Source organism: Podarcis muralis, chromosome 9, assembly GCF_964188315.1.
Source record: "Podarcis muralis chromosome 9, rPodMur119.hap1.1, whole genome shotgun sequence".
NCBI lineage: Eukaryota > Metazoa > Chordata > Lepidosauria > Squamata > Lacertidae > Podarcis > Podarcis muralis.
In genome coordinates, this window is record NC_135663.1 from 78,451,042 (window position 1) to 78,594,365 (window position 143,324).

The following is a 143,324-nucleotide window of genomic DNA, read 5'->3' on the forward strand; positions in this document are numbered from 1 at the left end:
AAGAATAATGAATGAATAAGTCGGCAGTACCCCAGCCCACATCTTCACTTTAATTGCAGCTTGCCCTGGTTCATTAACATGGAACTACCGTTTTCTTGATGTAACAGACCTTGCAGAGCTACTCAACAAATGAGCAAGGAAAGGATAGCTGTATAGATTGTTCTTAGGGCTATATTATGCATAGAGAGAGAGAGATGCATATGCACACACTGTGGTCTATATAAAAATCAAAGTAATGAGTAATGAGTTAAGTGTTGGGTACTTTCAGCTTTCATATAATTACAAGAGCCATTGAGTCCATAATGTATCTAAGAAAAATGTCCAAACTGAAGTTCATAATGATCTCAGTAATCAATATGGATGAATCTGTGTGCACAATGCAAGCTAGACAGGTTAATCTTCATACAGGCCCTAGAACAGCCATTATGAACAATATAAACAACTGAAGCAACACAGATCTTGACAGTGGATTACATAACATTATATTTTCTAATTCAACTATAGAGCACAATGGTGAAAACTGTATTAAAAATACCCTCAGTTCAATGGCAATGGGTCAAGATGGGGAGTATTCTAATTTTGAGAGCCAGTGTGGTGTAGTGGTTAAGAGCGGTAGACTCCTAATCTGGGGAACCGGGTTCGCGTCTCCGTTCCTCCACATGCAGCTGCTGGGTGACCTTGGGCTAGTCACACTTCTCTGAAGTCTCTCAGCCCCACTCACCTCACAGAGTGTTTGTTGTGGGGGAGGAAGGGAAAGGAGAATGTTAGCCGCTTTGAGACTCCTTAAAGGGAGTGAAAGGCGGGATATCAAATCCAAACTCTTCTTCTTCTTCTTCTTTTCTTTAAAACTGAGCTATAAAAGATATGAAGATATTCCAATTCTTATTTCAGTTCTGGTCTATGAAGGTCATGATGTTCTTTCCAAACACAACCCCTTCCAGCTCTCCTTCCACAAAAGTATTAGATGCTCTCTTCTTTTCTAAAGAAACAATCACAAAAAAATCCACAAAGCAAGCTACTATTTTACCAGATTAATCTTGAATAATTCATTTGAATTATAAATCTGCCTCCCCCTAATTCAATTGGCATTGCCACCCCAGCAACCCAAGTGGTGATCACCCTCCCTTAAGAAAGGAGCATGGCCATCTTCTTAAAGGGGCGTTTCCTGAAACAATGGTGATTATTCAGGCTCTTGGGCATGGTTCATTTTGCTTGCTCCTTCTCCTGTTCTCTGCCTGAGGTTTCTTCCAATACAGTTTAGAAGTTTGGCTGGCCAGTTCTCTATCCAACTATCACTTGACTCTCAATATCCTTGAGAGCCAGTGTGGTGTAGTGGTTAAGAGCGGTGGACTTGTAATCTGGTGAACCGGGTTCGCATCTCCGCTCCTCCACATACAGCTGCTGGGTGACCTTGGGCCAGTCACACTTCTCTGAAGTCTCTCAGCCCCACTCACCTCACAGAGTGTTTGTTGTGGGGAGGAAGGGAAAGGAGAATGTTAGCCACTTTGAGACTCCTTCGCGTAGTGATAAAGCGGGATATCAAATCCAAACTCTTCTTCTTCTTCTTTTGGATTTCAGAGTTGTATGACTGTGGTGAAGGGAGAACCTACCTTTGGCAGAATCCTCGCTTCATAGTCTACAGTGGGCAACCTTGGGCTTGTCTGATAAACTGAGGGAAATCAGACACCAAATCACTCCACTCAGAATTGCAGACTATTTGTCTCAGTGTTTTGGGGAGCAAGGATGGGTGGGAGTGGCAGTAGGTCAGTCATTACTGTCTGCTACTCCATTTACCATGTTCATTTCTTCCTCAATGTTTTCTTTTCATTTCTGGCTGTACTTATAACTCTTTCCTCTTTTTAAAAATAATTTTTTATTAGTTTTTTTAACATATCATTTTCAACAGTAATTAAACATACTTTTACATCTTATACAATTTTTTGACTTCCATCAATCATATCTGAAAATCTTCCAATCTAATCACCAATATGCTGATGACACTCAGCTCTATCTGCTGATGGATGGCCACACCGACTTGGCCCCGAACACACTGACCAGATGCTTGGAATCTGTGGCTGGATGGTTTCGTGGGAGCCAATTGAAACTACCGTATTTTTCCCTCTATAACACGCAGATTTTTTCTCCTAAAAAGGAAGGGGAAATGTCTGTGCGTGTTATTGAGCGAATGTGTGGTCCCTGGAGCCGACTGGGGCGAGTGGAGGCAAATCGCGCCTCTCGGAGAAGGGAAACCTGAAAAGAGGAAGCGGCTGCTTTCCTGCATTCTGCCTCAGGGTCTTACTGCCCACCCTTCTCTGTTTCCTTGCTGTGCTTGCTCAAACGTAACAAAGAGCAGGGAAAGCCCCTCCCCTCCAGGCAAGCAGAGGGGAACAGAGCGTCCTCCATTCTAATTCCTCTCCGTGAAAACATGCAGGAGGGGGGGAGAGAGAGAGAGAGAGAGCGCACGAGCTGGCTGGCTTGGGTGGGTAGGTGAGGGAAAACTTTTGCCTTCCTTTCCTCCCTCCCGTTATACCCCTCTCCTGCATTCTTAGCCAGCTGCTTCTCTGCACACCCCTCTCGTGCTCCTTGTTCATTCTGTGTTTTTCCTTCCCTCCCCACTTAAAATGTGGTTAAAAAGCATGGATCCACATGGATCCTCAGGATCTTTGCATTGGGTCACCCCAAATTCACCATCAGATCACATAGCATGTCCATGGCTACAGCCTGCCCCCCCAAAATCACGCACCCACTGTTGCCTGGGGCTGCAATGGTGCAAAAATGTGGTTAAAAAGCATGGATCCACATGGATCCTCAGGATCTTTGCATTGGGTCACCCCAAATTCACCATCAGATCACATAGCATGTCCATGGCTACAGCCTGCCCCCCCAAAATCACACACCCACTGTTGCCTGGGGCTGCAATGGTGCAAAAACGTGGTTAAAAAGCATGGATCTACATGGATCCTCAGGATCTTTGCATTGGGTCAGCCCAAATTCACCATCAGAGCACATAGCATGTCCATGGCTACAGCCTGCCCCCCAAAAATCACACACCCATTGTTGCCTGGGGCTGCAATGGTGCAAAAACGTGGTTACAAAGCATGGATCCACAGGGATTCTCAGGATTTTTGCATTGGGTCACCCCAAATTCACCATCAGATCACATGTCTGTGGCCACAGCATGAAGCACAAAAATGATACATCCACTGTTTCATTCAGAATGTTTTTTCCCTTGTTTTCCTCCTCTAAAAACGATGTGCGTGTTATGGTCAGGTGCGTGTTATAGAGCGAAAAATACGGTAAATCCTTCGAAGACAGAGGTCCTATGGCTGGGTCGGGATGGCATGGGGATGAGGGACCAACTCCCTTCTCTTGCGGGGGCCCAATTAGTGCCATTGCCTTCCGTTAAGAGTTTGGGTGTAATCCTTGATGCCTCCCTTTCCATGGAGGCGCAAGTTACAGCAACAGCCAAGGCGACATTTTTCCACCTTCGCCTCATCAAGCAGTTGGTCCCTTACCTTTCCCGCCCCGACCTGGCCACAGTGATCCATGCGACAGTCATCTCCAGGCTTGACTACTGTAATTCGCTCTATGCGGGGCTGCCCTTGAAGCTGTCCCAGAAACTCCAGCGGGTGCAGAATGCGGCAGCGAGTCTCCTCACGGGGTCTCTGCCATGGGAGCATATTCACCCAGTGCTTTTCAAGCTGCACCGGCTCCCGGTGGAGTACAGGGCCAGATTTAAGGTGCTGGTTTTGACCTTTAAAGCCCTTCACGGCCTAGGACCCTCGTACCTACGGAACCGCCTCTCCCGGTATGCCCCACGGAGGACCTAAGGTCCATAAATAGCAATACCCTAGTGGTCCCGGGCCCTAAGGAAGTTAGATTGGCTTCAACCAGAGCCAGGGCCTTTTCAACACTGGCCCCAGCCTGGTGGAACGCTCTGCCTCATGAGACCAGGGCCCTGCAGGATCTGATTTCTTTTTGCAAGGCCTGTAAGACAGAGTTGTTCCGCCTGGCCTTTGGCTTGGAGCCAATTTGATTCCCTCCCTCCCTCTCTTTCTTTTTTCTTTTCCTTCTCCTCCTGCAATGAGGCTACATTTTAATATTTTAATGTTCCATTATTTTAATGTTGTATTTTATTTTTGTTTTTAAGTTGTAATCATTCTTCTTGTTTTTATTATTGCTTGTAAGCCGCTCTGAACCCGGCCTTGGCTGGGGAGGGCGGGGTATAAATAAATTATTATTATTATTATTATTATTATTATTATACATTTCTTACTTTCACTATTACATTTAAGTCTCATAACTAATATCTCTATTCTTTTTCTACTTTGCAATGTTTCATATAATTCTCCTTACAAAACTTCTTGTAGTCCTACTAATGTAATTTGTTGATTACAGTTGCTCTTCAAATAGTTTGTGTATTTCTTCCAATCTTCTGTGAATCTCTGGTCCCGCAGATTTCAAATCCTTCCTGTCATTTTATCTAATTCTGCGTGGTCCATTAATTTTGTCTGCCATTCTTCTTTCCTCAGAATTTCTTCTTGCTTCCATTTCTGGGCTAACAATACTCTTGCCACTGTTGTTGCATATAGAAACAATTTAACATCTTGTCTATTAATGTTCTCACCTATAATACCAAGTAGAAATGCTTCTGGGTTTTTTTAAAAAAATGTATATTTCAACATCTTTTTCATCTCATTATATATCATTTCCCAGAAGTTTTTTACTTTCTTACATTCCCACCAGTACATATAACTCTTCCCAGCACACTCCTGAACCGAGGAGTGTAGACACACACACACACACACACACGCACGCACACGCACACGCACACACGCACACGCACGCACACGCACACACACGCACGCGCACGCACACGCACACACACACGCACGCACACGCACACGCACACACACACACACACGCACACGCACACACACACACACACACACGCACACACACGCACACACACACACACGCACACGCACGCACACGCACACACACACACACACACACACACACATTCTTAATGTTTGCACAAAACCAGAAAGCTGCACAAGCAAATCACATTAAAAGTTTCTACACCTTATATAATGGGCAGTAATCTGAAAAGTGTGTGCTGAGATTTTAAAATTGCTTGCATTTCTTTTCCAGCATCCTAGTAAGGGTACATCAAGAGCTCAGCATTTTTTATAAGCAAATTTTCTTTTGATTCCTCATATTTGCACAAAACCAGAAAACTGCAAACACTAATAGGACTAATAATACTGGGCTAATAAAGATTTTACAGACAGGTGAAATCTGCTTTCATTGCTTTCTCCTGTGTTACTACAAGAAATATTTTGGCTCATAAATCTATACAGAACCAACAAGGCCAAGGTTAAGGAAAGTGATGTGAGTAACTTCACTTTTACATCCTATACAATTTTTTGACTTCCATCAATCATATCCTGGAAAACAGGAATATGCTGTTTTCCATATTTGGTAACTTGATTAGGTAACCTAAAACCTTTAAAGAAAGAGAAAATTAGATTAAAGAATCTCTTTCCTTTTGACAAAGCAGCCCATTTTTACCATCAGACAGGTACAATAAAGAACTCTGTAATTGTTCCCTCTGATATTCCCTGTTATACAGTGGCGTAGCGTGGGTTGTCAGCACCCGGGGCAAGGCAAGCAATTTGCGCCCCCTAACCCGTGGATTTGCGCCCCCTAACCTAACCCCAGATGTTGCGCCCGGTGCGGCTGGCCCCCCCTGCACCCCCCACGCTACGCCACTGCTGTTATATACTCAGTGGTCTGTGTTTGCCTAAGTTTGAGTCTGGACTAAGGAATCTGAGTGCCTGTGTTCTGATTCGATACATGATATCCAATCACATAGCATTATCAGGATTTGGGCTACTGGAATAGGCTCTCAAGATCTGAGTTATGATTTGTAGCTTGGTGGTTTAGACAGCCAATCATTCTGAGAGTGGGAGTGGCCCAGGCCGTCAGAAATGTATATAAGCAGTTGCTTTGCCCTTGTTCTGTTCTGTTAGCTCAATAAAGTCTCTTGCTGTTGCCACTGTGCCTCGCCTTGTAGAGACCCATATATACTTCATTCTCCATGACCAGAAGGCCCCAGGCTTTGTTCTACATGCTCAGTTAAACAGTTTCTTAATCTTACATAAAATCCTGGGAAGCTACTCAGACCACCTCAGTGGCGATATAAGTGGGTTTTCTGCTGCTCCCACTCTAACTGCTTCTTGTTAAATAGTTTGACATTTATGCGTCTAGACTTGGATTGTTCTGATATTGATTTTGTACATAATGATAATGGAGCACAAGGGCTACATCACTTTGGCCATATATACTAACAATATATCCTCTTGAGATTCTTTGCTTAATGATGAGAACAAAACCTTGACATTTAGCAAAGGTTCATGGTGCTTGGGATTGGATCGCTCTGCTTTTACCACAATTTTAAAAAAATTCCTCTATCAGTCCTTGCAAAACATGAAGACTTCTTCTTTAAGGTTCTCTCTCTTGGTGCTTCCTTGCAGATGGCAATTATAAAGTCTGGCTCAAAGAAACTTAATCTGCATCTTGACCTATCTGGTGGAGTGCAGAGCCGAGAGATTTGGTGGTGTGAAGCTTAGTTCCACTGCTCTCTCCTGGCTGCCCTTCGCAGTGCAATTAGGACGGGGTCTAGCAGAAGTTAAGTGCGTATCTGCATGCAGGTTCAGCCCCCAATTAAAGGATTGTCAGTAAAAGGCTGGGAAGAGACCTGTGTCTGAGAGATGTTGGTGAGCTGCTGTCAGTCAGAGTACAAAATAACATAAAATAAAAATGGGAAGGTTCTAGATACAGGAAATATTCCTGATTCGGAATTCTTTTTTTCCTGGATGCTCCTGAAACATGAGAAATGTGTACAAGTTTTTTTAAAAAAAGGAAGATTCAAATGTGATATACCTAAATATAAACTAGCAAAATGGGAAGAAAAATGCTATTTCAAACTTAGAGATTTCTATTAAAGTGGCAATCCAATTACCACGGAGCGAATATGAACAGATATTGGAGAACTTGAAGTAGACTGGGTACAAATACATCAGTTACAATATATTCTTAAAGAGGATGGGATTCAAATGCATGCAAACTACCTGCTTTTAAAAAATGTGTTAGAAGCTACTAATTATCTGAGCAGGGTCTAGTATCAAAACTATATGCGGAACTAATTAAAACCAAAACTGTTACCATGACTGGTTTAAAGATAACTTAGGAAAGTGCTACGGAACTGTCTATAGATGATTGTGACTGTAAATCTATTGGGCTATTTAAATCCATGTAAACTGGTATAGAATAAATGATATACGACAAAAGTACAATTTGCACATTTTGTAAATGGTGTTTCCATAACCTGCTAGCATAATTGTGGGAACTGAGGCTCCTATTATCACCTCTACTGGACTTGTCTGATGGCTGTAACTTTCTGGGAGAAAGTGCAACAGATAATCTCTTTGTTTTTGAAAGAGCCCATACTTTTTTCTATTTGTTTGAGGGTATCTTAATCTTGATATTAAGTCCCCCAGAGTTGCTTATATTACTCATAATGGCAGCTAGATTATCTATATTGAGAGACATAGGTAAACCAAGGGATTTTTGTCTAGCATGGCAAGCTTTTATTTCACATACACATTAGAAGGGTGTGCATTATCCTCCATTTTCAGCAACCCTGCAAATATGGAAACCATTTATAAAAAAAGAATAACAATAACAACAAAAATATGTGGTTGTACTTATATTGTATTCAGCATAGGCTATTCTGTATTTAAGCTTATATTTCTCTTATCCAAAATGCAACTGTAACTGAATCTTGGACCCTTTTCCTGCGTGGGTCTATTCTTATTTCCACCCTTACTTACTGCCATCACTACAAAGCCTGTAGCAGGATCTCCAAATGGCTCTCAACCTTGCATGATATGACTCTTTAGCACCATATGACTCACCCCTAAAGCACTGTCCTGTTTTATTGTAGAGTTTCTATCAGATAAAGTCATAATAGGAGAAATGTATGCTGTCTGTTTTTCACTTATAAGAAGCTAATTGAATTGAGAACCATTGGGAGGCTTCCACAAGTCAGACTTTGATTGGGCTTAAACAACATGAACTGTGAGGTCATCCATCCATCGATCTGGTTGTCTTGATGTCTCTTAGCTTTCTTTGGGAAAAAGACAAGGTTTCCCCTTGTTTTTCTTCAGGTTCCTGTGTTATTTGTACATTTTGTACATGTCGTGTTCTCTCTGACTGGTCTGGGCATTTGCTAGCTCTTGCTCAATTAGCCTAATGTTTATTTGGGATTGATTCCTGACATCTAGAAATTGCCGTACACCTAACCTTAACAGCTGTATATATATAGTTCTTCACTGATGTCTACATATTACAAAAGAGAAAGCCAATATACAATCACTACAATAAATAAACTGTAGAAAAAAACAAGATCCAGACCCTATGCTGAAATTTGAGGTGGAATATGAAATATGACAATACAATTAATATAAATCAGTAAGCTGTCAAAAGCAGTGTTTGAATATTTAGGTCCTTCCCTTCTTTCTCTTCTGTTGACTGGCTGGACTCAACACATTATATGGGGACTTCTGGCGAGGCAAAATGGCGGGCGCCACGGCAGCGAGCAGCTCCTGAAGCCAGCCAGAGCCAACTGCGCTACCAGGCTGGCTCTGGGCTGCTGAGGCTGCTGCTGCCATGTTTCCCAGGGACAGATTTGCAAATCTGGGGACGTCTGGTTAGTGTGATACGTTAGTGTGATAAAGTGAGGCCCATCTTATATTTGTTTTTTTCTGGTTCTGAGAAGCTGCGGCTATGACTCATCCACCCTTACTGGTTCTGATTATTCAAATGCACCTCTGCTTTGGATATACACTTCTTGAGAGGAAACCATCTTCCCTCTGACATTTAACACACTCCAAAAGCTCCCCTGATAATCTTCATTCAGACAAAGATGTAACTGCAAACAAGGCTTTGTTCTTTGCATGTAAATGAAATCAAGAATGTAAGACTCTATTGCCCAACTCCATTTAAGTTGTTTCTTAGTGTCTGAGAAATCAGAGCTCCTTGCCGAACCACAAGGGGCACACACTTTGCCTGGACATCCTATCCTTCTTATTACACAGATAAGAAACTGATACTAAGCTGAAACCATTGCTTAGTTTCTTCAATTTTTTACTTGGATGGACCTCAAGGGCTACAATTATCTTAAAAGGTTTACCCTCCACAAACCTGATGCTGCTGAGATAGTATGAAAAGTATAAAGGCTGAGTACATTCTGATGTTTAGGACCCTGAGAAAAACACATCTGAAATACATAAAAAAATTACCACATCACTGTGGTCAAGGATATTGCCGAGGGAGAAAAGATGACATAAATCTGGTGATTGGGAAATAGCAGATGTTGTCCCTCAAGGGTGTAAGTAGGACTATTATTACAGAGAGAAACAATATAATGTAGAGCAGAGGCGCTCTAAGTATTCAGTCTAGGTGGACTCAGATTGACAGAATGTACCTAATTTATCTTTGATGCTAAGGAGACAGAATGAGAATCATTTTTTCTTTACATCAAGTAGTGGTAAAAGAAAACTCAAAGACATGAACCGAATCATTAAGAACGTAAAAAGGAACATAAATGAGGAAATAGCATTTGGGGCACTGAGTGCCCAACAGCATAACAGTTTGCAGCTCTGGGGCTTATTAACAGTCGCCTGATCTTTGAATCAAATAATCTAGGCCAGTACAAAGAGATAGAGGTATATATAATAATTCCTGGTGTAGAGAAAGTGGATAGAGAAAGGCATTTCTCCCCCTCTCAAACACTAGAACTCATGGACATAAGTTGAATTTTGGAAGGTTCGGGGTAGACAAAAGAAAGTTCACACAGTGGAACATGGTTCAACTATGGAATTAATCCCTCACAAGAGGCAGTGATGGCTACCAACTTGAATTACTTTAAAATAAGATTAGACAAGTTCATGGAGGTTAAGGCTATCAATGGCTGCCATACATGACTGCTGTGTTTTGCCTCCACTGTTGGAAGCTGTATGCCTCTGAATGTCATCTGCTGGGGAGCAGCCATTGAATTCAGGTCCTGCTTTCAGGCTTCCCATAAGCATCTGATTGGCCACTGTGAGAACAGGTGCTTCACTAGATGGGCCCTTGACCCGGCCCATCAGGCTCTTCTGATGTCGCTGAAATATGATGACAGTCACATATACCTGAAGTTCTAGAGCAGGGAGCCAGATCTCTCTGTGGCCCCAATCCATGGGCCAGCTTTCACAGGTAGGCAGGGCAGGCAACCCACCTGTCAATCACACGACATAATTATGATGCCACATGATTGACAAATCGGTTGCTCCACTCCCTTGTCAAAATGCACTGCGTAGGGATCCCATGCTTGGGAGCCACAGTGCAAGGGGCATTGCCAGCTCTATGGTTTGAAAGCTGCTTCCTTCCACCTAGGGGCATAGGAAGGGGGTGGGGGGTGCGGTCTGCCCCGGGTGTCACCCTGAGGGGGGGGGGGTGACAAAATGGCGGGAGAACTCACCACAGGTCCTGCAGCGCACCCACGTCACGTGTCTCGGGCACCCGCAGGCTCTGCGCTGTCTGCCCCCTGCCTCCCCCCCCCAGCTGTTGGGCGGTCAAGGGTGCTCGTGTGCTGTCCATATGCGCACTACTCGCGCGCCAGCTGGCGGTTCGCCCCGCTCCTATGGATGGTTCACCCTGCCCCTTGGTGCCCCACACCAGGTGCCGAAGAGGCTTCCTCCACCACTGCTTCTTCCTCCAATGGAGGAGGAGGAAAGGAGCCATAGAGGGTGGTTTCAGAGAGCTCCACTGGGAGGGAGAAGCAGTTTCTATTGAATGGAGACTGCTTCTCCCTCCCTGAGCAAGGTGTGCCTCTCCCACCCATCAGCTGATAGGGAGCATGGCCTGCTTCAGCAAAAGAACAATGAGAAGTCCTTGTTAAACTTCTGGTAGTTCCTCTAAAGCCCCACCATTCCCCACCCTGTACCTGACACCTTGAAGGCATCGGGTGTAGGGTGGGTGTGGCTTCCCTAAAATGCTTAAATGTTTGTGTTGATTCTTCTTCTTCTTTGGCAATCACTTGTAGCTGAGTAAGATTGTCTTCCATGAATACGGTTTCAACAGTGATTCCATAAGTGACTGTGGAGGCCAATCCAGAATTGTGTTGTTTAAACTGTACTGTACATATAATACCTTAACAAAAAATAGTTAACTTTCTCTGGACTTCTAATAGGGAATAGATGCACATTCAAGTAATCAGTGCAAGGCCAGGTAACAGAGATGGATAATATCTGATTATCTGATTATGATTTGAAAAGTCCAGACTAGTCATAGTGATTACTATTTTTATGACCCTTTATCCATAAAGCAGAGATTGCAGACACAGCCTTTTGTCATTTCATGTAAGGTGGCAATCCCTCTAAAACAAAATGGACCCACACATCATTTTTAAAGGATGTTTCATATCCAGTTGTTTACAATTTCCTTCTCCTAGCCATCCATTGCATCTCCACATGGAATTGACATGTCCAAAAATGTGTGTGTTTGTGTGTGAGAGAGAAATATAGAGGAGGGGAAACCTGAAAAAAATGTTGAATTTCAAGATAGACAAATTTAATAAAAATAATAACCTGGAGGGGAATTCTTTTTACTGTCACTCTGTCAGCTGCCAGTCATTCACATTTATTATCCTTGTCTGGTTTGTGGTTTGACCTCCATGAAGTTTATTTTTGGGTCATTTCCCCCCCTGCCTTTCATTTTAAGCATAAATGTAGATTCCAATAGTAATGTAATAGTAATAGCTTGATACAGACCAAGCTAACTGAAACAAGAAAAACACTTTATTAATCAGCAATCTATGTTCAAAGCTATGGCCTCTCCTCTGCCTTTCAAACCCCGCCCCACCCCACCCCATTCCAACCATATTCCTACAGGCCTGACAGACATTTTCTTCTCGGTCTGAAGTTAGCCTTGTAATAAACTGCCAGAAATGTTTTATGGTTCTCTGCTTGATTTAATAGTCATGTCTTTCAAACTGGAGAACTGCTCAATTAACTCTGACTAAATGCTAACATTCTTTGGGGCATTTTTGGATGCAAGCCTGTGCAACACATTTTTCTCATGTTCAGTTTTCTTTTCCTTTATGCGTGGACTAGTGTGTGTTTCACACTGCAGAAGTCTTGACAACGCTAGAAAATTTCCACGTGCAACTACTGGAATCCATGGGCAGTTTCATCTTCACAACCTGTTGGGTCAATCCATAAAACACGCAAGACAGATTGAACAAGCTGGAGAACCAGGCTCTTGTTTAGCAACTCTTGGTGGAGCCACTGCAACTACAAATGCACATTGTGCACAGCCGAAAGTCAAGAACAGAATATTCTACTGTCGTAATGGTAAGTATTTGTGGTGTGGAGATGCTGGGTGCCATGTCAAAGAACAATGACAAAACACCCTGGAAAAAGTCACTCCCTTGGAATCAGGGGTGGCCTGCAATGTTTTGCCACTGTAGGCATACGGTATATGCCCCCCCACCTCCCCACTGCCACCAAAGCAAAACGCAGTATTTGTGGTGCAAGGGTACGAGCAAGGGTGCTGTGATGGCAGGGGGCAAAGCCACGGTGGGGCTGGCAGTGGAGCAATGGTGGAGGTTGGATCTGACGCCTGAGGCAAATTGCTTCACAGAGCCTCACTGATGAGCCAACCTTACTCAGGATCCTGCAGCTCGCAAGTATATAATGGCAAAGAGGTCCTCATGGCAAAAAATGCCTGGGATCAGTTGCAAGGGAGTGAGTGCCCACTCAGCACCCATCTTGAGCCCTCACTGCCAGCTTCCCCTTTCCTCCCCATGCCCTGAGATCCCAAACTTTCCTAGGGCAGAGAAGGGAGAGGTGGTTGAAATGAAGCTGGCATTGTAGGGCTCCAGAACCTTTTGTTGTTGTTTAGTCGTGTCCGACTCTTCGTGACCCCATGGACCAGAGCACGCCAGGCACCTCTGTCCTCCACTACTTCCCGCAGTTTGGTCAAACTCATGCTGGTAACCTCGAAAACACTATCCAACCATCTCGTCCTCTGTCGCCCCCTTCTCCTTGTGCCCTCCATCTTTCCCAGCATCACTGTCTTCTCCAGGGAGTCATAACTTTATATGCCTGTTGTCTTTGTCCATGGAGTTTTCTTGGCAGGGATACTGGAGTGGCTTGCCGGTTCCTCCTCCAGGTGGATCACGTTTGGTTGATACTCTCCACTATGACCTGTTCATCTTAGTAGCTTCTTAAAATAATTTCATGTTCCCAATAAGAACAGCATAGGGGCGACATGTCCCAGCATGCCTGGGAGGAACGTGTGTCTGTTAGTTAATGGGTCTGCTTCCACCGAAGCCCGTCTTTCCTTTCTACTGGGAGCACTTGGTAAGCAGGTACAAGGAGAAGACTTGGCGGCAACGAAGGCAGAAGTGGGGTCCTCAAGGAACATACCCTCCAACATTTATCCGATGAAAATAGGCCCGCCTTAAGCATATCCAGCGCTGTGGTGTAAAGCTCCCTCCGGCACTGCCCCCATTTCCCAGAGTTGTCAACCTTTTTTTAGGGAGGACAGACTGCCGGGGTGGGGGGCTGGAGGAGACAGGCAGTTGGAGGGTGGCTCCTCCCACTGGGAATAGGCGGAGGCTGGATGTGGCGCCTCCCGGGTCAGCTGGACGCTTCATGCCATGGTGGCCACGGCAGACGGAGGCTCCGGGCATGGCGCTGCTTTGGCACAGGTGGCATGGTGGAGGTGGGCGAGGGCGGCGAGCTGATGCCGGGAGGTGCCTCCACCTCTTCCCTGGCGCCCTCCAGAACTTGGCGCCCTGGCGTCCTGCGCCACTAGCCTCTATGGGAAAGACTCCCCTGATCCTAAGGAAAAGCGGGACATTCCAGATTCAAATCAGAAATGAGGCCAGCTATTGTAAATCCAGGACTGTCCCTAGAAAAGAGGAATACTTACAGGATCTGAAACAACCATGGGTGTTCTACATTCTCCATGCACTAACTTGGGAGTGCACACAAAAGGGTCAAATCCCTTTGGCCACCCCTGTGAAACTCCAGAGTGGGCAATGGAATCAGGAGGGAATTCCACAATCCACCTCAGGCTCTGAAATAACCTTCCACAGTAAATGGAAGTCCTTGTCCTTGACAACTTGGATAATGCACTGAGAGACCTAGAACAGGCAAGAGCAAATCAAGTCACCACTAAGCTATGCTGTTTGTGCCCAGGGTGACACAAACAACCCTGTGTTGCCCTGTGGTCCTCCAAACATTCATGAAGAATGAATTGGAGACATTCAGCATTGCTCAATATAATCAACAGTACATTCATTTTTTGGGATGCGGGTGGCGCTGTGGTCTAAACCATTGAGCTTCTTGGGCTTGCTGATCAGAAGGTTGGCAGTTCAAATGCCAGCTCCCTCAGCCTGTAAAGCGAGATGAGCGCTGCAACCCCAGTCATCTGCGACTGGACTTAACTGTCAGGGGTCCTTTACCTTTACCTTTTACTTCATTTTATTTCTCATCACATTTATCCTTTGTCTCATTTAGGCTGATACAAAACTAGGAAGGATGGACCGAAAAACTTCAAAGAATGGACCAAATATTCTAAATCAGCTCAGTGCCTTGGTCCCTGTGCCTTGTGTTCTTTTGGTTCTGTTTTCATGGTTTAGGTTTCTACATTAATGTTTTATTGGATTTGTATGTTTTTATACTGGGCACTGCTTAGAGATTATTCTAGTAATAAACCGTTTAGAAATGTTTTTGCATACACAAATAGGAAACGAAGGAAGCTTGTTCTTTCCTGTTAGAGGGTCAGTGGGGATAAAGAGGGCGTAGGAAGGAGGAGATGGCGGCGAGGCCCCTGACACATCACTTGCAGGGTGGAAGAGGATTTACTGGGCCATCTTCCTGAGATGGAGCCTTTACCAGGACTCTCTTGGGGTGCAGCTGCTTCACTCAGCCAAAGCTAATGAGCAAGTGGGGTGATGAGGCAAGCCTCTCCCAAGACACCTGGGGCCATGAGGAGATTGGGACAGTTATATAACTGCTGCCGGGCTCAGAGCCAAGCTGGTGCTCACCTGGATGTCAGGGGATGCAGCAAGCACTGGATGAGATCCATTGTCTCAAGCCTCAGCAGTAGAATATTCACACCGGGGGTTGGAAATAGTTGATAGTTAAATTATCCCACTGTTAGCTAGATCCTGTAAACAGTCAATAAAGTTGTGGCAATACGTTTTTATCCCACCTCCATATTTCCTGGGTGTGGGTACAATAAGAATGACATTAAAAAGGTAAAGGGACCCCTGACCATTAGGTCCAGTCGCGGATGACTCTGGGGTTGCGGCGCTCATCTCGCTTTATTGGGCGAGGGAGCTGGCGTACAGCTTCCGGGTCATTTGGCCAGCATGACTAAGCCACTTCTGGCAAACCAGAGCAGCGCACAGAAACGCCGTTTACCTTCCCGCCGGAGCGGTACCTATTTATCTACTTGCACTTTGACGTGCGTTCAAACTGCTAGTTGGGCAGGAGCTGGGACCGAACAACGGGAGCTCACTCCGTCACGGGGATTCGAACCGCCAACCTTCTGATCAGCAAGCCCTAGGCTCTGTGGTTTAACCCACAGCACCACCCGTGTCCCTTAAGAATGACATTAAGTAGAGACAAAATCTTAATGCTTTCTGCAAAGCAAAGATTACTAACAATAGGAACCTGGTCTGCAAACTGCTGAATGTGGGGGGCGGGGGTCAATTCTAATCCAAAAAGAGTTGCAGAGACCAGAAATCAACTTCTGATATGCACAGAGAGGAACTTTGGAGGGGAGAAAAAAACATATTGGTTCTGGAACTATTATTTTTCAAATGAAGGTTGTTTTTTTAAAAAACAAAACAGAATTCTAGGAGAGCAGGATTTCAGTTCAAGAACATTTGCTTTTTTAAAAACAAAGTACAAAATACCCCACCCACATAACAAGTTTGGGCTTTTGGAGTCTCCTCCAACCGTAGGATTTTACAGTTGTTAGATGAAAGTTCTGCAAAGACAGGCAACTGCAAAATGGTGAGAAAAGTTTCATGTAGATAGCCTAGCCAGGTCTAGTAAGCATCTACTTCATTATAAAAGCTTGGGCCAAAGGCTTACTATAGAAACTAGCTAGCAGAAAGGGACATGTCTCCCCCTCCTCTCCCAGCTGGAGGGGATGCCATCAAGGTCTGTGTGCACCTAGGAGCTGTGGCAGCTGGTGCCTGCTAGACTACTAGAAGTTCACAGGAACATGGCCAAGTTGTTCTGGTTTTCTCCCTTGCAAAGCTACTTTGGACACTGAAGCACTACAATTTTACAAATAGAAAGTGAAAAGTGAAAAGGGGTCTCACTTAGCATAAGTTTGCCTGGATGTGCTGTGCAGTAAACCTGTGCACTAAACCTTAAGAAAAACTGGAACGCCAAATTTCTCAAACCTAGTCTTTCCCAGTCCTCAAACATTAAGAGATGTGGGACATAATGTAATGTTTGAGGACTGGGAAAGACTGTGGAAGAAAGGGGTCAAGTCCACTGCATGTACAGTGTTAAAGGAAAATGTAATGAAAATGATGTATAGATGGTATTTGACTCCTGTAAAATTAGCAAAGATTTACCATAACAGTGATAACTTATGTTAGACATGTTGGACATAAAGAGGGTACTTTTTAACATATGTGGTGGACCTGCCCCAAGGTGAAAGACTTCTGGGAAAAGATCTATAATGAACTGGGGGGGGGGGAATGTTGAAATATACATTTATCAAGAAACCAGAGGCCTTTCTTCTTGGAATAACAGGTTTGGAATTGCCCAAGAAATATGTTAAGTTATTTTTGTATGCCACAACTGCTGCTCGAATTTTATTGGCTAAGAATTGGAAACACAAGAAGTACCAACAGTGGAAAATTGGCAGATGAAGATGATGGACTTTTTGGAGCTAGCCGACCTGACGGGAAGAGTCCGTGACCAGAAGGAGGAGGAGTACCAGGAAGAATGGAAGAAATTTAGTTAAATACGTTAAGTTAAATTAATTGGAATGTTTTCAAATAACTGTTAGGCTTAGGATTTAAATAGGTAATGTGTTGTATTAATATGTTTAATACTGAACTGAAGGGGGGGAATTAAGTGATTAAGTTAATTTTATAAGAATTTTGGTTTTGGGAAACCATTAAAACGATATACACTGAAATTCAACCAGGGGGATACGAGGAAGTCACTTAACAATGTTAATAGGTTCGGTTTGAATACGGTTGAGATTCATGTTTGTTTGTTTGTTTGTTTAAAAAACATTTTGGAAAACCAATAAAAAAATGGGGGGGGGGGAGTAAACCTGCGCACTAAACCTTAAGAAAAACTGGAACGCAAAATTTCTCTATACTGTAGATCTCAAACCTAGAGGCACACCTAGAAACCCTACTGTTCCAATAGCACTTTCAAGTGTCCTCCCCCATTCACAAAAATAAATGCAACCCTAAACAACATCCTTCTTCTGTCTAGCTACACACACACAAAATACAGTTCTGAGCATGCAAAGGTGGCCCTACTAGGCCAACACTGAGAATGCTGGATAGCCTTCACAATGGACAGGAGCCTTCAGGCAGCCCATTCAGTCACATGTTTTTCCTGCTTCGAGACTCAGGAGCCATAGCTACATTTTTGGATTAGGGTTAGCCAAGTACTGCAGAGACCCCATTGGCCAGAGAATGGGAGATAGGCAGGAATGTTTGCAGAGCTTCTGAGAGTTCAAATAAAAGTATAAAATGTGTGTAGCACAGGAAATAGCTTTGAGATTTTTTTGGGGGGGGGAAGGGGGTAAAAAAAATATGGTTTGGCATTCTCTGTGGGAGGGCTGGGCCCCAATAGCCTTATTAGGCCAGCCTCCACTATATAAGAGTGTAAAAGAAATTAGCACTCAAGGGACTGGAGCAGGAAAAGAGACAGGAACTTCGTGCAGACACACTCCCAGCAACTAGGTCTCTGGCTTCCTTGCCCTTTTATGCCTGCAGAAAAGGAGTGTTGTACTTCTTGTCCCTGTGGGAAGCTAAGGGGAAGCAGGATCTGTTGGGGAGTCAATGCTGTGAGCCTTCCATCGCACATTCAGCCTGTATATGTGTGTAAATAAGCCTTTTATCACAGAAATGCCCCCAGTCTCCAGTGACCGCCATTAGAAGGGAACCAAACAAGGCATGCACTGGGGTTCCAGAAATTCTCCTTGGCTGGAGAGTGCGGTGTGCGTAACAATACAGAAATGTGCACACTCAGGGTTGGGTAGCAGTGCTCACCTGACCTCCGGCTGGCTGCATTGCTGTTGCCTGCCCGGGATGTGGAGTGAGAGAGGTCGGCACAGTGGAAATGCCCAGGCTAGCCAATCCCCACAGGAGGTCAAGTGCCCCCCCCACTGCCCACCGCTAGAAACGTGCACATACACAAAATAATACCATAACGTTTGGAATCTGGTTTGCAATACAGTGGTACCTCAGGTTACATACGCTTCAGGTTACAGACTCCGCTAACCCAGAAATAGTACCTCGGGTTAAGAACTTTGCTTCAGGATAAGAACAGAAATCGTGCTCCGGCGGCAGTGGGAGGCCCCATTAGCTAAAGTGGTGCTTCAGGTTAAGAACAGTTTCAGGTTAAGAACGGACTTCCGGAACGAATTAAGTTCTTAACCCGAGTTACCACTGTATTAAAATTTGGAATCTGTAATATTAGTTACGTTTTTAAAAGAGTGGACTTTACTTGGTTCTTTAAAATAAAGCAAGAGCAGACCTCCTTTATACTGCAGAAATGGCAAAAGAAACACAACCCTGCAGAAGAATGTGATTCACTGAAAGAAAGAAAAATACTTTCACAGCTAAGCAGAAACCTATGACGTGGAAATAACAGAAATCATTATGGTGGGTTTCCCTAGTAAAACCCTACTGTAAATTACAGCAGCCTGGCACGATAAACTGATAGAAAAATGTCTCCTTGTTACTGTCTCTGAATCAGCAACCAATGCAGTGCAGTGAAGCATTGACCGCTATAACCTACCTACTAGTGGCCCAATACTAATTTGAAACGACAGCCGAGAGCAACTGCTTACAACTTTCTTAGCTTCTCCAACTAATTGGTAACCTTTCACCTTATCCCATATTAGTAGCTGGGGGAACCACTCCTAGCTAAGCGGGCAGGTCAAGTCAAAGTCCAATGGCTAAGGCTTCAAGCATGGGACTTTCTTCCTCCAATTTTCTTTCTCACACCTAAAGATCAGGTCACTGGGCCCCAGATCTGCACTTTGATCAGGGCTCAGAATGATTTGTTTACCTTGTAAATTAGCCCAGTCAAATGTGCTTGAACTGTGAAGTATCGTTTTCCTCCAGACTTTAAAGTTTGCAAAAAGAAATACTGTTATCATTTAACAGTGATCTTGCATTTCTGCAAAGTTGACAACATTAGTAATGCAACCCCGATGAACTTTTAAAGCGCAGATTCTGAGAATAGATGAGATTTTGCCGTTTCCAGTCTTCATGTTAACGCTGCGATTTTTAGAACCAGCCTCATGCAACACGGTTCCATGGTTTAATGCACAGAAGTTTCAATATCTCACTCTCTTGGGTGTTTCAACCTGTCTCAGCAAATTTCCACAACAAAGGAAGTTGAGAAAATAATTTACAAGCATTTACTGGTTTTTTGTTTTTTTTAAAAAAAGATTTTTGGAGCAGGTCCAATTGAAAATATTCCAAGATACCCTTGGAAACCAAATGGTGCAAGTAGATCCTAAGGAAAAAAGAAAATTGTAAGAAAATATCAATTAATTAGGTACAGTGACAAAGCCTATTTTCTGATTCAGACCACTGGTGCCCCCTTGAGCTTCTGTGATTCAACACTCTACTAGAGTTCCTTAAAAAGCAGTTATCCTGGGTGTTATTTCTAAATACACTTCCCCAAATTCCTTTGACATTTAAAGTAGTAAAAAGGCAATTCTCTTGAATTTATCATTCATGCCTTCCCCATGGTCTTGACTTGCATGGCTACTAAGCGACTCCTACGTCATCTATGGTTTGTTCAGGTTCTGCCATATTTGATGCCACCTGGGTTTGGAAAAGTGAGCCCAAAGTTCTTTAAGTTTGGCTGTCTCTTTCTGACCTTGGAGAGGGAGATCTCTCCTATTGCCTCAGAGGATATAGGATTTCAGGGCTAATGTATTAAATTGTACAATATTTGCAATTGTATTTTAATAACGGTGAATTGTATAGGATACAAATATTAGAAATAAAATAGTAAATTTCCTAGGGTCATCTTTTGAGACATATGTCTCTGGATGCTAGTTATTGGGACTCGCAAGGGGGCGGGGAGAGTGCTGACTCGCTGAGGTCCTGATTTCGGGCTTCCCAAAAGCTCCTGCAGGGCTCTCCTTTTTGGGAAGGAAAGATGTGCATTATTTAGCACAATTATTAAGGTCATGGTGGCAAGTAGGGTTAGTAATGCTTATACTGTATTTTTCCATGTATAAGATGCCCCCATGTGTAAGAAACCCCCTATTTTTTTGAAACCAAATTTAAGGAATCAATATTTTTAACATCAAACAGAACAACTTTTATATTTTATTAACTATTCAAAGCACTGGCACTGGCGTAGCAAGCCCTGCTGGTGCCTGGGGCACTGGGGGTGTGTGGGTGTGTGTGGCCAGCAGCAGAGTGTGCCCCACCAACACCCAAGATCACCCAGATTTGGGCACCTGGGAGGGACAGTATCTCCAGCACTCCAGGGTTTCCGGCAACATCTTCACAGCAGCCATGGGAAGGGAAGTAATGTGGGGATTTTTTAAACCCCTATGCATTTCCCATCCATGTATAAGATGACCCCCAAATTTTGACTCTTTTTTTTAGCAAAAAACATTGTCTTATACATGGGGAAATGCAGTAATTAACATAATATAATGTTGCATACATTGCAATCTCTTCTGTTCCAGCAGAACGGCTGCTGTGTCCAGCACTTGCTCAGTCCATGAGGAGCAGGGAAAACCACACAGCCAATAAATGCAAAAACAGGGTAGAACCCAGACAGCCCAAGGCGTCTTAGCGCAATGTGCGTAAAAGATTGTTCTGCTCTTTTCTAATATGCAAACCTCATTTTAGTTGGTATGTATTTTGAGATGCTTTTTATTCATAATATTTTATCAATTATTATCCAATGTGTTAACTTCATTTTCTTTTATCCAGCAAAAGTATTATATTACCGGTATATAAAAAAGGAAGCCCATTCAATTACTTTGCTTCCTTTAAATATTTATTGACATTATTTTCTTCTTTTAAAAAATGAACCTCTAAAAACCAATGAGGGATTAGTAATTACATTGACAATAAGTTCTAAAATTGAATCTTTAGGCTGCTTAAATGTACAAAATATACCTTATATGCAAATCTCCTAGTCCTAATACACAATGCAGTGCATTATCAAATAAGATACGTATTTTCTGAGTAAATTTGTGCTCCCAGGTATTGAAACTAGTTATGTCTTTCTTCGGTTTTGGACGACATTTGTGCTGCACTTGCCATCAATTTTATTGTTCAAATCAATTTGTCTCCACTGATGGAAGATAATTGCAAAGTAAACAAATTATCAATGCTCCATTGAAGTTCATTCAGTATGAGATGAGAAGATTTCCCTCTGCTTCTACAAAACAATGATTGATGGCAAAGAATTGCAAAGTTTTCCCCAGGTCATTAGCTTTACTCAATTTGTATTTGCTATGATAAAGGCTGCTTTGAGGATGTGAAGAAGAAGAAGAAGAATAACGAAAAGCAGAGTAACAATTTCTAAAACAAAACAAGCTTGCTTTCAATCTGAAAGGTTTATACGCTGCAATTCGGGAACCTGAACTTATTTTTATTTTAGAAATGGTTAATAGAAGAACTGAACAGAAATGCAAAGAAAATGCCTTTCTTCTTGGGAGGTGGCGGCGGGGGGGGGATGGGGGGGGAGGAAGAGAGAGGCTTTTGAGCTTCACGTTAGAGCCCAGTTACAAGCATGCAAGTCAGTCATTCCCAGAACCTTCCAGGTAAGTGCATGCAGAATCTCTGCCTTTATCCTAATTTCGTCCAACATTATATAGTAAAAAAAAAACCTCCCTTGGTAATAACATCTGCATCTGGCAACACCATTATACCGTTATTTGCACATGAAACCCTATTATGATTTTCCTGTTGCTGCTCTCCCTGTTTGCCTCCCAGAAAAATCCCAACTTAATCTATTCAAGATGGGTCGCTTGCTTTGCCTGGGAGTGTTGGAGCAGGAGGGGGCAACCCCCAGCTTCTCATGGCCTTTGGCTTTCCTGGAGTGCCTCCTTCTGGGCCCTTCAGGCCACATGTTGGGGCCACATGGACCTGCTCCCTCCCTTCTAGCTGACCTGTCTGCTTCCATGCCTGAGAAAACCCCGTCCATATGTGCTCGCATCAGCTTTGTTGCAACCTGAAGAGGCTCAAATGTTTCTCTGCATTTTCTCACTTGGCCAGAGAGAGGTGTGCGCAAGTTTGCATTGCATTTATTTATTATATGGTTTTATTTTCAGGAAGCTGGCTTGTGTGTCATCCAGATGTCCTTTCTCAAGCTTCTTTCATCAGGGGATTTGCATTTCCTGAGCATTCAAAACAGCAATGTTTGGTGAGAGGGAAATCCCCCTCCATATACACCCCCCCATATTTGCATCTTAATTGCTTCCCTCAGGACGCATGATGACAAGGTCAGGAGTGAACACAAATACACCTTGTCCTATCCAGAACACAAATAGTTAAATGATACTGAGCTGAAATCATGGTCTGGCCTGGCTCCTTCCTGTATCTATCTGGGATCCTTATTCCCAATATTTGCTTCCCTGTCCTTGTGGGATGTGCTCTGACACAAACTGTCGGGTGGCTGGTGGGTCTCAAAAACTACCAGAAGCACTTTCCTCAGTAGTTCCATCTGAATTAAATAACAAGTGGCGGAGACAATGGCATCAAAATTAAAGCTTCAGAAAACCCAGGATGGAGAAACCATTCATAAGCACTCTTTGGTCAACCAGCTACAAGCGCACCTAACAGTTGCCTCGTCCATCCCACATTTTGCCAGCTTCTTCACAAGAATATCACTGGGGACTTCTCTGAAATCAAGATACACTACATCCATCCACAGCATTCCCCTGATCCACCAAGCTTGTAACTCTATCAAAAAAAGATATGAGATTCATCTAGCATGACTTGTTTTTGAGAAACGCCTGCTGGATCTTCGTTTCAGCAAGAGCATGATGTCCTTTTCAGTCTGAAAGAATCTGGCTACCCCATTTAAGTCATTGCCGGCTTAAATGAGGATCTCTCCTTTCATACTTTTCAAAAGCCTACATGAAAACCAATGTAGACGTTAAGTGATATTTTTTAAGAAACCATTTCAGATGGGGAAATTAATGTACCAAGTTAAGTAGAAGTAATGTGTATAGAATAAAAGGCTTTTCCAATTTTTCCTAAAGGGTGTTTTCACTTGCAGTAATGAATGTGTTAAGACATGTATGAAAATGCATTAAAGGATCAGAAAGATTTCTCTTCAGGTACTTTAGGGTCCTAATAAATAATAAATCTGATGATTAACAACAATGGCACAAGGGAAGCACAGTACCAGGGAATATTAACCGCTGCATCCAGCTTTAAGAGCATACCAATTTTAATATTTTCTTTGTATTTTGAAGTAAAGAAAATGCAGGGAGGGGAAAGCAAGGCAAGGTTATATTCACAATGGAATCGGGTTCAAATACTTCTGTTATCATCAAAAGTAGAGCTGGAAATGCAATTTACTGCTAGTGTGCTCAGATGACGAGTGCGACATAGAACAGTTTAGTGATGTTTAAGCAGCCACAAAGGTTTGTGTTGATCAAGAGAGCTGAAGTAAGACCACCACCAGGGTTTTTCTCTCGGCTGGACCGACTGCCCTCCATCATCTCTTGGTTCTGGTTGGGCATGCTGAGCATGAGGGTCAAAGTGCTCCAATGGGTCATACTGCTCATATGCTGTGCCCATGGCCCCATGGCCAATTCGAGGGGGCTTACTAAGGAGGGGTCGCAAGACAAAGTCCACCCGTCCAGCCTTGGTCATCTTGGCAGGCAAAGTCACTTTCTTCAGGACTTTACTGTAGCCGCGAGCTTGAGCACTGACAACATATGTACCAGGAGGCAGCAGTCTCCAGTAGTCTCCGCCGGCAGCTAAAAGGAACAAATGTCTTGTTTTAAATTTTCAAACATTATAGAACGATACTTCCACATATGCATATTCATTGGTCTATTTCAGTAGTATAGGATTTATTGAAAGTGAGATGCTATGGAGATGGTATAATGTAGTCGTAGACTAGGACTGAGGGGACCCAGCTTTAAGCCCCCACTCTGGTTCTTCCTGCCTAAGTGCAGAATCTTATATTTGTCCCTGTTGAAATTCACATCTCAGTTCTAGTTTGAAACCATGCTCATTTAACTTTCCTGTCACTATATCCTATCACTTTCCTGTCACCACAGAGAAATTTACGGTCTGCAAATAAAAACATCCTAAAGATCCCAGGCCACAGAGAGGTTAGGCTGGCCTCAACTAGAGCCAGGGCCTTTTTGGCCGTGGCCCCGATCTGGTGGAACGCTCTGTCACAAGAGACTAGGGCCCTGCAGGACCTGACATCCTTCCGCAGGGCCTGCAAGACAGAGCTGTTCCACCAGGCCTTTGGTCAGGGCGCAGCCTGACCCCCTCCTCTGGCAATCTGCACAGAATTTTGCTTGATTGTTGCCATTAATTTGATTTTAATTTGATTTAGTTAATTTTATAATGAATGCTTTTAGAATGTTGGACTATTTTGATTGTTGTTAGCCGCCCTGAGCCCAGCTTCGGCTGGGGAGGGCGGGATATAAATAAAATTCATTATTATTATTATTATTATTATTATTATTAAACATTTATAGTAGTTTGGGACCAAGACTGGAGAACCACAGACATGGAAGCTTCTTTCCATGTTATTCTCACACAGGCCTGGGGAACATGTGGCCCCCAAAATGTTGTTGCCCTACAATCAGGGGCAGCTAATCCTACTTTGCCACCCTGAAGTTTCACCTACTGGTGTCAAGACTTCCACAAGAGTTCTGTGAATTCTGCTGTGTTGTGTCAGGGGCAGATGGACACCCCCCCCCCCGCCACGATTCCACTGCCTGAAGCGACTACAATTTCCATCGGCCCTAGTCAGCATGGCCAATGGTCAGAGCTGATGGGAACTGCAATCCAACATCTGGAGAGCATCACATTGGCTTTTCCCTTGTTTTGATCTTTCCTTTGATACAGTGGTACCTCGGTTTAAGAACTGCCCTGTTTATGAACTATTCGGTTTATGAACTCCACAAAACCAGAAGTAGTGTCCTGGTTTGCGAACTTTACCTCGGTCTAAGAATGGAAGCTGAACGGTGGAAGGGCACCGGTGGAGGGAGGCCTCATTAGGGAAAGCATGCCTCAGTTTAAGAACGGTTTCGGTTTAAGAACGGACTTCCAGAACGGATTAAGTTCATAAACAGAGGTACCACTGTCTTTTGATAGTTTAATTGATTGGTTACAATTCATGTCTGAGTTGTTTTATTGCTTTTGGATTTTGTAAATTGACTTGAAGGTAAAGAAGTTGTTGCATAAGTGAAGCAATTAATAAAATATTACTGTTTTCGAAATGAAAAAAGAATATTGTGATATTCAGATGAACCCCACCTCCCAGTTTCAGGCCTTAATTTGCTTCTCCATCCAACTCTATTACCTGCAAGCGTATCATGACGGATGCCTTTGACCGAAATTCGGGCATTCTTTATCGGGTTTCCAAATTTGTCAGATACAATCCCTTTTATTCCACGATGAGCCTACAAAGAAAGAGACAGCAATTTTAACAGGTAAAAGTTAATTGCTGATTATAGAACAAAGAAGAGATGTTGGTGAGTAAGGCTTTCCCTTGAGGGGTTGCCACAGAGCAGAGAGTGGATTTCCATCTATTGCTGCGAGATCCATCAATCTACATTTCTGTTTCAGGTGAAACTTTATGAGATGGCACAATACCGTCTACAGTACTGAAGTTGAAAAAGGTGGTTGAGCCCAGGAATGTTTAGAATTGATTATCATGTGAAGATTTATCTACCCATGCACAGAGTGGCCCTTTTTTGCGATGATTGGGATGCGGGGGTGGAATGAGGCAAAAGTTTTGACTGAGAGGACCCTCGGTTGTTCAGGAAATTTCCTTGGTTTAATGCTTCCCTGTGTGCTATATTCAGGGCTCTTTCTGCATGCTCTGCTACCGGGGGCAGAGAGCAGGTGGGGGCATGACACACATCCTGGGGGCCGTTTGCATGCCACCTGTGAGGGCTTGACGTGTATCCTGGGGGCATGGCGCCTGGCGCGCGGAGGGGCATGGTGCGTGTCCGGGGCCCCTGCTGCAACAACACCCTACCGGAATAGTGGTGCCAGGGGCGGTCCGCTCCCTCTGCACTCCCGTTCTTCCGCCAGTGCTTCCCAGACTTTATTGGGTGAGGTCAGTGTTTTGTTACAATGGCCTATGGCTAAACGCAAAGTGACTTGACTCAGTCATCTCTATTAGGGGCTCATTTATTCGCAGGCCCTTTTGTCTCGAGTGAGTCCCATTTGGATTCTCTAAAGCAGATCAGCTGTAAAATAAAAATAAATTTATGGGTCTGGACTGGACTTTGTATTGAAGGATGATACTGCAAATAAAACAGGGATGCTTAATGAGGAGTAACTTAATGCCCGTGAAGGGAAACGGGCATATTCCTAACAACTTTAAATCCCTATTATGACCAGGCTCCTCAGAACAATACACAACAGATACCTGCTAATGACCTGGTAAGGGATGTCTTGTTGCTCCTAATTTTGCAGCCACTTATTGTTCAGGTAGACTTGCCAGGCCACTGATCTAAGATAGCATTTGCTTCAAAAACAGAAGCTGCAGCCTCCCCAATAAGGGTTTCAAGAAGGTCTGTTCTGAAGTGCCCTACACAAAAATGACTGTAAAAATGATATTTGAATTCAGTGCTTTTCTTCTAGAAAAAAGGTGCCTGTACTGCCTATCCTTCAGCACACCCAGAAAAAAAACACTGGCTGCTTCTCCTCACTTCTCTGGCAGCGGAGGCAATGGGGGCTCATGGCAGTGCCCCTTGGATTCCGCTACCCGAGGCAGCTGCCTCAGTCTACTTCATGGACAGGCCGGCCCTGCCCAGAATGAACAGAATGGAAAATGAGCACACGTAACTGGCTTGACAGCAGGAATTTGGACACTGCTTGCCCTCGGTCTTCAGCTATAATCTCAAATAAGGGAGGAAGTTACATCAGAGTTATCTGTGGACTGCTACTTGCAGCCCATTTGTGGAAAAGGCAGCTGGGTCCCTTGGGTCAAATCGTGTCACAAACTTTCCCTGGTGAGCAGCTCACTAAAAGGAAGGAGAAAGAAAGAAGTCACAAGAAACTCTACCATTTCTATGAACTTCAGAAGAGCTTCTTTGTTTTGCTGCCAGAGTGAATACAGTTCTTCTTCCAGGGGAAACTTCTCGCAACCAAGCTCCACCGTAACTTCGAAGCAGTTTGTGTGAAGGTAGTTAAAATCTGCCATTCCTTGAAAAGAGGAAGATTGGAAGGTTCATCAGTAATGGCATTTGGTGGGGGCATTTTGATACGACACTAAAGCAACTTGGAGCCTCCCAGGGTTTAGTTCAACAACAACAACAACAACAACAACTATATATATATATATATATATATATATATATATATATATATATATTCATACATACACCACCCATCTGGCTGGGTTTCCCCAGCCACTCTGGGCAGCTTCCAACTGAATATTAAAAACAATACAGCATCAAACATTAAAAACTTCCCTAAACAGGGTCGCCTTCAGTTGTCTTTTAAAAGTAAAATAGTTGTTTATTGCCTTGACATCTGCTGGGAGGGCGTTCCACAGGGCAGGCACCACCACCAAGAAGGCCCTCTGCCTGGTTCCCTGTAACCTCACTTCTTGCAGCGAGGGAACGATGGTGGTGGAGACGCTCCTTCAGGTATACTGGGCCAAGGCCATTTAGGGCTTTAAAGGTCAGCACCAACACTTTGAATTGTGCTCAGAAACGTACTGGGAGCCAATGAAGATCTTTCAGGACCAGTGTTATATGGTCTTGGTGGCCACTCCCAGTCACCAGTCTAGCTGCCGCATTGTGTGAATGTGGAACAGAAAACGGGAGATTCGTTTTGGAACAGAATCACATTCTAATCAATGTAGATTTCGAGTTCCACTCTGGAAAATTTGGGAGGAATTATGGCCATCTGCCATGGACGCTTTAGTTGAGATTCCTCCATTGCAGGGGGTTGGACTAGATGATCCTTGGGGTCCCTTCCAACTCTATCATTCTATGACTCTGTGAGTTCATTCTGTTCTGCAAAAACTCTGGAATGGATTTGTATCATCTGGAATAGATCCCACAATCCACTGTGGTTATCTCTGTGCCAAGTGGGTAGCAGTCTCCCTGCTTCCTGGTACACAGGAGGTCTCACTGAGGGTGGGGGAGGGACCACTTCCAGGCTCCACTAGGACTTCTTCAGTCCATTCCAAATGCCCAGTTCCCTATTCAGATAGTCATGTCTCCACATGGGAGGTGGGTCCAGTGTAGCTTGAAATCGCCTGGTTCACTCGCACTTTTCGCTTGTCTCATTAGCCGTTCTGGAAACAGATGCCTGAAGAACAACGATTCCTCAGAAACCTTCCCATTCACCCACAGTATCAGCCAGAGAAAGAGCCTATTGTCTGGCTCCTGTCCCTGGCAAAGCGTTCTCCCCTTAGGGATGCCATGCTACGTTTTTGTTAGGGTGAATTGCTGGAGTAGATTACAGCTCTTAGGAGGTGCACGGATGCACTTTGTCTCTAGTGCGCATGCAGATAAATATCTGTGCGTGAAAAATACAGCACCGCCTGCCATTTCTGCCTGACTGTTTTTAAGGAAAGGGCTGGTGTTGTGATGTTCTTGTAGTTATTATCTGTATGTTTTACTATATCTTTTATATTTGTGTGTGTTTATATGTCTGTGTGTTTAATCAGTGCTTTTTTTTCTAGAAAAATAGGTGCCAGTACTCACCATGAAGCTGTTACAGTAAGCGTCACACTTTTTAACAACAACAGCAACAACAACGAGGTGCCAGTACTGTGTACCCTCGAGTAACCCCTGAAAAAAGCACTGTTTTAAATACTAATCAGTGTTTCATTGCTTTAAATTTTATTTTTTTCTATGCTTTCAGCTGTTTCTGTTTTATCCATAAGCCACCTTGGATCTCTTTATAGAAAAGAGGCAAGATATAAACATTGTTATTGTTGTTGTTGTTGTTTCACACTGTACAGTTGCTAAGATATTTTGAACTATCCATAACAGATTGTGGGGCAATTATGTGTCCACAGGTTACAGGGAACCAGGCAGAGGGCCTTCTCGGTAGTGGCTCCTGCCCTGTGGAACGCCCTCCCAGCAGATGTCAAAGCAATAAACAACTATTTTACTTTTAAAAGTCATCTGAAGGCAGCCCTCTTTAGGGAAGTTTTTAATGTTTGATGCTGTACTGTTTTTAATATTCAGTTGGAAGCCGCCCAGAGTGGCTGGGGAAACCCAGCCAGATGGGCGGGGTATAAATAATAAATTATTATTATTATTATTATTATTATTATTATTATTATTATTATTATTATTATTATTCCCTGCTTCCAGTGAATCACACTTTTGGCTCTAAATTCAGCAGAGGACAGATTACTGCAAAACAAGCGAATAAAGCAGGTAGTGATGTGTCTTGTCAACAGTGTGAAGTACATAATTCTTGGTAAGATAAAAACACATCACCGTTTCCATCTGTGAAATGCTGGCAGATATATCATTCTCTCCCTTTTAATACATTTGGTTTGATGGATCACAAATTAGTCAAGCCTACATTAGAGCCAGTGTGGTGTAGCAGTTGGAGAATTAGACTAGGACTTGGGAGACTAGTCCTTAGGACTAATCTATACTGGTGAGCTATAACATTATAAATGCGGTATAAAAATGCGACACCAGCAGCCAATGGGAAATTGCATTTACAGATATAACTTTTTTTCTTAGCATTTTTTTTTTATCAGTGTTGATCCAGCCTTAGATTCAAATCCCCACATGAGGCTCGCTGGGTAACCTGGGCCAGTCACTTCCTCTCAGGCTAACCTACCTGACAGGGTTCTTGTTGTGGGGATTAAATGAGGAGCAGGAGAGCTACCTTGAGTTCCTTGGATGGGAAAGTGGGATAGAAATGCAATAAAGAACAAATCAGCACACTTAGCCAAAGTTTCTCTTTCTCAACTCGCAATAGCTTCATTGACATACTACGATGACACTGACCCATGGAATTCTAAGAATTGCTATAATATGTGAAAATATTGTGTGGTTTGTCCATCTTAAGAGTCTATTTCATAGAATCTTAGAACTGGAAAGGATCCAAGGGTGATCCCTGCAATACAGGAATCTCAGCTAAAGCCATCCAACCTATAAAAACCTTCCAGGATGGAGAGTCCAGCACCTCTTGTGAGAGTCTGTTTCACTGCTGAACAGTTCTTACTGTCAGAAAGTTCTTCCTGGTGTTTAGACGGAATCTCCTTTCTTGTAACCATTGATTCAGATCCTACCCTCTGGAGCAGGAGAAAGCAAGCTTGCTCCCTTTTCCATGTGACAGCCCTTTAGATATCTGAAGATGGCTATCGTATCTCCTCTCTGTCTCCCCTTCTCCAGGCTAAACATACCCAGCTCCTTCAAGCGCTCCTTGTGTAAGGCTTAATTGCCAGAGCCTTGATCATCTTGGTTGCCCTCCTCTGTACACATTCCAGCTTGTCAACATCCTTCTTAAATTGTGGTGCCCAGAATTGGACACAGTATTCCCAGGTGTGGTCTGACCAAAGCAGAATAGAGTGGGACCATGACGCGGGTGGCGCTGTGGGTAAAACCTCAGCGCCTAGGACTTGCCGATCGTATGGTCGGCGGTTCGAATCCCCGCGGCAGGGTGAGCTCCCGTCGTTCGGTCCCAGCTCCTGCCCACCTAGCAGTTCGAAAGCACTCTTAAGTGCAAGTAGATAAATAGGTACCACCTTATAGCGGGAAGGTAAACGGTGTTTCCGTGTGCTGTGTTGGTGCTGGCTCGCCAGAGCAGCTTCGTCACGCTGGCCACGTGACCCGGAAGTGTCTGCGGACAGCGCTGGCTCCCGGCCTATAGAGTGAGATGGGCGCACAACCCTAGAGTTGGACACAACTGGCCCGTACCTTTACCTTTACTATGACTTCCCTTGATCTGAACACTATGCTTCTGTTGATGCAGCCTAGAATAGCATTAGCTTTTCTTGCTGCTGCATCACACTGCTAAGCTTGTGGTCCACTAAGACCCCCTAGGTCCTTTTCACATGTACAACTAGTAAGCCAGGTGTCCCCCATCTTAGATTTGTGCACCTGGTTCTTCCTGCCTAAGCGCAGAACCTTACACTTGTCCCTATTGAAATTCATTTTGTTAGATTGTCCCTAATTCTCCAATCCATCAAAGTCATTTTGAATTCTGATTCTGTCTTCTGTGGCATTAGCTACCCCTCCCAGTTTGGTGTCATCTACAAATTTGATTAGCATCCCCTCAATTCCTTTGTCTAAGTTATTTATAAAGACATTAAACAACAACAGGCCCAGGACAGAACCCTGTGGCACCCCACTTGTCACTTTCTTCCAGGATTACGAGGAACCATTAATGAACACTCTTTGGGTTCAGTCAGTCAACCAGCTACAAATCCACCTAACAGCTTCCTCATTCAACCCACATTTTACCAGCTTCCTCCTGAGACTATTATGGAGGACTTTGTCAAAAGCCTTACTGAAATTTCCTTTGAGAATTTAAGATTAGAAACTTCAGACTTCTTGCAGAGTTATCAAATTGCTAAAGAGATGTACCTCCTGCAAAGCTGTACCACTCAGCACCATTTATGATGCCTCCTCGCTTCACAAAATTTCCACCACAACGCATTTCTGACTTGTCCGAGATGCCAGGGTGTGCATCTGCGTAGGCTTTAGACAGCAATTTGAACATCTAAAAAAGAGAGAGAGTTGAATTATTTTTATTTACTCCAAATGCTGTTTGCCTTCCAGTTGTTGAAACACACACGTTGCAAGCACATGTCCATTAAATTCCTGATGCTACCACTTGCATTTGGACATTTCAAACAGGTTGTGACCTGCACAGCAGCCCACCAGTACTGGGATATTATGGGAAACACCCCCAGCCTATTCTAGTTAAATGGGCTGAAAATGTTTGGCATAACGTTTTGGCTGGTTTGCTGGCTTGCTTGTTTCTTTATTTAAATTTAGACAGAGTTTGATTGTTGGTGGGGGAACCCTCAAAGCCATTTACAAAAAGATAAAAAAAAGAAAAACAAGAAAATTTTACAGTTTCTGATCCTGTATAATTTCCTATCATGTTACTGTGTTGCTCACTTCATTTCTTCTTTTAATGAATGAAAAAAAGAGAGGAAGCAGTCTAGTTTTGAACCCGAAGAGATTCGTTTGTAGGTGCAACAAAGGAACCTTGATTGTCAGTCTCCCTCCTGGATCCTTGTCTGTTGTGTGTGAAGTTTTTGTTGCTATTTTAGTTTTACATCAGCAGAGTGAGGATTCTTGGTCATTATTTTTTTTTAATTACCATATTGTCATTAATAAAGATTCCACATCTGTGTCTACCCACCACTTAGAATTTGTGTGTTTTAAACTGCAGCACAATTTCTAACTGCAAATGCTTCGGGTTGTTATGCTTATTTTCATTAGTCGCCTAATAAAAATATATTCTCTAGGCAACGAGCAGTGATGGTATAAAACAAAGTTTAAAAACCTCTCTTATATGTTTCCAAAGGTGTTAAATGCTCAGCATTTCTTTGAATAGATCTGGCAAGCGAAGTCACAAATGCCCATTCCAGGGCACCTCTGTTCTCTTGGCATAAATTAAAAAGGCTTATTTCAGCCCTGGTTTGATGTCAGTTGTACTAGACTGCAGATATTCTGCTAACAGCCTTTGAAAAACCTTAAGAGAAAGGCACTCAGCTGTGCATTTGCCTAGCTAAAATATTCTGGTGGTGAAGTGTCTGGAGGAGAGAAACCAGCAAATGCTATGGAGGCACAAAGAAGCACATGTGCCGTGGAGATTAAGAGGGGGAGACAGCAAGGCCCAAGGACTTGTGACCGGGCAGCCGGCAGAGGGGCTGCAGCTGAGGAGCAGCTTCTGGATGAAGGGCAGACTGGCTGCAGCAGCAAGAAGATGCAAGCCTCCCTTGGTGAAGCACATTTCACTCCAAGTTCTAGGTTAACTAATAGCAGGAACCACAGACAAAGCAGGCTGCGGGCCGTTGACTAAAACGCATTATGCTTCTCCTTGTTTATATTTTGAGGTCCACGTCACATAGAACCCAGAAGTGGCAGCAGTAAAGATGGTGTCGGGTGCTTTGCCTGGAGCCAATCTAAAACCTTGTCAACAGTTTTTGCCTTTGCACAACAACCTGAAGCAGGTGGCTCACACTTTGTTGTTGCTTCTGGGTAGTGTGTGAAGCAGCTGTGGATAAGGAACAAGGCTAGATTTTTCTGGGCTCCAAAAGCCAAGGCTGACAATGGGCAAACAGATCCTGAGGGTTCCCATCTTACTGCTTTGTGGGTCACAAATGCCTTCAGAGCTCCAGTACGTCTCTAAGGTTCAGAGCTATCTGGTGAGACTCTCACCCTTTTTGGGTTGGGGGCTTCACTTTCTTAGTGGCTGGGGCCCCCGCCCAATGTATCTCCCACCCCACCTTTATCCCCTGTTGGGCTGAGGGACACTGTGCCCTTAGCTCTCCCCTCAATACCCCACGCTGCCTGACTAGCTCCCCTTTCAGTTGGATACCCAACACTGCAGGGTGTCAGAGAATGCCTCCCAGACTGCTCCATGCACTGAAATGAGGCTATCAGGTCTTCATCTATGCCAGGACTCGCTAGAACTGGCAAAGTTGCCTCTGAGAAAGACAGCGTGCATTTTCCTCCTGACTGAATGGCTACAGCACAATCCAACACATCTGGAATTAGGCAGCAGGACATTCAGGTTAGGTGAATCCAGTCTTGAATTGGCTCCAGCACTTGATCAAACTGTGGGAGCCCTTGACTCTCCCATCAGGTGCACCAGCAGAGCCTGGTCCAAACTGACTAAATTGCAGATCATGCTTCAGAATATTTATGGGAAATTATTTTTCCTGTATCTATTGAAATTGAAATACTTTATTGTCACTTGTACAACTTGTATACAGTGAGATTACACGAGCACCCCCCCCCCACTCAGCTCTCTTAGTCTTACTTCCCCTCATTTACTGGCGCACACCCACCAAACCCAAAAGTCAGTTGCCCTGTTGTTATCTTTTCATTCAGCAGCCTAACAGCCCATGGATAGAAGCTGTTCTTTACCCAGTTGGTGCGACTAATCATGCTTCTATATCTTCTGCCTGAGGGCAGGAGGTCAATAAAGTGCCGGCCAGGGTGTGAATCATCCCTGAGAATTTCCCTCACTCTCCTGAGGCAATGTTCTTCTGCTATTTCATCCAGCGGATTCACATGACAGCCCATAATATCTTATGCTGTATTCACCACCCTCTGTAGGCACTTCCTATCAGTTGATGTCAAACCAGCGTACCACACCTACATCTACATACCTATTGTGAGATCTGCTGGAGTCAATCAATCAGATTCTGTGTTAGGAAAGAAGAACTAACTTTCCAAACAATGAGTTGTGCACCTGGACCCTTGCCTAGGACAGGGAGAATGTGTTTCTGCAGAAAAGCTAGCATTTGTAGCTTTAGAGACAGAAAGATTTGTGCTTGTGTTCTCAAGAACTGCAAGTCCCTGGGTTCCTTGTGCACAGCAGGAGAGGGATGCAGCCGCTGGAAGGGACAAAGCACCCATAATAATCAGGGACAGTGATAGCCAGTGATGCTTTTAGGAATCACAGGCCCAAAATCTATGTGAGTAAATGTGTCGTTCACACAGCATACCACTGTTTCTGGGACTGGCTATACATATCAGTCAAGGAGTCAGAAATGCAAGGAAGTTAAATAAGGGGAGCTAAACGACACCAACAATCCTCTAGCCTTTTCCCAGAAAAACAAGCCATTTTGCAGTCTGACTCGGGTAATACACTAACTAGGGAAGTTGATGAATAAGATGATTTCAGTGTCGAGACTGTCTTTGGCAAATGATGAAGACAATGGGCCGCAAGCATCACGTGACTCCAGTCTAATGCTTTCAAAAGACAGGTAATAGCACCATTAGCATCACCACATTGAAAAGGCTCACAAGAAACAGGAGAGAATAGAGCTGTACTGTCTGATTCATGTTTGTTTGTTTGTTTGTTTGTTTGTTTGTTTGTTTGTTTGTTTGTTTTGGCAAAGATCCAGCCTTGCGAATAGTGTAAAGGGCCACTCATTAAAAACTGCACATGCTAGACAAGAACCCCAGAGTGGATAAGGCTGCAATGCCATGCTGACTTAGGGGGAAGTAAGCACCACTGAACAAAGCCAGCCTAATCTCTAATGCATAGGATTGCTCTGTGAGTCACTTAGCTATTTTGTCTATCAAGTATATATTTGCCAGAAGAAATTGACCTTTGGGAGATAATTCATGATTTTGCAATGAAAAAAGACCATAAAAACAAAACTTTGAAGGGAATGGCATGCTTTATAAAATGTTTGCAGCCTTGTGAATCCATTAAGGGGGTGGTATTCAAAACATTGGTGGTATAATTCCTTTACTGAGACCAACACAAAAGTTACAAAAATAACCCAAAAAGCAAAATAACAGTAAAGAAAAAATGTGTGTCTTTTGGGGATTAGTAGACAAACACTAGCATTGCCCATGGTGCAATTTCAGAAATGTTAGAAATGTCATTTCAGAATTTGGAGAAACACTTTTCTTCCATGACTCATGAGATTGAATGTATAGGATAGGATTATGATATATGTGTGGGAAGAGACCCATATTCCAAGTCTATACTGGCCTTCCCAAAATGATGGCTGGGCCCTGAGAATCCACACAAAATATCTTGGGCCCCATCTTATAGACATCTTACCTGCTTGGTGTGATGAATCCAGATATATAATACTACATGTATGATTGCCTTAAAAAGGGTGGGGAGCATTTTATGATATAAAAGTGAATTATTTCTCTTGTAATTCAGCGATTTAAGGCAATAAAATGCACAAGAGGGAAATGAGAAATGTGCATTTTAAAGTTCTTCAGAGCATAATAATCTTAGACAAATTTACTTGGAAGGAGATCCCATAGGTTTCTAAATAAAGATTCTTTGGCAGTTGCAACCCCAAAGAAAGTGAGTAAAAGGGCTTCTTCTGACAGACTAAATAAAAATGACATTACTGCCCCCTTCTGTTGCCTTTTAATTTTACTCAGAGCTGCTCTTTCAATGTTTCCTGCTGATCCTGGGGACTAAGACTTGGCTTTCCTGGGACAATGGATTCAGACATTTTCTTCTTAAATACAATGACTCTTGTTCTAAACTGCAATGGAGGTGCGTGGTGAGCCATTTAAATGCAAGCAATTGCTGTTTGTAGAACTATCACACTTTTCTTGTCAGGCAATTCTTAGCAAATTCTTTGGTCGGCCATTTTGCAAATTCACACAGGTTCGCATTATTCCGAATGGGTCTGTCATGCAATATTACCTTTTCATCGGGGGTGGGGGAAAACATTTTCTCTTCCAGGGGGTGTACAGAGTAATCATAAGGGTAGGAAACAACCAGGTCCCCCCCATGGAGACTGGCAGACAGGACAAACGGGATAGATTTGATCCACTTCATCACAGCTTTCGTCTCAGGGGCAACCTGAAGAACATTTTAAAGTGATCACATTAAGATGCATTTAATATGGCCTCATTGAGATCTTATGAATGGAAAACACAGCCTGAAGATTACCGCTGGAACATTTTAATGAAAGTGCTCTGTGTAAAGAAGGATATCACCGTAGCTCATAAAATTAAGAACTGAGGTCATTTTGACACGCATTACTGAAATAAGGCAGACTATGCACCAAAGGGTATTTTAGCCCCGATGATTTAAGGATATTTTAAATGTGCAATTAGATACAATGTTAGGGGACACGGGTGGCGCTGTGGTCTAAATCACTGAGCCTAGGGCTAGCCGATCAGAAGGTCGGTGGTTCGAATCTCCGCGACGGGGTGAGCTTCCATTGCTTGGTCCCTGCTCCTGCCCACCTAGCAGTTCGAAAGCACGTCAAAGTGCAAGTAGATAAATAGGTACCACTCCGGTAGGAAGGTAAACGACGTTTCCGTGCGCTGCTCTGGTTTGCCAGAAGCGGCTTAGTCATGCTAGCCACATGACCCGGAAGCTGTACGCCGGCTCCCTCAGCCAATAAAGTGAGATGAGCGCCGCAACCCCAGAGTCGTCCGCAACTGGACCTAACAGTCAGGGGTACCTTTACCTTTTTAGATACTATGTTAATGGCCTATAAAATAGAACATGTTTCATAAACTTTTGCAATCCATACCTTACCCCACCAGTAAGACTGTGGAACTGGGAGGTGGTCAGTACGAGCCCCTCGGATCCTTGATAGCCTGTAAGCTTCAGACGTCAAATCTGGGAAGTTCCTGTTAAGATCCAGATTCTGCGATGTTTGTCTTCCATTCGTCCATCCATTGTAGCCAGCCCCCTGGTCAAGCAGTGAACAAAAGGATAAGCTCCACAACTCTGGTGCTACTTTGAGATGGTGCACTGAAGCACCAGAGAAAATCCAGAAGAGCCACAACAGCAACTAACATGTAATCTAAACAAAATAGTCACAGCTAGAAGTGGGCCTGCTTGCCGTGAAAATGAAGTAGAAAACTCAAGTGGTCAGTTCAGATATTGGGGTGTCTGAGGGGGCCTCCTGCCTGCACTACTTTGCCCTGGTCACTAAGGGGAGGAATTTTACCTTAGGGGGAAGCAGAGGGGAGGAGATGGCAATTCCAAAAGTATCTCCTTTGATTCATCTTCCTGCACATGTCTTTGAAAACTGGAGAAGACACAACATATTAACGTTGCAGGATCTCCTTCTACCTGGGATTATGGGGGGGGGGGGAGAGAAGAACTGTAGCTTGGGTGCTACAGCCTTACAGAGCTGAAGGAACTGCTGACCACAAACTCCTGACCAAGAAGCAGAAATAAATTGTTCTGGATGACTCAGGTAAAAAATGCAAATCACACACTATTGCCAAAGAAAAGCAAAAGAGGTTTTTTAGTTTTTTAAATATTGTTTTGTGAATTCATTGTTAAGACACCTTGGGCACTATTTTTTTTTTAGCACTATATTTTTTCAAAACAAAACAAAAGTTCTGCCCAATCCCCTGCTAGGTATTGACCTCTTCTGCTGCGAGTTCATATCCATCTGGATTCATGGAAGGAAGGAGATGAATTCGAGTGTTGTTGATCAGCGTCTGGATCCTGGAATTCCCAGTAAGGTATTCAGAGCACAAATACTGGGCAAGGTAGATCAGTAATTCTTTGCCCACAACTTCATTTCCATGCATGTTGCCGATGTATTTAAACTCTGGCTTAACTGTGAAGAGATGGACCAGGATATGTTTTATCTGGCTTTCAAGATGACTTTCAAGAAGCAGACCGTGAGACTTGGCTCAGTGGTCACTGTGGTTTGTGCTGCCCTCATCAAGGTGTCTGCCACAAACTGCCAAAGTAAGAACCACTGGGGGACATTTGATCTCTCCCTGCCCCAGACTGGCCTTCTCATGCCTCAAGGTGAGAGGCGCAGACGTGCCACCACCAAAGAGATCTGGTATAAACATACAATAAGTCAATAGTTCATTATGGTTATTTGACACGCTCATTCTATAAATATTACAGTAATTGCACACTGCTATTACTAAACAACAAAATAAATACGTTTAATTTAGTCGTTATTCGCTGATGCGGGTCTCAATCCCTAGTGTAGTTAACAGTAAGGACAGGAGTATTCTTTCCAGTTTGCCATGGTTCAAGCAACGCCAATATTCTGAACAAATTTCATATATCTCTGGTGTCCATTACTCACGTAATTCATGGTGTCCAGGACTTGTAGAAAACTCAATCACAAAGAGGTCTTTCCCTTCAAAGCTGCGGCCGATACTGTACAGCTTAGCAATGTGGGAACATCTGGATGCTACCTTTTTCAATTCTCTCACCATTTGTGAGTATGAGTGGTGGGTGAACTGAATGAAAGTAGGAACCTCACTGGGAGCATCTTCCACAAATTCAGTTTCCCCTGCAATGCAAGACAATTGATGTAGCTGTGTTTGCTCACTAATTTTTATGCCCATGTAGAAGATTATCCCAACATCTGAGGACATAACACAATTGGGACAAATGTAATTCAAAGAAATGAAAAGATATGTGTAAATCAAACATGATAGCCAATTGTAAGTAGGTGGTTAATATTCTATTTTAGGATCACACTTACCCCATGTTAAGTCATCCTGTTCCCTGGGTTGCAGGCAGACTGGTCCCTAAGGAAAATATGTCTCTGAGAACTATGTCCAGGAGACCTTCTTCTCCATCATGCTCTGTTTGTGAACATCTCAGAGGCATTTGGAATCTCATAAAACAAGTCTTGTGGCATCTTAAAGACTAACAAGTTTGTTGTGGCATAAGATTTTTGTGGACTACAAAAAAGTAATCTGAGCCCGCAGAGTTCCACAAATTTTAACAAAACACCAAAGCAAAAAACATTTTGTCAAGCCTAATAAGCAAAATGAAAATAATCTGAGCATATACAGTTTTACATTTTAAGCTCACTTCCACTTAATTCATTATTGTTTTTGCTCACTTCCTGCCTTGGATCAATCACCAGCTCTCAGGCTAGCCTACCCCACATGGCTGTTGTGAAGTATGAAGGAAGAATAAAATGCTTGCAAAAGAGATCTTCATGCTTGAAGACATAAAATTTTGGTTCCTTTGGCTAGAGTGATACCTCTTTGTACTATAAAGAGACATGTTTTTCTGCTCCCTCCTGATCAAATGATTGCAACTCCAAGACATCAACTAATCTTAATCTGACCTTTTTGGCATTAAAATCACATTGAGATTTCACCAATCTGTGTGCAGGATATGTTAAATCATCAATTTATTGATTACTTTCTACGCAATTGCCTCAAGGTGATGTACAATAAAAACCTTTGTGCCAACTGGACACCAAATACTTTATTTCATTCAGGACTGATTTACATGGACCTAAACAGATGTCAACCCAAGGTGGTTTTGTACAGGCTATGCCAGTAATCTGGTTAGTTTATTTGTGCATAAATTATCAGCTACATACCTAATTATGTGACTGGCTTCTCCACTTTCCTTCTTAAAAGTCTGGCCGATTGGCAATCCAGATGACAAATGCATCATCTGATTCAACTCAGGTTGAAACAAGTTGATTTCAGCAACCAATATTCAATTGTAACAAAATGAGTAACTCAGTTGACCTCTAGTCCAAGTCCCTAATACATTGGAATTATATCGGTAGGAATTATTCTGTAGCCTACAGACATAAATACTTCGGATTGTGGCCAGGGCCTTTAGGTCTTTTATTTACAAGGACATGCCAAATTTCTAGGCCTGCTGACTGGATCTGATCGTCGCAGCATAATATACCACATGCAGACATGGCTTTGGTTCTTACCTCGCAGCTTTGCTAATGGGTCAAAGCATCCTTCCACTTCATCGACGAAAAAGCGATCGCAGTCTAAGAAATATGGCCATGCCATGTCAATCGCATCAAAGGCAGGAAGGCAATTTTTCCTCAGAGCTTCACAAACTTTACGACAAGGCTTAACAATTTTCCCCTCTTCACATTTTGGGGCCATAATAGAGCAGCCTAGAATCCTTAGATCAGGATTGCATTCTCCCTGCAGCAAGTTATGGAGCACACTCATCAAGATATATTCGGAGCTGTATTCAATCACTCCTCTGGACTTCTGATCCAGCAAATTAGGGAAAATTGTTTTTGAATAGGACACATCATTGCAGGATCCCAAGCTGATGTCCACGCATGTCGCTGTAAGAAATCAGGAGATAAGTAAACAAATGTTTCTTGTTAAGTATTCTACCTAAAACAGTCTAGTATTAAACATAGGACTTTCCTTGAATTTATTCATCAGTGGCTTGTCTGGAATCTCTTCACAGGACTGAGGCATCTAGGTTGTTTAGGGCTTTAAACATGTTGGCACATGGGACTGGGCCCAGAAGCAAACTGGCATCCAGGATAGCTATTTTAAAACAAGGGTTCCATGAGCACTATTATTATTATTATTATTCAGGAAGGTAAATAGTGATATGGCAAAGCACCCCTATGTTGAATATGAAGAGGTTCATAGATATGTTGGCCAAGTTCCTACATGGGTGAAGTAGTAGCATTAATTACTCTGAGTGAAATATGGGCACTTTTGTCTCTCTTTGTGTGAGAAAATCTAGGAAGATTTTTCAGTATTTGCACATTAGATTAAAATTCAAAAAAGGAACAAAAACAGATATCTTACCTTTATTTTCTGATGGGGTTTGACACTGAGCTGGAAAACAAAGGTGGAGGGTGGGGGGGACAGGTTGTCATGAAATAAATTAAAATGTGACTGCTTCAAATTGCAGCATATTAGATAGAATTTTTACACAACGAAACCATTTTTACACAACGAAACCATCTGCCTACCCGAAAATATTAAATGTATAACTTCTGCTTTGAGAGTGAGTTCAGTGATTGGATGCCAAATCTGAATGTCCATGAAAATGCAGAAACAACTTATGGTCTGTAACTAGCTCAGGCAGAACCCTCATCATCAGTTCGTGTAACTTCACATACTGTATTAAAGATTCAATATTGTAGGTTAAATCTGCACTTTAGTCACTAGGTGGCAATACAGACAGCAGCAGAGAGAGTTAAATCATTTCCAAAACTCATTCTCGGATCTCATCATTAGTACATGATGCATAGAAAGTCCAGGGAAGAGGAGGGAAAGTAGATTGATGAACCAGAAAACATATACAATGGTACCTCGGGTTAAGTACTTAATTCGTTCCGGAGGTCCGTTCTTAACCTGAAACTGTTCTTAACCTGAAGCATCACTTTAGCTAATGGGGCCTCCTGCTACTGCTGTGCTGCCGGAGCACAATTTCTGTTCTTACCCTGAAGCAAAGTTCTTAACCCGAGGTACTATTTCTGGGTTAGCGGAGTCTGTAACCTGAAGCATATGTAACCCGAGGTACCACTGTAATAGACATAGATCTTTAAAGGAGCCTTTGCAGCCTGCAATTTACAAAACTGCTAGAGGCTGTGCTCACATTGCTTACCAACACCACAAAAAAACCCCTCCCTGGCCAACCCCCTCCCTTTACACCTCCCCCAATCTATGGAGGTTGCCAGGATTTTTGTTAGGGGCAGGCAGGACTTGGGGGGGGGGGGGACTTTGGTTAGAGGCGACAGAACCAACGTGATTGGTAAGTTACTTAAGCATTTCTATTGTTTTACTTGATCTAGGGGGGCAACTGCCCCCCCTGGCTACCCATGCCCCAATTCCTTCTCCTTACAGATCACCCAAACCCTGACCCATCCTTCACAGATGCCAAAGCCATGCCCAGATAATTCAAAGCGCAATAACACCTGCACCAGCAGCTGGTCGTTCCAGTAGGGTTGCCAAGGAAAAACCAGTACACCCCGAAAGTTATTGAGGTTTTAGGAAGACCTCAACATTGTTGAGCTTCTTTTTAGGAAACCACCGAAATTGTTGTTGAGCTTTTCTTTACAAAAACGATATAAACTGGATTTTTCGATTGACTTGCCTAAGACCCAGGATAAAGCACCACCTTTTGGAAATGCTCCTCCCCCCCCCCCACTTATTTGTAAGCCAGGCTCCTTGGAGTACAGGAAGTACATTGCTAGAGAATTTATTGGCATATAACTCTTATTTGCAGGTGGCGCTGTGAGTTAAACCACAGAGCCTAGGACTTGCTGATCAGAAGGTCCCCGCGACAGGGTGAGCTCCCCTTGCTCGGTCCCAGCTCCTGCCAACCTGGCAGTTCGAAAGCACATCAGAGTGCAAGTAGATAAATAGGTACCACTCCAGCGGGAAGGTAAACGGCGGTTCCATGCGCTGCTTTGGTTCGCCAGAAGTGGCTTAGTCATGCTGGCCACATGACCCAGAAGCTGTACGCCGGCTCCCTCAACCAATAAAGTGAGATGAGCGCCGCAACCCCAGAGTCAGCCACGACTGGACCTAATGGTCAGGGGTCCCTTTAGCTTTACCTAACTCTCATTTTGCTTTGTATTTATGTACTTATGCCCAGATTGTGGCCTTATAAATGTATATTGAATTTATTCTTTTTTGGCCAACTTGTTGATAATTGTCATGACATGGTCTGTATTTTGTACATTTGTATTTCCTATGTTCTGTATTTTGATGCTTTGAATGTTAGCTGTTAAGTCGCTTTGGGCACAGTTCATTGTGGAAAATTGGCAGTAAAGTAAACTCAATCAATTAAGAGTTGGCGGCTACAGCAGTGGGGTGTTTGTGGGAGAAAAGGCGTCTTTCTCCTGTGGCCAGCAGAGGAGCCACAGGAAGGCCTGCAAAGGCCACTCTGCACTGATAGAGCCTCCCCCTTCCCACCCCACCTGCTTCTGTTTGCCCCTCACAGACCTTGGCTGCTCCTTTGCCCCCACAATCTGCCCAACCCCTCCCCTTACAGCTCTGCCCATAACAGGTGGGGCAGACCAGGGCTCAGCTGCCTTCCCTCAGCCTCAGCCTCCAGCACTGCTGTGGCCTAAATGGCTGGGTGAGTGAGAGAGTGTCAGTGGAGCAGGATGGTCCTGGCTGTTCCTCTGCAGCTCGCCTGGGCTTCTTGCTCGCCTCCCTGCCTGCTGTTCTGCAAGTCATGTTGCACATTGCATGGCCACCGGCTTCTGCCCTGCTGAGTATGTTATCTTGATATTGGGGTTTTAGTGCGAAATTGTGGTCTTACTTGTTGCAGGCCTCCGTGAGTGATGCATACTAGGGATAAGGGATGTGGGTGACACTGTGGTCTAAGCCTCTTGGGCTTGCCAATCTGAAGGTCGGCGGTTCGAATCCCTGTGACGGGGTGACCGCCTGTTGCTCTCTCCCAGCTTCTGCCAACCTAGCAGCTCGAAAGCACACCAGTGCAAGTACTTAAATAGGTACCACTGCGGTGGGAAGGTAAACAGTGTTTCCATGCGCTCTGGTTTCCATCACGGTGTTCCGTTGCACCAGAAGTGGTTTAATCATGTTAACCACATGACCAAGAAAGCTGTCTGTGGACAAACATCAGCTCCCTCAGCCTGAAAAGTGAGATGAATGCTGCACCCCATAGTTGCCTTTGACTGGACTTAACCGTCCAGGAGTCCTTTGCCTTGCCTTACCTTAGTAGAGATATGCTCTGAGTGTGCCCCAAATAACACGGCAAATTGGAGTGATTCTGGCAGGTTTTCATGTGCCCAAATGGAATTAACAAGGCTTCTCAACGCCCCTCTGTGCCCTTGTTTCCCCTCAAAGAAGTTAGATGTGCAGCCTCCCCCCTGCCCCAACTTTGCTTTTTCTTTTCTTAGAAATGAAACCAGACTGATTGGGGAAACGCCCAGAACTCTAGAGGGGGTGGAGAGGTAGAAGGGATCGACAGACGTTTAATTATTTCCCCAGTGCACTGCAATCACAGTGTTTGCGGGAAAAGATGTTGAAGTAAATAAACAGTTGTTCTTCAGCTGGGTTGTCATTTGGCTATGAAAAGCAAGCAGCTAGAGTAGACTGCTGGGATATCTTGCTTCCTTCCCAATCATTCTTCCTCCTCCCAAACAATTAAAAATCATTTCTTTCTCTTTCTCTTCTTCACAAAGGGCACTTTCAGAAAGGACTGAAAAGCATGATTTCCATAGATAGATAGATAGATAGATAGAGATAGATAGATGATAGATAGATGATAGATAGATAGATAGATAGATAGATAGATAGATAGATAGATGATAGATAGATAGATGATAGATAGATAGATAGAGATAGATGATATAGATAGATGATAGATAGATAGATAGATAGATAGATAGATAGATAGATGATAGATAGATAGATAGATAGATAGATGATAGATATAGATGATAGATGATAGATAGATAGATAGATAGATAGATAGATAGATAGATGATAGATAGATAGATGATAGATGATAGATAGATAGATAGATAGATAGATGATAGATAGATAGATAGATAGATAGATAGATAGATAGATAGATAGATGATAGATAGATGATAGATAGATATAGATAGATAGATAGATAGATAGATAGATAGATAGATGATAGATAGATAGATAGATAGATAGATGATAGATAGATAGATGATAGATAGATGATAGATAGATAGATGATAGATAGATAGGTATAGATATGAGAAAATCACCTAGCAAAAAAGTCCCTGGACCTTTTGTAGGAACTTCGTTGAGTTTCCTACCCAGGACTGCCTCCTCCATCTCCCCAGTTTTCAAACTGATTTTGCCCATAACAAACTGAGGGAGAGAACTTGATTGTCAATTTAGGGTGGGAAAACAAAAGTGTGAGCTTGTAGGAGAACTGCTGTGTCTATTTTTTCTGAAATTTGTCAGTCTTCATCCCCTCAGAAGAGGGGGCCTTGTCTTCAGTTTTAAATTGTCTTTGGTTTGCATCTACCGGTAATTCAGAAAAAAGTAGAGACTTAGTTGGGCAGTACCCAACTAAGCAGCTATGCTAGTGTAACAACATTTAGCTGCACAAGGTATTTTCCCTGTCCTCTTCTTGTGCCAAATTTTGTCCAGGGGTTCCCCCAACTTTCTGGAGCAGATTTATTTATTTGGGGGGGGGGGAGTGCAAGGAATGGGGAAGTTACATTGCACAGCTAAACGTTATTGCACAAGCATAACTGTTCACTTGGATACAGCCCTAAAGATTCCCTAAGCAAAAAAACCCTGAATGGATCTGCCTGAAATCAAGCAGGTTTAAACCACTCCTTTGATTGCAAATTTCATCCACTTATGTGAAATGGGGGGTTTAATAGCAAGTTTTATATCTCCCATTATAGTCAATGGGAATGAAACAGCTTCAAATTTAACATATCAGAGTTGGACCCAAATACTGAATCAAAATGACACAGCACAGATTCAAAATGGGTGGAGCTGTTTCAAAGGACAGCAGATACAAGGCAGATATTGTGGCCACTGCACACATTAAAAAAATGGGATGTACATTCCAATGCGGCATAGCTAAATAAATAGTTTCTCCAGCTTTGTATTTCTGGAATTTACCCTGTAAGAAATGATGGATGGATGACAAATAAACCAACAGAAATTATCTCTGCACATGGAAGGAAACTTTCTCTAAAACTTAACCCTCGGTTAAACTTAACCAATCTAACTTTCCAATATGACTTGTAGCGTAGCCCAGATTGCTAAAGAGATTGCAGGATATGTGGTACATACCTCCACCTTTGGTGGGAGTGCCCCCGGTTTAATCATTTTGGTTGGCAGTTTTCAAAGAAACTGAATTTACTGTACAGTGGTACCTCAGGTTAAGAACTTAATTTGTTCTGGAGGTCCGTTCTTAACCTGAAACTGTTCTTAAGCTAAGGTACCATTTTAGCTAATGGGGCCTCCCGCTGCCACCACGCCACCGCCACACAATTTCTGTTCTCATCCTGAAGCAAAGTTCTTAACCTGAGAAACTATTTCTGGGTTAGCGGAGTCTGTAACCTGAAGCGTCTGTAACCCGAGGTATCACTGTATTCAGTTTGCCCCACAGCTTTCCCTTTTGCCTTTGTTTGAAGGTAGTAATAATGACATGAAATCCAACAAACTTTAAATTCTGCAAGCCTTTCTATAGTCCAAAAATAGAAAACGTTATCTGGCCTCTGTATTTCCTCATGACTGAATAATGTTTGGAACTTTGCTTTGCTAGAAAAGATAACTTGGCATTTAGGGCTATTAATGGCACTGCAAAACTGGTCTCTTTTCATTCTGTATGGGAGGAATTCATCTTTTATGCAAATACCTATCAGTTGCATCAAATGTTACCTGCTGCTTCCCTGGACTTATGGAGCATGTAGTCCTTAAAAAAGCACTGACATCATCATCATCATCATCATTATTATTATTACTACTACTGCTGCTATTATTATTATTATTTGTAACTTTCATGTACCCTTTACATATGCACTATTGACCTGAATCCAATATCCTGTGTTTGTGATCCAGAGTTCTCTTTTGTTTTGTTTTTTATAAGCTTGCTTATACAAAAATCCAATAAAAATATTAAAAAATAAAATAGAAATGATGGATGGACATAATGCACAATGGTAAGTGCTACAGCTGGATAGAAAGGAAAAATAAACAAAGAAAAGGAGGCAGGTTTTCCAACTTCCTCTCCTTTTCCCCTGATGGGGCCTCACCATGCCTGGCAACATGACTGGAGCCTGTGTCTGCCACTGAGCTGACCCAGCGCTTAGAAGTAAAGATGGGGCTCTTCTAACTGCTCCTGCAAGCTACAGCTGGGGCCTTAGCTACCACAAGTTAGTTGTGGAGAGCTCTGGCCATGGCTGCCACCCTCCTCTTCTCTCTGGCAGTAGCAGCCCCAGGTAGCCAGATGACCCACATGTAATGGGGGGAAGCAGGGCTGGTCAGGGCCATCCTGCCCCTTGACATTTTGCCTCCTCTTCCTCCACTGCAAGCATGCCATAGCAGCAGCACTGTCGCCTCCACAGCTGTGCTATGCCACCACCAGCAGCAGCAGTGGCAGGTCATACCTGTGCCAGAGGAGCCAGCGGGGGCGGGGTGCCTACAGCAGTGGTGGGGTGCACTCACAGCAGAAGAGGAGGCAGCAGGAGGCAAGCACACACTCCTCAGACCCACATCTGCTGTCTGAAGAGCCCACCTCACGTTGCCTCATGGTTGGGGGGGCCAACTCTGGGTAGGTTGCTCCTGGGCCTTAAAATAGCAACTCAGTTTACAGAGATATATGGAGACAGCTACGAATAAACTGGGGGTGCTATGGATATGTGTGTAGGTCTTTTGTCTTAAGGGATGGAGGTACCACCAAAATTTAAATTCCAGTTTTTAATTTTGAAATTTGCACCCATATATACATTAGCATGTATGTTTTATGCAAATTCGTTTCCTCTCTTTGGTGATGTTTATCCTCCTTGTGGGACGCGGGTGGCACTGTGGTCTAAACCACAGAGCCTAGGGCTTGCCAATCGGAAGGTTGGTGGTTTGAATCCCTGCGACGGGGTGAGCTCCCACTGCTCAGTCCCAGCTCCTGCCAACCTAGCAGTTCAAAAGAACGTCGAAGTACAAGTAGATAAATAGGTACCGCTCCGGCGGGAAGGAAAATGGCGTTTCTGTGCGCTGCTCTGATTCGCCAGAATCTGGCCACCTGACCCAGAAAAACTGTCTGCGGACAAATGTCGGCTCCCTCGGCCAGTAAAGCGAGATGAGTGCCGCAACCCCAGAGTCGTTCGCGACTGGACTTAACTGTCAGGGTCCTTTACCTTTACCTTTATCCTCCTTGTGGTAGTGCATAAGTGGCCACTCTAGGTCATTGGCTGGATGGATGAATGAGAGAGAGAAAATCCATCTAGACAAATGCCCTTGCTTAGTAGGACCTCTAGATCTGTCAGTGCAGATGCAATTTGCTTTGGCTTGCTTCACTGCTGTGGAGTTGCACTCCTCTTGAAGAATCAGGTGTGCAGCTAGGTAGTGTTCCTGGACCCAGGTTTACTCCTGAATGCTCAGGGAGCTGCTGTGGCAAGGACTGCCTTTGCCCTGCTGAGACTGGTACACCCGCTTCAGCAATTTGTAAAGAAGGCAGATTTGACCATGGTCACACATAACTGAGTCACATCAAAGAGTACTATAATGCTCTTCATTTGGAGATACCTTTGAAGAGTGTCCAGAAACTTCAGCTGGTTGCAAAATGCTGCAGTCAGACTTTTGACTGATTCCAGATACTAGGAACATGTGACTTCTTTGCTAGATCTTCATGACCTGCTAGTCAGTTTGTAGGTCCACTTCAAAGTGCTGGTGACTTAGGACTAGGATACTGGAAGGACCATCTCCCACCTTAGGAACCTGCCCATTCCCCAGCGTCACCAGGATAGGCCCTGTTTCATGTCAGGCTGACCTTGCAGAAACAAGGCTGGCCTGAGACATTTTGGCGCCTGAGGTGAACCACAAGGGAAGAAGGGGTGAGTGAAGATCTACATCAGGAACCTGGGGGAGGAGTAAAGATCTACATCGGGAACAGGATGGGGGATCAAATCAACCTTATCCAACAGTTGTGGGAATCAAAGGCCATGGGGGGTAGGGCTGGGCAGAGAAGAGGCCTGCTCTGAATCCTGCTGGATGGACGCAGAGCCCAGGAGAACCCAGCAGGCAGCCCCCCATCATTTTCTCCCTAGGGGTAGGAGACCAGCAGTACCTCCTATTTCCCCAAGAGGCCGCTGTAGAGGCAGCATTGGGGGGGGGGCTGCCGAAGAGGGAGGTAGATCTGACCTCCAATGAATGTGCTGTAGCCATTGCTACCACTATGACGGCAGCAGTGGGCGATGCATTCCTTGGACGTCTGATCTTTTGCTCCTGTGGGTCCTGCCACCTGAGGCAGTCACCTCACCTTGCCTTATGGATGGACCAGCCCGGCCCTAGAGAGACAAGTGGCCACTGTGAGCCGGAGCACCTTTTTCCAGGTTAGACTGCCATGCCAACTGCAGCCCTACCCGGATACGGTAGGCATAGAGCTGCCTTTGAAAACAGTGAAGAAACTCCACTTAGTTTGTATGATGGCTAAAAGACTGTTAACTGAGCACATCATATTGCTTTGCCATCTTCACCAGCTCCCAGTCAATTTTTGGCTCCAAGTCAAGGTGCTGGTTTACAGAGCTTGATGCTGGATAAGATGCCCATCCTTTGAAGCCAACCTTCCCCATTGGCTCAGATTGCCCAAGGAGGCCAGTTCAGGGTTGGAGCAGGTTCCTTGGCTCTGAAAGACCCATGGGATGCCACGAAAATATGCCACGAGGGACCCTGCTGCCTGTGTCGCTGGCCCAAGCCTACCAGCATTAAATGTCAAGGCTGGGATCAGTTCCCTGGCTGCGTTCTGGGGGCAGGTTGTGGAACTGGGTACAATGAAGGGAATCAGTTCCCTCCCCCGAAACTTTTTGAGCCGCCACAAATGCTTCCGAATATTTATAATAATAAACAGAAAGAATGGAGATGAGTATCATACAGGAGGAAAAAGATGTTCTTACAGAGTTTGCCAACCTGGTTCTGAAAACCTGGTTCTTGAAGGCAGCGAGGAGAAGAAAGATGAGCAGAGCCGCCGCCCCCCACCCTTTTAGCCCCCTCTTTCTGCTTCCTCCAACCGGGAGCTGAAGTCCCCTTATGGCTTCCCAGGGCCCGATGGAGCGCGCAGCAGACGGAGGCACCGGGGAATGAAACTTACTGGTTTTAAGAAGCCCTTTCCTCCTTCTCTCTTTTGAAGGGGGCCACGCTCAAAGTTAAATGCACAGGAGACCAAAAGCGCGCACATAAAATCACAGGCGAGGGACCGTCCCCTTCGATTAGTGAGTCTGGCCAAGACTCTGTTCCTGGAAAGAGGAAATCTCACGTCTCTCCGCATCCTCCGAGGCTCCAGCCGCTGCAGGGACGGTGCAATCCTGCTGTGCTCTGCAGGAGGAAGCCCTTGAGCCGGCGCTTCAATGGCCAAAGCGCCCCCTCCCCGCCCAGCTCCCCCTCTCCCGAGGCGCCGCTTTGTGGCTGATCGCCTTACCTTGAGCCCCCTGGCCGGGCTGGCAGGCGGGGGCGGCGGCGGGGTGCAGGGCGCCCACGAGCGCGCCCACGAGCAGAGGGAGCCACATGCCGGGGCCCTTCGCGCGTGGCCGACGCCGTGATGTGGCAGCACCGGCCAGCGGCTCCTCCACGTCGATGGAGCCACACGCGCGCGCTGCTCTCTGGCCAGCCGCGAAGGGACCGAGCGCGCTGCAAGTGCGCGCCCGCGTATTATGGGATATACGGCGCGGGGATCGGGTTACAGCGGCTGGTATTCCTGGGTGGAAAAACAGATTTATAGGAGCCTCGGGCTGGGAAGGGGAATGGGGAGGAAGCGGGGGGTGGGGGGCTCCTTTCTCCGCCAGGCGCGCACATCCTGCCAGATCTGGCCTCTCCAGGGACGGCCCCCTCCTCCTTCTCCCTGAGCGAGCAAGACCCCAGCAGCACGTTTGCTGCAGCAGCTGCTAGTGCACCGATGCTTCAAAGCCAGCCCCCCACCCCCACCCCCGACCTGCACGTGGGTCAAGACCCAGGATCAAGGCATCTTTCGGCCAGCCTCCCCCAACTCTTCGCTTAGCGCTCAAGTCGTGGAAAGGTAGAAGGCAAGGCGGCAACGGCGCACCTGTTCGGGGATCCAGCCACGCCAACCTGGAACAGAAGCTCTGTTCTGGCGACCTTGTTTAAGGATACCAGCCCCAAACTAGAGGGCTTCATTGCTATTTAGCAGGGAGGGGTCCTGGAATGTAGAAGGGAACAAAGGTGGCTTTTCCCTCTCCTGGAATAGCCTCAAATGGCATGGCCTTATTGGGGAGCGGGGTACATTGGTGCACATTTCTCTCATGCCCATTCTGAGGTTCTTCTTACTAAGTTTTGACACATTCAGTTTCTGCAGCATCCAACTGTTCTGCGTGGACAGACCACTGTCCAGGTGACAGACCATTGAGCCTCAGGAGCTCTTTAGGGGAAATGGTACAGGCTTGCCCCTTTTTCCCTCTTAAAAGCTCTAGCCTCCAACCAGCCTCTTTCCTTTCTCCACACAAGAAGTCAGTCAGTCACAGAGCTGTGGGGGAGCTGCTTTTCTGGGACCAGATGATCTCCATGAGTCACAGGAAGTTAAATATTGCCCCATCTCAGCATTCCTTGCTCATGCCCCTTCCTGGGAAGTTAGAACTGCCAAAAGGGAAACTGGTCAAGTTCTGAATGTGATCTTTTCAGGAAGAGTAACGCCAAATAGAGCAGGCTAGAGCAGGCATAGGCAAACTCGGCCCTCCAGATGTTTTGGGACTACAGCTTCCATCATCCCTGACCACTGGTCCTGTTAGGTAGGGATGATGGGAGTTTTGTCCCAAAAATCTGGAGGGCCGAGTTTGCCTATGCCTGGGCTAGAGTCTACCCCCCCCCCCAAGACAAAGTAGTTACCTGAATAAAGCTTCAGTTTATCAGCATTTTTTGTTGTAGAAACACAGCCTACTTTTATGTTAGGGACTTCAAGGTTCTGTAACATGGCTCCCCACAAGCAGCGTAATACAACAGACACAAACAGTAAAAGTTTTATTTATTTGTGAAGGAAGTAGACTAAGATTCAGGTCTCCAAAGTGCTGAAACCCTATTAGTGTGAGGTTTAGAATTGTCAAAGTATAGTGCTGACCCCAAGCCCCCTTCCCCATTTTGTCAGTTTATTAAAAAGGTTCCCCACCCCCAACTACTTTAATGTGCAAACCCACAGCGGGTAGGTGTGTCATGGGTGAATGTGGTCCTCTGCCCAAAACAGGTTAGCTCACCTTGTTTAAATGGAAATCAGGGCAGGATAACAAAGCGGCGCATATGTCCAAAAGGAAATTACAGGACGTAGCTCAGGAAAGCTCAGATCTGTGCCTCCCTCGCACTGACAAGTCTTCAGAGCTTATATATCAAAACTCTTCTCCCCTTCCTCTTTCACAGAAACAAAAATGATTCATTCTGTGTTCTTTTCATTACACCAAACATGTAAAAGAATATGTGCCTGGATGTGTTTGAGACAGCAGCGCAAAGTCATACAGTGACATTTGCCCATCAGATATGTAATTTCAGAGGCAGATTTGGCTCAAGGTTGTTCTGAGATATGATTGAAACAAAATGAACACTATAAACTATAACTTCTGAGTTATTCAGAGAATTCAGAAGACTATCAAGGTTGAAATTCAACAGACCAATGGACTTTCGTATTGTGAGGAAAGCACATCGACCACCCAACCATGGATCCTGCCAAGAAGAGATTTAAAAACCTTTATTCTCTTACCACAGAGGGGATTCTCAGAGAAGAGCAGACATAAGGTGGAACAAAACATAAATGTCACCACTGTACAATCAATGTACATGAAATTCCATCAGAAATCCATCCAAGTAGCACAAGTTTAACTCCCAAATCCTTTATCGTTTGTCGCTGTTTTCAGAGATGGCTTCAACTCCTCACTCCCATGAGCATAACAACAGAGTTCAGAAGACAACGGACAGCCCTGAGGATGGTGGATGTGAAACCAACACAGGCGCGTTTTAAGTGCTTTAGAAGGAAGTCTTTGCTTAAGCTGCTTGCCAGGCTTGTTTTTCCTTGGTGGTTTCCATTCTCTCCAGTCACGAATATGAACTTTCCCATTTAGAACTGAAGGGTGGGGAGGGAAAGGAGAGAGAAACACACAGACCCGAATATTAACAAAGGGTTACAAGAATTAGTGCCAGAATAAGAACCACAAGAAATTTGGGTGAGTAAATTTAAACACGACAAATATGCATGTGAGATTTGCTAGTCTCTGAGGTGCCACAACCCTTAGCTTAGCTGGGGGAGAAGCAAAATGGGCATCATTTGGCTTGGCAATACATGTGAATGAGGCCGGCGTGTAAAATCTAAATATATATTTGGATGGAAAAAACTACATTTCATCTGCAAGCATATGAATGGTAATATAGAAGAACTCAAATGGGTTACAGGTACCAACATTCTGCTAATAAAAGATCGGGGGAAAGAAAAATCCCCAAAAAAATTAAAATCAAAGAACTTGTGCCTTCAACATGAACTCAGTTTCTGTAATGCATCTCAAGCTGAATTCAAATGCTCAGCTTTTGTTTTTGTTTTTTTAAAAAAGGAGCTGGGGAAAACTTCCCTTGTGCATGAGCATACTTAACATAAACTGCTCGGTGGTACAGAATGTTTTGCATGCCAAAAGGACACAAGTTCAATCCCTTGAGAGTCCCATGGGCTGCAAGAAGATCAAACCTATCCATTCTGAAGGAAATCAGCCCTGAGTGCTCACTGGAAGGACAGATCCTGAAGCTGAGACTCCAGTACTTTGGCCACCTCATGAGAAGAGAAGACTCCCTGGAAAAGACCCTGATGCTGGGAAAGATGGAGGGCACAAAGAGAAGGGGGCGACAGAGGATGAGATGGTTGGACAGTGTTCTCGAAGCTACCAGCATGAGTTTGACCAAACTGCGGGAGGCAGTGGAAGACAGGAGTGCCTGGCGTGCTCTGGTCCATGGGGTCACAAAGAGTCGGACACGACTAAACAACTAAACAACAACAACAAAGGGCTGGAAAATATGCCTGTTTGAAATCCTGGAGAGTCTATCCTTGTGTCCCTGTGGTGCTTGCAGTGCTCTTAATTCACCATTACCCAGTTTCAGCCCACACATAAGAAAGTATAAGCTATATAAAGCTATATATTCCACATTATGAGGAAGGAGGCAGGGGGAAATCTGGAACACTCTGCCTTTCCAATCAGAAAACCAAACTAAACTGGGAGTTGCTATCTCTCAGGATGAGTGACAGACAGGCCCATCTAATCTATCGAGGAATTATTGTAAATAGAATACTCTCCTGCATTATCAGGAAATGTTAATTACAACTAAAAATACTTTACTTTTCTAAACATTGTTTTTTTAAATAAAAAAGAGAGAAAAAGAGAATACAATGCATCCTAAAATATTTTTACTATATATTTTCTAGCTAATTTGTGAGATGCCTTGGAGGGGAAGTAAACAAATACTTAATGAAGTACAGTATTACAATTAAAAAAGGCAAATTTGATATTAGCTACATACTGATGCATCAAATTAGAAAAATATTTTCTGCTAGGCATCAGCACTGAAAAAGCATATTATCTCCACTAAGAACTCCCATCCTGTACCATAAAGACTTATCTTCTCAAGTTGTATCTTGACTAAATTACTGCAGTCTGCCTGGATCTGTTGAGCTAAGTTTCCAAGGTAGATTTACTTCATTCCTGCCATGATCCACAATCCTCACCCATGAGCTTGTGAAGGTATAATTATCAACAACAAAGTGTTGGTGCTGACCTTTAAAGCCCTAAACGGCCTCCGCCCAGTATACCTGAAGGAGCGTCTCCACCCCATCGTTCTGCCCGGACACTGAGGTCCAGCTCTGAGGGCCTTCTGGCACTACCCCCCCTGCAAGAAGTGAAGTTACAGGAACCTGGCAGAGGGCCTTCTTGGTGGTGGCGCCCGCCCTGTGGAACACCCTCACATCAGAAATAAATAAACACCTGACTTTTAGAAGACATCTGAAGGCAGCCCTGTTTAGGGACGTTTTTAATGTTTGATGTTTTATCATGTTTTTAATATTTTGTTGAGAGCCGCCCAGAGTGGCTGGGGAAACCCAGCCAGATGGGCAGGGTATAAATAATAAAATTATTATTAAGCCATGGCTGGAGAGGAGCAGATATGATGTGGAACCAAGACCAAGTTTACAGCTTCAGGACTCCTAGGAAGCCTACACTCCTGTTCAGCGGCATAGCTAGCCACTTGGGCACCTAGGGCGAGGCGCCCGCAGGGCAGGGCAGGGCAGGGCAGGGCATGCCAGAATCCCGGTGCCCGAGCCCCATTCCACTCTGGCACCCTGCAGGCCCGCATTGCTTTTTTGAGTAGCGTGGAGCCTACAGGTGCCCAAGCCACTGCATCAGTCCCAAAAGAGATGCATGGCTCAGGGACAGTAAGTGCCCCCCCATGGTATGGCACCCAGTGCCCCCCCGCCCCCCAGCTACACCTCTGCTCTTGTTTGAATCCAATACCCAACATGCTTGTGACAGAGGCGAAGCAGTCCTTAGACCAAGATCGTTCATCTTCCACATACTTAAACCAACATTTAAGAGACTACCAGTCACTGAACAAACCTGGTCCTTACCTTCAAACACTTGATGATTGTTTCTAAGTAAGGTCTGGAGGCCTCCATACTCATTCTTCAGCCTTTTTAAAGTGTCCTTGTCCAAATGCTCTGCAATTTCACTCAGGGGGAGACTCTCTGCAGAAAACAATATATTTATGTAAAGTAATTGCTAACCCTCAGCCTTATTTTCAGTTCTGAGCTTCTGAGAACAGCAGGCCACTACTCTTAAGAGTGCTATGGAAAACACCCTTGTCTATGTAGGCAAATAGAACAAATTACACCCTGTGCCTCCAGTCTGCATGCTTCATTTTGCTGTAAGAGGCACTAAAGGAAGATGCTCTCACTGGCCATGTGTGCATCAGCATATTTAGCTACTACTTTTAAGCAGTAAGTTGCTCTTTTAAGAGGTCAGTTGTTCCTCGGACACAAGGTTTGTGCACTCAGAATTGGAGGTTGTGCATCCATTAGCTAAGTTATCATCCTGTATAAGACAAGAGCTCTGACCAATACAGAGCCATGTAGCTACTACTGCCATTTGAAGGAATCTACTTTCTGTAATTTTCATACGTACTTATTATAATTTTGATGGTTGCAGAACTTCCAAATTCACGTGCCTAAGCTGCTACGATGTATATCAACATTAAACAATCCACTTCTTTCTATACAACTGTCTGTGGACCACTATGCTTATTGTGCAAGTGATGACAGGATGCTGAGCTTTGACCAAAAAAAGGGTATTCAAAACTCCCTGTGCAGTATAATAACACTGTCTGTGGCCTCATCTTGCATGCTGACTACAGAAAGTGGTATATGGAGAAAAGAGATATAACTGGTGGTGAAGCATCAAACATATCCCTGTGAATGTATCCTGTCTAAGGTTTCAATGAAAATGCTTCATTTCAAGATGGAATGTGTGTTGCATTGGTAAAGTTGATGTGCACAACGAGAATGGTTTCAACATGTTGCCCAGTTATATAATGTCAATACAGTGATGGTGGTTAAGAGGTTTTACTATTTTGTCACCTGGAAGTGTTATCCAGCACAACTTTTGAAAGTGGTAAAGGGTCTTCTGAGTACCACCTGAAGCCTTCAAAGAGTTGCTGTGACCATTTTGCTAAGCATTTCCCAGATAAATTCACTCACACCCATGATGACCTGGATAAGAGTCACAGGTGGACAGGACCAACATTCTGTCTAGCAGTGTTCTTGAAGCCCTGCCACCTGTTTGCTGGCTCCCTGCCCACCTTGTCTGGTTAAATCAGTAAAATCAAGAGTGGAAGTCTGGACTTTGGTTTTGGGGCTTTAAGATGGTAGTTGTGAAGCCACTCCTTTCAAAAGGCTAAATTCAGATCTTGTGCCATTGGTCATTCTTCAGCAAGGTATTGGTGTGGGTTTTGACTTTGTAACACCATAAACTTTTCATGCTGCTGATTATTTTGATTAGCTTGAGGCCTACGTCTGAAAGAGAAATGGCCTTGACTGCTGCGGTGGATGACTTATGTCATAGAATGGATGCAAGGAGAGGGCAAAGAGAAGAAGAGTTAGTTCTTCTAGACCCTTTGGAGACTTTCAAGACCATCAGTCATGGTATCCTTCTGGATTGCCTATCATCGTTGGGCTTAGAGGGCTTACAGTGGTTCTGGTCATTTCTGGATGTGTGCTGCCAGATGGTAATAGTGCTGAGGGAATCTTGCTCTGCCCTGTGACCTTTGGCTTACAAGGAAATGGAGGACTTCCTTGAAATTTGTTCTACAGGGTCAGAACATGTATGCAAGTATTATGAGAAACACGTCAAGAACAAAGAGGTAAAACTAACAAATTGGTTTGCTATTAATCTACCATTTAACTTACTATGTGACCATCAATTGAATGCAAGTGAGCTGGCAGAGGCATTAGCAGCCAGCAGCTATTCTGTTTAGCTTATTGCAGTCTCTGGAAGCAGAGCCTGGAGTGCTGTCTCATGGTGTATGTAGGACCAAGAGCCATGGATGGCGAAGGAGCTGCTGAAGTGATGGGCAACACCTGTGCCATGTTTGTCTCCCCGCCTAGGAATGTGCAAAGGTACACCTGCAGGAAGTGCAAGTTGGCTGCCTTGCTGGAAGAGAAGGTACAGCAACTTGAGGCCCAACTATTCACAGGAGGAATTTCTCACTAGACCAGAGTGGAACAGAGATCTAGGTGGGGTGCCCCTAGGGGAGGAAGAAGGTCACTCAATGGGGGAGTCAACCCTCTGGAGGAGCCTGACACACAGAAGCAGAACGGTCAGGAGCCATGCTGTGTCACTGGAGCTGCAAAATTGATTCCGCGCCCTTACCTCGGTCACTGATTCTGGGCCAGAGGAGCAAGAACAGCAGTTGCAAACCTCAGAAAACAGGTGGCTGTGGAAGGTACAGTGCACAGAACAATTCTTGCCACACCCCAGAGGAGGAAGAGACGTGGGGTTTTGATAAGTGACTCACTACTGAGAGGGACAGAGGCAGCAGTGTGCGGAGTTAAGAGGATGTCCTGGGAGGTGTGCTGTCTTCCAGGTGCAAAGATTCACAATGGGACAGAAAAGTTGCCAAGTTTTATAAAGCCTTCTGACTGCAACGCCTTCCTTCTGATTCACGTGGGTACAAGTGCCAGACAAGTGCCAGACAGAGCCTTTGACACATGGCAAGGGACTATGAAACTCTGGGCAGGAAGCTGAAGGGGCCTTGGGGCACAGGTGGTTTTTTCATCCTTCCTGTTGAAGATCATGGCCCAGGGGGAGAGAGGAAAATATTGGAAATAAAACCACTGGCTAACATTCTAGACTATATCAACAGAAGAATAGAGTCCTGATCAAGGGAAACAATGGTACTACTTTCTTCTGCCTTGGTCAGACCACACCTGAAGTACTGTGTCCAGTTCTGGGTGCCACAATTTAAGAAGAATACTGGCAAGCTGGAACCTGTGCATAGGAGGGGAACCAAGAGGAACAAGGGTCTGGAAACCAAGACTAATGACGAATGGTTGAGGGAGTTGGGTATGTTTAGCCTGGAAAAAAGGAGACTGAGTTATGACACCCTAATTCAAATATCTCAAGGGCTGTCATGTGGAAGATGGAACAAGCTTATTTTCTCCCGTTTTGAAGCCTAAGACCCAACCAATGGATTCAAGTTACAAGAACTTGTGGACTCTCCTTCCTTGGAGGTTTTTAAGCAGAGGTCGGATGGTCATCTGTCATGGATACTTTAGTTGAGATTCCTGCATGGCAGGGAGTGGACTAGATGACTCTCAGCGTCCCTTCCAATTCCACAGTTCTATGATTCTACAAATGTGGTAAAGCAGCAATAGTCAACATAAAAAGGCTTTTGGGTAGAACAGACAGAAACTTAATGAGAAACTCATGTCTCCTAGCTGTCATGAATGTAATAAAGGATGTCGTGGTAAATTTACAACATCTCTTAACAATTTGCACAATAAATCTGAAAAGGGAGAATCTACAAGTATTGGTGTACTTGGGAGGTTACGGTCTTCTATAGGAGACAACGGAACAAGCAAGAGGATCCTCTGGCCAAGGGGCGAAGCTGAGCAGATGGGAAACAGACATAAGGGCAAATGAGAAACACATTTCCATTTGGAACTTATGGTAACATTTGTTTTCAACTGAAATAAATGGGGCCTATTGGATTAATTTCTCTATTGATTTTAAAAAGAATGCACCCTCAACTCTGTTGTTTACTCATACTGAATTACAACCCAGTGTTCAGAATGCGAAGGGGGAGCTGCTTACTCAGGAGAAGAAGGGAGACCCAGAGGTGCCATCTTCCTCCTTTTTCGTTGATACTTGATCCGCCAGCCCTCAGGGCTGCTGTCTGGCCCTTGCTACACTTCCCCTTTTGAAGCTGAGGACTGAAGGAAGAGATGTTGCTAAAGAGAGAAACTGAGATCTACCATCCTTTCCCAAGGTACCATCACTGCAGGGAAAGTGGTGATCTAACGGCTGGTAACCATGTTGGTGTTTATAAAGCAAAGAAACACATCAAACTTTTTGGGGATATCACTTGTAACACTTCTCACTGCTTTCTTAGCATCTGTGTTCTCTAGTTGTTGAGGAGAGCAATGGTGCCTCCAAGACAAACTGATGGCCGCTTGTGTGAAGAACAGCAGGGGATCTGGCCAAGTGACAGACTGTGGTTTCTGCAACCAAGCAGTCCTTTTACCTCTCTTCTGCTGGAAGCCGAGAGAAAAGAATAGTAACACTTTAGTTCAGCACCAGTTGCTTTCCTGCTCCGAGGGAGAAAGGGCAAAACTGAGTGTGGGGAGCCAAGAACTTCAGGGCTGCGGTGCAATAAAATGATCATCTATAAATGTGTCTTTCTCTCAGAAAAGCAAAAGCTCAGTATAATTCAAACGATGTGATATGAATGATGCTAGAGCCCTGCTGCTCCTAACCAAGCAGGGCTGCTCCTGAAGCTGATGGACACCCCTCCATGGTGATGTTCTTGCTAGAGGATCCAGCCTGCCAACCAAGGAGTGGTACATGCCAGGGCTAAAGGCTTCCTTATCTTGGAACCACTAGGTAACTATAGTTAAAGTTGCATCCTAAGTGGGTAATCTATAGTGTGAACAGACCATTGAATCTGAACTGGACTAACAGAAAATTAGGTCAGGTGTAAGAGGGGAAGTCAGAGCACAAGGCTTGTCCACACAGCATCAAACCATTATTTATTGGTTACATCTCAACCAACTGAGGCAAGGTCTCCAAAAACTTTCTCTCTGCTGTATGCTCACATTTATTCAGTACAAAAAACAAGAAGTTGAAAACAGACAAAACAAAGCCTTGGACGGAGTACTATTTATTGCTGAGCTTCCCAGGGATGAATCCTAAAATCTGTTTATGATACTTGGGCTAAGTCCTAGAATAGAAGAGGAAGAACTGCTTATGAGCATGTGAATAATGCATTTCACACACTGCTAAGAATTACAACTTATCCACCCACATACGTTTAAAATCAAGAATCCAGGCTCACCACCAGACATATTACTCAGGCACGGCCCCCAGCCCCTCCTTCTGGAAATGAAGCATGACCCCATCTCCTCTACTAGAATTACACACATTTATCATCTACAAAAATCCCCTCTTGGTTTCTCCCCTATCTCCAAGAAATACCCTCTCCCCAAAACATTAGCAATTCTACCATTATTTGGGTGCCCCCAAGGAGGGCTATGGCCCAAGAGAAGCCTAGAAACCTCTTGTTAATAAAGGGCTGTATCTAAAGAATAATTTCTTTCCAGGCATGCTGTCTGTGTCAAGCCTTTACTGTGCCATTATAATACAATATATTTTTATGACTTACTGGATGTCAACTTTTTCCATTCCAGAAACTCCATAATATTTAAGAGTTGCTAGAAAACAATGGGTGCCTGCAATTTACAGTTCTGTATGATGATGAATTCAGCATGATTACCCAGAATGCTTTCTAACATCCTTCAGATGAGGTTTGTGAATTCAAATATAATAGACAATTTCAATTTATAGGAAACTTCCATTTTAAAATAATATATGAAGCGAAAATCTCACCTCCTCGATTCCACGTGTTGGACATTTCAAGCGGACTCCCTTTGGTTTCCTTTAACAGTAATTTTGCTACCTTCAAAACCACTTTGTCTACCAAATCCTGGGGGAGAGTAGTACAGTTTCTCACTTGTTCTTTTCCCCTGGGCAGAAATCCAGATATTAGGACTTTCCCCACATCTGTCTTTTGGGATACTTTTGTATCTGCTGCTGGGCAGATGGTGACATCGCTTGCAGCTGGGAGGCTGTCATGTTGATGAAATCCATCTGTTTGATGATCTGGTGCTACCATGAAGTTTGACTGGCGCCGACTGATATACTGTGCTCGCTGTTCATCAAGTACAGCACCTTGCGTTGCTAGATATGTTCTAGACGTCCCAATGAGGCATACCTAAGAGCAGCAGAATTAATGCCATTTAGACACAAAACACAAAATTATATGCCCTGAACAAAGAGACCCTCCCACTCAAGCAGCTTGCCTCAATTTTATTGTATTATAGGGCCATAAGGCAACACTCTCCTCCAAACAACAACCAATGTATTATCCTCCCACATTAAATCTGGATCAGACAATGTTCAGCACATCAGATATGACTGCAAAGCAGAGAGCATGATCCTCTTGTTTAAAGCGCCTATAGCTTCGGGGATGGGGAAAACTCAGCAGTCACCAGCCAAACTGGGCTAGGAAGTTGCTTCACCCCCACTCCCACAATCCCAGAATAAGGAACTATGCAGTCAGAACTTCACCACTAAACACTCCTCAGGATACTAGCCCAACCTGTCTTAATATTCGGTCTTTGGTTGTGGAAGACCCAGAGGAGAAAAGGACCACCAAGAGAGAACAGCCTCCCTCCTAACCCTTGAAAGTCTACCATGTAATAACTTGATCGTTTTAAGTTGCATTTCTGACGTGCCTACAGTGTGATGCATTGTTCAGCGGGGAATTAGATGACATGAAAGCCCCATCTGTGATGCCTGCTTTACAATAGTTGATTTGAGCTTACAAGGTTCAAAACAACATACTGTGCTATGGGCTGGCATTTTGATGCCAACTTCATATGGATGCAGTATAAAACGTTTATAGACAAGCAACACCTATCTCACTAAGAAAACTTGCCTACAGACAGGTGTTTATGGGGGGGACTGGTGCTCCTCACCCATGCAAGTGTTAGGCAGGGTCCACATGATTGATTCTTATTAATAATTACTGCATTTATATCCTGCCCTACCTCTCAAAGGAATGCAGGGCAGCAAACAACAAGCGATTAAAAACACACAACATAATAACATATTTTAAATGTCCAATTAGTCTGGATAATTTCAGTGTCCTGTATTTAACTCAAGTCCATCTTGAAACCAGTGAGATTCTGTGCTCTCAACTGTTCTGTATGAGATAGTTGCTAAATGTATTGCACTGATAGGACTGCTACAGCTCTACAATCTAGGTTTATTAAGATGCTGCCAGTTTTTAGCTCTCTGACTATGCAGCCTTCCTTAACCAAACACTATCCTGCCTTACTTTCAAGGGAAATCCAACCCATCAGGATTATTAGACATTGACTGGGAGAAGTGCAAATACGGGGGGGGGGGGGGGGGAGAGAAAGGGGGGAGCAAGAGCTTTCCATCACTACTTTCAAGACCACCGATCCAGCCAGGCTACAGCAAGATATATTTTTAAAACCCAAGCCTATATGAAGCAATTAAAATGGATTAACAACAATGCATGTAGAAGTTACCCTTTTCGTTGAAGGAATTCTAAGGCAATCTTCTTCCACACGAAAGCCACACACAAATCCCACTTCCATAACAAAATCAAGATACTCTCTATACTGCGTCTTCTTACTTTGCCTCCGGTTGTACTTTCCATAGAAATCAAAGAAGCAGCAAGGCAACAGAAAATAGCGGCAAGAATAGGAAGACCTGCAATAAGGGAAATCTATTGAAATTACATCTGCAAATACTTATGCAAAATCTACAAGCTGTTGCACCTCCTGGATTTGACAGAAGTGTCACAGTTTAGGGTTTATGAAGATCAGGCTGATCTCCTATTTCCCCTTTCACTCTGCCATGCAGTCTAAGGTCAGCGCAGGCTTCCTCAACCTCGGCCCTCCGGATGTTTTGAGACAACAATTCCCATCATCCCTGGCCACTGGTCCTGCTAGCTAGGGATCATGGGAGTTGAAGGCCAAAAACATCTGGAGGGCCGAGGTTGAGGAAGCCTGGGTCAGAGCATTTTCCTGGCAAGCTGGACTATAGAAGAGCCAAGGCAGCCTTGACTTCCTGGAATCTGGCTTCCAGCTAAAAGGACACCAGATTCCCGAAAGCTTTTTATTCTATTCCATCTCAAGCTCCAATTTCCCTTGCAGTTGTAGACTGCTAATGGGATCGTTTAAATATTCTTTTCTTGACTCATTTTCTATAATAATCAGTAAGATATAGATATTCTTTTAAGTAGGATGTTGTATTCTTTCATGGCCCACAGCCAATACAGAAATAAAACTGAATTGAGTTGATATACCTTATCTGCCAACCTAGCAGTTCAAAAGCACCTTCGGGTGCAAGTAGATAAATAGGGACCGCTTACCAGCGGGAAGGTAAACGGCGTTCCGTGTGCTGCGCTGGCTCGCCAGATGCAGCTTGTCACACTGGCCACGTGACCCGGAAGTGTCTGCGGACAGCGCTGGCTCCCGGCCTATAGAGTGAGATGAGCGCACAACCCTAGAGTCTGGCAAGACTAGCCCGTACGGGCAGGGGTACCTTTACCTTTACCTTTACCTTATCTAAATGGACTGCTGCCCCCTGGTGGCTGTTCACACTACTATCCGTCACCAAAAATTCTGCTCCCCATCACCACCAACCTCAACCTATTATTCTTCTGTTTTCAGATGGTTTTAGCTCATCTAAATATTGCATTTTACACTGGTTTAACCTGCCCTGGGAATTTATGGTGAAGAGGAAGCAGGAATTTAAATAATAATATTTTTAAAATTTTATATCCTGTCTTTTTTTCTGGCAGGGACTCAAGGCAGCTTACAGATAAAACAGAAATAGCTAAAAACATCATTTAAAACAATTAAATATTAATAGAATGCACAGAGATCATTACCATAAACAACCCACCCACTGGCAGTTCCACATCAATCCCTCAGCAACTGCTTCAGTTTGCTTCTCTGCCCTTCCCAGGCTGCCCCCCTCCCACCAATAGCCACATTCTCGTGGTGTACAGCAAATGTGGAGGAACCTTTCAAGCATTCAAGGCCCTTGAAGCAAACTCAAACCTCTGTTACTCTTTTCTCTGGATTATGTTCTAAATTAGGCTTCCTCAACCTTGGCCCTCCAGATGTTTTTGGCCTACAGCTCCCATGATCCCTAGCTAGCAGGACCAGTGGTCAGGGATGGTGGGAATTGTAGTCTCAAAACATCTGGAGGGCCGAGGTTGAGGAAGCCTGTTCTAAAGAAACCCAACTTTCCTAGGCTTCAGAGGAGTTCATTTCTGCAAGTCTGGTGTTTACTGAAGCTTTTGTTACCATTCTCACTGGCTTCATTACTTCAGCTCAGATCCTCTCCCCAAAAACCATATTTTGTGGTGTGTGTTGCTGTTTTTGACATAGCTGATTTTTATACTATCCTTATTCTGTTTTTGTTTGTTCCATGTACCATGGCAGAAAGGCGATTAGTAAATATATAATTCCATACTGGTTCTTCATCCTAAGATAAGAGCGTCCACTTTGTTTTTAAAAGCACTGAGGTTTGGTACCTGGCTGCAATTACAGGTATCCATGGTGTCAGCTCATCAGAATGATTTCCAATCAGCCAGTCAACATCTGGATACAGATTGTCTGGACTAACTGTATTTTCCTAAAAGGAAGCAAAACAATGTCTTTTACACAGCATGTCACACAAAGTAAACAAAACTGGTAGAAGTGTTTTACTACTGAAATCCATTACCATCCCCATCAGATTTACAGTTTGATTACATTTCCAAAATAGCTTGAGTTAGTGATGTTGTGCATTTTGAGAATGATTCACCATTTGATTTACTCATCTCTCTGGGCTTCCCAGAGGCCATGGTGAGAACACAATACTGGACTGGGTAGGAGGCTCTGTTCTGACCCAGGAGATCTCCTTGCAGTCTTACGTTTCTTATATGTTTCAAAGCCTACATTTATACTACTCTTATTTTCACATTTAAAAAAACAATTAAAATGTATTTAAGCTTATTCTTTTAAAACAAGAGGGAAGTTGAAAACTGAAGGTTATTTTACCTTCTGAGAAATTCTAACAGAAGTTTTGGTAGTAAACCTTAAAGACTCAAAATCTCTTTTGAGAACTCTAGGTTGTAGCCCATAGGGTTTTTCATATCATCCATTCCTACTAAATAGAAAATCTGGATTTCTTCCTGATCACTTCGGCAAAGGGTCTTCACTTCAGTGCCACCTCACACCTGAGGCAAAAAGACTGTTTAATACACCCCCTTTTTCTGTATCCATTGCAGCTTATACTATGAGCAAGATGTTTTTATGCAATGGGTCATAGCGAATTCCAAAGGCTATTAAAAATGAAATAAAATGCAACCTTTCCCCTAAACCATTTTAATATGTTACGTATTCTCTCATAATGTATAGGTCAATTACTGTGTGGTACTCTCTCTCCCATTGATGGGGAAGGTTGAGACACTGAGAGAGAGAAAGAATCAACAATCCAAATTAAAGTGAATGCGGGATTAATTCGTTTTTACTTCTTCATTGTACAAATTTTCTACCTCACTCTTCTTTAAAAAGAAACTAGGAGAGCTTACAACATAAAACACTGCAACAACAAAAGCTCAGTTACAAATGATACAGGTAATACAGAGTCCTTATGACGTATATGAACATCAGGTCTCTGTGGAAACCCTACAAATGATCAGCCTAAGACTTCTTTGCCTCCTGTTAACTTCTCTTATTCCGTTTGAGAGATCGAAATATAAGTATCCAGTGTTAACAACAAAATCAATTGGGGGGGTGGAGAAGAGAAGCTGATATAATGTTTTCTCTGCACAATCTTGTGCACAAATACAGACTTACAAAATGGGCTAGGCTACATTTTGATATGCTTTACATAAAATTGTGGGTCTTTTGCCCTTCTGCTGCAATCCTATATCCATTTTCCTGGAATAAACCTCACTGAACTCAATGAAACGTTACTTCCTTGTAATCATGCACAGGACTGTACTGTAAGTGAGCTTGTTTGCAAAAGGCAATTCTGAGTTAGATGCAGTTTATAAAGATTCCATCCAGAAAGCCCATGTTTCAACCATACCTCCAAGTGTGTCTGTGGGCCGTACATATCCCATATTTTTCTTCTTCTGACATCAATCCCTTTGCCTGGATGCTGAAAGAGTCCATGTGTGAATTATCAGTTAAACGGTACCTTACTTTTTAGATACTCCTTCCAAAAACGATACAAACAGTGAACAGAATGCCACCATACATCCTGAAATCAGCATAAATTCTTCTGGTATTTGTTCAATTTATATCCCATGCTTCCTCCTAAAGGAGTCCAGGGCAGCACATGGAGCACAATTTGTAATGAAAGTAGGGGACTCTCACAGGACTAATGCCTGATTGTAAAACCATATTTTTACCTTACCCCTCGTCCCAATGTATTGCCTGATTCTACTTCATCAGCGCTAAGACAAGTTTTTATACAGTGTTTATGTGAGTCCTACAACAAAATGTTGCAGTTCATTGTCTCCTGTTAACAGAAATGCCCCTATTGAAGCCCCTTCGAGAATACTATGCACTGTTAGAGGCTGAAGCAGTGATTATACGTATCTGGGAGCTGGTTTTCTGCCAAAAGGTCTCCAAAAGCTTAAAATAAATCATAACACAAAAATAGACACATACATTTAAAAATAAACAGGTCCACGTCCCCTATGGCCTCAGCCAGCAGCCAAAGGCCCATTTAGAGGCTGCGAGCCTTCAATCCCAAATAGAATACCACCTGAGCCACAACCATCGGCCAGGCAAGGAGCAGCTGCAGAGAACCTGCTTTTCCCCACCTTACCAGGAAAACCGTTCTGCTCCAACTGACCATTGTCCTGAGATTGCAGAAGTGAGAGAAAATTTACTCTGGGCAGGCAGGCATAGGACTGAGGGATATAGCAACCCAGTAGTAATTCAGCTTATATAGCAGAATGCATAAGTAACAGCAGACACCTTCTGTTTCAACCTTTAAATGCCTGCTGAAAACTTGTCTATGCTGCTGGGTTGTTGCAGACATTGAAGCAAAATCTTTCTATAATGGTTAGTTGTAGCCTTGAGTTTTAAATTTTTGTGTGCTTGTATTGTATTATAAAAAATATTGAAGTTATTCACAATAATGAGGTAGCAGTATATAAATGTTTTATAAAGAAATAAAATAAGTTGACAACTTCAAATTATTTACCCCCTCGTTGTTTAAAATGTGAACCAGGAGACCATTTCCACAGCCAAGATCCACAAAAGACTGTTTCTTGGACAATCCTCTCTCAGCTCTCTCATCTTCCCAAAGGATCTAAGAAAAAGACAAAACCCAATTTTTAAAAAACCACTGGTGGCAAAACCAGCATTAATGAAAACTATAAAAAGGCTTGTTTACAGAAATCAAGATGATTTTCTAATGGTGTTTGCAACAGGGGTACGTGGCTACATTCTATTTTGACAAGAAGGATAAAGAAATGTCCATCTACATTCTTTAAGAAATGTAAGTCTCTGATTAGAGACTTCATTAACCCCCACATAAGTTGGGAGTTGCCTGTACTAATAATAGCTCTTAAAGGAAAAGAACACAGCTCAGTGCACAAAAAAGGAAGAAAATGCATAAACACACAAGACAAATGCTTAGTTCTTACTGCTTTGTCTTCTTGTGTGTCAATGCATTTTCTTCTTTTTGTGCACTGAGTTTTGTACTTTTCCTTTTCATAGATATAACATACACATGATAAATCAAATATTTTAAAACCCAAAGCCATCACTTCTCATTATCAGTCATCCCTTGGAAATGCATTTCCAAGCTGAGACCATTATTTCTGTCTCTATTTCAGACTTTTATATCAGCTGTGCATTTTAAAGTCAAATTCACATTTCCATTTGTTAAAATTCCATCTTGTCTTTTACAAGCACTATGTGAAATCTGTTTCTTTTTTTAAAAAAGATAAATCTCCATTTTTAGAGATATTTTTTACCACCACGCACCAGCAGGTATGAAGCTATAGCAACATCTTCATATACAAATTTTTCTGGATCTGTTACTTCAGGCCATACCTGCAGGTAAACAAGAAAAAATGACAATTCATTTAACTGTGAATATTCAGAATTGTACACACACGTACAAAAAACCCACACATATCTACACATAGTAGATAGTAGTATCCCTCTCTGGCGATCACTTGTAGCCGAGAAAGATTGTCTTCCATGAATATGGTCTTAACGGTGTGTCCCTAAGTGACTGTGGAGGCCAATTCAGGATCCACAGATCCTTCCACAGTGGGGACACAGGTTTCTGGGCAGGGAATATACACACATACACAGCCCACAGAAAACTCATCAGAATGGTGGGCCTTTCTAGAAAGAGCCCCGTTTTGTAGATTCCATTTTGTAGATTTTGTAGGTCCACAGAGCCAGTTGTACGAATAAGAAGACGGGAATTGAGCAATGGCAGTTTGCCTCTTTGGCAAGGTTGGAGCATTTTGAGCGAGGGATGTTTTGGAGGCAAGCTGTTTTGAAAATCCCTAAAGGCAAGGCTTTTTGATCATCACTGTGCCATATTACAAATACTAACATTCCCCACCATATAAATATCTAGATATGGAGTGAAAGATTCCAATGAAGTTTCTTTAGCATGGATTCAGATTTGAAATACCAACACTGTCACATACATTTTAATAAAAAATTGAATAGCCAAAAGTTTATCTGGTCATTCTGCTCTTTACCTTTACAATGTCTTTGTACTTTTCCTTTAGATCTTGATAAATTTTGCTGTATCTAGCAACAGAAATGAGAGAGAGTGTGTTCTTAAATTCACGTTTTGTGGTCTCTGTGGACCATTTAGCAAGTTTTGGCAGCAGTTCACTTCCAAGCCATGTTGTTTTAGGGCACAGAATTCCATCCGAAATGTAGTTTTCTGGAGGTGATGAAAACATTGAAATAGACCTTCAACATTAAAAAAAAGAAAAAAGGAAATCAGAGCTGCTCAATAATAAAGTGCTTGAAATCATTTGTGGCTCAGTGTGTCTGACTATGAATGATCAGGTATCAAAAACAGGAAGCTGCCTTTGAGGAATGGCTCTTGCATGTTTATGGTATGGGTGCATGAATTTAACTCTGTCAGCTAAACCTTTCTTTCCAGGAAAGGAGGAAAGAAATAAGAGAAAAGATAATAGGTTTTGAGATGACTTGAGGGCCTAGCACACTACCTAATTAGCCTACCTTACTCAATGTTGTATGTGCTCATTCCCATCAGAAGACAAGGCAGAAAAGTGACAGACAAGACAAGCTGGACTTATGCCACCTATTTTTCTTAGTTTAGATAGAAATATATATACCCTGCTCTCGCACTGCAGACACAATGCTTTTAGAAACACCCACAAAATCCATTAAACAAATCAATACAATCATAAAACCTTGAAGATCAAAGGCAAGAAAAGTAGATGAACCTCAAAACCTACAGAGGACTGGTCTCTTAAAAACTACTCAGTCTGACAAGGCCAAACACCTGCTGGAAAAATGTTTGACCACAAGACTGGAAGAAAGGAGGTCAACCAAATTTCCTGGAAAAGGGAATTCCAGTTTGGGAATAGCCATAGAGAATACGATCTCTGGCATCCCAAGCAATCATGCCTTCACTTTCCTGGGAATGTAAAGAACAGCCGCCCCTTTAGACCCTGAAGGGTCAGACTCGTATCGGAAAGAAATGGTCCTTTAGCTACCATGGGCCCAAACCACTTAGGGATTTAAAAGGTGGCCAGAGGTTATGTTTCCATGGACTTCCCCATGCAAAACACATTGCAGCAAAACCAATCTGGCCGTAAAGAAGGTCTATGTCATCATGGCTGGGTCCAACCTTCCTAATTTCTATTAAATGCAATTTTAAGTTTTAGGCTGGCTATTTTTAAAGAGAAGCTTGGCATAACTGAACCACATTAATGGAAAAATTCAATAAACTTTGAAGAAATATTTTTTCCCAAGTTAGCTGTCTGGGTAATAGATTCAGAGGTCTATGAGGAAAACAAGGGGGGGGGGGAGGAGAGAGGAAATGTCACCTTGCCCTCCAGTGATAAAACTGATAAATTAGGACGATAAAAAATTTCGTTTTAGTGAAATCCTTTTTAAGACAACGGTTTACACTCTCAAAGAATGTGTTGCAGGAAGAGTTTTAGGTAAAATAATCTACAACATTATAGAATGATACAGGCATCCAACTTAAGCGCAATTGATTTGCGCATGACCGTGTAGACGTTTGGGGTCTGGAAATAGATTCAAACCAGGAAATGGTAAGAGCCCAAAGAGGACTTCAGTGACGGTGGAAGCTCCAGACACTGGAGGCACAGTGGGGCTTCATTTAGGCCTAGCAGCTGACGCAGGTGGTAGCGCAGCAGCTGCAGCCACTTTTCCATATGTCCTCCAGCCGGTGGAGCTTCTAGTTGAAAGGAGAGTTGATTGGAGAGAGAGCGGGGGGGGGGGGGAGCGGGGGCAGGAATAGCATTTGGAGGCTTTTTAGAGGTGCTTCCCACTTATGCAATTTTCACTTATTCATGTGGGGGCCCGTAACGTATCCCTCACGTAAGTGTGGGACGCCTGTAGTTCTGTGTATTCTGTAGAGATATACACTTAGATCTGTGTGATGGAGCCTCTGACTCCTGTTATGTACATGCTTCAGACTCCTCCACATGAAATAAACTGACCCATGTTTAGAATTCTCACACCAAATGATATAACCAAGATGTGATAGAAACATTGGTCCCATCTGTGCAAAACTCAACTTTTTTTGCCATCCATGGAGATAAAAATGAAGCCTCGGATTCAGGATCACAAGTTATTAAGCATAGAGAAACAGATTCTGATTACAGATGCTAGTATTTATGGTACCACAGAGCTGCAACTTACACATGATTTACTTATGCGATTGCAGCTTTGAATGAGTGGCAGAAAAATTAATAAATGGAGAGCAGGGGAAAGCGTCAGAAGCAATGTTCGAAATTAGCTGAGTTTCTATCACGGGTCGGAATGGGCCATCTCAAGATCTCAAAAGGCCTCATTAGATCTTGCATGACCTCCCTGGAGCTGGGTAAGCAAGACAGATTACTTAAAAAGCTTTTCCTGTGCCAGATTTTCCTGCCCGAAAAGGGCTTTTAAGCCCACCACCTTGCTTACTGGATCTCATGGGAGGCTCCCACAGCCTTCCAGAGGCCTCAAACCTTTTCAGAACCTAGTAATGCAGTCACACAGGGGTGGTTCCAGGGGTCTTCTGGACTTTGCAAAGTTTTGCCTTTGCAGACAAACCCTTGGAATGCAACTCCTATGCAAGTTGTGGGCTTACTATATTACTGCTTTGCATACTAGCATTTAAGGGTGTTTATTTTCCACAAGTAATATGCTGTGCTCTGCCATTAATACCATGACAGCAGGAGACAATTTTGGTATAAATAAATTTTATTGTAGCACCGTGCAGAAGTTTGGAGCACTCTTTCTCTAGGATTGGGAGTATTCATGAATTTGCTTGCCTTAATTTGGGCCTCCATACTTTTGAGGCTGCAGTCCTATGTGTACAACTGGGAAACACTCCATATATCAGGGTAAGTCTGAGTAAACATACAGAGATAGGACTGCTTTTTAAATTTCATATATAGGCTAAATAGTAAAAATTATATACAGGTGGCAATTATTTTCTGTGCGCTTAAGTGATGCGTGACTGCTGACACATACGCTGTTTTCAGCCCCAGAAGAGGATAGACCTGCAGTTGAACCCACACATAAATGGGGAGTTGCCTGTATGCCACCTCAGTTATAAATGCTTTTTATGCTACCAAAGTAGTGAAATAGGTTTAGGTGTGTCAGGAAGCAGTCAACTGCTTATATTTCAATGTGTTAAGTTGGGTGTGCATGATTTTTATTTAATGGTTTCATAAATTTCCAAAAATGTTATAATCTAGCCACCACACACACCGTAATAATTCCACATGACAAATACATTCCAAAGAGCGAAAAATCTTCTCAGCACCCACCATTCATTGTCTTGTGTATGCAGAAGTCGAACTTGATAAATATTGCTCTTCTTGATCTTGTATTTCCCGTCATGGGTTTGTACCAATGGCAAAAAAGTTACGGTCCCATTAAATATATCTGTAAATATTTTACAACAGTAGGTTTTATTTACCTTTGGGAAACAGAGTAGTGTTTCAGACTTACGTAGCATACATCATATTGCTGCAACCTTTACAATAACATTGTAAGCAGGCCAGCATTATACTGCATCATATTGCAGCATTATATTGCATCACATTGCTGCAACCTTTACAATAACATTGTAAGCAGGCCAACACCCTATTGTGGATGGCTGTGAAGGCTCTTGCCATTTGATGCTCAAGCCCTTTCCTAGCAAGGCCCAATGCTTAATTTCCCACCTGCGTTGAACATAGAAATACACAGTGCTGCTAGTTAGCGGAGCCACACTGACACAAGGAAGCCATTGCCTATGCAGTGGTAACTCTGGTTACATACTTAATTCGTTCCGGAGGTGCATTCTTAACCTGAAGCACCACTTTAGCTAATGGGGCCTCCCGCTGCCGCCGCCATGCAATTTCTGTTCTCATCCTGAAGCAAAGTTCTTAACCTGAGGTACTATTTCTGGGTTAGCGGAGTCTGTAACCTGAAGCGCATGTAACCTGAGGTACCACTGTAGTAATAAGGTGTCTCTGCCCACCAAGATCAAGCACATAGCTGATTTTTGAATTTACTGACTTTCTCTCTCTCTCTCTCTGTGTGTGTGTGTGTGTGAGAGAGAGAGAGAGAGAGAGATATACATATCCAATACTTTTCATTTTTGATGTTCTGAATGTTTTCTCTTTGCTTTGGGCCACTTTGGACAAAGCTAGGGCTCACCCAAACTTCCGCTTGCCACATTGCTTCCACCCGCCCCAAGAAACCCGCTTTTTACCGCTGAATCAGAGCAAACGTCAACTGGATTTTCTGCGGATGGACGACTGCTCCCAATTCAGCAGCAAAGAGCAAGTTTTCCTGGGGGAAGTGGTGGGCCAAACGGGAAACTGCTCAGACCTGTGCTTTCTAGGCACAGGCCAAGTGGAACTGTGGACAAGCCCTTAGGGTTCTCCGCTTGCTCCTCACAAAGTGGCTCCTGTATACCTGAAGGAACGTCTCTGCCCCCATCATCCAGCCCGGACACTGAGGTCCCTCGCTGAGAGGAGTGAGGTTACAGGGAACTAGGCAGAGGGCCTTCTCGGTGGTGGCGCCTGCCCTGTGGAACGCCCTCCCAGCAGATGTCAATAAACAACTATTTTACTTTTAAAAGACAACTGAAGGCGGCCCTGTTAAGGGAAGCTTTTAATGTCTGATGCTGTATTGTTTTTAACACTCGATTGGAAGCTGCCCAGATGGGCGGGGTATAAATAATAAATTATTATTATCATTATTATTAGCCTCCCATGGCGGAAAATCTGACTGCCCCTCAACCCGCCCAAGGTCCGAGCTCGCTCTGGGAAGCCGCAGCCGGCGCGAGGCAGGGCCGAAGCGGCCGCCCCGATCCCTCCCTCTCCTCCTCCCGCCCCGCAGTCACCTTTGACGACCATCTCCCTGGCGGGCGCGGGAGGGCAAGCCTTGGGCACGAGCGTCCGGAGCACCACCTCCAGCTCCTCCTCGGCGGGGCCGGCGAGGCCCAGGCCTTCGAAGTCCTCGCGGCAGCAGCGGCAGAAGGCCTCGCACGCGGCCTCCAGCGCCCGCCTGCCGGGGCTCCCCTCCCCGCCTGCCCCGGGCCGAGCGGCCCGCCAAGCCCCGTCCTGCCGAGCGCCGCACAGCCGCTTGTTGGCCACCTGGGGCTTCTCCAGCCACACGCCCACCGCCGCCCAGAAGCCCCCCGGGAGCAGCGCCGAGTCCCGCAGGGAGGCCTCCGCCAGCAGCTCCATGGCGGCCGGCGCGGGTTGACGACGTCACATCCGGCCAAGGAGCTGTCCCCGCCCCGCTCTTCCGCTCCTTCTCACCCAGAGAGCTATGAAAAAGGGCAAGAGCGGCGCGCTTTCCTTGCTCGTGGGGATATTCCGGGAGGAGTCGCTTGCAAGAGATAAGAAACCTCTTCCCCTTGGCGCCATTTGGAGGAAGTCATAGCAACATAGCATTGGAAGGGATCTTCAGAGGTCATCTAGCCCAACCCCCGGCCAAGGCAGGAATCTGAACCAAAGCATCCACGGCAGGTGGCCACCCAACAACCAGGGGGCAAGGCAGGATTTCCATGTAACTTCACGGCGGCTGCAAAGCTTTCACCGCGGGAGAAAAGGCAGCCGCAGGTGCGGAAGTCCCGCGATTCTCCGCGCCGCAAACCGCCCTGGGATCTTGGGGCGAGAGGCGGCGTCTCGTAAGTTCAAACACGAATTGAGACCCATCAGAGGCCGATGATTAGCCCGGGCGCGCTGCAGGAAGCCCGTTCCTTCCGGGGCTGGCTTGGATGCGCGCCCCTCGGGGCTCCGCGGGAGGCGGCGCTGGCGCTTCTGCGCGCGTCCTGCGAGAGGGTGGGGCGCGTTTCCCTGCGCGCGTGCGGGGCGGGGCGCGGAGCGAAGTCTGTCGCCGTCGGGGAAGGTGCGCAGCGCGGCGACCTCGCCTTTTCCGCGACCGTGGAGAGACGGTGGGTGCGGGTGCGTCAAGCCCCGGGGGAGTCGGCAGGGGCCTCCCATCCTCTTTCCCCTTCGCGCAGAAAACGGCGCCTCCCCCCCCCCCCCGCCTCGCCTCCCGCTCACTTGCGCCACTCGCCGCAAGATCCCCTCGGGGAAGGCGGAGGGGCGCAAACGCGTCGCTGGAAAAGGAGCCCCGGCTGGCTGCTGCGCCGGTGCTCCGCGGGGGCTGGAGGGCCGCCCTGCGCGCCTTGGCCGGGGAAGCGCCCTTGCCCGGAGTGGGAGCTGCTTGCCCAACGAACCTGTCCGATTGCGCAGTCCGTGGAAGTTGGACTGGGGCGCTGCCTTGCATAACTAGCGATTAGCTGCTTATGAAAGCAATGGCATGAGAGGCAGTGGACGTGTCAACAGGCCCATAAACCAGCTGCTCCTTCTTGTATCTAAACACCCCTTGTAGCTTTCTTTGTGCAGGGTCGAAGTTTATTTGCATTGACCAAAGACCAGTGGCGTAGCGTGGGTTGTCAGTACCTGGGGCAAGGCAAGTAATTTGCACCCCCTAACCCGTGGATTTGCGCACCCTAACCCTAACCCCCAGATGTTGCGCCCGGTGCGGCCGGCCCCCCCTGCACCCCCCACGCTACGCCACTGCCAAAGACAGTTCCCGTATCCAGTCAGAGAGAAAAGGGAAAGTTTTTAGCAGCAGCAACCTCTCTTTTAAAGGTAAAGGGACCCCTGACCATTAGGTCCAGTTGTGACCGACTCTGGGGTTGGGGCACTCATCTCACTTTACTGGCCAAGGGAGCCAGTGTACAGCTTCCGGGTCATGTGGCCAGCAGGACTAAGCCGCTTCTGGCGAACCAGAGCAGTGCATGGAAACACTGTTTTCCTTCCCACCGGAGCGGTACCTATTTATCTACTTGCACTTTGACGTGCTTTCGAACTGCTAGGTTGGCAGGAGCAGGGACCGAGCAACAGGAGCTCACCCCGTCGCGGGGATTCGAACCGCTGATCGGCAAGTCCTAGGCTCTGTGGTTTAACCCACAGCACCAGGAGCTGTTAATGTACACTGAGAGGATGGTCTACGCTGGCTCTGTTATCCTCTGCACAAGTAATTTTTGAAGGATTTCTTCTTTTTTGAAAAGGCATTTGTTTTGAATGTTTTTTGGGTTTGCTTACAGAACATTGCATGTTAAGATGGCATCTGTCAGTGATCGGGAAAAGGTCAGCTCTTGGAACACTTTGGTGCTCCCAGACCTCCCCAGTGGACCGCTGGATGCCTACCGGAAGAAAGCATCCTTCAACTGGAAAGAGATGACACTCTTCGTAGAGGAAGAAGATCTGCTCCGTTTTAAAGTAAGGCTTAGAATAATATTTCTTTAAAAACGATGTTGCAAATTAAACACAATCTGCCATAACCCCCCTTAAAGTATCCAATATGTACCATTAAATTCTGGTTCCTGTGAGGCCTGTCTGGCCAAGGGATTCACATGGCCAGGGACCTTTTCTTAGGTCAAGAGAGCCATGATCCTTGATAAACAGGGATTTGAGGTGTTTTTGTTTTTGTCAGTGTAAATGGCCGTCCAGTAAGTTACTTTACATTTTGATGTTCATGCTTAAAGGGTTTTCCATCTAGAACTGGGTAAAAACAATATTCTCAAAAATATTGGAAGAGAGCCAGTGTGGTGTAGTGGTTAAGAGCGGTAGACTCGTAATCTGGGGAACCGGGTTCGCGTCTCCGCTCCTCCTCATGCAGCTGCATGAAGTCTCTCAGCCCCACTCACCTCACAGAGTGTTTGTTGTGAGCGAGGAAGGGAAAGGAGAATGTTAGCCGCTTTGAGACTCCTTCGGGTAGTGATAAAGCGGGATATCAAATCCAAACTCTTCTTCTTTTGAGGAGGGGATAGATTTCTTTTGTATTGTGTTTTTGATCTGGAGGAAAACCACACAATTATATTAGTATAAAATTGAAATTATGCACTTCTCTATCAGATCCAAACTTCTACTACTTTTAGTGCAGTACATGAAATGCAATATCTATAATAATGATTCAAAGAGCTTTTAATCAGTGAGGCAATATTTGGCTGTGAACTTATTTAGTAATATTTCTTGTCAGGTAGTTGACATTTATTAAGTTTTAAAGTGCTTCCTGATAGTCCTTGTACATTTCTTATGGCATAGGGAAATGACTAAATGTGTTAATATATAAAATATGAAAACTTCAATTCAATGATAAATTCAAATCTGACGTTCAACTATTCTGATGTGTTTCTTCCATGAAGAACAGAATATTCTCAGCTCTTGAAAATGACCCTCTCTTTGCTCGTCACACTGGAGAAGAATTACCTCTTGAGAAATACCGTGAACTAACCTTCCTCCGCTGTAGGAAACTCTTTGAATATGATTTTCTACGGCTAGAAGACATAATTGAGAAACCATTAAAAGTTGTAGCGCTGATTACTTGCCTGGGGATGTATGACTGGTCTCTAGGAGCCAAATATTTGCTAAATTCCCAGGTATGTACAATGCAGGTGTAAGCTCTTTTATAGATTTCCTTAAAGACTCAAGCCTACTAGCAAAGCATTCCATTTTTATTTTGGATAAATATTTTTGGAGATTGCATCTGAGCTGCTCTATGTACGCTTTTGATTTAGAGGCTATAGTGGCTTGACACTTTTTTCACGTGGTAATTGTAGTGAAAACTTCATTGCTTGAACATACACCCTCCACAATAGTCTATTGATATTTGTTTTTAATTTCTTTTTGCTTTTAAATTGCTTTTCACTTATTATTATGTCACTTATTATTACAGTCATACCTCTAGTTGCGTTCGCTTCATGTTGTGGATTTTGGGGTTGCGAACGTGGCAAACCCGGAAGTGTATACACAGCGTTCTGTGCGCTTCGCCCATGTGCAGAAGCGCTCTATTGCACTCCGCACTTGCGCAGAAGCGCCACTCTAGTTGCGGACTTTTTGGGGTGCGAATGGCACCCCGAAACGGATCGTGTCCGCAACTAGAGGTACCACTGTATCATTATTATTAGTATTGAATTTATATACCGCCCTATACCCGGAGGTCTCAGGGTTGTTATTCTTGTTGGAAAACTAGCCCCCTCGGGAGAGGCTGGCCTCTCTCCCCGCTCCCGGAGCTTGTTTACCCTTGTTTCACAGGGGAAAGAAGAATAGTCAGAAAGTCCTTTTACATCTTGTTTATTTCTGACTGTACAACTCTACAGAAAACATGTCCGATCAGTTCAAACTTCTCCAAGTAAGTGACTCAGACTTCCTTTACAAACGCAACAGGAAGGTCTCATATTACACACGGAACAAAGCCTTGTGTATCCCGTGAACTGCCTGGAAGATTCTTTCCCAGGACTAGCCACATCATGTGATGTAAACAAGCTGCCAGTTTGCAGCTGCGATGTACTCACATTGTAACAATTCTTTGGTTTTACGGTATATTTTTATATGGTTGTAAACCATTGTGATATGTTTTTATGATACAGTGGTATATAAATATTTTTATAAATAAATAAATTTATAAAACTGGTATCAGAATTATAAACCATTATCTCATCATGTCATCTAATCATCTCACTGTGAGAAATGATTAAACTACTGTTTCTCTACTTTTATTTAAACCATTTCCCTGTGTTGATACAGAGCTTGATCAGATTCTGATTGAAGCTAACAGAATTGCACTGTCTCCTTTGGGTTTAAGCTAAGCTGGTTTTTGTCATACAGGAAGCAAAGCAGACATTCTACAAAACCTCCTAGTCGCTTACAGCAGTGATCTGAGCTGGCCAAGAAACCTTTAGGGTTAAGAAGCACCTAATGGTGTAAAGAGTTATGTAGAATCTTCCTAAAGTTCTCCCTTTTGGACAGACACAGATGGTGCCACACAGGCAGAATTCCCACCTGACATTCCATTACTGTTTTTATTATCAATTGCTTGTTGCCTAAAAGCAGGGCATTTTTTCCGGGGGAACTTACAGGAACACTGTTCTGGCACCTCTCAGGTGGGCGCCATTGCCATTCTAAGAGAACGAGGGAGGTGTTCATGGAGAGTTCCGGCATCTCTTTTTCTAGAAAAATAGCACTGCCTGAAATGTCTCTAAGCAACTTACTTTAAAAAAAAATAAAAATGCTTAGGTCTGGCAGATGTTTGGGCTTTTCTAAACCCTTTTAAACAAGTAGTATCATTATTCTGACACCAGTGGGCAGCAGTGCCTTGAACACAAAAGTCCTGATGAATAGGAAGAACAAACTCTACCCAGCTTCCCATTAGGAGGCGGCAGGATGGGAAGACCTGAAACATGGTATGTCTCCTGGTATGTCCCACAGAGGACCTTACGGTCTTCAAACAAAAACATCTTGGAGGTCCCGGGCCACAGGGAGGTTAGGCTGGCCTCAACCAGAGCCAGGGCTTTTTGGCTGTGGCCCTGATCTGGTGGAACACTCTGTCACAAGAGACTAGGGCCCTGCGGGACTTGACATCTTTCTGCTAGGCCTGCAAGACAGAGCTGTTCCACCAGACCTTTGGCTAAGGCACAGCCTGACCCCCTCCTTTGATAATCCTCACAGAACTCTAGCCCAATGGTTGCCATTAATTTGATTTGAACTGATTTTATAACGAATTAATTTTAGAATGCTGTATTATTTTACTGTTGTTAGCCGCTCTGAGCCCGGCTTTGGCTGGGGAGGACAGGATATAAATACATTATTATTATTATTATTATTATTATTATTATTATTATTATTATTATCATCATCATCATCATCATCATCATCATCATCATGGCAGTGGAAGGATTTACCTCTATATCCTCACTAGATCTTTACCAGAGCCTTTGCGTGTCAAAGGTTGAAAACGAACACATTCCATGTTTGATTTTATTGTGATTGTCAAACTTACTCAACAGTTCAATTCAGCCTCATCACCCTTTTGGGATCAATGGATGTGTCCTGGGGACATATTTTATTGGCTCCTGCCCTTCTTTTCATGTTGGGTGTGTGATCACATGCATCCTGGGTGTGGCCAACACATCCTTTTGGGACAGAGTGGTTCTGGTCATCTTGAAAGAGACAGTGATACGGCCACTCCCAGAAAAAAAATCACCCTGGCCCATTGCTTTGTGACGACTACTGCCCAGTTGCAAATACCCCCTTTTTGGAAAATTGATTGAGAGGGTTGTGGGATGGTGGCAAGTGCTCTAGGATGAAACCTGTTCTCTTCACCAGCCATAAGAAGTTATTGTACTATTGCTTAATAATAACCCAGAGATCAAGGAATCATTCATTTTTTATTTTCATTATTTCACTTTGCAGCTGAAACCAGGAGGAAAATTATTTTCTTGTAATGAAGTTGTGTTTCCTGATGCAGAATAGTGTAAAATATCACAGAATAGCATTTTCTCCTAGGAAGGAAGCAACTTAACCTTTGACTTGTGGTTTGAGATGTGAGCAGTGATGCTTTTCTATCTCAAATCTCTATTGAACATGTCATTTTGACCCCTTCCTCTACTTTAACAAAAAGGGTTTTACTATTTATCATTCACATCAGCTAATTGTCTTTAATGTTTACAGGTGTTCAAAAGTGCAATTGAGAGTTCCGGCTCTGAAAGACATGAAGAATTTATTAAAGATAATGCAGCTATGAAGGTACTCTTTAAACTGCGTAAATCGATCTCTGCTTTAAAATACAGTATATATACTGCCACTAATTTTGAGTTAATGGTGTTTCTAAAAACAAGATTATTAGCTACGTATTCTAATGAAGCAATATCTGCAAATCTCTTGTAAAACAGTATCTCATATGGAGTTACTTCATTTTGATTTACTACTGCTTCTCTGTTACTGTTGGAAAACCATAATTAAAGTTTCTTACAGTGGAAGTGATGAATTATCTGGATCAGTTTGCTTATTCATCATTTATGAAACTCTTGCAGGATCATCAGCACCAATATCTAATACAAAAATTATAAGGCAATAGTTCAAGAAGTGCCTCACAGCATCAAATCAGCAGAGTGGAGTCCTTCAGCACAAAGCCACAAACATACCTGTCCAAAAGCTGCTCACCTTGCTTCTGTTAATGGTGATGCAGGTAGAAGCAGGATTCCACATGCGCATCCTAAGCTGTATACGTCAATTCTGTGTGCATGACCCCTATTCCCACAACCAAACAGTTTTCAAAAGGTGTGAACTTAGCCAAGGGATGAAAAGCCTGTTGCCATGTAGATGTTGTTGAACTCCAGTTCCCATTAGCACCAGCCAGTGCAACCAGCAGTCAGGGATTATGGGAGTTGTAGTCTGGCAACATGTACAGGGCTGCAGAATCCCCACCCTGGCTTTAAAAAAAAATGTTCAGAAAGGGAAGAGAGCTGATCCTCCTTCTAAAGGACTCTATGCTCACTCCTTTGGATAAAGCAAAGAGTTTTCTTTTAACTTCTTAAGGAAACTTTTTCATTTTGTGTTTTTTCACTGTTAATACGTTGACTAAGCTTTGGATCAGGCATAGGCAAACTCGGCCCTCCAGATGTTTTGGGACTACAATTCCCATCACCCCCTGAGCACTGGTCCTGTTAGCTAGGGATGATGGGAGTTGTAGTCCCAAAACATCTGGAGGGCCGAGTTTGCCTATGCCTGCTTTGGATTTTGCTTGTTGCTGTGGTGACCTGGTGTTAACATTTACCTTTTGACTTGATCCTAAACGTTTACACCTGTGAATTGTAATATAAACACTTAGCTCAGATGGGTGGGAGGAGAGGGAAAGGGGGTAGTGCCCTGAGATTTGCAGATGAAGGGCGGTATCCAAATTTAATAAATGGCTAAAAAATGATAAATATAGTACATTTCAGGGCTCACTTTAGAGCTGCTGCAGCCTCACAATAGCCATGCGTGGCCACCTGTCCCTAACCCAACATCATATGGTGCCAGGTGTGGGACAAGCACAGCCGTGGCCTTAAAGGAAAAATCAGGAGGCAGACGACACTCCAGATAACTCATTTGCATTACAATGCTGCCCTGCTGCCCGCTGCTTCCAGGCAGGACCAGTTCCAGTCAGGAACTCTTGACAGTAGCTGTAGTCCTTGCTGAAAGAAGGATGCTGGCATTGCACTGGGTACCAAATTTAAACAGCATCCTAATGCAAGCACTGCTGCTTCCAGAAGGGATCAAAACTTCAGTTGAGAGCTCCTGAGTGGAACTGATCACGCCTGGAAGCATTTGGCATGCATTTCTGCAGAGATCAGATCCACCTGGCAGGAGCTTGAAAGATGGGCACACCCCACACCTGTCAAATGCAGCCTGCAGAGGACTGGCCCCTTCTTGTCCTAGCCTGCCAGAGGAGATGAGCTTTCCCAAAGGGCAGCCGCTGGTCAGTGGGTGACCTCTACCTGCTGCAGGGCAGTGTGCACACTCTGAATCATTTAAGGACTAGACTTCGAAGCTCACAGATGAACATCTTGAAGTTTGTAAGCTGGAGCTCCAGGGCAGCTCTTTTAGAACAGAGATCCCCCATTGCCTTCATGTTTGCGCTACCCAGGTTTGAATTGTACAAGTTCTTACTCAGTTTGTGTCTTTTGTCTCCAGAACTTTGGATGTTTTGCTCTGACTGAATTAAGCCATGGCAGCAATACCAAGAACATGCGGACTACTGCTAAATATGACCCGACTACACAAGTTAGTAGCAGTGCCCTGTAAAGTTCTCTAATATTCTTCACTTAACTTTTTTATTAAAATAGGACATTGTACTTCTGAACCCAGGTATTCTAATCTTTTCTATACAGTGGACCTGCAACTCATATGTAACCACAAACGTAGGCTCAGGTCCAATGAATGAATGAGGCACAGGAGAATTCCAACCTGGAAAGAGCTTTTTTTAGTCCTTTGCCTTGCTGGCTAGGCTCTGAGAAGATGGTACAAGGGCCCTGAGATGCTTCCGGAGCCCTTGTGCAGTAAGCAGGGCGGAGGGCAAGGCCTGATCCAGACAGGCCACTGTATTGGGACCTGTCATGGGAAGTGCCCTACCCTACAACCTCACATTGCTGCTGGTAAATAGTTTGGAAAAGAGCTCCATGACTGTGGTGCAGTGGTAAAAAGAAAAATGCCTCTGTGGCTTTGTTTGAAGCCTTTCTCCTAAAATGTATGTATTGTTTACTCCTGTGAAACTATTTTCCATTGCGTTTCTGTCCTGCTCATTGAGGCTGCAGTCCTGTGCCCATTTAGTTCAGAGAAAGCCCTGCTGAACGCCAAGTAGACAGGGGTTGTGCTGCGACAGCACAGAACAGAGGTTGTCAATAGATTTATCCAACTTCATATTTCAGAGAAGATATACAGTGTGTTTAGAATTTTCTCCCCATCCCCCTCTTATCAACTATGTAGGAATTCATTATTCACTCACCGGATTTTGAAGCAGCAAAGTTCTGGGTTGGCAACATGGGGAAGAATGCAACTCATGCAGTTGTCTACGCACAGCTATATACTCCGGATGGCCAGTGCCATGGATTGCATTCCTTTGTCGTACAGGTGAGAATGAATCCATCTAAATCTAGAATATTGGAATAAGCCAAGAGCTTTTTCATTAACCTGGATCATTGGTGGCATTTGCCTATTACTATTTCCTAGTTGTAAACACTTTTTGTGGAACGGTCACTTGCTAGCCTGGGAATTGCATAAGATCACTCTGGCATCAATAAAGGTGTGGGGTGTGTGTGCTTAAAATGTGTCCCTCTTCAGGCAAACATCTTTCTACTGGGTATGAAAGGCTTGCAAGTGCCCTTGCCCTGCTTTGGCCAAGCAGAAAGTAATGTACAACCCAGTGCAAAACTAGATCCACCGGGGCTTGAATTTGCTCTCAGCATTGCTCCCTCAGTGTGCGTTTGGACAGTAGGTTCAGAGACACTGCAGCTGTAGATGAGCACAGCTCTGTGCTGCTGAGTCCTGTGTTACTTTAGACCCATGAAGATGGGGAGCATCATGTGCCCTTGTAGCAGATTAAGAAATATTTCTCTGAAGGACACCTGACAGTGCAATCATACAATGAGCTGTGTATCGTGAGCCCCATAGAAGCGCCTGTGGGAAATGTGAAGTTTGTTGTGTATTGGGGTTTAGGTGGGTTCTCCCCACCCTTGTGCTGCATGGTTCCCAGTTACACTTATTTATGTGAGAGAAAGTGAAGGGGTCTACTTAGACACCCCTCTGGTGAGTACATTTCCCCCCAGCCTCCGATAACCCCAGGGGAGGAGAAGTATATTCACTTCTCAGCTTAGGTCTTGTCCCAGGGAACTATGTGAGAGCCCTTTAAATCATAGCTATATAATCCAACCAGTTGCATGCATTGAAACAGATGTGCACATTTTTCTAATTAATTGTATAGAGTTCTGAACCGGAACAAAAAGGTGGTTCAGTGACTTCTTGTAAATGTTTTAATGGAGGCATTTGTTACAGATCCGAGATCCGAAAACGCTTCTTCCCATGCCAGGGGTGTTGGTTGGTGATATAGGTAGAAAACTTGGGCAGAATGGATTAGATAATGGGTAAGTTTAAACCAAAATACTCTGAACTTCAAAGTAATGTTACAAAAGTTACAAGTCACTTCTGCAGACCTCGAGAACAGAAATCCTAGCATGTGCATCGCACAGTGAAAGGACCTTCAGGTTGATCTGTCCCAGTCTGAGATGGTTCAAGCACATTGCCGCATCATTGTGCGCCATTACATGAAAGAGTGGAGAAAAGCTTTGGAATCTCACAGTCATCTCTGCTCCCTCTCAAGGAATGATTGCAAAACCCAAACATTTTTTCAAAGTCAACTAAAAGATAGTCTAAAGAGCAGAAATATTCCAAATTGGAGAGTGGTACAATTAATTCAGGACGCAGGTGGCGCTGTGGTCTAAACCACAGAGCCTAGGGCTTGCCAATCAGAAGGTCAGCGGTTCGAATCCCTGCAATGGGGTGAGCTCCCGTCGCTCGGTCCCTGCTCCTGCCAACCTAGCAGTTCAAAAGCACGTCAAAGTGCAAGTAGATAAATAGGTACCGCTCTGCCGGGAAGCTAAACGGTGTTTCCGTCCGCTGCTCTGGTTCGCCAGAAGTGGCTTAGTCATGCTGGCCACATGACCCAGAAGCTATATGCCGGCCCCCTCAGCCAATAAAGTGAGATGAGCGCCGCAACCCCAGAGTCGTCCATAACTGGACCTAACGGTCAGGGGTCCCTTTACATTTACCTTTTACAATTAATTCAGTAATGCAGTTTCATTCTATTGTATTTGAAGGAACAAGACCACAAAGCAGAAACAGTTCTAGGATCAAAAACTTTGGCTAGTAGAAAAGCTAAGGGCTGTGCAAACCCATTCATATGCCAAAAAGTATGGAGATTGTAAGTTGTCCACCTTAACTTCCACACCACTTGAGCAGTAAAGATGTTCTGCAGACTCTCTCCTTCTTGTCTATGGCTTAGACTCCCTGCAGTCAGGTGCTCCCTTGGCCTGTCAGCAAATGCTCTGCCTCTGCAGGTTGGGTGGACAAATGTCTGAAGTGCACAGTTCCCGCATGTGCTTATAAGCCCACCAAGCAAAACTATCCATACATGTTGTTAAACTACCACATAGTGGCCTAGTGGCACAGGACTACAGCTGTGTCACAAGCACAAAGCAAAGGCTAAAGCGCGAGCAGAATGCATAACACAAGCACACTGCAGATTAACAGATTGCATATGCACAGCCTATTAACAGGTGTTCTAGAAAACCCTCATTTTATAGGTTGGAAGCACTGAGTTGAAGAGTCTGGTCCCAAGGATGACCGGCAAAGCTTCAAAACAAATGCAAACCAGATTGTGTGAGGAAGTAAACCAAGACACCGACTGTGGATTATTTGTGGAATTTACATTCTAGAAAACACGCGTTGCTCACTGTCACTTCCTTGCGTTACACTCACGCGCATATGCACACACACACTCCCATCACCTACCAAGAGACAATTGAATTGTGCTGCACATAGTTTTCCTGATTGCTTCCTTTAAAATGATTCAACTAGTAAGTTGTAGCAGTGGTTACAGCTGTTAATGGGGAACAGTCCCCTCCTGCAATTTTCCCATATTTCCCCCTGAGCCTTCACATCTCCAGGGAGGCCTATAGCCAGAACTGAAATGTAAGAATGATAGAGTTAAGTCACGTGGAGCCAACCCTGTGCCTCCAGATGTTGAACTCCTGTAACCCCAGCCACATGGCCAGTGGTCAGGGATGATGGGACTTGTAGTGCAACAGGACCTGTTGGCTGCAACTGAAAGTGCCCCATGCAGCGTGATTCTGCTAAGGAGTCCCCCTGCAGCTGTTACTCTGAGAGGAGAAGCAGACACACTAAATGCATTCATGCATTTAACATCATGTCTGCTCCTGGGTCTGTGAAACTAATAACTGTCTCTGTATTCAGCATTTGATTTATACAGCTCATTGGACGCGCAGGTGTTATCTCTTAATTCATTCTTTTTGGATTGGCAGCTTTGCAATGTTCCACAATGTCAGGATACCCAAAAGGAACTTGCTGAACCACACTGGAGATGTCACAGCTGAGGGAGCGTATGCAAGTGCCTTCAAGGTATGAATTGTGCTTAACTAACTTCCGTGTGCTTAATGCAAAACTTAATTGCTCTTAACTAAGGATTCCTTTTATTGCCTAATCCGTTTAGTTCTTCCTCACATGCTCTCCAGAGTTTATCGCAGTATAATTCAGAACATAAACACAATATTATACTTTGAATGTTTACACTTGGTGTACTTGGGGAGAATTTGCCGGGTACAAAATGTTCAAACAAATCCTTAAAGCCTTTCCGCTTATCCTATCTTATTTCTCCAGGATCGCAAGCAGCGTTTAGGAGCTTCTCTTGGTGCTTTGTCCAATGGAAGAGTTATGATTATATCCATGTCTGTGGTCAATTTAAAGCTCGCCATATCAATAGCAATTCGCTTCTCAGCTACCCGGCGCCAATTTGGACCAACAGATGATGAAGAAATACCTGTTCTTGAATACCAAATGCAGGTGAAAATCTAGAGTGCTCTTTAAAAGCCTGAAGTGCTAGATTTTGCACCCAGTGAGACTCTTAATTAAACATTAGACATAGGTCAGTGGGTCCTCCTTTAACATATAACACCTTAAAACAAACATCCTCCATGAACAAGGATAACTATTTTGTTGGAACTGGATGGTGGCTCCTTGTTAAATGAGGAGGGATGCTTTCGTTTTGCTATTTGGAGTTTTAAAAACCCTGGCTCAGAAAAATCCAAAGTAGTGCTTGCGGAGGAGGGCTGTAGGAGCAGAATAAAGCAGGATTGTAATTTTTTTTACATGCCACTGATTTGACTGGGTTGTGCCAGCCACTCTGGGTGGCTTCCAGCAAATTATAAAACCACAGCAAAACATCACACATTAAAAACCTCCCGATACAGGGCTACCTTTAGATGTCTTCTAAAAGTCAGATAATTGTTTATTTCCTTGACATGTGGTGGGAGGGTGTTCCACAGGGTAGGTGCCACTACCAAGAAGGCCCTTTGTCTGGTTCCCTGTAACCTCACTTCTTGCAATGAGGGAACCACCAGAAGGCCCTCAGAGTGATCGATCACTGGAAGAAGGTTAAGAAAATTACCACTTTTACAAAGGGGGGGGGGGGGGAATGTCTCCTCTGTGTGTTTTAAAAGGATGTGTATCTCTCAGTTTTTCCTCATGCAAATTTCATTTTTGTTCCAGCAATGGCGCTTGCTGCCGTATTTAGCAGCCACCTATGTCTTAGACCATTTCTCCAAAATGTTGTTCATAAACTCCATAGAATTCCACATGGGTCTCCTCATGAAGGACAAAAGTCCACAGCAGGTAAGGATTTGTCAGTAATTCTTCGTTATAAGCCCTTGCGTGGGAAATGGGTTGGTCCATTATTGGACTGGCAGGATTCAAGTATCCCGCTGTCTGAAAAGTGTGCCTATTCTGCTCACCAGAGGGCTCTAAACGCTTTGCAGCCCAGAACATGGCAACTTGCACCCCAATTTCATGAGAGGAAAACAGTAACTATATTGCCAGGTGTGGGAAAATGCACAGCACTGTTACCTTTCTGAATATGAGCAAAACACCCAGTTCTGTATGCACCACAAATTTCACAAATATAGCCTATTGTTTCTTCAGTGCCTTCTTTTTATATAAAGTTTTTTTATTAATGTGAAATCAAAAGTACTGTTAATAAAGTACATAATCAAAGTTACACAACATAGGAGCAGTACAAAGGTTGTATTTTCCAAATAAATAGTGAGAAGATAATGCAGTAAAGAAGAACACATCATGAAAGCCAAATTTTATTATTTGTTTGGGGAAGAGCATCTTGTAATATCTGAATTACATTTTAATTAACTGTGAAACAGGTTGTTTATTTTTGTTTATCTTTAAACATTTTAAATTGTTCTTAATGATACATTTAATATTCTTGTAAACTGCCTAGAGGTTTTACCGTATTACAATCAAGCGGTATCTAGATTTTGTTAAATAAAAGAAATAGTTGAAACACGTTAGTCTTGGTTTACCTCAACTGAATCTCCTCCTCTTTTACATTCCTTCTGTTCTTCCCTCATGCATCTTTCATTTATTCTTTAAAACACATCACTTGTAAGCATGAAGGAGGGGCACTGTTGTTGCTAGGGTTTTAATTTCTTTTAACTGCATCTATAAATTTAATAGTACAGTAATTTTACAGTTGAGCCCTTTTGGGGGGAGGGAGGTGTTGCGTGTTCTAAACGCACAGGCACTGAGCTGTATTCTCTAAAGAGCAGGAAATTGCTAGTACGTTTGTTGGTAATCCTGCTTCTGCAGTTTCCCACAGTTGTTGGCAATGCTTTTTTTCTAAAAAAATGTTTAGGAGTAATCTCATTTTCCTACTCATGTTGAAATACTGCCCCTCAATGAGGCCAAACTTAGATTCACAAAATGTTTAGGGGTATGTGTACCCCCAAGTCCCCCCCCAGAAAAAAACACTGGTTGTTGGTAACCCAGAAGCCTGCACAAAGAGGCTTAGAGTTGAGCATTTACATCAGGGGTCAGCCCATGGACTGCAAGCGGCCCACAGGGGTTGTTTAACTGGCCCACAAGCTGAACCGAACTGAGCCGCTCACTTGGCGAGTCCCCGCGTGCTGCGCTAAACCAGCATGGGGTGGGGAGTTTCTTCCACATTGCTGGAAATTGTGTCTGCGCATGTGCAGACGCCGGAAATCACGTCTGTGCAGGTGCCGAAAAACGTCTGTGCAGATGCCGAAAATGATTTACATCCTTGGCCTCTGGTTTGGCCTGTCATAGCTGCTCTGCTCTGTGCTGAAGTTGATGGTTCCTCAGGCCTAGGAGGACCCAGAAGGTTAATGCAGCATGTTGGCTGTTGTGTTCTATATTCATTGTTCGTTCTGGTTCTACAAGGCAGAACTCGGGCGTGAAATCCATGCTTTATCTACTTCGGGGAAACCGCTGGCCTCCTGGCTGACTCAACAAGGAACTCAGGAATGCAGAGAAGCTTGTGGAGGACATGGCTATCTGGCCAGTAAGTGAACTTGACGGATAATTGTTTCCCATAATTGTCAGTAAGTGGTTTTATAAAATTTAAATCACAAGCACAGCTCACTGATACAAAGTCCCTACATGTTAACTGTTCTTTCCAAAAGTGAATCGGCTGGGTGATATCCGTAACGACAACGACCCAAATTGCACCTATGAAGGAGACAATAATGTTCTGCTACAGCAAACTAGCAACTACTTATTGGGCTGGATGAACGCCAAACACCAAGGTTGGTATGTAGAACTTGGATGTTGCACTGACTCAGAAGCCCACCAAGTGGAGACGGGGTAAAACTGCCAGCAGATGCAGTTGTGTGTTTGCAAAGTTGAACTACTGCATTCCTATCAGTGTTTCTGTTGAAATGGTGGTCAGCACTCAAGCACCCTGTTTTTAACTATTCTTAGTACTGTTTTGGGTCACAATGACCTTACTTGAACTCTTAATTTGAGTTCATTGGACTCCGAAGATACAACTGTTAGTGTTAATTTTAGAGATGAGAGAAACCTCCCAATCAGAAACTGAAATATTTCCAAAAAAGCAGTGTAAGCAGAAATCCAGAAGTCCACAGTTGGGTGATGCCTTTTTTAGAACGGACCCAAAAGTTATAAGCTAGGCTTTGTTTTCTCAAAGAGTGTGTATAACCTGCTATCAGTAGCAGCTTGTATGGGCTTAACTCATCCTGTGGTCTTTGTTTGAACAAGCTTGGTTTTTCCTCCTCTCACTGTTTTGCCATATTTTTGTGACCTTTTTGCTTGATTCTGATAAAGGCAATGCCCAACTGTGGGCTTTGCGGTCTTGATGTATTTTAGATGTTTCTCATGGAATCTGGTTCAAGATCTAGCTTGGACCCCATCCTTGTTCCTTCTGGCAGGTTTCGGACTTTCACTGAGGGTGACCTGTAACTTTGCTGCCTCACAACTAAGCATGCAGCATGATTTTTAACATACATTGGTGTGGGTACTTAATTAGCACCCATAATATTCTGTGGTTTGGGAACCTGGGTCAACTCTTCTTGAACTCATCCCAAGCAGAATAAAAACAAGGTACTCAGTGTGAAACAGTAGTCTGTGCTCCCTGGTGTCCTCAAACAACAGAACAGCAGTCTAATTGTCATGTGAGAATACCAGGGAGGGCTGACTACTGTTTCACGCTGAGTACCTTGTTTTTATTCTGCTTAGGGTGAGTTCAAGAAGAGTTGACTCAAGTTCCTAAACCAATTAACTTAAAACATAATTTGAATGTGATGCAATTAGGCTAAGGTGTGCACAGTTGTGCATCATGTGCAAAGTACAGGTTAATAGAGGTTGTTTTTAAGGCTTCCAACTTAGAAATAAAAGGGCCGTGTCTCAGAAGCATAGATGTGTTAAAGAGTTTGCTTGGTTGAAGTTGGAGAAATGGGGGAAACAGCTTAATCAGATTATCCACGCTGAATGCACCGATGAGCAGATTTTTGACTCGCATTGACTTTCAAAGCCATTCGTGCGTAGACATTAACACACTTTGACTTGGTATTTAGTTTTCGTATCATTGGCATTTCAGACAAAGGTCCTATTGCTTCACCATTGGGATCGGTAGATTTTTTGGAAGACTGTGATCATATTCTCTGCCAGAAGTTCACAGTGTCAAATGTTCAAGATTGCATGGATTCTTCCGGTAACTGTTCAAATTGCATCTCTTGTCATGTGCTTATAATTTTGAGTGTGGCCCCTTTCCCCTACAAACCACTGACTATTCTTCCTTTCAGGGCTTGCAGTTAAGTCCTTGTGCATTCTCTCTTCCCTTTAATTCACACACCAGCCCCCTGGGGTTGTTATAGCAAGTACCAGTTTAGAGGGTGGGTTGCTAGAGGAAGAAGGTTGTCCCATCTTGGAGACAGTAGAATGGGAGGGAACATCTTGACATAATAAATTTTAAGTTCTTGTAGAGATTGACTGAGATTTTGATGACTGGAGCTTTATGCCATATGTTACAGTGGAAACGAAAACTGTGAGGAGAGAATGGGCTCAAGGCATGGGAACAAGAGAACATGTAAATCAGCAGGGAAAATGGGACCTGTGGGCGGATGATGCCTGGGAAAGACGTTCAGTGCAGACGATGTTATTAGTGATGAACATGAGGGTAGAGAGGATACTGCTTTGGAGATGAAGGAGAATACAGTCTTACATAGGAAAAATGGGGCTTTGAAGTGCTCATGAATTAGTTCACTAGCTTTAAATAGAAGTATAAAAAAAAAGAAAGTCTATCCTCTATTAGTTGGTATAATGCCAAATTATTTCTTCTGTCTTTATATGAACAGCAAATTGTTGGGGTGGAGCAGAGGAAGGACAGCTAAGTTTCAGCAGCAAAATACTTAATTTAGTGGATGCTTTTCAACCTTATTTCTGCAAAACGCAGACTGTGCATTACAGAAACTCAGATTCTGATGCAAACTATCAGCATTATTTGCAGTCTGCTTTATAAGGATTTATTATTATTATTATTATCTTGAATGAAAACATTAAACCTTTGACATTTCTTTTTTCAGTACTTCTGAGAGGATACAAGTGGCTGGTTTGTTACTTGCTCCAAGAGAGTTTCCAGAAGCTGAGAAACCAAGAAAAATGTGGTTGCAATGAATTTGAGGCAAGGAACAACAGTCAGGTAAACACATTGTATGATTTTATGTTGCAGAGCAATTTCATGCACGGGGCTATTTTAATGGATGTTGCCCTTTTCCGCTGCCTTTCCCCTACACATACACACTATACATTGCACACTTCCTTTCACAAAAATATGAAAAGTAAAGCACCTAGGACTTCAAACTCAGCTGGAGCTAAAGTTCATGCTTTGTTGTGCAGCAAACCCTGCCGTCAGGCTTATAGCCAAATAACCTCCTGCATGCATTTTTTACTTTAAAAGAAATAACTACTGAGATTAACACCAAGTGGTGGAAAATGTGATCTACACATCAGGAGATTTCTTGTGTAATGAGCCACAACCTTCTTTCTCCCAAATGCTGGGCTGAAACCTTATGGAGTGTGTCCAGGGCACCCCAAGTCCTGCATTAAGTTTTGTGTCCAGGCAGTAACAGTTCCTTCCCTCTCTATGACAACAATAATAATTCAGTTCCGTGCCCACTATGCTATTGCCTTTCCTAAGAGCTTGAGGCAGAGAGATTCCAGTGAATATGGGAACAGGGGTGGATTTAGGGCTTTGCAAGCGATGCTCATGCACTGGGTGCTTAGCCAAGGGGGCACCATCTCAGAGCCCAGTAAGTGAGGGACTGGGCTTTGGGAAGGAGGCACAGGGCTCTGAGAAGGTCCTAGGGTCCTCCTGCCTTTCCCCCAAAGCCTAGTTAGCACTTCCCAGCTTTGGGAAGGAGATGGGAGGGCTCTAGGACCCTGCCAGAGCCCTGTGCCTCCTTTCCCAAACCCAGTACCTCACTTAGCCAGCTTTGGGAAGGCAGTGCAAGGGCTGGGGGGGGCACCAAATTTTGGCCTCACACATCGTGCTATAGTACTCAAGTCTGCCACTGGTGGGAAACGAGTATGACAAAAGCCTTTGGAAGAGAGTCAAAGGTAGAGAAGAGGTGCTGAGGACGGTTACGAGTGAGTGTGGCTCAGGGTTGCTCCATCAGGAAGAGAACAGAGAAGGAGCAGAGCATGAGAAAATAGCAGGAGCAGAAAAAAGTACAGGGTTTGGACTGCCTCCAGAGATGCCCAGCAGCTCCAGCGCCTGAATGGGCATGTCAAATAGTGGGGGTAAGTCAGGAACGGATACTAGCGAAAAAAGGGGAAAGTGGGTCATGGTGGCAGACCAATCCAAATTAAGGGTTCATGAAGCTAGAGGTTGGAAATGGACGTTTCTAAAGAGCTGGAGGGACCAATATTATCACTTGGTTATGATGGTTCATCCTAGTTTAATATTTGCCAAGGTACCTACAGTGTATTAAATGCAGCAGAGAGTCCCACAGTGCTGTTACTCATTGAGGTACCACAGGGCTTCCTTGTTTGCTGCAACAGACTAACACCATGTGATGTACACCTGGAGGCAGGATCTCAAGGCCTTCCCAACCAGAACTCCAGAGACAGTGGCCTCGTTCTCAGGCCCAACCACTGTACGGAAGCTCCGGGGGAGGAACAAGAGAATTGCAGATGACGGATTAGTGATGAAAGTTGCAAGACATGATGCCCAACCTTGCCTCAGATTACAGAAGTGTCACGATCCGTCTTGCATACCTGTCCCCCTGAAATGGCATGAGAGATGTTCAGCTGGGGTGTTGAGTTCTATATATGCCGCCAGCATTCCTTCACACAGTTGCTTCAGAGTACAATCTGCATCACTTTTATGCAGCACAGATTGCCCTGAAGGATACAGAGAGGATAGAAAGAATGGGCCTTTCAAATTCTTTTTGGGTGCCTTTGACTTAACTGTTGCTTTTGAACAGTTAGTAATCTTTGCCTGGATTTGTAGCTATGGTTGAATTTTTCTTTCTTTTTTCAAGGTGTACTATTGTCGTTCTTTAGCTATAGCATTTATTGAGCACACTGTTTTGCAAAGATATCATGACTACGTTCACAGTTCCAACACACCAGCTAGCCTCCAGCCGGTACTGAAGAATATATGTTCGCTGTATGGATTATGGTCTTTAAATAAGCACATGTCAGTGCTCTACCAAGGTGAGATCAACGTCCTGCCTACATGGTAAAATTTAGAATCTGCAAACACTTCAAGGCTCTTACAAATTTACTACTGCATTTAAGTAAGTAAGTTGAGCCACCCAGTGTAGTTTCTGCACCAAGGAAGCAGTAAATGTGTTATACAGTCTTACAGCTCTGGTCTTTTAGCCCCAGTCCTCTTCTACTGCACAGCTCAGGGGAGCTGTGTTTTAAGATACAATACTGAATTTCCTAAACCTTTTCTTCTGACATCCAGCCTCTTACAAAACTTGCCTTAAGCTGTGGAGTGCAATCTTCTTAAAGGCAAAACTAGCAAGGTAACTAAAGGCCCCATCTGCATTGCACATCTCAAGCAGTACCATACCACTTTAAACAGCCATGGCTTCCCTCAAAGCATCCTGGGAATTGTAGTTTAAGTGTGCTGAGAGTTATTAGGGAAACCCCATTCCCACCACACAGCTACAGTTCCCAGAGTTCTCTGGGAAGAGGGATTGATTGTTAAACCATTCTGAGAATTGTAGCTCTGTGAGGAGAATAGGAACTCGGAGGTAGAAAACAAAGTTTTTGCCTCATCTCTGTCTGTTCCTCCCAGGACTGTCGCCGACCATGGCCAGCTCATCTTTGGCACTCGGCAGTATTCTTCGCTTTCCAGAGAGCCACAATGAGGCACTTGGACACCAGATTCCAAGTCCTCTTCCCGTTCAGCCATGAAGGGGAAACCTGCTCACTTTTAGATAACATTCTTCATACCCCACAGATCTAGGAGATTTTTTGATCCAAAATGAGTCATTTAGCTTCATTATCATGGTAAATATCTTTCAGGTGGCTACATTTCAGGTGCAAATGCTGGCAGATTTGTGCAAGATGCAATTCTAGAACTGTGTTCCAAGGTATGTTCCTGATTGGTTTAAATATTATGCTGAGTAACCTGTAGACTAAGAGTAATGCTTTTATTTGGAAGTTGGCATCCTGGCTGGCAAGAGCCCCAGACTCTGAGCTTCCTTTAAACAAAAAGTGCACGTCTCTAGCCTTTAGATTGAAATCTAGGAAGTAAAATGTGTGGGCATCATTCAAAGCAATTGGTTTGCAAGGTATATGAGCCTACTCTTGCCTTTCATTGTTGTTAGCTTATGAGTGAAGTCAGAGCTGTGATTGATGAGCACGACAGAGAAATTCGGAGGCATACAGGCCCAAGTGAAGACCCCAAAATGACCTGGGACATCCTTCTTAATGTTTTATTTTTATTTTTAAGGAAACCCCCAAAATAGTTGAGCTTTTTTTACGCTTGATTCCTGCATTGCAGGGGTTTGGACGCGATGGCCCATGAGGTTCTATGAAAATGAAAATTGGAGAAGATTATGGAGCTATCCATATTATAAATCTGAAACTGCTGGCTGTTAGTGGCTTGCCAAAATAGTTATGCTACAGCTCTGTAGTTTATTGCTTGTTGTGGAAACCTAATCAGAATACCCAGTTTCTAGTCTTAACTTTTTTTCCTACGCAGCTGAAGCAAGAGGCTGTGGCTTTGGTAGATGTGATTGCTCCTCCGGACTTCATTCTCAACTCGCCAATTGGCAGGGCTGATGGAGAGGTAAACAAATCTTTTTGCAAAGCTCTGACTCAGGTTTACTGTGACTCTTTTTGAACTTTGTGTTTTCAATATTTGTGCTTTGTCGTGCCACAGTTAGAAACTGTGTGTGTTTGGGAGTGGCAGAAAGGGAAGACCAACAGTCTAGCAGCATGAATATATGTTGCATTCTTCTGATGCTGGAAGTAAATTCACTCCAGACTGCACATTCCAGCCTTTCTGATCCTTGAGTTTGAGGCACCTCTGCTTGGGGAAGGTAACCGTTTTAGAAGAGGTGTCCAGGAAACCGTTTCACCAGGCCAAAGTAAATGAAGTAACTTAACAAACTGAAGAACTTTGACTGTAAGCACAGGCTACAGAGGAAACCATATGATGTGCTCACCAGCTCTTTGATAATCTCGGAACCTGACTGCATTGTTCAGACTCTGCAGCTCAATTCAATTTAGCCATAATGTTCTTTTGAAATGATTTATCTGTTTATTTACTCTAAACATTGGTCTTCTCCTGATGCCTTGATACCCACAAGTGGGCCCTAGCACAAGCTGTGGTGGCGTCACCATTCCCTCTTTTTTTATCTAGCTTTTGGGGGTTTTAAGGAGAGAGGCAGAAATATGAACGGAAAATAATATAGTGCAACTGACTTTCGGGGTTGGTGTGTTGTGCGACAAGCACACAGAATACAATGAGATTGAGTGTTTGGGGGGAAGGCTCGGTTAATTTCATTGTACACTGGTTGTACATTGACAATAAAGGTATTATTAGGATTATGAAGTTGAGAAACCCCGAGAAAGAGAGTGAGGGAAGGCAGATCTCTTTTCCTTTCATTTGCTGCATAGAAAGGAGAATTTTAGCAGGAATTTTAGCCTCTGCTGAGCGGCACCTGCCAGACTTCTCTATTGTGTTGGGTCACCCTAGAAAAGAGATATGGGCAAATGTAAAGACACGGGGAAACTATTAAATGAAGGTCTCGTTGTGCCTCCTTGAGATCAAGGTGACACCGCTGCAAAGACTGAACATTTTGGAAATGAATGCTGTTGCTGAAACCATTTCTGTTTTCCTCCCCCTCCAGCTGTATAAAAACCTGTGGAGCACCGTTCTTCAAGGCAATAAGGTGTTGGAGAGGCCGTCGTGGTGGTCAGAATTTTGTACTAATAAACCTGTTGTAGGTAGGCTGAGATCAAGAATGTAAATGTAAATTGGAGAGGCCCAGCAAGGGCGTGGATAATAAATCGTAATCTGAAATTATTAGTTAGAGGATCATGTTAATTTTTGTGAAGGAAAGGCCTTTGAAATAGGATTTCAGCCCGTTTCCATGACTACTGGCACAGTGAGGGACAGTGCAGCCCAGTTTACACCTTTCCCACCTGCGTCAGTCAGTCAGGATTTGCGAAAATGAAGTCACTTTCAAATGGGCTGCTACTCAGAGCCTGAAGTGGCCATGATAGTTGAAGTCTGGATTCCAGGTATGGAAATAGCTATAACAAATTGAAGGAAAATTATACCTTTGCAAAGTCAGCAGTGTGCTCTGTTCATGTAAACTTACGTAGTTCCCTTAGAGTTCCTGCAGAGGGCATGCACAATTTCGCCCAAAGACCTAAAACAAGTTCACTCTCCTGGAATACAGAGCAGATAAGGACTTTCTAACTTTGATTAATTGTCGTATCTTGTACATCTGTAGTCAAATGTTTTTATAGTTTCTTGTTTAATTCATGGTCTAATTGAAGTTAGTGAAAATGTTGAACTTTATATCACCTTACCAACAGTCTGCACTTTTTATCCGCACTTTTTAATTTTAAGTGTAAGTTGGTGTCAGAAAATCCTAATCTGTGAAAGGTAAACATAATATATATTATACCTGCTACATATTTTGTGGAAAATGTTTTGTGCTGACAAGATACAGCAAATGTTAACAAGGATGAATAAAATAGTTTTATTTTATATGCATTTTTTTAAATCCATAAAATTAGTGAACATTTCTACTTTAATTTTCTGCTACACTACTGGTTCCCTTTAAAAGGATAAAAATGCTGAAAATAAAAAAGCAGTTTGAAGTACGTTCTTGAATGCTGAGTGCAGAAACCTCAGCCTCTCACAAGGATCTTTTCTGTTCACACTGTTCAGAAGACCGTTGTTGTTTTTAACAAGGTAAAGTCAGCATGTTATTTCACAAGATGACTTTGATAGATGTCAGAGAGAATGGCTTTAACCTTACCTCTTCCTGACCTCTAGTTTTTATGTGCAGAGAATGCACACAAGAGCATTCAGTCATTTCTGCAGCTTGTGTCCACAAACACATTGGCCACCTCCAGGAAAAACAAGTCACGAATTCTGACTGCACACTCTGAAACCAAATATTGCGTAGAACGCTTTTATTATTTATCCCTATGCCTATGCAGGGATGCGGGTGGCGCTGTGGGTAAAACCTCAGTGCCTAGGACTTGCCGATCGTATGGTCGGCGGTTCGAATCCCACCGGCAGGGTGAGCTCCCGTCTTTCGGTCCCAGCTCCTGCCCACCTAGCAGTTCGAAAGCACCCCTTAGTGCAAGTAGATAAATAGGTACCGCTTTATAGCGAGAAGGTAAACGGCGTTTCCGTGTGCTGCGCTGGTGCTGGCTCGCCAGAGCAGCTTCGTCACGCTGGCCACGTGACCCGGAAGTGTCTGCGGATAGCGCTGGCTCCCTGCCTCTAGAGCAGTGTTTCCCAACCTTTTTTGGGCAAAGGCACACTTGTTTGATGAAAAAAATCTCGAGGCACACCACCATTACAGCCCCGTGACGTCAGCGCGCAGCGTCACTTGAGCTCCTTCTCCTGCTCGTTCAGGGCCGCAGTGGCGTAGCGTGGGTTGTGAGCACCCGGGGCAATGCAAGTAATTTGCGCCCCCTAACCCGTGGAGTTGCGCCCCCTAACACTAACCCCCAGATGTTGCGCCCGGTGTGGCCGGCCCCCCCTGCACCCCCCACGCTAGGCCACTGATCCATAGCTAAAAGCAGAAGTCGACAAATGTGTCCTGTTTTTTGCTCTTCAAAATATGGCAACCCGAAGACCCCCAGGGACCGTCCAACCAGCCTAGGAAGTGTGCTCTGGTCGCGGGGGAGGAGACACGAGGCATTGCCATCCACACCTGGAATTGAGGAGGAGCTGGAAAGGTCCTTTGGTTTCACACCCAGGACCCATTTTTTCTCTCTTCTTTTGAGAAAAGGGTGGGAAACGGGATTTGGAGGGCGCATGTGTGCGCGTAGCTGAGCTCCAGTTGCTCTGGGCATTTCTGGACGGCGCCGGTAGCGTCTCTCCTAACCCCTCCCCACCCCGGTCTCCACCCCCCCCCCCCGCCCAAAGGCTTCCCCCTACCTGGCCAAAGTTCCACCCGAAGCTTGAGATGCGGTTCGCGCTGCCCACGAAGAGGACGCTGAACTCGGAGAGGACGTATTCCTTGCGCTCAGCGCAGCGGCGCAGCTAGCCGCTCAGGGGCCCGGGGCGGCGCGCGCGTCCTGCAGCCAGGGGCGAGTGCCATGGGGGCGAGCCATGGCAGGGCGCGCTGCGTGGAGCCTCGCTGCAGCCTCCCCCTCAGCTGTAGGGAGGCTGAGGCGGTGGGCAGAGGCCAGAGCGGAGCTTGCGGGCAGTTCGCCCGCAGACGCATGGCTCAGGCACGCTGCAGGCGCCGAGGTGTGGCGCCCAGTGCCCCCCGCCTCGCTTAGCTACCAGTGGCATAGGAAGGGGTCTGCGGTGGGTGCGGGGCTGAAAGGACAGACAAGGCTCCAGCAACCACCCCCACCGCCAAGTCCGCCGGTCCTGCAATCCCTTGCACGCTGACTTGGAAGTACAGTGGTACCTCGGGTTACATACGCTTCAGGTTACAGACTCCGCTAACCCAGAAACCTCGGGAGGGGCAGAGAGCTGCGAGTGCGCCCCCCGCAGATGTTGCGCCCGGTGCGGCTGGCCCCCCCTGCACCCCCCACGCTACGCCACTGCAGGGCCGGGTCGCCGCCGTGAGGGAAGGGCGCCGGGGCGCTGCTGCTGCTGCTGCCGCCGCCGCTCCCGGCAGGCATGGGCCCAGCTGAGGCGGCGGCGGCTGTTGTGGTGGTGGCGGCGATAGCGGGCGGAGGAGGGGGCGGCGGCGGGGCCGAGGTGGCCGGCGGCGGCGGGGGAGGCGGCGGCAGGTGGAGCAGGAGGGCGGCCGAGGCCGGTGAGGGAGTAGGGTTGCCCGGGGCTTGAGGAGCCGTCGCCGGGAGTTGCTGCTGCTGCTGTTGCTGCTGCTGCCCGGACATGCCGGCCTCCTCCTCGTCCGCTGTCTCGCGCTCCTCCCTTTTGCGCGCGCTGCCCCGCCGCCGCCCCATTGGCCGGATCCTGTCAGCTGATCCTGTGTTATTTCCTGTGTGTGTGTGTGAGGGGAGAATGGAGAGAGAAACCTCGGCACCACCACCGCGGAGCCGCCCCCGGCTCGACGCGGATCCTCGCCGCCGCCGCCCCGCCTCTCGCCGCCCGACTCGCCCGCCTCCCTCCCACGGCACACCAGGCAAGGTCTCGCGGCACACTACTGTGCCGCAGAACACCGGTTGGGAAACACTGCTCTAGAGTGAGATGAGCGCACAACCCTAGAGTCGGACACGACTAGCCCGTACGGGCAGGGGGTACCTATGCCTACTGCCTCCATTACCTGATAAGCAACACTTGGATATATTCCCCTACCAACAACCAGCACTGGGATATACTCCTGCAGTTTTGCAAAAGCTTATCTGCTTCTTCCTTTCACAAATCACTTTTGATGACAAGCACCTTTTACAAATCTGGAAACAGAGTCAGAGATTTTACTGATTACCTGCAAAATGTACTTTAACAGAATTGTGGCCTATTATCCAAGTGGACTTGCCACCTCCAGGTTTTACTTACTGCAGGTTCATCCATGGAAGTCACATTTATTTCCTGTAGGATCATGTACATCAGCACGCAGGTTGAGCATAACCATCACACAGTGCTCTGCCTGTTCTGTTTCCACTATGCTCTAGTTCTTGTCTTTAAAGAATGCAAACATAGGGACACGAAGAACCAATTGAGTTTTAGGTTTTTTTCTATAGGAAACCTGAGAAAATGGGTTCCTCGGTTTTATTTCCTGGTATTTCTGCTGTTTTCACAAGCGTTTTGGGTAAAATTGTGTGAGTGGTGTGTGTGGGTGGGTGGGAGAGAGAGAGAGAGAAAGAGGCAGAATAGAACGAATGGAAATTGTGGTGTAGCCCCCCTTGGGTTAGCACCCAGAACCAGGTTCAAGTGTATAGGGGATATTCTGACTAACAGCCACACTAATCTCTGTATCAACTGGAGATTAAAAATATAAGGTGCAGTACACAAATAGATTTTAGTCCAGAATGTTCCATCTTCTCCCAAGATGCTGCTATGCCAAAGGAAGTCTGTGCCCTTAGGCTTTACTGACAGTTTGGGGATGCAAGCAATGACAGCAGAATTTGAGAGCCATGCAGTAAGGAATTCCAAGCAGCAGGTGGCAGCAGAGAGGCTGCAGCCCCAACTGGGGAGCCTCCAGTAGGTGGCAGCAGAGGGTGGTTTCTGTGGCTCTGGAGCTGAAGGCAGTAAAAATGGCTAAGCTGAGTCTAGGGTAGTGCTAAGCTTCCCCTCCTGGGTCAATTTCAACTGGTAGTTTTTCAGCCAAAGAAGCTCAGCATTCCCCTCTAGTGGAAGCATTCTACAGGAGACCAGTTCAGACCTTCCAGCTTCTCTTCTTCACAAGCAGGAAATGCCCTGTCTCTCTGAACGGATCTGTGGTCCTGCTCTCTAGAGGGCACTTATCTTCAGATCAAACCAACATCAGCTGCTTGACAAGGAGCTGCAAGTGGCCCAGGCAACCTTCGCTTTGTTAACCATTACAAAAAAATAATGGTGTGCAACTCTGTCCAATGTGCAAACAAACATGGCGTGCCGGGTTCAGACACTATGTTTTCTCTACGCTGTCTGCTTGTTGGAGAGCAGTATTCTCTACAGCTTTGCATTCTGCCCTCAGTTGAACATTTGATGTCTTGGCAAACTAGACACTGATGCCTTTAATGTTATTGTCCAAATTCTAATAGGTGCGTAACAAACAGCTGATGCACATTTGGAGAGTTGATGTGGCCTCCATGTGTAAGGACACACACACACACACACCATGTGAGGCCAGGAATAACTGCCCCCTGTGCCCCTGCTTTAAAAGGGGCCTGAATTTATTAATTAATTAAATCACTCTATATCCTAGGGGCCAGCAAACTTTCCGCAGGGGGCCTGTCCGCTGCCCCTCAGACCTTGTGGGGGGTCGAACTATATTTTTTGGGGGGAGGAATCCCCCTGACTCTCCCCTCCCTTCTCCACAGCACTGGACGAGCCCCAGTGGCTGCTTACCTGTGCCTTGCGAGTGGCAGGGGCTGGCAGCAGCGGAGGGACGATAAGTGGTGCGAAAGGGCTGGCTCCAGAGAAGGGCTGCTTAAAATGGCGCTCGGCCAACTGCCGCTCAACAAAGCCGGGCCCCCTTCCTTCTCTAGGCAGGGCGGGGAGAAGCCAGGAGGAGGGAGGGAGGAGGTGCCACTGCAGTGGGGAGGGGGGAATGGCGCAGCCCACACTATCAGAATCCCCACGCCAATCCATGCAGCGATTCCCGGACTGCCCATAGGTCAGATCCAGAAGGCAATTGGGCCAGATCCGGCCCCCGGGCCATAGTTTGCTAACCCACGCTATAGCCCATCCTTCCTCCTGAAGGTGCCCAGGGCGGTGAAATATGCTCCTTTGACTCATCTTAAGCAGCAGGTTGAGGGCAGACAAAAGGAAAATACTTCATCATTAACGAGGAATTTGCTGCCCAAAGATGTGATGGGCACTAGGCGAGATGTTCTAAAAATAGAAACACTTCCTTTTATATGGGGGTGGGGTGTATTTTGAGCAGTTGAAATGATAGTTGTTACAATAAAGATATCATCACCATCATCATCATATGTTAAGCATATGTTAGAGTTGGTGGAGATCCAATAACGTGTTATTAGAATGTTATATCTCAATAGTTGGAAATAAAATTCCTATTAAAAATGTTTAATATGGAATAAAACTCATAGAATTTGGATGGAACCATTTTACTGGATGTGTGAGACATCTTGTCAGTGATTAATGGTTTTGAGGAAACTATGGCAGCTCAAGGGACTCCACTGTAGAGTCTGTGCAGCATAATCTATTGTACATCTAATGTAATGAATACCTTATGGTTTAGGTTAAGCAAACATACTTTTAAACGCACAAGGGTTGAGAGTGATGATACCAGTACTTTGGCTACCTGTTGCCCTGATACTTTTCTATGGTATCTGTAGGGAATAACCCAGGCTATAGAACTTTAGGAAGTTCTTATGCACCATGCCTTGCAAATCTTCTGGCTGGATCTATGATTTCTTACTGCCTCACCAGAAATCACATCTCGAGCCAAACCATTGTGTGCAACAGCTGCCCTATCTGGACCCTCTGGCTTGGGGTGAGAGAGTTGTGCTAGGCTTCACATATTATATACTGGAGACATATATCCCCACATGGGGCTAGGCAGATCCAATGTGTAAACTGGCCTTGCTGGCAATGGCAGGGTTTAATTTATACCAGGGGCCATATTTGAATGGAGCAAATGCTGAACCGCCAGTAATATGGGCTCCACCTACTGACTCACTCCCACCCAAGCCAAAACAAAGGCAAAGCTCTTTAATCCCCTTTTCTACAGTGGGAACAAGGCTTTGGCAGAGCTGCTCTCCATATGTGCTTCAGCTGCTCAGGGCCTGGGGACCAATGGGAGCTTGTCTTTCAAGACTAACTGCTAATAATCACCAGGATCACAGCAAAGGAGGGAAGAGCTGAAGCATTTGTAATAATTCAGTCGTTTACTGTGGAACTCCCTGCCTATTGATATCAAGCAGGCACTTTCGCTCTCTTCTTTTCAGCACTGGCTAAAAACACGCTTGCTTAGCAGTGCTCATATGAATTTTAATCTGTTTGAGTATTTTAATTTTTTGTATGTTTTAAAGTATTGTAATTTTTTCTGTGTTGCCTTGTTTTAACTTTTTGTAAACCGCTTTGAAATTGTGGGGTTTTTTACACTCAAGCGGTGTATAAATTTTGTGAATAAACAAACAAACAAACAAACATTTTAAAAACATATCTTGCTTCCAAGGGATAGATTCAGTGTCATCTATAGTTTGGCCCTTTCTGAGGCAGATAATGTGGGTTGAATTCTTTCTGGCGGCCTTCATTGTTGCCGTTTACTCTGGAGGAGGGAGTTGTGGGTTAACAGCCCTTTGCTTGTCTCACTTGTGTGATAAAAAGTAGCTGATTTGGCCAACTTTGGGATCAAGGACCTCGCTGGCAGCCAGCTGGCAAGCCTCAGGGGAGGGGCAGAACTGTTACCTGCAAGTCTAAGCGATTATTTTCTGATAAATATTTGACATGTCTCACTTAAAGCCAGATTTAATATGATATAAAGGATATGTCAGCAGATCTATCAAATGTTCTCTTTTTGAAGAAGCAGCCATATAAGGGGGTTGCATTGGAGCTGTTGCATACAGCTGGCGGGGGGGGGGGGGATTGCATATGCAAATTGCCCCACCCCAGAGCGACTGTTAGCTGTGGCAGACAAAACAAGATGGCACAATATGTTTGTATTTGCGAACTGCCCTGTGACCTTGGAGGAAGGGCCGTATAAAAATTAAATAATAATAATAATAATAATAATAATAATAATAATAATAATAATAATAATAATAATAGGAGGTAGGGCCATATACAAATTTAATAATAATAATAATGATTTTCTCCCAAAAGCTCTTGGGAGCAACATTTGCACATGATGGAAACTGTTTACAAAGAAAGAAAGAAATCAAAGCCTTCATCCTGCAACACTGGAAGTCAGAGCCAACCATGCAGGTTCTTTGTCATTAGTAAGTTGGCCCTTGAAGTGGAATGATAACGTATTTATGAAAGAAAACTTCTGCTACCATAGTGGCGGCCAGCAAATAAACTGAGGCAAGTGAGCATGTTAGGTTTTGCTGAGCTGAGCTGGTATCCCCTTGGTGGAAATTGAATGCAACTGAGAAAGAAAGTGGTCAGTGCTGAGCATATTTTTAAAAAAGCATTATTTATTTAATGTATACTTATGACACCCACTTTTGTTCCGTACACATTTACAGTCTCTATGACGACAACCTGTGCTTTAATCATGATAAAAGATCAGGCACAAATGGAAGTCATCATCTCTGTCCTGAGAAGACAAGGCCAATGAATCTGGTGCTACACCTACTTTAAAGAGATGCTAAAGATCTTATTTCTCTGCCCCCTCCAAGCTGCCACTAATATGGTTAGAAGGGTCTGTCAGTTTTCAATTAGTCGTGTTCTCTTGGAGACAAACTAGACATGACGCAGAAGGACTGGGATCAGGATCTCCACCGGGTGCTTTTGTTTGTTTTTTGAAACTTCGGTGCAGCTGTTTGGGGTTAGGAACATAGGAAGCTGCCCTAAACTGAGTCACACCCTTGGTTCATCTGGCTCATTGCTGTCTCCAGTGACTGGCAGCTCTCCAAGGATTCATGCAGGAGTCTTTTGCAGCTGCCGAGGTCCTCTCACAAATTCCACAAAAACAAATTGGAGCTTGCAGTATCTCCAGATCTGGGTGAGTTGTGTATAGCTAGTAACCAAATGAAAAACAACAAAGCCAGTGGTCCTGATGGGATACCTGCCAAAGTCTTCAAAGTGGGTGGAATTGAACTAACACAACAACTTCACAAGCTCTTCGGGAAAAATTGGGAGAGAGAGGAGATCCCAGCAGATTTTAGGGATGCCAAAATGATCAATATCTTTTAAAAAGGTGATAGAACAGATTGCGGAAACTATTGCAGCATCTCTTTATTAGCTGTGGCTGGCAAAATCCTTGCAAGGATCTTAGCACACTGTCTCCTAACAATATTTGAGGCTTCCTGAATCCCAAAATGGTTTTCAACCTTCTAGGGGGACAGTGGACATGATTTTCACTGCTCAGCAGCTTCAAGAAAAATTCAGAGAGCAAACCAACTGCTGCACTTCAAGGCATTTATTGACCTGGCTCAGGCCTTCGACGCTGTAAATTGTAATGCCCTATGGACTGTCCTGAAAATCAGCTGCCCAGATAAATTTGTGAACATCCTTCGGCTCCTCCATGATAATATGACAGCAACCATCACAGATAACAGTGGCTCTCAAAGTGAACCATTCACTATGGGATCAGGTGTTAAACAGGATTGTTTTATTGCCCCAACTCTATTTATTATTTTCAGTGCCATGACGCTACAATTTGTCAAAGGGAAATTCCCCACCAGAGTAGAAATCATATATAGAACAGATGGAAAGCATTTTAATCTGTGTAGGCTGAAAGCAAAGAGTAAGGTTACCGTAACTTCCATCATAGAGCTTCAATATGTTGATGACAACGTAGTGTGCGCACACTCAGAGGATGACCTCCAAACCATCCTAAATATCTTTGCAGAAGCTTACGAAAAGCTTGGCCTATTGCTCAACATCCAAAAAACCAAAGTGCTGCACCAACAAGCGCAAAACAACCCCTCTGCAGCACCACAAATCAAACTCAATGGTGTAGCATTGGAAAGTGTCAATCACTTCTCCTACCTGGTCAGTTATCTTTCCACAAGGGCCAACACTAATGCCAAAATCCAACATTGCCTGAGTTCTGCGAGTGCAGCTTTCTCCTAATCGAAGTGCAGAGTGTTTGAGGACTGGGACATTCGCAGGGAAACCAAAATGCTTGTTTATAAAGCTATTGTACCGTATTTTTCGCCCTATAGGATGCACTTTTTCCCCTCCAAAAATGAAGGGGAAATGTGTGTGCGTCCTATAGGGCAAATGCAGGCTTTCGCTGAAGCCTGGAGAGCGAGAGTGGTTGGTGCGCACCGACCCCTCTCGCTCTCCAGGCTTCAGGAAGCTCTGCGCAACCCTCGGGACACCGGCACCACTTCGCGCCCGCCTCCCAATGGCTGTGCAGAGCTGCCTGCAGTCCCGGGGGGAGCACAGCTCTGCGCAGCCATCTGGAGTGGGGCGCGAAGTTGCGCCCCCCTCCCGATGGCTGCACAGAGCTGCCTGCTGTCCCGGGGCGAGCGCAGCTCTGCGCAGCCATCCGGAGCGGGGCGCAAAGTCGCGCCTGCCTCCCGATAGCTGCGCAGAGCTGCCTGCATTCCGAAGCCTGGGGAGACCGGCGCGACTTACCGCTGGCCTCCCTAGGCTTGCGGATAGCAGGCTGTTCTCGGGGCTGGGATTGGGGGAAGCTCGGGCTTCCCCCGTGCCAGCCCCGCGCTTGGGGGGGAAATTTCCCCCCCTTTATTTCCCCCCAAAAAAACTAGGTGCGTCCTATGGGGCGGTGCGCCCTATGGGGCGAAAAATACGGTACTTACCAACCTTACTGTATGCTTGGGAAACATGGACCACTTATATACACCACCTCCAACTCCTCAAAAGATTCCATCAAGAGTGTCTCTGAAAATTTTTTACATATCACTTGGGAAGACAGGCAAACCAATGCCAGTGTACTGGTAGAAGCAAAGATCACCAGTGTCAAAGTAATGTTTCTTCAACATCAACTTCATTGGACTGGTCATATTGTTCGAAGGTCTGATTATCGTCTTCCAAAGCAACTACTTTATTCTGAACTTAAAAATGGAAAGCATAATGCTGGTGGTCAACAAAAGAGGTTTAAAGACTCTCTCAAGGCAAATCTTTAAAAAAAGTAGTATAAACACTGACAATTAGGAGACACTGGCCTGCGAGCACTCCAATTGGAGAACAGCCTTTCCAGAGGTGTCACTGACTTTGAAGAAGCACAAACTCAGGACGAAAGGGAGAAATGTGCTAAGAGGAAAACATGCTTTCCAACCAGTCACTGTGATCAACTCCTGCCCGGTAACCAATGTCCCCACTGTGGAAGGGTGTGTTGATCCAGAATTGGCCTCCACAGTCACTTACGGACTCACTGCTAAAACCATATTTAGGGAAGACAATCTTACTCGGCTACGAGGGATCGCCGAAGAAGAAGAAGAAGAGGAGGAGGAGGAGGAGGAGGAGGAGGAGGAGGAGGAGGAGGAGATCCTGGGGGTTTAACCTGGAACCTTCTGCATGCAAAACAGTTGCTCTACTACCAAGCCTGACCTAAGTTGTTTGGATGAGCAGGACTGAGGATAAAGGTATCTGCCTCTTCCTTCCTTCATCATTTCCCCAAACTAAATCCCCACCAATACCAGAAGCTACTGTCTCCCCCCCCCCCCCACACACACACATGGAAAACTGACAGCAGAGGTTTGTGGGCAGTTTAGATGGCAGAAATAACCAAGGATGAAAAGGGTCAATGGCCCTGCTCTCCCAGAACTGCTGCTGCTGTTAGATTAGGAGCCCTGAGTTTACAGGTGGGGGATTAAGGACCCAGCTCCATTAAGAGCCAGTGAGAAGCCCTCCTGAATCTATCTCAGCCTCCTGTTCCCACACTGGCTGGCCAGATCCCAAGAGGAAGCCTGCAAGCGGGCCCTGAGTGCAACAGTGCTCCCTTCACAACTCTCAACTAGTAAACAGTATGGGCAGAACATTGCCATCATGGCTGGTACCTTTAATTCTGCAGGAAAAAGTGGGTGTTGTGAAAAGAGGATCAAAATAGCTTCCATGTGAGACGAGTGAGTCCTGTGGTGGATTCTTGTTTCTTCCCTTTGCTGAATGTGCCTCAAAGAACATGGTGCCAACCTGCTAAGCGAGGTCCGTATTTCTTGGAAATATGGCTGTCGAATCCAGATAAGGCAATTAAGGTGAATTGTATTCAGACAATAATGCGTGTGCCTGTTCAGACTTAAGGATCCAAGTTGTCATGTTATCAAGCCACTGAATCTTGGAGTACTATTGCAAAACACTGGAACATCGGATTAAATCTTGGATGCAGATGCTGGGACTCATTTTCAGTTTATTGGCTCTCATCCAACCCATTATTGCCTCCGGGAACTGATTCATCACAGCCAGAGATTCATCTGGATGAGATGATAGAGAGAGCTGGAGCTGGGTGCCATCAGCATATTTATGGCACCAAACTGCAAACTCTTTGACGACCACTGCAGCCAACGGCTCTTCATAAATGTTCAATAGCTTTGGTGAAAAGATGGAGCCCTGTGGAACCCCACAGAATAACTGTTCTGGGACTGAGCAGAATTAACTGTAAGTTACTTTCTGGAATGGCCCCCAGATAGGAGTGAAACCACCATATTTCTGTGGTTTCACTCCCAACCCACAGAGCTGCTCCAGGAGAATAGCATGACCAATTGTATCAAAGTAGCTGAGGGCTCAAGAAGAACTGACAGGGTTGTCCTCCTCTGGTCTCTCTCCTATCCACCCCAACAACCAAAGCTGTATCAATGCCAGAACCAGGCCTAAAAGTCAAAGGACACTGAGGTCCAGCGCCGAGGGCCTTCTGACGGTTCCCTCACTGTGAGAAGCCAAGCTACAGGGAACCAGGCAGAGGGCCTTCTCGGTAGTGGCACCCGCCCTGTGGAACGCCCTCCCACCAGATGTCAAAGAGAAGAACAACTACCAGACTTTTAGAAGACATCTGAAGACAGCCCTGTTTAGGGAAGCTTTTAATGTTTAACAGACCACTGTATTTTAATATTTTGTTGGAAGCCGCCCAGAGTGGCTGGGGAAACCCAGCCAGATGGACGGGGTATAAATAAATGATGATGATGATGATGATGGAATGGGTGAAGATAATCAGTTCAATCCAAGGGTGCCTGGAGTTGGGTGGCCACAGTCCTCTTGAGTAGCATACTTGAGGTACTGGTGGCTGGGTGGTAGTTATTTAAAGCCTCAGAATCCAGGGGGGGGCCTCTTAAGGACAGGATGCCTCACTGCCTCTTCCAAGGTGCCAGGCTCTTTGGACCCATCCCGTCAGCCCCCTGGGATTCATCAACGTGAAGCTGGTCATGCTCCTGCAAGTAACCTCACTCCCATTTTTATCAGCGATTCATATTTTCACCTGCCATAGCTACATATCATAGATTAATCTGACGCTTACCAAGCCAGATCCTTACTGGGTGGGGCTTCCAGCCTGTCGGTCGCCTGACAACACAGTGACATAATATAAACGTATAAGCACCCTGCAAGCCACTGCTAAAGCAAAGGTTCAGCAGGCTTGAATGTAAAACCCTTCCGGATATATGGAAAGCCCTGCTAAAATGTCTGTGGGAAGTGGGTTGTTTGAGCCAGGTTTTTAATGCAACCCCCTTTCTGAACCTGGGAGGGGTTTGCTTGGAAGTTGCCAAACTGAGCAGGACTTAACCTGAAGAGTAGGGTTGGGAACAGATATGGACAGCCAACACAGGATTTATCCCTCCCCTCCTACCCATCAGGTGGGACTTCATTAAAGGTAAAGGTAAAGGTAAAGGTACCCCTGCCCGTACGGGCCAGTCTTGACAGACTCTAGGGTTGTGCGCTCATCTCACTCTAGAGGCCGGGAGCCAGCGCTGTCCGCAGACACTTCCCGGGTCACGTGGCCAGCGTGATGAAGCTGCTCTGGCGAGCCAGAGCCGCACACAGAAACGCCGTTTACCTTCCCGCTAGTAAGCGGTCCCTATTTATCTACTTGCACCCGGGGGTGCTTTCGAACTGCTAGGTTGGCAGGCGCTGGGACCGAGCAACGGGAGCTCACCCCGCCGTGGGGATTCGAACCGCTGACCTTTCGATCGGCAAGCCCTAGGCGCTGAGGCTTTTACCCACAGTGCCACCTGCGTCCCACTACTTCATTAGGTGGGCGTAATTTGGGGGAAATAGCCGTGCATTATCTTTGCAATTTGGCATTCATGGCAGACCAAGACTGGCATGTCAACTGGAAGTTCCCCAACCCGATCCAAACATAAAAACAGAATTATCTTTTGCACTAATAGTATATTCTTTGAATCTAAACTTTTGCCTGTTGTCTGATTGCTGTGTCCTCCTGAGAGAAGTGTAATTTGGCCCCTTGGTGCACTATAATTGTAAGCTAAAGTCCCCAAAATTTGTTGGTTGGGCAGTCATGTACAACTCGCGTAGTATTTTTCCTACAGAACTATTTTTTGCCAGCAGGTTGTAGCAACTCAGTTCAGCTATTTTCCCATTATTCTCTAGTAACCATAGAAATGTAGGAATTGCCAAGACATTGTTTTGAAACAACTGAAGGATGAGGCAGTTGCTAGTCAGCGCTGTGGCACCTTCTGACTTCATTCTTAACTCATTCAATGGCAGGCTGCGAAGGAAGCAAGGAACATTTTCTTCCTTTGACTGGTTTTGTACTTAAGTCATTAGACTACTGGTTATTTGCTTCCAGTAAATGTTAATCTGGGGGCCAAGGAGACACCCTGATCTTATGTATGACTTGTTTGACCTGTCACGTTCTAAGTTGGCTTTACACATGTGGCACCAAGTCAAAATTGGCTTTCTAATGGAGAAGGCCCAAATGTGTGGAAGTATGTGTGTGTGTGAATTATCCTTGTTAAATGCCACCCTTTCCTGGCATCCCATTGATCTTGTCATATTCTCCCACTATTGTCCTCGCTCTCCAGGCTGAGGCAACAGAGACTCTTACTTGAGAGTAAGGAAGAGGCCTTTATTGAAGCGAAGAAGACTTGCAGACAGGAATAGGCGATGAATCACAGTAGCTGTTAGGCTCAGGTTTGATGCAGGAAATGTGAGGTCGGCCAGGCTAGCAGCAGTGATCCAACCTCTTTATCAGCATCCAAACTTTTAATTTGTACACCGCCTTGCTATATTGCTATACACAAGGCAGTTTGCAAGCTGAAGAAGCTACAAAATATACAGCAAAGACCATACATCATATAATAACCCAATGCCATTCAAATAAGACACAATAAAAGATATGACTTAAAATAAACAACTTGAATCAAATAATCAATAACCTTAGAATATTATAATGCACAAAATATCAGCAAATAATAATTAAAGGAGGCAAAGAGCTCAGATTTGCATGGAAACTGCAGAATGGTCCCAACGGGTTGGCACTCCCACCTGCTGAGCATTTACTCACAAGATCCGCGTGCCTTGTGAGATGGTGGAGTGTGCAAATGCTCACTGCATTGGGGAAGATGCACCAATCCCCAGTGACGGGAGCACTGCCAGGCCCTGGGCAACCAGGCTGTGCCCTTCCCTTTTCTGGTTCCTCAGCCCCCAGCACTGGTCTGACAGCCTCCCTGGAGTCTGTTGCTGTGCTCCTTTCCCCAGGAGAGAGTCCTGCATCCTCAGCCAAGGCAGCCATCTCCTTGGAAGGGGGGGTACCAGGCCTCCTCCCGTCTGTTGCCCAGTCTTAGCCCACCCTGCAATGCCACCCTTCTGTTCCTCCTCCTCTGCCAACACCTTGGGACTCAGTGACACTAGCAAAATGTTTGGGTATCCTGTTCTTGGGCCAACAATATGCAATCCAGCTCAGAGGCAGAGGACACCATTGTCCTCCACTTCTGGACCATCCTTGTCCACCTCCTACAGCACAGAGGACATCCCTCTTTACCACCTCTAGGAGCCAGTGGAACCACAGCCCTTTGAATAACAAACAGCTCCTCAAAGGGACCAGGCCTAACAGGAGGTATCAGGCTGGCGAGCTTTCGCAGGACTGCAGAGAGTTGTTGCCAACGAAGGAGCTCTCCAGGGTTCTCTGTGATCTTTCACTTGGCCCAGACTGAACTTCTGGACTTATCTTATTTGGTTCCTGTTCTTCAAGACCTAGTCACTATGCTGAACCAGTGAGTTCCCTGTACTCTATACCTGACCACCACAACCCATGGGACCCCTAAGTCAAGAGGGGACAGGGAACAGGACCAAGGAACTCCTCTGTGGCACCATTGGTGAAACTGGACCTGCATCACAAGAGGGTCCCTGACCCAGAAGCAGCACTTGCACAAGAGCCCCCCTTTTGTGATGAACTGAGCACAACCCACTTTGTGCCAGAATCCTGGGTAAATATTGCACAGCCCCCCCCTCACTTGTTTTAGTAGTCAGATATACTATCTAGCAGGTTGTGCAGAACCGGTTAAACTGAAAGAAAACCACTCTTGGTTGATAACCCCATCTGTAGGATCATTGTATTGCACTCATTCTTATGGAACAACTGCCTCTTTTATGAATACATGAGGTCTCACAAATTTCTATGCTAACTTTAAGAAGATTCATATCAAGTTTCCACTACAGTTTTCTCATTAACTATGTTGGGACTCTGATCAAATTCTGAGTAATGTGATGGGCTTGTGATACCTCTTTCTGGGAATAACAGAATAAGCTAGCTAATGAAGCTCTCATGCTTTCATTCTCTTGACCTAAACTTGACCGAAACAAGTTACTGCTGCCAGAGTTTTTCCTCAGACAAAGCCCAGACTTGGTGATAAGCCTTTTTTTTTTTTTTTTTTTTGGTCTTTGACACAGACACAGAAAGAGTAACTGGGTGCTTACTTTGTTATTTATTTTAAATCAATTGAACATCTTGCTTTAAACAAGGACTCAAGTACTTAACTGTCCAAAAGTAAGGCTTCAAAATGAGTTGTAAGAAAAGAAGGCGAGGGGAAACCATTTATTATTGTTACACTATATTTATACTGCTGCTCAATAAAATATGTGTGCTAACTGGCTTACAATAGCGATATCAGGACATAACTTAAAAGCTCCAAGAGCTCCTTATTTGGTTAGCAAGTTTTCTCAATTATTTTCCCTGAAACACTTTTCAAACCTTTATTCAGGGAAGAAAGAATTCATCTCTTTTTCGTGACATCTGTCAAGACATTTGTAGGATCACCATTAGTGGAAAGGGGATACATTCAAAATTAGCTGGGCAAATAGCAGCTGCAAATGCGAAGGGTTCTGCAGAGGAAAGACTATGGGTTTAAGGAACCAGGTAGCAGGATTTCAGAGGTTTCAAATCTGTAATGGGCAGCAAACTGAACATGTGCAAATCATGCGATACTGTGGCATAAAGCAACACGTCTATTTCTAAAAAGAAGTTGCTCACTTTTAGCTGTTGTTCTCCCAATGTTTACTGTCCTGATCTATATTTGAAAGTGAATGCATGCACACCCAAAGCAGGCCCTAGACATTTGGCCGCCCGGGGCAATCAAGATACATGGACCATACTACATGCCCAGAGCAAGATTTAAAGGAGCATTTTGTTTCAGATCAGTAAGTAGAGCAAGTATAATGCACAAAATTGTGCCAGAGATAAATATGTGGGGCCAGAGATAAGTATTTGCTAAAGACTATCCATTACGGGTGGCGCTGTGGTCTAAACCACAGAGCCTAGGACTTGCTGATCAGAAGGTCAGTGGTTTGAATCCCCGTGACGGGGTGAGCTCCCATTGCTCGGTCCCTGCTCCTGCCAACCTATCAGTACAAAAGCACGTCAAAGTGCAAGTAGATAAATAGGTACCGCTCCAGAGGGAAGGTAAACGGCATTTCCGTGCGCTGCTCTGGTTTGCTAGAAGTGGCTTAGTCATGCTGGCCACATGACCCGGAAGCTGTACGCTGGCTCCCTCGGCCAATAAAGCGAGATGAGCGCCGCAACCCCAGAGTCAGGCACAACTGGACCTAATGGTCAGAGGTCCCTTTACCTTTACCTTTTTATCGATTACAGTACAGGCAACCAGTGGCAGAGTAAATCGATTGGGTGCCTGGGTTGGTGCGTGTGCCCTGCACCCAGGGGCAGGGCCAGCCACCCGTGGGGCAGGGCCAGGACACTCCGTAGGGCCTGCGAGGAGTCTGCCTGCCTCCTCCCACTCAGCCCTACAGCCTGAGGGGCAGGCGGCGGGCAAACCATTTGGGGCATCGCGGAGCCTGCGAGCGCTCAAGCCACCATGTCACTCCAAGGAGAGACGTGTGTCTCAAGCGTGCTGCAGGCCCTGCAGTGAGTGCTGCCCGGCATTTTGTCACCCCCCAGTGGGGACACCTGGGGCGCACCACACCTACCGAATCCCCCTTCCTCCGCCCCTGCAGGCAACTCCCCACTCGCGTTCCTGGCCACCACACACACCGGCAGGACACAAGTAAGTCTGTCCTGCCCCACCCCCTTGTGATGCTGCAAACGGTGCGCATGTGCAACTTCTTGTGATAAATCCTACAGCAGCTCTGTTTTCGGGCACAATGCAAAGTGCTGGTGTGGCATCTGAATATAGACTGTATTTTTAATTAAGGTTTATATTGACTTATATCTTGATCAGGTTCATAAAGTCTAAAATGGGCTTGAATTCACAAATGTTTCATGCCAGGCAGAGAAAACCTTGGCCATTCTCCTAAGACAAGGGGCCCCCCTTGATTTATAGCAGAAAACAATTCTCAAAGTCGTAAAAGCTGGAATTACAGACTAAGAGCGAGGATATTGACCTTACATGTTACAGAAGATAAAAAAGCAGAGATAAACATAATTAGGAATGAGTAAATAGTAAAATAATACCAATGTGCCTCCCAGTAAAATGAGCCAGATCTTCTTCCTAAGGTTAAAAAGGCCAAGAGCAATGGAGAAGCATCTAGCTGACAGAAAAAGAGAGCATTTTTAGGAAATCTTCTAAAAGCAGTTTCTTTCTTAAACTGAGAGAGTTAAAAAGAGCAATAAATGTTGGGAAAGGCAACTGGCTTGGCTGGGGAAGAAGAAGCTTCTTCCTATTTTATTTTGAGGCTGGAAAGGAGGGTGAAAGGGGGGGGTGAACTGAAGAGGTTTCTTTTAAAAGCTGTTTTTTACTGAGTTCCTTCCTTTCTACTTTGAGAAGCTTTATTCTTTTAAAAGGTTACCTATGATAATGTATGAAATATATTAGCTTAAATATATTGGCTTAAATGTAATTATGCAAAGGATTTAAGAAATGCTAGATTCTTATTTCATATAGTTGTAAGAGTTGTATTTATCCTGAAATTAAGTCAGCCACCAGCCTAGCCCCCCTGCCAGACAAGAAGACGCCATCCAAGCAATCCTGATATATAGTTGCCAGACATTTGTTTAGAAACCTTCAAATGAAGGAGATCTTTCAATGTTGATGTGAAACTCAAGATCCTTGACATATGTTTAAGATAAAAATTTAAGATTAACCATTTGTTTTAGAAGGCAATAGGGCGAAGAGGGCAAGAGGTGAGCTGGTAATTAAGATTCCATGTAAGATATATTATTACTTATTTGTCATTTATAGATGTAACAATATATAGCTCTTTGTCTCCCTTATAAGGATAGAAGGAAATGGGTGTATCTTTTGTGATTGGATATAGCAGGCAGCCAATAGGAATTTCAACCAGGCTGATTGGACAGATGCAGCCACAGGAGGAGCAAAGGGGGCTGGATTAAGGGAATATAAGTGCTGGCCATAATGGCAGGAGGCCAGGCCAGAGCTTGGTAACCATATACCACTGTGCCTCTCATTTATTTGTCTGACAAATAAATTATTATTTTAATTTCTCTATTGCTGCGTTGAATATTTCATTCCAGCTAAGCGTTAACCACAAGCAGGGTGCTACATTTTATGGTGCTCCCGTGACTCGGATAAGTGGTCTGCTGGAACGCAGCCCCTTCGCTCTACTGAGCAGGGTACAAGAGAGAGGATCTCTAAACTGCTTCCCAGCGCGCACTGGTAAATTTTTCCAGGGGGAACGCAGAAGTCTCGTCTGTCTGATACCCTGCTCACTGGCGGCGACGGACCGGGGGGAAACGGAACCAACCAAGGGTAAGTGCACAAAGGGATTTTTGGCCCTCCAATTAATTGGGAGGAAGAGAAGTCTTGATCAAACTTCTGCGTCTCAGTAAGTGGGAACTGAGTACGCTAGGTGGTTGGGTATATCAGATGGTGGTCTGGTGGGGGAAAAGGGAAGAATGGGAGGTAGAGTGTGGTGAAGTATCTTGCGCATTGTATGTGTGAGAAAGTACAGAGCAATCTGTAGCTGACCTGAGTGTGGAGTGGGTAGTACTTCGGTTCCCAGTGAGGCGACTCCATCTGGGCAAGGAAACCCACGAAGCGTGTGTGTGAGTGACTGAGTGGATACTTCACAGGGCCATACAATGGGAGTTGGGGGTTCAAAGGGGGGAAATACACCTCTTGAATGTATGTTAAATAATTTTAAGAAAGCCTTCTCAGGGGCATATGGAGTCAAAATGACGCCAGAGCGCTTGAGAACGTTATGTGAATTAGAATGGCCAAAACAAAATACTGGATGGCCATCTCAGGGAACTTTTGATATAAATTTAGTAAGCAAACTTTGGTCTAACATCACCAAAGAAACTGGAGGGTGCCCAGAACAATTTTCATATATAGATTCCTGGCTGAGCACATTAAATAAAAATCCTCCATGGATAAGGGAATGCAAAGTCCAACGATGCAAATTATTGGCTGTAAAAGCCGAAGCTAGGAAAGGAATCTTGCCAAATAAACTCAAACCCATTTTTGAGGGACCAGAGGAAGAGGTGCTTCCACCTCCACCCTATGCTCCACATCGAAGGGAGCCTAATCCAAACCCTCCACCAGTTGTAACCCCAAGGCAAGAAAGTGGAACGAATAATGGGGGTAGAGACACAGAACTTGACTCCTTGATAGATTATGATAAATATCTTCAGGAGGCATTGGAGTCCTATAATGAAGCCCAAGCAGAAGTGGTTATTCCATCTGTGAGTCCCAGTAGAACTCCATCTACAGTCTCTTTTAGTGGAACAACTGATTGCCTACCCCAAACCCCTGTACATCCAAGTCCTAGAGAATTATTACAGAAGTTACAGGGAGACCTTAATCGGTCAGCAAGCAATACAGCCAGGCGTATTAAGCTGCTAAAAGAACGCCTTGGGACAAATACCATCCCCTATGATTTGAGGCCCCTAGAGCAAAGTGAAGAGAAAGGTCATGTAGTAGCCCCTCTCAGAAGAGTATTTGATGCACTTGAGGAGCCTGTGCTGGTTAACGGGCAACCCGGACCAAGGCCACCTCGAACTTCGACCCTTCAGTACATTCCATTCACAACTACGGATCTGATGAATTGGAAAACACACACCCCATCTTTCGCAGAAAAACCTCAGGCTATGATGGACTTGGTGACTTCAATAGTAAATACTCATAGTCCTACTTGGACAGATTGTCGCCAGCTTCTGAATACTCTGTTCACCACTGAGGAAAGAAGAGACATAATTGAAAAGGCACAGATATATTTGCGTGAGCAGGCCAGAGTGGGAAATATTTTTAATATTGACCGTCATCTCCAAGATAACTTTCCCTTGGAAGATCCTAATTGGGATCCAAACAATGCAATTCATCTGGCCAGGCTTACCACCTACCGCCAGACGCTTGTGCAAGGTATCTGCAGGGCATGCCAGAAGCCCACTAATATGTCTAAAGTCTCAGGAGGGTAGAGGGTAGATGTGTTACCCATAATACTGTTTCGTGTTCGGTGCGCACCCACAAAAAGACTTAAGTTGTCACCTTTTGAGCTCCTGTATGGGAGGCCGCCCTCCTTTGTTCAGGATATTCCAGCTGACCTCAAACAAATAGGAGACTATGTGACACAGGGACAAGTGCAATCTCTCTCCCGTGTTTTTGTTTCTCTTAACAGGTGGGCCCTCAAGCACACGCCGTGCAGCATTGCCGTGCCGATTCATCAGCTCCAGGCTGGCATAGCATATGGGTGAAAGAGTGGAAACGTGATCCACTTGCACCTAAGTGGCGTGGACCTTACACCGTCTTGCTCTCTACTCCAACAGCGGTGAAGGTAGCTGAGGTGACCCCCTGGATTCATCACTCCCGTTTGAAGAAGTCTGAAGGCAGTTGGACGTGCAAAGGTGACCCCTCTAATCCTTTAAAACTGACTCTCTCCAAAAACCCCTGTATCTAGCCCTACCGGGAACGGGCTAGGTCACGGGCAACATTAGACGACCGGCCTGCTGCAGCCACAACCTGGAAGCTGGCTGACCTGCGCACGCCTGAAGCTTGAGGAGCATCTGAACCAGCGATTGTGAAAGGGAAGATTCTCTTATACAATTGATTGACTGCCCCCCCTTGTGGAACAATTATCAGAGATATTACTCATTGGGGATCCTCGGGATATATGTTTTGGTCTTGGTGGTTCCCCATTTCTGTCACTGGGGGAATTATATTGGGACTAATATTTATTTGCTATCACAATAAGGTAATCTTTTGTGGAAGGAATGCATATGCTAGACATCAACATGATTTTATTATTAATCCTGATCCCTTGGGAAGGGGAAGGGTCCTTGAATCTGACCAAATTTGCTAAATATGGATTCAGCCATGACCACAATATGTGGGTAGGTTTAGCTGAAATGGTAGCCAATGTTGCAAATAGGACCAATTGCCTTGTTTGCTCTCTTGGGCCAGATGATTCAGAGGGAGGTATGCCCTTATTACCGATACCATTAGATGCCATTGGTATGGTAAGCGAAATGCCACACCAAACAGAAATACAGAATTTCCCCGGATGGAACTCAACTAAACCATTACGAGTTATACCTGTACAAGGGGAATTCTGTGTACATAAATCATCAGATGCAGCTGATTCTACCATGATAGGCTCTTCTCATTGTCACTATACTTGGGATTATATTAAGAATAGTCATACCTGGGCACACGGTACTACCTATCGAACTCGGAATACCTTGCCCTGTGCACCTCCTTTTATTCATGCATGGAAAGCGGTATGGAACATAACTGTGACAGAAAAAGGCAATCTAACATACTGCACTGTGAACTCTCTACCTCTTTTGATATTTCGCCTTCTGTACTCCACGTACCAAAAACCTCAGACCCGATGGTTGTGGTGGATATGTGGAGAATGGGCATACAAGAAACTCCCTTCCAAATGGAGTGGGACTTGTTTCCTGGGATGGGTATTACCACCAATGTGGATTATGCCCACTAGTTCGGCCAAGCGAACACGAAGGAATGCTGATATTTCTCGTATAGCAGGAGGAAGTACCCAAAGTTGGAGCGGTACTGATGATTGGCCGCCAGAGCGCATTATAGCCTATTATGATCCTGCCTCCTGGAATCCTGGTGAGCTCATACAAGGGGCACGGGATCCTATTTATAATCTAAACAGAATAATTCGATTGCAAGCAGTAGTGGAACTGGTAACCAATGCAACGGCCCAGAGTTTGAGACTTATTGCACAACAGTTGGATGAAAGTAGAGCCGCCATTTTGCAGCTGAAAATGGGAATGGATTATGTACTTGCCAGGCAGGGAGGCCTATGTGGAGTCTTGAACTTGACAGGGAATGCCTGTTGCTTTAACATTTCTGATAATGGTGAGGCAATCCGTGTGTTGGCTACAAAGATGGAGAATATAGCACATGTCCCAGTACAAACATGGGAAGGATGGGATATGGGATGGCTCACCAATTGGTTACCTAATGTCACAGGACTCAAAGGGATACTATTGTCTTGCTTGTTTTTCTTGTCAGTAGTGGTAATGGTTTTATGTATGGTGCCATGTATCATTTCATGTTTTAGAAGTACAATTAGCAAGATGGTTTCAAATGAAACTCTACCTCATATCATGGCCCTATACAGAGCTTTACCTCAGGAATATGATGAAGGTCAAGCTATCAAGGACACTTGGGATGAAGGTCCTTGAGCTTGAAAGGGGGGAATGTGGCATCTGAATATAGACTGTATTTTTAATTAAGGTTTATATTGACTTATATCTTGATCAGGTTCATAAAGTCTAAAATGGGCTTGAATTCACAAATGTTTCATGCCAGGCAGAGAAAACCTTGGCCATTCTCCTAAGACAAGGGGCCCCCCTTGATTTATAGCAGAAAACAATTCTCAAAGTCGTAAAAGCTGGAATTACAGACTAAGAGCGAGGATATTGACCTTACATGTTACAGAAGATAAAAAAGCAGAGATAAACATAATTAGGAATGAGTAAATAGTAAAATAATACCAATGTGCCTCCCAGTAAAATGAGCCAGATCTTCTTCCTAAGGTTAAAAAGGCCAAGAGCAATGGAGAAGCATCTAGCTGACAGAAAAAGAGAGCATTTTTAGGAAATCTTCTAAAAGCAGTTTCTTTCTTAAACTGAGAGAGTTAAAAAGAGCAATAAATGTTGGGAAAGGCAACTGGCTTGGCTGGGGAAGAAGAAGCTTCTTCCTATTTTATTTTGAGGCTGGAAAGGAGGGTGAAAGGGGGGGGGTGAACTGAAGAGGTTTCTTTTAAAAGCTGTTTTTTACTGAGTTCCTTCCTTTCTACTTTGAGAAGCTTTATTCTTTTAAAAGGTTACCTATGATAATGTATGAAATATATTAGCTTAAATATATTGGCTTAAATGTAATTATGCAAAGGATTTAAGAAATGCTAGATTCTTATTTCATATAGTTGTAAGAGTTGTATTTATCCTGAAATTAAGTCAGCCACCAGCCTAGCCCCCCTGCCAGACAAGAAGACGCCATCCAAGCAATCCTGATATATAGTTGCCAGACATTTGTTTAGAAACCTTCAAATGAAGGAGATCTTTCAATGTTGATGTGAAACTCAAGATCCTTGACATATGTTTAAGATAAAAATTTAAGATTAACCATTTGTTTTAGAAGGCAATAGGGCGAAGAGGGCAAGAGGTGAGCTGGTAATTAAGATTCCATGTAAGATATATTATTACTTATTTGTCATTTATAGATGTAACAATATATAGCTCTTTGTCTCCCTTATAAGGATAGAAGGAAATGGGTGTATCTTTTGTGATTGGATATAGCAGGCAGCCAATAGGAATTTCAACCAGGCTGATTGGACAGATGCAGCCACAGGAGGAGCAAAGGGGGCTGGATTAAGGGAATATAAGTGCTGGCCATAATGGCAGGAGGCCAGGCCAGAGCTTGGTAACCATATACCACTGTGCCTCTCATTTATTTGTCTGACAAATAAATTATTATTTTAATTTCTCTATTGCTGCGTTGAATATTTCATTCCAGCTAAGCGTTAACCACAAGCAGGGTGCTACACTGGCTATGATCTATAAAGCCCTACATGGCTTAGGTCCAAGCTAGGTGAAGGACTGCATGCCCTCATAGGACTCTGCTGGGCATCTGAGATCTTCAAGGGAGGCCCTTCTCTCAGTCCCGCTACCCTCACTAGCCTGCTTGGTGGGGACGTGGGAGAGGGAGGGCCTTCTCAGTGGTGGCTCCGTGGTTTGGACCTCCCTCCCTAGAGAAACCAAACTGGCTCCCTCCTTGCTGTCCTTTCTCAGGCAGGTGGACTTTCCTGTTGCAACAGGCTTTGGGCCAGTTAGCCCTGGTGATCATTCGATGTCTACTGACTGGGTTGTTCCCCCCCCCTCCCCAAAATGACCCCTGAATTTTTGAATTTGATTGCTATTGAGGCTGCATTTTATGTTGCGTTTTATGCTGTTTTATAGTCGCATTTTAATCAATGTTTTATATTTGCTGTTAGCCGCCCTGAGCCCGGTTTTTAAACCAGGAAGGGTGGGGTATAAATTAAAAAAATTATTATTATTTATTATTGGGGAACTCACTGCTTTTTAATGAAAATGCTGGTGCCCTGCTGTTTTTATTGCAATTATTTGTATGGTTTTAAGATTTTATATATGTATATCGTTCTAATTCTATCAATGTTGAATTGTTTTTAATGATTGTTTTTTCCCTGTGTTTTTAAGCAGTTCTTATTTTTATCAGGAAGCCGCCTTGAGCCATGTCAGGTGGAAAGGTGGAGTATAATAATGATGATAATAATAATAATAAATAAATTAATAAATAAACTAATAAATATGAACCTGATTCTCTGTTGAGAAATGAGCTCCTGTTGAGCTCAGGAGGAAGGTGGGAGTGCTGCCACTAACCCCCAGCATCAGTTAAGGCTGCTGCCTCCGCTTGAGAGTGGTTCAGCCAGTCTGCGCACACAAATGCAGGATCCCTCTAGTCCAGGGGTAGGCAACCTAAGGCCCATGGGCCAGATCCGGCCCAATTGCCTTCTAAATCTGGCCCACGGACGGTCCAGGGATCAGCGTGTTTTTACATGAGTAGAATGTGTCCTTTTATTTAAAATGCATCTCTGGGTTATTTGTGGGGCATAGGAATTTGTTCATTCCCCCCCCCCTTCAAAATATAGCCGGGCCCACCACATGGTCTGAGGGACGGTGGACCAGGCCACTGCTGAAAAAAGGTTGCTGACCCCTGCTCCAGTACTTAGAAATAGCTTTGTGAATGACTGGCAGAATCCGTGACCTGGGAGAAGAGTTGGTGGAAGAAGATTGGAAGAAATTCAAGGACTATTTGCAGAAATATTGTAAAATTATTGAATGTTAACTTGACGTTGGATCGAAAATAAGAGGTGTTAGCAACAAAGTTAAAAAGAATATGTTAAAAATAGATTGACAAAGGATGAAAACATTTAATTATAAATATGTCAAGATAAAGAGCTAAGATAAATGAAATAGGTCAAGGATTTGCTGGATTATGTACGGTAAATGGGAATACAAAAAGGGGAGGCGGGTGGAAGTCAAGGAAACTAGCAAATGAGGTAAAAGATACAAAAATGGATTTATTTTTAAATTTTTCTCTTCTTTTAATTATGTGTTTTTACTTTTTCGATTACTGTATTTTTCTTTTCTGTATTTTTCTTTTTATTTTTCTTTGTAAACTTTTGTCTACTTTTTGTAAAATTTCAATAAATATCTTATAAAAAAAAGAAAGAAATGGCTTTGTGGCCTCCAGCCTTCTGGCAGGCTGGCCAGCAGTTTCGTGCATTAGATGGAGGATGTGACAAGGTCCTTTCCACTTAGTTCTCACTCAGTAGAGCCTAAATAATTACTAAGAAAATTTATCTCTTCCTGTCTTTGGGGGTTGGATTGGATGCATCCCTTCCAGCTCTACAACTCTATTATTTATTATTATTATTATTATTATTACTACTACTACTACTATTATTTATTAAATCTGTATACTGCCCTTCATCCAAAGATCATAGGGCAGTTCACGACATAAAAGTACAAGATGAGAACACAAAAATAAGAAAATAAGATCCAAAACAAAAACAAACCAATAACCTCCCTTTCCACAAACACATTTAAAAAGACAGGGGCTGTTAATTAGCCAAAGGCCTGGTTAAGGAGAAACATTTTTGCTGGTGCCTAAATTTCTATGATTCTATTATTTTTCTTGGGGAAATGTTCACAGAACATTTTGCTGCGCAACAGACACTGAGTGAACAGTAGTGCACTAGTGATAGATGTGCATCCTTGTTTTCACCCTTCCCTCTAGTGAATCCAGAACAGAGATTTGTTGTTTAGTCGTTTAGTCGTGTCCGACTCTTCGTGACCCCATGGACCAGAGCACGCCAGGCCCTCCTGTCTTCCACCGCCTCCCGCAGTTTGGTCAGGCTCATGTTTGTAGCTTCGAGAACACTATCCAACCATTTCATCCTCTGTCGTCCCCTTTTCCTTGTGCCCTCCATCTTTCCCAACATCAGGGTCTGTTCCAGGGAGTCTTCTCTTCTCATGAGGTGGCCAAAGTATTGGAGCCTCAACTTCACGACCTGTCCTTCCAGTGAGCACTCAGGTCTGATTTCCTTAAGAATGGATGCGTTTGATCTTCTTGCAGCCCATGGGACTCTCAAGAGTCTCCTCCAGCACCATAATTCAAAAGCATCAATTCTTCGGCGATCAGCCTTCTTTATGGTCCAGCTCTCACTTCCATACATCACTACTGGGAAAACCATGGCTTTAACTATACGGACCTTTGTTGGTAAGGTGATGTCTCTACTTTTTAAGATGTTGTCTAGATTTGAGATACTATATAGAATTATTTATTAATTTGTTGAATAAATATCCTGCCCTTCGTCCCAAAGGACACCAGCTCTAGCTAGCGTTATAAGTACTATACTCCTCTTTGGCAATGGCTTAAGCTCAAATGTGGGTGATATAGCCCTAGTTGTCATAGTATAGCACTTCTATTGAGGGCTCAGCTGGGCTGTTGTATAGTGCTTCTGTTCAAAGCAATAGTACTAGGAAATAATAGCTAAACAGAATTATAGAGAAAACTTTTCAGTTGTGTAAACTTTAATCTTTGTACAGTAGAACATACAGTACTTGTCATAAGTATACAATTTGTACAATAATGCTTTCTTAATACAATGAAAAAAAATCATTTTAAAAACCCTGAAAAATTGTGCACTTTCTCAAAGTTTTAGCTTTGTTTTGCACATTGTTTTGCTTTTATATCAGGCAATAATTCTATAAGAATCATTTTTCTACATTTCACTGCTTTCATATACAACAGTCGTACACTATATGAAATTCAATATGCAGAACTACCGAAAGGAACTTTTCTTGAAGTAGTGAGGTTGTTGACTGTCAGGTACAGCCCCGGCTCAGGCAGTTATGTCAATCCACCTTGTCATCAGTCAACACAAGGTGCTATTACTAACATTGTAAAGGAGGTATCTGATGTTCCAGAATAAATGAGTTTAATTGTGTTGCAATGATCTTCCTCAGTTTGTTTTACATAAGCACTTCAGGTTCTATGTTAAACAACAAGTCATCGTTTCCCCTTCTGACTTCAAGTAGTAGAGGTGATTCATTCATTACTGCATCTTGCAGGTCAGCAGAAGTCTCCAATGGGCGCCCATTCACCTTAACAATGATATCTCCATCCTTAATCCCACCTCTGTGATGGCAAAAGAGAAACAGTAATAAGCTAAAGTCCACCCTTTTTGGTGTTTAAAAAACCCACAAACAAATTTATTTATTAAAACATTTTGACCTCCCCTAAACACTCCCAAGAGGGACGCGGGTGGCGCTGTGGTCTAAACCACAGAGCCTAGGGCTTGCCGATCAGAAGATTGGCGGTTCGAATCCCTGCGACAGGGTGAGCTCCCATTGCTTGGTCCCTGCTCCTGCCAACCTAGCAGTTCCAAAGCACGTCAAAGTGCAAGTAGATAAATAGGTACCACTCCGACGGGAAGGTAAACGGTGTTTCCGTGCGCTGCTCTGGTTCGCCAGAAGTGGCTTAGTCATGCTGGCCACATGACCCGGAAGCTGTACGCCGGCTCCCTCGGCCAGTAAAGCGCGATGAGCGCTGCAACCCCAGAGTCGGTCACGACTGGACCTAATGGTCAGGGGTCCCTTTACCTTTATCTTAAACACTCCCAAAGCATCTTACAATGAATTGTTACTGTTATTGTTATTTACAACCCACCCTGTAGCCTAAGGTCCCAGGGTGAGTTACAGCATTAAAAACAATATTAGAACAAAAATCAGAACAAAAAACAAAAATAAGCACAGATATTACAGACTTCTCCTACATGATTTGAAATCTAATACAGCTGAGACTTTAAGAATAATACTTAAAAATGAAATACCACTGGATATACAACTCCAGAAAAAGAAAGTAGGGCTCTCATTACAAGTTTTTTTAGACGGTTAAAAAATAAAAATCAGTCAACACAAGTTGAACCTTGAATCTAATTGTGCCTCTGAGTTTATGCTGGATTTAGCATGTTCTAAGCAACTGCTTCTGGATTGTGACCAATATACCTCTGAGATGGAGAATTTGGAACAACTTCATGCACATAAATTCCACTACTGACATCTGGAAAATCTGGATCATCGAGCTTAAGTTCTTCCACTAGTCTAAAAGGAAAAAGAAAAGAAGCACAAATATTACCAAAATTGAATCATTGTATTACTATTGCTGCTGCAGCTTTTGAAGAATCCAGGATTTCTACCTCCATGAATTAACATTTTAAAACAACTTTGCAGTATTGTGTTAAATGGAAGTTAGCAGTGCAAGTGAAACTTGTAAGACACAGGCTGTTTATGTGGCCTCTTGGTGAGAGGCAAGGTGGATGAGTAGTTTTTCTGAAAAAACGGTTGTAACATTCAGCTTCTGGGAACAGATGTAGTACCCCAGAGGGAGGGAAACTCATGCAGGAAGGGGCAGGTGGGCTGTGCTGCACAGCTCCTCTGGTTTTTTGGAAGGAAGCGTTGAGAAAAGCTTACTGGGTGTCTGAAAGATTAGGAACACTATTTCTTCTCAAAGTGGGAGAGGATGAGGATGAGCCCATCCCTCCCCACTCCCATCTCTGGATATTTTGGGTTGTATCCAACAAAGCTGCCCCATTAGTGCAAGAACTTCCAGCTGAGCAATGGGACTTTCTCTCCTCTGATGCTCAAATCTGCATCATAGGGTTGGGGGAAGTTCTCTGAACAGATATGGGGGCTGGGGGAGTACGCATGGGGAGGGCAGAGGGAGAGGAAGTCCTGGAGTGCAGGCAGAAGTCTGACGGGCCGCCTTTGTTGACTATAAACCTCTGGGGTTGAGGAAAGTGAGCCTTTTTCTGCTGCCATTAAAAGCAAACTGGGTGGATGATAAAATGACAGTTATTCTTGTTTTGTATCAGAATGAGGCCACCAGCCATGAGGCTTCCAGGCATGTGCTGCTCAAGTGATTCCCACTGTGTAACCTGTGCAGCATCAACTGAGGTTTGTGTGCAGAGAGGTAAAGCTTTGTTGTTGTTGAGTCATTTAGTCGTGTCCGACTCTTCGTGACCCCCTGGATCAGAGCATGCCAGGCACTCCTGTCTTCCACTGCTTCCCGCAGTTTGGTCAAACTCATGCTGGTAGCTTCGAGAACACTGTCCAACCATCTCGTCCTCTGTCATCCCCTTCTCCTTGCGCCCTCCATCTTTCCCAACATCAGGGTCTTTTCCAGGGAGTCTTCTCTTCTCATGAGGTGGCCAAAGTATTGGAGCCTCAGCTTCACGATCTGTCCTTCCCGTGAGCACTCAGGGCTGATTTCCTTCAGAATGGATAGGTTTGTTCTTCTTGCAGTCCATGGGACTCTCAAGAGTCTCCTCCAGCACCATAATTCAAAAGCAAGCTACTTCAGCATTAATAAGAGGCTGCTGCCTAAGCCATCCTTCGGAGAATGTATTTTTCACTCTGCCCACCCACATAAACAAGGAATGGGGGCCCTTTCTTGCTGCCTGGCAGAGGAAGGGCAGTGAGGCGAGAGGATTGCAGAGAAATCAGGGTGGCACCCAGAGGACACCTTGCCAAGGGACCCCTCAGACTTGGCAGTGCTTCTGGCTGGCATTCCTTTTTGGAGTTTGCTGAAATAAGCAGTTTCTCATCAGCTGCTGGGCCTTGAGGGGCCTGTGAAGAGCCCAGGCGTCTCAGGGAATTGGGGAACATCCTAACAGGGTGTTCGGGGAGTTCCAAGGATTCTGCTGCTGCCAATGCCACCCTGCAGCTGCGTAAGAACTTCTTGCCAATTTTGTTTAATTTAAAAACATTGTGTTCTGCTTCTCTTAGCAACCCAAAGTTATCCCCAAAGCCTTTACACCACCGAAGATCACAGCTTCCTTGTGGAGGAATCGCTGCAAGCCCCTCTTATCACAGTACACAGCTCACACGTAATCTTGCCTGAGAAACTATTTCCACAAATAAGCTGGCTGTTGTATCAGCTGAACCCAATTCTCTGTTCCAATGTGTTGGCTCCCAACAGTTTTTTATATTTTATTTTACAAAATGCAGTTGCAGAAACTGTGATCTAAAATGGAATATGAGCTTACAGTTCTTTTCTGCCAAAAAAACCACTCCCCTCCCAGCTGGTTCTGCCCTGAGACAAGCAGCTTTTGGGGTGTGTACTATTGTTTTGTTTTTAATCAGGAAAACCTGAGTGGTCTCTTATCCTCTGTGCTTATCTTCCACTTTAGATGGCACCCTTAATTTTGTAAAAGGAAAAATACTGGGGGCAAACTGCATGTCATGCGAACTTTGGTCCTTAGTCATTATAAACTCAGGAGTGTCTCTAATAAAACATAAAATCACAGCCTAGCTACACACATCCATGCACACATGTAAGAGGCATTCGCATGCATAAGCTGCCTTCTGCAGACACTGTGGATGTGCATCCACAGCCTCGTTCAAGAAGTCCAAGGTTATTGTCTGTGGTAAGGTGCTTTGACTCAGGTGAGCTTCTTGTGGCCACCCCCTTCAACAAGGCAACAGCAGCTTCTCCTCCTCTTCCTGACTGAGATGGGAGGCAGCTGCTGCTGCTGCAGTCTGTGGGATGTGATCCATGAGACGCAGTCAAGTACAACATTCCTTGAAATGCTAGAGAAGACGTAAAAGGGAATGTTTGGTCCAGCCAGTCAAATCTCCCTGTTCCTCCTGGCTGGAGCATCCTTCTTTTTGCATGTGATAGAAGGTGGGCGTGACCTAACCTGTCCAGGTAACAAAGGGAGAAGTCACGCAGCACACCTCCCTCTTTTTGACTTCCTTCTTCGTTTGGCCAGCTTTTAGCTAGGACTGCTCTGCTAGCTCTCAGCTAGCAGAAGCCCTGGGATTATTCCCCCATATGGGCTAGATCCACAGGTACATATTTGTAACTAAGTCTGCCTTCAGGAATCCAACTGTGAACTGATGTAAGTAAACTTCTTTTATTAACTTTGAATAAGATTGTGGTGTCTTTATTCTTTTAAGAGGGATTCAAGGGAACTTACCAGGAATGTGCAATTCAATCTGAGACAGACTGAATTGTATAATAGTGAGAGGCTCACATGAGCCTGCAACCAGCTATCTGCTGTGCGTGTAAAAAGGGGAATGTAACTCTGCTAAGTAAAGGAACTTGCTAGTGCAGGTTAGGAAGGATATTAATAAACAAAATATCTTCTCCTGTCATCCTGAACATTCCCACACAGACGTTCCTCACTGCTTGCCAAAATGAGCAGTTAGGCAGAGCAGAGAGGAGCAGCTGCGGTCCATGCTTGCTCTGTTCTCTCCCAAGAGGCTATGGCACCTCCTTACCACCTTCATCACTGGCACCCTCAGATGTACAGGAGATGAACTTTACCTGTCCTCTCCCTCTGGACAGATGTGAGGATGAGACCTGTGGTCCAATCCCCACTGCTGCCAGCATCTCCCAGTACCTGGTACTGCTGCTGCTCACTCACCTCTCCTGCCTGTCTACTTGGGCTGTCAGTTGGTGGCACAACACAACAGCAGGCTTTCCTATTCAAGGCAGTAGCTGCAAAAGAGAGGCTATCCGTGCCAGCAGGGGTGCAGTGCCACTGAGGGAGGGAGGGCAGCAGCTGCCCAGATGCTCCTCTTCCTACACAGCTGGTCAGGGGGTAGCGCCAATGGGCCTTCCTGAGGCATTATGGCATTGGTTGTTGCCTGAAAATGCTGACCCCAGATGCCAGCAATGCTTCTTTTTGATGTGAATGAGAGTGCTCATCTGGTCCACCCGTTGTTACACATGATTCGCAGCCCCTGGCTACAACTGGATTTGGGCGCAGGGTTACAATTCTGCACATGGGAGATGGGCTTATTTCAACTGGAATTATATACACGAATGCAGCTCTGGGTGTTCTGTAGTTCAGTACACCAAGAGAGACTTACGCAGGTGTTATTGTCAGCATCCTTATTCCAATAAACCTTTTTTTCATATCTGGAATAAAAATGAAAACCTAGTTAGCTTTTTTAAAACGTTCCAAAGAACAAAGTAACATAAAACACTACAGAATTACATAAAAACCTCTATAAAATAACCAAAGTTTCTGCCATAAGCCATCTCTTTAAGACAGTTGGGTTTCTCAGCAACATATTGTAAATTTTATTTATTTTTTAAAGTATTTCTATGCCTCTGTATAATAAAATAAAAGAACAGTGTACAGCGTCAAAACATTAAAACCAATGCAGATAATCATTAAAATGCCCGGCTACTGTATTTTTCGCTCCATAAGATGCACCTGACCATAAGACACACCTAGTTTTTAGAAGGGGAATGCAAGAAGAAAAAATATTTTTAAAGGGAGCGCTGAGCAGAGCCTGTATGCATCCCAGGCTCTGCTCAGCGCTCCCTTTCACGAGCCGCGTGGAGCATGTATGGGCTGCCCTTCTCCCTCCTCAGGGGAAAAGCCCCACGCGGCTAGTGAAAGGGAGTGCGGCTCTTGGGGGCTTTTCTGGGAGGTGGGGGAAGGGACTGAGGGGCTGCCCTCTGTCACTTCCCCCAGCTCCCACAAAAGCCAGCAAGAGCCGTGCGCTCTTTAAAGGGAGCATGGCACCTGTGGGCTTTTCTACGAGGAGGGAGAAGGGACTGACACAGCCAGTCAGTCCCTTCTCCCTCCTCGGGAATAGCCCCCAAGAGCTCTTTACCCACCTGCCTCCCACCTGCATTCGCACCATAAGACGCACACACATTTCCCCTTACTGTTTAGGAGGGGGAAAGTGTGTCTTATGGAGCGAAAAATACGGTAATTAAAAAAAAGTTTAAAAGGAAACAGCTGCCATGCACTGTCAACATAAGAAGGTCTTCACAGAAATGTCCCCAATGGCCAGGGTTGGCCCAGCTCAAGTGCCAGCCCTCCCAGGGCTCAGGTGTGCTACATAATGGGGCTGAGAAAGGGACCAAGGCCTGGCATTTCCTCCCTCAGCCAGCGTCTTAAGGGCTCTGCCATAAGGGAAGGAGGGCAGAGAAGTCCACGTTTGTGTGTATGTGTGTGTGGCGGCACAAACCAATCTCTACAGGCAGCAGTTCAAGCCAATTCATAACATCAGGTTGTTAGGAAAGCTTACGGAAAGGCCAGACAATCTGCCAAGTTTCTAAACTATGTGGCAGCTTCCTATTTTTAGACCTTACGACTTACAAAGTTTATATACATGATCTATTTCGCCTAAGGTAAAACCTGTCTCCAAAGTGCTTTCTGGAAAGGGCAAGCAGTTCTATATCTGCAGCAGTTCTCAAACCTTTTTTTCTCTGTATGACCTCAGAGCAGGGAAGGTGCCCTGTCCCCAACACAAGGGGATGACTGACAGTGAGGCTTTGTTTAAACTTTGTTTTAAAAACAGCCACAGGGCCCTGCAAATTAGGCGGGGAGCACAGTGCCGAGAGGAGTGTCAATACTCTCCACCTTTTTCTCGTACAAGTGCCCTCTCTGGCTGCTACTTCCCCCACCAGGAAACCTGTGACATGGCGGAGCAGGCTTTATACAGAGAAAAGGGCCTCCTGTTCCCTGGTGCCAATACCATTTGGGGGACTCACAGCTCTGTTTAAAGAGAGACTGAAATGGACGGAAGAGCAAATGTCTTATGTGGTTTGGCCCTAAAACGAGGGCTGTTTCCATGTGGAGGTGTTTTCTCACACAATGGGGACCTCAGGTCTGAATTTTCCACATGCACATTGGTGCAAGGGTTCCACACCAAAAAGCAGATTTAATTTTCTGCCTTTTGATTCTTAAGCCAATGTTTCCCATTCACACTAGTGGGTGGGCGTTGAGAGGATATATGCGTGTGCTGAGTGCTTGTCCTCTCCTCACTAATAGTACTTGCCCACCTTCCATTCCCATTTTGTCAAACTGGGCATACAGAAAGGTGCATCTTTCCTAAAACGAATGCACTTAAACACACACACACATCCAGTGTGCAAGAGTGAACATTACCAATGCACGATATTTCATAATGGACAAGGTGAAGGGTTGTGAATGGGGGTGGGAGGCAGAAGAATTCTCATTCTCTCTCCCCACCCCCCTTTTGTCTGCCCGCTTCCCTCCCTCCTTTCCCTGGCATGGAAACAACAGCTTTCTAAATAACTCATGACGCATATAACTCAAGCATTTTGTGAATATTTAACACCTGCCAACATCCAGTCCTCATATTCTCTCCCCTGAGACTCTGATGATTCGACACCATGCTGCTATTAAGCTTTTTACTAAGTTTAATAGTAAAAAGCTCAATAGCAGCACAAGAGGTATGGGGGATGGTATCCATTAGTGAAAAAAGGCAAAAGGTAAAGGACCCCTGGGTGGTTAAGTCCAGTCAAAGGTGACTATGGGGTGAGGCCCTCATCTCACATTTCAGGTCGAGGGAGCCGGCGCTGGTCCACAGACAGTTTTCTGGGTCTTGTGGCCAGCATGATTAAACTGCTTCTGGTGCAACAGGACACCATGCCGGAAGCCAGAGTGAACGGAAATGCCGTTTACCTTCTTCCTGCAGCAGTGCCTGTTTATCGACTTGAACTGCTGTGCTTTCGAACTGCTAGGCAGTGGCGTAGCGTGGGTTGTCAGCACCCGGGGCAAGGCAAGTAATTTGCGCCCCCTAACCTGTGGATTTGCGCCCCCTAACCTGTGGATTTGCCCTAACCCCAGATGTTGCGCCTGGTGCGGCCGGCACCCCCTGCACCCCCCACGCTACGCCACTGCTGTTAGGTGGGCAAGAGCTGGGACAGAGCAACAGGAGCTCACCACCATTGCGGGGATTTGAACTGCCAACCTGATTGGCAAGCCCAAGAGGCTCAGTGGTTTAGACCACAGCACGACCTGCATCCCTAAACCCATTAGTATGGTAGGAGGAAAACTTTCAAGTTGCCTTCTAGGCATTTTTTTTATTGTAAGTCATTTTGAATGGGCACTTGTGCAAAAAAGCAGCGTAGAACATTGTAAATAAAATAAATAAAAAATAAGACTGGCAAGGCTCCTTCCTAATTCTATCATATGTACTTCATATATACACTTAGTGACCACCACCCAGCTGCAAAATTTCATTCGCTTTAATGTCTGCAAAAGAACAAGGCTGAGTATTTTCCCAAAGAACCATCAGCTTTTACCGTTTCTAACTTGGCTTGGCTTTTTGGGGTGAGAATAGTCCCTATAGGTTCCTAAATAGGTTTCATGTTTTCTAATGGGTTGGTTTCAGCATGTGTGTACGTACGTACATGTACACACAGAGAGACATATGTATCCAAAACAGCTATTCTGTTAACACAGCAGAACTTTCCATTCCTCTCTTCTCCCTGGCAGACTCCCCCATGCACCCTCAAAATCTGCTCCAGAAGGCTGGAGGACCTTCCGGGGCACATCTGGAGGTGGGCAGGGAGGGGAAGTCCTGGTGGCTGAGTAGGACTCTGCAAGTGCAGCACTGGATGAGACCCATAGTCATTAGTGCATAATGTTGCTCCTAATTACTTCCCATATTGCTTCTAGAGTAAGCAGCAACAGGCTTTTAATCTATGAGTAAGTAGGGGAAAGGAAATGAGGGACTCGTGTTTCTGAAACAGTTAAAGCAGCAAGGATCAAAGATGGAGCTGGGTAATTAATAGAGGATATTTTGTGGTTTTCCAGTTGTGAAGTGTTAGGAGTCCAGAAAGGGATTTTTCTTAGCGATTTCTCATGTCCTTTTCCTGCAACAGCAGGGACTTCTATTATTAGTGGAGAATTACTCTGGTGACTTGTGCTTCAAATAATGATCTAACCAACCCTGCTTCCACTCTGTAACTACAGCTGGATGAGGAAATGTATGTGCAAATAGATATTTTGCGACCTGTTCCTCCACTGATCCAACAGCTGGGGCCATGCGGAAGGGACAAACTGGATGCTGAGGTGGGGGGCGGGCGGAGAAAGGGACTTGGTTATAACCATCTGTGCATTGTATTTTATATTTTATAATTATTAAAATGTGCCCCAGATAGGGACCATAATTACTTCTGCAGCTGGAGGCTGAGTTTTTCCAGAGTTGGTGGAAATAATATCAGAAATTACGTAACCATTAAAAATGCTTCAATTATGTTTAATGCCACACTTTGTCTCTAATTCATACTCACAGGCAGATATTGAAATATGAGTAATAACAATTCCAAGAGCAATTAATACTGACATCTTTATGAGCCTCAACACACAGTTCTAGCACTTCATTGTCAATCCAACGTGAGAACTGAGTCGATTCAGTTCAGCGGCAGCAACACAGGAAAAGCTGGCGCAACAGCTTATTGTGCTGTGCCTGTTCTGTGGATAAGCAGCCCCCAGTGCTTTCTGTCTGGCAGCCTGGAGGAGCACTTGCTACTAAAAGTGTGTGAAGAAATGAAGGGGGGGGGGGGTTAGAAAGGAAGGAAATTAAGGCAGCCAGCTAGGACAGAATGCAGAAGAGCGATATGTACGATTTGAAAGGAGCCCGGCTACTTACCATGCCCTAAGCTGCACTAGTAATGTACTAGTCAATTTCACACATGGAAAAATAGTCATCATTGTAGGCTCAACACAGAAGGAGGAAAAGCGAAGTCTGAGAGAGTGAGGGGAAGGGTCCAGTGGGACGGGAAACAGGATAGGGACCACTAGTGAGAAAGGAAGGAGACCCAGCTTCTTTCTCTTAATATAGCAGAGGTTGAAGGGGGAAGTAGCAGAACTCGTGGTCCCTAAATAGTGCTGGTGCTCAGATGGACTATTAGACCATTTTAATGTCATTTGAGCTGGCAAACTGTTCTGCCAACAGATGATACAGCCATAACATAAAAGCATATTTATATCAAATAGCACTTGCAATGGGATGCATGTGGAAAAGCACTTGGGCAGGAAAACCGAGAATCAGTTCCAGTCTCAAAACGATATATGATCTCGATAACACAATTGTGATAATATGCTATTATAATCATGCATATTGCAGTACATGCACAAACTCCCTGAGTGCAAACAGTTTCAGGAGTAGCACAATAACGTCATGCCAACATCCATCTTATCACTGCAGATATGAAAGAATTTGTTTAAGCATCTTTCATCTGAATAAGAGGCCTCCTTTATTTATTATTATTTAATAATGCTATAAACTATGCCGGGGGCAAATGCTTAGTTATAACTAAATGTTTGCTTTTCCTAAGAGGCTGTGTTCTAATGTGGCAATCCTAAACCTATTTACCTGGAAGTAAGCCCCACCGAATTTGATAAGACTTGTTTTTTAAGGCATGTGTAGGACTGTTACGTAAGAGTATTGTGCGGCCACATAATATCATCATGAAGAACTGTTAAGGTGGCCTAGGGCATTTCTATCAAAAATAAACTTTTGGCTGCGCTAAACCGGAAGTACAATATATTCCCTAGTCCAGTGATGGGGAACCTCAGGCTCAGGGCCCGTCCCCAGGCCATAGCACACCTTCCCCAGGCCCTTACCAGCCCCGCTTTGCACCCTCCTTGGGCGTTTTTGCCTGCATGGACCATGCCCCTGAACTCTGACCATGCTTCTTGCATCCCTGGGAGGAGGGTGCAGAGGGGTGTGTGAGTATCTATAGAAAATAGCCTACTGGCGAAAAAAATGGCAAAATTCACATTTGTTGCTCTGCCCATTTTTGCCTCTGAAAAGGTTTCCCCACCCCCTGCTCTGGTCCAATCCCCGACAACTGCTTTCAAATTTTACCTTTACTTTCTTTGTCAGAATTCTCCGAGAGGAATCGAGCAATGCGATCGGAAGGAATAGCAAAGGAAATTCCTGCAGCAACCTTTAATGTATTGATGCCAATCACTTCTCCATCCTGTTGAAGTAAGATACCAACACATTTCATTTGTTATTTTAAAAGCTTTTGCCTTTAAAAAGAAGTGTATTCCTAACAGGCAGCTTGTGCTTTTATCACAATAGTAAATTAGCAACAATCAGCGCTTTTTTCTGACATGGTACTCACTGCCACAGAGTACAACCCCCTTGGTCATTTTACCAAGGTAGAATTATAGAGTTGGAAGGGACCCCGAGGGTCATCTAGCCCAACCCCCTGCAATGGCCAACCTGGGGCTCCAATCCACAACCCTGACATTAAGAATTTCATGCTCTATGCTATCAGTGCCAGCACTCCATTTTTAACCCCAAAAAAAGCTCTGATTGTGTAAGCTTGGCTTTTTGCAACTGTCATGCGTCGCCATGGCTTGTGATGCTGGACTGAGTCTTTGGCTTCTGCATTCAGCTCTATGAGCATTCAGCTCTGCCTTGCCCAGTGGACCAGTGGGCTGGGCTTCCACAGCATTTTTGGATGTCACAAAAGAGACCCAGGGCACCTACCACAGCTCAGTGGTGGAGCCCAGGCTTTGTGCGCCCAGGGTCTCGTGTTCGGTCCCTGGTATCTCTGGTTAAGGAATCATGCAGAGCAGGGCTGGAAAAGTCCTTTCTCTGCTTGAGAGCTTGGAATGTCGCTGCCATTCACAACAGACTTAAAGACTGTGGGAATTAGGTTAAATTAGAAGAGGAAACAAGGCTGGGTATCATCAATGCGTGGATAGACCTGTCCTTCTCTCACTCATGATAACCCAGTGAACTTCACGGTCAAGTGGAGACTAGAACCTTGGCCTCCCAGGTCTAGCACTCCAGCCACTACATGAAACAACTCCTACGTTATTGGCCAAACTGAGACTATCAAGATGGCAATTTGGGTAACTGTCCCTTTTTGGGGAAAAAACTATTCAATCTGATAAATGAAAGCAGAAAGATGCTTATCAAGCTCCTTTAAAGTAATCTGTCCTTACCAGGTTTACCAGAGGTCCTCCTGAGTTTCCGTACTGCAAAACAATATCAGAAAACGTTATGGCTACTTTCAGGAAGTGAACATCGTATTTCAATGAAGCATACTTTATCAGGCAGCAATTCTGTATTTTCTGCCCCACAAAAGCTGCTGTGTGCACCTTAGACTCATTTTCTTCACAGGGAGCTCACTTCAGTGCTGCTAATGCAGCGGTTTGACTTCACCGCTAAAGGGTGCACTCCATTGTCTCTCGAGACAGACAGATGCCAACAACAACAATATGCATGCACCATATGCAGACATAAAGACACACGTTCATTCCCATGCACAAGCTGCAAGTTTCAGTAAGACAGCAGTTCAGCTAAAATTACTGAGACAGCTAGGAGAACACAAATGTGTGAGGCCAATCTTAGCGCTTTCTGCATCTGCATCTCTATAAGGCACCTCAGCTTTTTGCCTCACTGGAGAATGACAGACATGCCTGATGTTGGCGGACACAGAGTTGCCCTCCCACTCCCATCTTTCTCAGAACTTACACTTGTCTGGCCTGTCATGCATGGGCTGTGTGAGTCACTGGAAAGACCAGGAGTTGGTTGCTTTCCACTTCCCAGGAACTTTATGGCTGGAGACCCCACCACATCCCAGATGAGGGAATGGCAGCTGAGCCCAACAGGGATGGTCAGGCAGTAGAGAAATGGAACAACCAGAGAAAATGAAGGTTCTCAAGCCATCAGTATAGCCAAAAGGACCCCCCACCTCTGCACTACAGGGTCACAACCTGATCTAAGATAGGTCGCAACAGCAGCGCTACCACCACACACATAAGTAGTAAAAATTAAGTTATGGGATCACCAAGTGCATTTTGGGGTAAAAGGTGGGCCCCAGGTCTGAAAAGGTTAACGGCTGTTGGCCTACAGCACCCCTTTCAGGAGTCTGAGATGCCACGCTGCTGCTGGGAGTGGTCAGGGTTAAGGTAGCCCTGCTGATTAGGGAATAGGACTAGAGTCCTCCTCCTGCAAAGAACATCAGCTGAAACATTAAAATAATGAGCCAATGCAAAACAATTTGCCAAGTTCTACAAGTTGCTTTTTCTTAAGAAACAAGGACAGAGGTTAAACAATGATTCATCAACACCAGTAAAATAGAAAACATTAAACAGCCTTTGTTATTTCATAAATACAGACCACTTTCAGTTTCTTTGAAATACAGGCAGCTGCCATTTTAAGCATGTTCAATGTGCATGACTGTGCACACAGGCATTGTTCCCAACCCAAAGCCACCCCAAAAGTTACAAAAATGTCACAAAAATGGGTAGAACTGGGTATTTGCAGGCTTTTTCAGTGGTGTTTCAAATATATGCGATTTCACTTCAACATGTCGTGCCTGGGAACGTAACCCCTGCGTAAATTGGGAGTTGCCTGTAGTCAAAAGATGTATTGAATGTACTGGACTGCTGTAAATTGGATAAACTGTAAACTGTGATATTACTGGAAAACCTTCCAATACTATGTTCTTTCTCAGTAGTTGGACTGATTAAAAATCATCACCTCTGGTCCTTCATAGATTTTGAGATTTCCTGAAATCAGAGGATTTACTTACATTGATGATAGCATCTGTCTGAACATAATCCATGTCAGAATCCTTCAAGCCAAGCTCTTTGCCATCCCGCTGGGCTGTACTGACAATCCCTGTTGTCACTGTGTTCTGCAAAGCAAAGGGACTCCCAATGGCCACAACAAATTCACCAGGCCTCAGATCTCCAGACAGGCCCATGGCGAGGAAAGGCAACTTTTTCTAGGAGATAAAGACAGTGGTTGCATTTGAGCCGAGGAAAGCAAACCATAGCATTCCCAGAATCTTTTTTAGTAATGTATCAGAACTAGGGACAGGGTAGGACTATGAAGAACTATGACGCTCACGGGGTGACTTTGGACTAAGTCTGCACTACTCAAGGCAAGCTACTGGGTTCCCAGGAGCCAAGCCCCGTGGCCTTACGCTCTGCACCACCCATACTGTGTGACTGCCACAAGCTTTGCAGATCAATCTCTGCTTTTCAAGGCCGCAGAACTAATCCTGACACCTGACTGACAACTCTGTAAACTGACCCCAAGGACCAGGGCCTCAGGAACCACCAGGCCCCAGCTTGAGCTCACTGCAGAGGACCCCCCATCTTGGCTAAGCCCGATCTCCTTTCCCAGCAACTGTTGCTTTTGGAACTTGGCCTTATGCCCGCCTTGAACACTCCAAGATCTGGGGATGTATCGGTGCAGAAATGTTAGTAAAATTTACATACAGCCCCACAAGAAAATTGAATCAAGACCACCAGGCCACCAACGTTCTGTTTTCAGTCCAATTCTCAACGTTTAAACTAGAGATGCCACTGAAAATAATAACTCCCAGGTTCATATTATGAATTGTGGCTGCTGCCCTCACATACAAGATGAACATTATAACCCCCACCCCAGTTTCCCCATGGCTCAGATTTAAATCAAGCCAGGGAAGAACTCAATTGCACTCTCTTACCCACCATGAAGGTGGGGAGAAATCTCTCTCCTTCCTTCTCCACCACATCTGTACTCCCAAAGACTGTTGGGGAATATTGTTTGCAGTGCTCCTGATATCTAAAAAGAGGGTGAGCAGATGCCATTGTACTCCCAATCAGGGATGGGATGGGAATTAATTCCAACTGGTTTGGAATAATTTATGCTATTTACCAATATCTTTTGAAGTAAAAGGAGTTTCTTAGCTTTTTCCAAGCCGCTTCATGAAGTAATTGCGGGCGGTGGTGGTAAATCTATCATGAATTTAAACTTTACTTCTTTGTGTCTTTTATAATGAACAGCACTATGAAAGAACTGGAGTTTAGAAATCAATCCGGGTTTCCCTTTTCCTCTTGCTTCCAACATCTTGTCAGGAAATAAGAGTCACTGTACCATCTATGATTTATGTTTTAGGCGTTTCGGAGTGCACATTCATCTACAAATCTGTTCTCAATCTAAATCACTTGAAAGGAACTTGGCAAAATGTAAGAAATTTCCATTTGTGGAATGTTTCACTTGTGATGCATTTCATGCCTATTAAGATAAGATCCAAGAGGAGAAGCGCCCTCTACCTCAATGCACTTTAACCCTGCTAGAATCACTACCTTCTTAGGGAAAAACTAGTTGTTACGAGAGACACAAGCGCAGCTCTTTCCTGAGCAACTATTCTGATTTCTTTGCTGTCCTTGAAGTGTTATCTCACACTTTCGCTGCCTTTCCCCATCACTCTCCTTCCTAACAAAAAGTGGGGGTGTTTTTTAAAAGTGGATTTGTTGCACCAGAGTACTTTAATCCACTTTATTCGTGAAAACCGCAATTTCAGGTATGTGACTGAATCCTTACCATAAAACAGTGAGAGTCTAAGGCAACTATGGAGTGTCAGCAGCCTCAGGTTTCAATGCAAAGAGCATTTGTCAAATATTGGGCACACTTCCTTTGCCCTACTTACCCGCGGATTAATCTTTATCGTCGCTATATCAGATTTCTTATCAATGTCTTTGATTGTTGCATCATATGTATCTCCATTCTGCAGCTGGATTTTCAGTCGTTGTCGCCCGGTGACTGTGGAGGTGCTTGACACCACGTGGGCATTGGTTACAATTAAACCTGCATCTGACACAATAAACCCAGATCCACTGGAAAGAGGAACATTCCGGCCAAACAGAGGGTGCCTGCAAAAAATGCCACCTCTTAATCAATGAAGCTCACCCAGAAAAAATAAGCAGGCCACAACCGTGATCTGCACCCTTTCCCCAGAAACAAAAAGAGGACAGTGCCTCTTCTCCAGAGAAATGGCTGGGATGGCAGAGCTGCTACAAGGTATTAACATAAGAGACCCATAAAATGCCATAGAAATCCCAGCACATGCCCCACAAGCATCCAGACACTATACTAGTGATGCTCCTGCACTACAGACAGCCTTCAGGAGCAAGCCATCTTTAAGCATCTACCTGCAACAGCAGCTACAGCTTATACGTCCAAACAAAAGTCAGCCATAATTAGGTAATTCTCAATTCCTTTTTCTTTTCAGTTGCCCATATTCCAAGGCCAAACTACACATGTGGGGGATCTGTGGTTTTACCTGATCCTGTTTTATGTATTATATGGGGGGGGGGTTAATGCTTGTTTTACCAGCCACTTTATCTGAGTGAAGATCTCACAATGCCCTTTTACTTTTGTAAAAACACCTTCAAGGGGTTCCCAATTTGAATTGAGGTAGAGGGGTTGAGGTCTGGGGGTTGAGGTTGGTTAATTCCTCCCCCCTGTACCCTCTCTGGTTGGTATTAGCTACTGAGAAGAAAACATGCAAGTACAGTGAGAAAATGCATGTTTCCCCCCTCCATGACTAATGGCGTCACTTGGGGGCGGGGTGTTGAGTGATTTGCATTGGAGAACTGATTTGAAGGGGAAATGAGTTAAAACGACCCTCAACTCTGTGGGATCGTCTGCCCGCTTTCAGGAAAATAAAAAGAAATTGGGTGATTCAGTCCCAGAACTCCTGTGTCACGTTGTGTTGTTTGGCCCTGCAACTTAAGACAAATTCATGAGTACTGCGGAAGCAAAATGGCTGCCTGGAAGATTCCCAAGGAGGGGAGGCTGTGGACTCAAGAAGGCTGTAGGATGACAGGATACGATTGCCAGGGTTGCTCTTGTGCCTCAGGCTCACTTAGTGTAATGAATTTTAATACCAATTATATCTAGGGGCAGCTCCTACCTGAGGAAACTGAGGTAGATTTTGAATCTTCTTTACAAAAATATCAGTGCTCTGACATCCACATTTTAAAACGAGACACTTTTCTGCTATTCTCCCTTTTTGTAAATTTACCCTCAGGTTAAGCAGTAAAAGCTCACAGTGAGTACGGTGAACGTCCCCCCATTTCCTCTGCCAACAGGTTTCCTGAGGTACAAGAGACAGAGCTAAAGTCACCACAAGTAAGTTGATCTAATGTGCACTACAAATAGATGGTGGGTGATTAAATGCACCAAAACAGTAACCACCCAATACCAGAAAGATTTTCTATGGAAAATGCTCAGTTGCTATTTACTGTGCAACTCCACCCATTGTTGTTAGTGGTTTTAGGGCCATCTACACTTGCTGGTAAAATCCAGACTTTCAGTGTTCTGTTTGTCACCTTTGAGTCCATACTTGTGCACATTGTATACATATTTTATCCTGGAACCTTCTCCAGGAAACCCATGTTTCTTCATCCACTCCTTGGTTCTGCCTAGGCCACTTCTGCTGAGTGTCTGTGCCTCCAGCTCCATCCAGTTGGCTAGCCGGGCCTGAGCATGCAGCACAATTTGTATATGTGTTGCTGACAGTATTCTGCTCTAAATCGGACATGTGCAAAATCCACCTCAACAGAATGGTTGCATGAGCACAAAGTAAAGAGAAGGAAATCAAAAGAAATCTAGGATATCTACCATACACCCGCCCCTGCCCCCAGTCGAATCCCCAATGATGGCAAAGTAGTGTTGCGCTTTCCCGTTGTCATCAATACTAGGTATGTACTTGCACAGCATTTTTACTTTTAATCATAAATGCCAGCAGCTTACCTTAAGAAAAGTTCTATATGGACA

The 143,324-nt window shown here is 44.5% G+C and overlaps 4 protein-coding genes across 12 annotated transcripts in view; 1 reads left to right on the forward strand and 3 right to left on the reverse strand.

The window, feature by feature from the left end:
- Positions 1 to 23,759: 23,759 nt before the first annotated feature.
- Positions 23,760 to 51,229, reverse strand: CPZ (carboxypeptidase Z). The gene is made up of 11 exons (XM_028744190.2): positions 51,044 to 51,229; positions 41,737 to 41,766; positions 40,881 to 41,255; positions 39,267 to 39,476; positions 38,581 to 38,777; positions 37,731 to 37,892; positions 36,890 to 37,048; positions 32,104 to 32,239; positions 27,597 to 27,736; positions 25,881 to 25,980; positions 23,760 to 24,312 (listed from the first exon to the last, which is right to left on the reverse strand). The coding sequence occupies exons 1-11, from the start codon at positions 51,129 to 51,131 to the stop codon at positions 23,948 to 23,950; spliced, it is 1,962 nt and encodes a 653-aa protein (XP_028600023.2). The 5' UTR covers positions 51,132 to 51,229; the 3' UTR covers positions 23,760 to 23,947.
- A 2,064-nt stretch (positions 51,230 to 53,293) lies between these two features.
- Positions 53,294 to 75,090, reverse strand: TRMT44 (tRNA methyltransferase 44 homolog). Of its 4 annotated transcripts, none has more exons than XM_077934519.1 (11): positions 74,974 to 75,090; positions 72,985 to 73,102; positions 69,694 to 69,913; positions 68,957 to 69,025; positions 68,169 to 68,276; positions 67,041 to 67,112; positions 65,497 to 65,597; positions 63,476 to 63,659; positions 61,746 to 62,130; positions 56,216 to 56,332; positions 53,294 to 53,680 (listed from the first exon to the last, which is right to left on the reverse strand). In XM_077934519.1, exons 3-11 carry the CDS (start codon positions 69,901 to 69,903, stop codon positions 53,436 to 53,438), a joined length of 1,491 nt encoding a protein of 496 aa, XP_077790645.1. In that variant the 5' UTR covers positions 69,904 to 69,913; positions 72,985 to 73,102; positions 74,974 to 75,090; the 3' UTR covers positions 53,294 to 53,435. The 4 variants fall into 4 exon arrangements, with proteins under 4 accessions (XP_077790645.1, XP_028598835.2, XP_077790644.1 ...); XM_028743002.2 differs by lacking the exon at positions 74,974 to 75,090 and adding an exon at positions 74,553 to 74,955; XM_077934518.1 differs by lacking the exons at positions 72,985 to 73,102; positions 74,974 to 75,090 and adding an exon at positions 74,553 to 74,649.
- Positions 75,091 to 75,113: 23 nt separating this feature from the next.
- On the forward strand, positions 75,114 to 98,350 carry ACOX3 (acyl-CoA oxidase 3, pristanoyl). Of its 6 annotated transcripts, none has more exons than XM_028742998.2 (18): positions 75,114 to 75,276; positions 76,776 to 76,950; positions 77,877 to 78,110; positions 81,181 to 81,255; positions 83,185 to 83,274; positions 83,977 to 84,120; positions 85,042 to 85,130; positions 87,087 to 87,183; positions 87,442 to 87,624; positions 88,330 to 88,452; positions 90,031 to 90,151; positions 90,273 to 90,395; positions 91,706 to 91,819; positions 92,691 to 92,806; positions 94,650 to 94,824; positions 95,647 to 95,714; positions 96,329 to 96,415; positions 97,482 to 98,350. In XM_028742998.2, the coding sequence occupies exons 2-18, from the start codon at positions 76,792 to 76,794 to the stop codon at positions 97,599 to 97,601; spliced, it is 2,118 nt and encodes a 705-aa protein (XP_028598831.2). In that variant the 5' UTR covers positions 75,114 to 75,276; positions 76,776 to 76,791; the 3' UTR covers positions 97,602 to 98,350. The 6 variants fall into 6 exon arrangements, with proteins under 6 accessions (XP_028598831.2, XP_028598830.2, XP_028598827.2 ...); XM_028742997.2 differs by having other exon boundaries at positions 75,147 to 75,344; XM_028742994.2 differs by lacking the exon at positions 75,114 to 75,276 and adding an exon at positions 75,381 to 75,611.
- Positions 98,351 to 125,474: 27,124 nt separating this feature from the next.
- Positions 125,475 to 143,324, reverse strand: part of HTRA3 (HtrA serine peptidase 3) — a 24,546-nt gene continuing 6,696 nt past the window's right edge. Inside the window, exons 2-9 of the mRNA XM_028744447.2 lie at positions 143,301 to 143,324; positions 141,193 to 141,415; positions 139,303 to 139,497; positions 137,708 to 137,740; positions 136,614 to 136,728; positions 130,839 to 130,887; positions 126,969 to 127,064; positions 125,475 to 126,099 (exon numbers count right to left, since the gene is read on the reverse strand). The exon at positions 143,301 to 143,324 is cut by the window's right edge and continues 76 nt beyond it. Coding sequence (XP_028600280.2) covers positions 125,934 to 126,099; positions 126,969 to 127,064; positions 130,839 to 130,887; positions 136,614 to 136,728; positions 137,708 to 137,740; positions 139,303 to 139,497; positions 141,193 to 141,415; positions 143,301 to 143,324 — 901 coding nt within the window. The 3' untranslated portion in view covers positions 125,475 to 125,933. The remainder of the gene's footprint in view (positions 126,100 to 126,968; positions 127,065 to 130,838; positions 130,888 to 136,613; positions 136,729 to 137,707; positions 137,741 to 139,302; positions 139,498 to 141,192; positions 141,416 to 143,300) is intronic.

What these genes read in the sequence shown, in the direction of transcription:
- CPZ (XM_028744190.2), bottom strand. Translation starts at nt 51,131, where the DNA reads ATGTGGCTCCCTCTGCTCGTGGGCGCGCTCGTGGGCGCCCTGCACCCC. An exon ending in GTGGTACAGCTTTGCAGGAG is followed by an intron (nt 27,737 to 32,103) that starts GTACATCTCTTT and finishes CCTCTTTTCAAG; the next exon opens with GAATGGCAGATTTTAACTAC. An exon ending in TTCTGAAGTTCATAGAAATG is followed by an intron (nt 25,981 to 27,596) that starts GTAGAGTTTCTT and finishes CTTTCTTTGTAG; the next exon opens with GCTCATCGTGGAATAAAAGG.
- TRMT44 (XM_028743002.2), bottom strand. Translation starts at nt 74,898, where the DNA reads ATGGAGCTGCTGGCGGAGGCCTCCCTGCGGGACTCGGCGCTGCTCCCG. An exon ending in CTATAGCTTCATACCTGCTG is followed by an intron (nt 68,277 to 68,956) that starts GTGCGTGGTGGT and finishes TCTTTTTCTTAG; the next exon opens with ATCCTTTGGGAAGATGAGAG. An exon ending in CAACACGTGGAATCGAGGAG is followed by an intron (nt 56,333 to 61,745) that starts GTGAGATTTTCG and finishes TGTTTTCTGCAG; the next exon opens with AGAGTCTCCCCCTGAGTGAA.
- ACOX3 (XM_028742994.2), top strand. Translation starts at nt 75,382, where the DNA reads ATGATTAGCCCGGGCGCGCTGCAGGAAGCCCGTTCCTTCCGGGGCTGG. An exon ending in AAGATAATGCAGCTATGAAG is followed by an intron (nt 81,256 to 83,184) that starts GTACTCTTTAAA and finishes TTTTGTCTCCAG; the next exon opens with AACTTTGGATGTTTTGCTCT. An exon ending in TGCATTCCTTTGTCGTACAG is followed by an intron (nt 84,121 to 85,041) that starts GTGAGAATGAAT and finishes CATTTGTTACAG; the next exon opens with ATCCGAGATCCGAAAACGCT.